The sequence below is a fragment of the Triticum urartu genome, chromosome 6A, assembly GCF_056163025.1.
Source record: "Triticum urartu cultivar PI428250 chromosome 6A, HENAU_Tu73, whole genome shotgun sequence".
NCBI classification, from domain to species: Eukaryota; Viridiplantae; Streptophyta; class Magnoliopsida; order Poales; family Poaceae; genus Triticum; species Triticum urartu.
In genome coordinates, this window is record NC_141878.1 from 417049875 (window position 1) to 417194053 (window position 144179).

Below are 144179 nucleotides of genomic sequence, written 5' to 3' on the forward strand. Positions count from 1 at the left end.
CTTTTTTGGGCTTCCAGGTGCCCTTGGGTTTTCCCTTGAAGTTTCCCTGGGCTACGGCCAGGGCCTCTCCAGGAGCGGCTGGCTTGGCCTTCCGCTTCTGCTTCCGACTGGAATTGCCTCCAGTTTCCTGGGCGATTGCTTTCTGCTTGCCACTCCGGAGTCGATCTTCGTCTTCTCCGTTAGCATACTTGGTGGCAATCTCCATCATCCGATTCAGAGACATCTCTCCAGTTCGACCGAACTTCAGATTCAACTCTCTGTATTTAACACCTTCCTTGAAGGCACAAACTGCTTGATGGTCTGGCACGTTCTCAACCGAGTGATGCAGCGTGATCCACCTCTGGATGTATTCCCTCAGAGTTTCATTCGGCTTCTGCACGCAAGACCGCAGCTCGGTTAGGCCTGCAGGTCGCTTGCATGTTCCTTCAAAGGTTGTGATAAACACTCGGGAGAGGTCCTCCCAAGTGTAAATGCTGCTGGGTGCCAACTGATTTAGCCGTGCTCTGGCCGAGCCCTCTAACATGAGAGGCAAATGCTTCATGGCCACCTCGTCATTGCCACCGCCAATCTGTACAGCCACTCGGTAATCTTCGAGCCAGGTGTCAGGCTTAGATTCACCGGTGAACTTGCCGATTCCAGTCGCCAACCTGAAATTGGGAGGTATCACTGCGGCTCTGATGGCTCGACTGAAACACTCTGGCCCTGAAGCACGTACTCTGCTGCTGCTGGCAGGCGCATCTCTGTTGTGGCCTTCTCGATGAGCTCTGTTCCTGTCAACCAAACCTTGAACGAGGATGGATCTCGCATCAAAGCCTGGGTCTCTGGGGTCGATTGGAATCCTCTGCCCAACACTATGAGGGCATCTGTCATCTTGCCGTCAAGGCGCATATGACCCACTCCTCGGGGGAGGGGGTGGCACTCGACGTCGATCATCACGGTCGAATCGGTGATCATACTGCTCATTCCTCCTGTACTGATCATGCTGGCCACCACGTCCCTCACGCCTCGGGGGCGATCTCGGGCTGTGAGCTGACTCGACTGTATCTGTTGCGACAGACCGACTGTGGATCCTATTCCGCGACTGTGAGACAGCGGAATTCTGGTCTCCCGCCGCCCGGAGCAATGCTCCGATCTGTAACAAGCCCCTGCCAGCCTCCGACTGGGAGGGCTGAATCGATTCTGCTATACGGGCCGCGGCGGCCAGATTCTGAACTGGGGTTCGATATACCTGCGTCGGCGGGAAGAGCTGGCGTCGACTAGACTCGGGAGCCCGCTGACGCGCTTGCTCGTCGAGTGCTCGCTGGAGATTCTCCAGTCGAGTGCGCTCGGCCAAGTTGGCCAAACGCGCGTCCTCCAAGGCCCGGGCCTCGGGGGTCTCTCCAACGATAGGAGTGCGGAGCGCGTCCATGTTCCGGCGGCGAAGCTCCTCTCGCTGCAATGACGTGAGAGGTTCGGGGAGATACTCGTCGTGGGGATGCGACGGATCGCCCCCACCCGCGCCTCCATCAGTGCGAGGGAAACCAGGGGGACTGTGTGTTCCATCGACCGCCAGAACCTCAGCCGCTGGATCGCTGCTGTCGCACTCGGATGCGGTCTCCACGGAGCCAGTCGATAGGTCGAACAGGCCGTAGAGGGATTCGACGGGCTCGATGCCCGCGACTTGCGGGGCTGCCGATTGGCGGGCCACGGCATGCCTCACCCACCGCTGAAGTCTTGACCGACCGGAGCGCTTGCGCTGGTGGGAGACAGGGCGGGGAGACGATACGGGGGCCGACCCATATTGGGTCGACGGTTGCCGTAGGAGGACGCCACGAACACATGCGCGGAAATGTGTCGCACCGCGGGCGGGGAGCGCGTCGATGTCGAGCGGTGCCTCCTGAAGCCAGGCGGAGTCGTCGACGATGAAGGTGAGCGCGCCGAGACGGATCTTGCGGTCCTCCACCAAAACTCCGCAAGAAAACATGATCAAAGGGATCGAGAAAAATCACAACTTCTCCAACTAAGCGCTAAGATTCCTGCCCCACGGTGGGCGCCAACTGTCGTGGTTCTAACTCTGACAGTGATGTAGGGGGGTGAGTATGGAGAGGCTAGATCCTAGCTATTGGGAAGTTGTTACACGCGAGGTTTACGAGTTCAGGCCCTTCTCGGAGGAAGTAATAGCCCTACGTCTTGGAGCCCGGAGGCGGTCGACTGGATTATGCGTGTATACATTACAGGGGTGCGAACCCTTCCTACTGAGGAGGGGGGTGGCTTATATAGAGTTCGCCGACCCCCTCCTGCCCTCAGTAATGCAGGGTTTTAAAGTACATTTAAGATGGGGCGTTACTGGTAACGCCTCTAATAAAGTGCTGTAATGACCATGACGACTACTTAACAGCTGACCGTTTGCCTACGGAGTGACTGTAGATCTCCTGGCAGTCGAGTGAATAGCTTCATGGTCGAGCGATAGCTTCTTGGTCGAGTGTCTTGAACCCGTCGAGTGGAGTACCTTCAAGTCGATTGATGGGTGATTTCTCCTAGGGATGTCCTTGGGTAGGACTCTTTGGGACGGGTCCGTGCTCCTACCCCAGGTACATAGCTTCATCAGCGGCGGAGTTTCGTCCCGAAAGCTTGCTTATGATTTTTCTTCTCGGATGAAAGACTACATATAGCCAAAGATGGGCGTCGGAGGGCCACCAGGGGGCCCACGAGGCAGGGGGCGCGCCCATGGGGGTAGGGCGCGCCCCCCACCCTCGTGGCTGGTGGGTGGCCCCCCTCTGGTGCTTTCTTCACTCAGTATTTTTTATATATTCTGAAAATAACTTCCGTGAAGTTTCAGGACTTTTAGAGCTGTGCAGAATAGGTCTCTATATTTTCTCCTTTCCAGCCCAGAATTCCAGCTGCCGGCATCCCCCCTCTTCATGTAAACCTTGTAAAATAAGAGAGAATACGCATAAGTATTGAGACATAATGTGTAATAACAGCCCATAATGCAATAAATATCAATATAAAAGCATGATGCAAAATGGACGTATCAACCTTCTCACCCGTAGCGATGCTTAAGTTTGTCCTAATCATGTTAGCAATTGCCGCATTTTATGATTATGAAATTTGGCAAATGGATGTGAAAACTACATTCCTTAATGGATATTTCAAAGAAGAGTTGTATATTATGCAACTAGAAGGTTTTGTCGATCCAAAAGGTGCTAGCAAAGTGTGCAAGCTCCAGCGATCCATTTATGGACTGGTGCAAGCCTCTCGGAGATGGAATATACGCTTTGATAGTCTGCTCAAAGCATATGGTTTTATACAAACTTTTGGAGAATCCTGTATTTACAAGAAAGTGAGCGGGAGCTCTGTAGCACTTCTGATATTATATATGGATGACATATTGTTGGTCGGAAATGATACTGAATTTCTGAAAAGCATAAAAGGATACTTGAATAAGAATTTTTCAATGAAAGACCTCGGTGAAGCTGCTTATATATTTGGCATCAGGATCTATAGAGATAGATCAAGACGCTTAATTCAACTTTCACAAAGCACATACCTTAATAAAGTTTTGAAGAAGTTCAAAATGGATCAGTCAAAGAAAGGGTTCTTGCTCGTGTTGCAAGGTGTGAAGTTGAGTCAGACTCAATGCCCGACCAGTGTAGAAGAGAGAGAAAATGAAAGTCATTCCCTATGCCTCAGCCATATGTTCTATCATGTATGCAATGCTATGTACCAGACATGATGTGTGCCTTGCTATTAGTTTAGCAGGGAGGTACCAAAGTAGTCCAGGAGTGGATCACTGGACAACGGTCAAGAACATCCTGAAATACCTGAAAAGGACTAAGGATATGTTTCTCGTTTATGGAGGTGACAAAGAGCTCGTCGTAAATGGTTACGTCGATGCAAGCTTTGACACTGATCCGGATGACTCTAAGTCACAAACCGGATACGTATTTTATTGAATGGTGGAGTTGTCAGTTGGTGCAGTTCTAAGCAGAGCATCGCGGCGGGATTTACATGTGATCTGGAGTACATAGCTGCTTCGGAAGCAGCAAGTGAAGGAGTCTGGATGAAGGAGTTCATATCCGATCTAGGTGTAATACCTAGTGCATCGGGTCCAATGAAAATCTTTTGTCACAATACTGGTGCAATTGCCTTGGCAAAGGAATCCAGATTTCACAATAGAACCATGCACATCAAGAGACGCTTCAATTCCATCAGCGATCAAGTCAAGGAGGGAGACATAGAGATTTCCAAATTACATACGGATTTGAATGTTGTAGACTCGTTGACTAAGCCTCTCTCACGAGCAAAACATGATCAGCACCAAGACTCCGTGGGTGTTAAAATCATTACTATGTAATCTAGATTATTGACTCTAGTGCAAGTGGGAGACTGAAGGAAATATGCCCTAGAGGCAATAATAAAGTTGTTATTTATATTTCCTTATATCATGATAAATGTTTATTATTCATGCTAGAATTGTATTAACTGGAAACTTAATACATGTGTGGATACATAGACAAACAAAGTGTCCCTAGTATGCCTCTACTTGACTAGCTCGTTAACCAAAGATGGTTAAGTTTCCTAGCCATAGACATGTGTTGTCATTTTATGAACGGGATCACACCATTAGAGAATGATGTGATGGACAAGACCCATCCGTTAGCTTAGCATAATGATTGTTTAGTTTTTCTGCTATTGCTTTCTTCATGACTTATACATGTTCCTCGGACTATGGGATTATGTAACTCCTGAATACCGGAGGAACACCTTGTGTGCTATCAAACGTCAAAATGTAACTGGGTGATTATAAAGATGTCTACAGGTGTCTCCGATGGTGTTTGTTGAGTTGGCATAGATCGAGATTAGGATTTGTCACTCCGTGTTTCGGAGAGGTATCTATGGGCCCTCTCGGTAATGCATATCACTATGAGCCTTGCGATCAATGTGTGTAATGAGTTAGACACGGGATGATGCATTACGAAACGATTAAAGAGACTTGCCGGTGACGAGATTGAACTAGGTATGATGATACCCATGATCGAATCTCGGGCAAGTAACATACCGATGACAAAGGGAACAACGTATGTTGTTGAGCGGTTTGACCGATAAATATCTTCATAGAATATGTAGGAGCCAATATGAGCATCTAGGTTCCGCTATTGGTTATTGACCGGAGATGTGTCTCGGTCATGTCTACATAGTTCTCGAACCCATAGGGTCCGCACGCTTAATGTTCGATGATGATTTGTATTATGAGTTTCGTGTTTTGATGACCCGAAGTTTGTTCGGAGGCCCGGATGAGATCACGGACATGACGAGGAGTCTCGAAATGGTCGAGACATAAAGATTCATATATTGGAAGGCTACATTCGAACACCGGAATGGTTTGGGTCGTTTCCGATAAGTTTTGGAGTACCGGGGGTTACCAGAACCTCCCCCTCCGGGAAGTTAATGGGCCATCATGGACCTTAGTGGAGAAGAGAGAGAGCCGGCCAGAGGTGGCGCCCCCCTTGCCCAGTCCAAACTGGACAAGGGGTGGGGGCGACGCCCCCCTCCTTCCTTCTTTTATTTTCCTCCTTCCCTTCTTCTCCTACTTGGAATAGGAAAGGGGGGGGTACCGAATCCTACCTGGACCGGGAGTCCAAGTAGGGCTCCCCCCATGGCGCGCCCCCCTCTAGGGCCGGCCACCTCTCCTCCCCCTTTATATATGTGGGAGGGGGGCACCCCAAAGGCACGCCAAAGTTTCTCTTAGCCGTGTGCGGTGCCCCCCTCCACTGTTACACACCTCGGTCATATCGTCATAGTGCTTAGGCGAAGCCCTGCGAGGATCACTTCACCATCACCGTCACCACGCTATCATGCTTACGGAACTCATCTACTACCTCGACATCTTCCTGGATGAAGAAGGTGAGGGACGTCAACGAGCTGAATGTGTGCAGAACTCGGAGGTGCCGTGCGTTCGGTACTTGATCGGACGGAGCTAGAAGAACTTCGACTACATCAACCACGTTGTCAAACGCTTCCGCTTACGGTCTACGAGGGTACGTAGACACACTCTCCCCCTCGTTGCTATGCATCTCCATGGATAGATCATTGCGTGTGGGTAGATTTTTTTGTTTTCCATGCAACGTTTACCAACACCTCTAACCATGGATCCTTGTGGACTGACACTTCCTCGCCGTGATCGATGACTTCCCAACTGCCACCTAAATATTGTTTCTTGTTCTAGCAATAACAAGGAACTCCAGTGACGACAACATTAACGTGTCATGGGCTTGTGAGATGGAAATGATGGAAAACCCACATGTGTTGGATTATATTTTCCCTTTCCTTTAGGGGTTTCATTTTGATATAATCGAATGTTGGGGTCATGCTAAATTATAATTTTAATTTTTTGGTATTTTCTCCACACAAAATGATTTGGTATTGAAAAATGTTGGTTTTAAGCTGACTGATTGTAACGCCCACGATGCGGCTATATCTCTCACGTGTCGAAGCACGACTTAGAGGCATAACCGCATTGTAAGCAATGTCGCAAGAGAGGTAATCTTCACACAACCCATGTAATACATAAGGGAAAGAGATACATAGTTGGCTTACAATCGCCACTTCACACAATACATGAATAAAGCATTACAACATCCAGATACTATCAAGGTCCGACTACGGAACCAAAATAAAAGAAGACTACCCCTGATGCTACACAGATCCCCGATCGTCCCAACTGGGCTCCACTACTGATCAACTGGAAACGGAACAACATAAACACGATCTTCATCAAGCTCCTCCTTGAGCTCAGTTGCGTCACCTGCACGGTATCATCGGCACCTGCAAACTGGTTTTGGAAGTATCTGTGAGTCACAGGGACTCAGCAATCTCACACCCTCGCGATCAAGACTATTTAAGCTTATAGGTAGGGTAAAAGGTTTGAGGTGGAGCTGCAGCAAGCGACTAGCATATATGGTGGCTAACATACGCAAATGAGAGCGAGAAGAGAAGGCAAAGCACGTTCGAGCAACTATGATCAAGAAGTGGTCCTAGAACAACCTATGTCAAGCATAACTCCAACACCGTGTTCACTTCCCGGACCCTGCCGAGAAGAGACCATCACGGCTACACACGCGGTTGATGTATTTTAATTAAGATAAACTTCAGGTTTTCTACAACCGGACATTAACAAATTCCCATCTGCCCATAACCGCGGGCACGACTTTCGAAAGTTCAATCCCTGCAGGGGTGTCCCAACTTAGCCCATACAAGCTCTCACATCAACGAAGGATATTCCTTCTCCCAAGACAATCCGATCAGACTCGGCATCCCGGTTACAAGACATCCTCGACAATGGTAAAACAAGTCCAGCAAAGCCGTCCGAATGTGCCGACAAATCCCGATAGGAGCTGCACATATCTCGTTCTCAGGGCACACTCAGATGAGACATCCTATGAGTAAAACCAACCCTCAAGTTTCCCCGTGGTGGCCCCGCAGTCTACTCGGTTCGGACCAACACTCAGAGGAGCACTGGCCCGGGGGGTTAAAATAAGATGACCCTCGGGAGCGCGACTCCCAAGGGAAAAGTAGGTGGTGGTGAGGCAAATGGTAAAACCAAGGTTGGGCCTTGCTGGAGGAGTTTTATTCAAAGCGAACTATCAAGGGGTTCCCATTATAACCCAACCGTGTAAGGAACGCAAAAATCTGGGAACATAACACCGATATGGCGAAACTAGGGCGGCAAGAGTGGAACAAAACACCAGGCATAAGGCCGAGCCTTCCACCCTTTACCAAGTATATAGATGCATTAATTAAATAAGAGATATTGTGATATCCCAATAGAATAACCATGTTCCAACAAGGAACAAACTCCAATCTTCACCTGCAACTAGCAACGCTATAAGAGGGGCTGAGCAAAGCAGTAACATAGTCAAACAACGGTTTGCTAGAACAAGGTGGATTAGAGGCTCATGGCAATTAGGGAGGCATGATAAGCAAGTGGTAGGTATCGCAGCATAGGCATAGCAAAAGAGCGAGCATCTAGCAAGCAAAGATAAAAGTGATTTGATGGTATGGTCATCTTGCCTGAAATCCCGCAAGGAAGAAGAACGAGTCCATGAAGAAGACAAATAGACGTAGTCGAACGAATCCTCACAACTCCGGAAAGAAACCGAAGCTAACGCGAGAAGTAACCCGGAAAGAAGCAAAAAACATAGTAAACAACCATCACATAATCATGGCATGATGCACAATCGAGTATGATGCATGTCCGGTTTAATGAGGCATGGCATGGCAAAGTGCACAAGCAATCCTACAAATTAAGTGGAGCTCAATATGCAACGGAGTTGCATATTGAAGATAACACCACATGACTTATTTAGTTCTCTCCCGGTTATGTACTCAACAATATTAAAGGTTGGTTAACATGGAAAGAGGTGAAACATGAGTGAAAATACACAGCTAGGCATTTTAAATGAGGCCGGAAACAACAATAACAATTCCGGTATATCCTGATGTGCAATTATCAATTTGGTGCAACAACAATTTTAAACATTTAAATGTTATTATCATGATGCGAATGACATGTGCATGTTTTATGAAAATGTTGACATGAAAATGTTATTTATGAAATTGTTTACATGAGCATTATATGAAGCATTTGTCATCGTGGCGGAAACGAAAGGGGTGCCACGGCAACTAATCCGAAAATGATGCCACGGCAACATGTCAGTTCCGATAGCTCATGGAGATACCGGTGCAAAAGGAAATATGACGTGAGGGTGTCATGCAAGATGGTGGGGTGATCCTGGTAACCGAGTTCCCATGGGTTAGCAGCAAACGAGGAGGGCCGAGCAAGCAGCGACTTGACCATGGTGCAAACATGGGCATCTCATATAATACATCACATGCATACGGTCCACGGGCATCGTTCCGGCGGTTATACCTTCCAAAGGTGCATTTACGGAGTGGTTCAAGTTCGGCAAAGGAAGTAGGCGTTCTCGCGACGGTAGTGGTACACGGACGTCGTGGAAGTAGTTTTTCACGGGTCGTTGTGGGAAGTTGTCCTTCTCATAGCGACGGTAGCGGAAGTAGTTGTACTATCGATCATCGGTGATGGTAGTGCTACTCGTTTCGTAGACGTTGGGGGTCGTGGGTAGTTGAGCACAGCCATTGTTGGACTTGACGGATCCGAGGACTTCGGGGTTCACCGTTGAACTTGACGAAACCCACGGAGACGGAGAGGTACGCATCGGCGGTAGTCGTTCGGGCGGCGAGCATCGTCGAACTTGGCGGGCGTCGTGTAGTCGTAAACTTCAATGGTAGTCGTTCACGTTCGTATTGGTACTTGGTGCCATTGTGTCTCGACTACTTGATGGTTCAGGCCGGGACAGCAAAACGTAGTCGACCATGAAGATGTTTCGGTGCAGAACTTGGCGAACCAAAACAAAGCAGCACCAGGCAGTCTTGGCGACCAACAAAGGGGTCGCGGTGACAACGACGATGAACAGGGTGCGGCACCATGGTGGGGAGGCGGCGTGCCCGTTTCGTTTGTCACAGGAAAACCACGGCAGCAGCAGGGCCTCCCAGGAGTCAAGGGCACGGTGCAGGTACTTGGCGTGATGCAGGGGCGTCGGCCGCGGGACGCCTGGACCCGAAGCAAAGGAGCGGGTGTTGATTCGGCGATGCAGCGGTGCAAGGAACGGAAGGAGGTGTGGTGGAGCTGAGCAGCAGCAGCAGGGGAGGTCGCACGCTAGGTGGAGGAGGAGCTACAGGGGAGCGGCCGGAGATGCGGGGACCTGGCGCCGCGGTGGCTTGGCGAGGCGGACGAGCTCTAGGACGGGCGCGTGGAGCAGAGCAGCAGGGACCCGGGGTCTACCGCAGGAGGTCGGGGTGTGGTTGTGGCGTGGAGGAGGAGCAGCAACTCGGAGCTGGAGGAAGGCCATGGCAGAGGCGGTCCGGTGAGGTAGGCAAGGCTCCGGTGGAGCTGCTCGCTGGCGGCGGCCAGAGGCAGAGGCGGGGCGATCCAGCGATGGAGAGGGAGGCGCGAGGAAGGAGGGGCCGCCGCAGGATCCGGGTAGCAGAGGGAGGAGGGCCACGGATCGGGAGGAGCGGTGCTGAGACGGCGCTGGAGGGAGATTGAGAGGGAGGAGGGGTCGATGGAGAAAGGGTTCGAGGGAGATGGCTCCTGGCGGCGGTGAGGGAACGAGGGAAGGAGGGAGTAGCGATGCGGGAGCGGTTAGGGTAAGCAGCGGGGCAGATTGGGCCTGGCCTTGGGCCGGCGCGTGAGGGAGGGAGGCCCAGCTGGGCTAGCTTTCCTCCTCTCTCACTCTTTTTTTTAAAAAAAACCTCTCTGCCATTTTCTTTCAGAAAAGAAACAACAAAGAAAGAAAAGGAGGGAAAGAAAAAGATAGAGAAAGAATTTGTGCAGGAGGCCAATTTTTCCAGGGCTCACAAAATGAGATTGATCCAAGAAAAATACATTTGACACCGTTTTGGAAGGATTGCATTTGACCATATTTGAATGTGATTCCAATAAGTTGAATTAGGAAAACATTTTTGGAGAGTCCAAAAATGTTCGGAATTTTTGTGGAGATCAGGAAAGCGATGAAAGAAATTAAGGGCAGAGTTTGGGGACCAAACTTGAAGCGGGAAAAGGCATGAGATTTTACATTGCAAGTGTGTTTGCGGTTAATTCCAAACTTATGGAATATTTATAGTAGCTCCCTAATTACTGGGAGGATATGTTATAAAGAGAAACCACCATGTGGGTTCCCTCGATTAAATAGATCAACGATCTATGCAATTTATTTAGTTGAGTTTTAGAACGGGTTGCACGATGACATGATGCAATGCACATGATGCAAAGACAAGGCAACAACAGCGAATAACTGGAAGACACCTGGCACATCGGTCTTGGGGCGTTACAACACTCCACCACTACGAGAGGATCTCGCCCCGAGATCTAGAATGGCACCGGAGGGAAAAGGAAGAGGAAGAGAAGAGGTAAAACTAAGTTGCTTCTTTGACGAATGAGTGAAACCAAAGAACCTTGCGAGGTTGAAAAAATTCGAGAAAGAAAACAACGAAGGTGAACAAAGTCGAAAACACTCCGTTAGAAAAGAGGAACAAAGAACATTGCGAAAACCGTGAGGTTGAAGGGCAAGATATATATTGAAACCACTTCGGTTAAAACAATATAGAGAAGGATTAAGAATGATATAATTTGGACAGCACTCCGACTGAAAAGAAACGGAATTGAATAAGAACTTGATAAGATGAGAAGATACTTGATGAAATCAACAACACACTGCATCCGGAACTATTGAAAGAATGGCACAAGGGGTAAGAACGATTTTAGACAGCACTCTGGTTAAATGGATAAGCAAAGGAAAGAACATGATCTTGACAAAACAAGATGATGGGTCGAAGAGAGCAACATCACAATGCCTCCGGAAGAAATGAGAGAATGGAAAGGAATGAATGGAGGAGAACACAACATCTTCGCCCTCAAATGAGCTTGGAAAAGCATCTTTAGGAGAAGGGTCGAACGGAGTTGTTGGGAATCCAACAATGAAAAGAGTAAGCTTGAAAGAAACTTGAGGTGAAATTCTGCCACTAACGAAAACAATAGGTTTGAATTTATATTAACAAGAAGACGAGAAACTAATTTCACCGGGAGGATAAATGAAGAACTTGGGTTATTTAAAAGCACCATAAATAGCAACAATCCTTAGGGAAGGTTTTAGGTGAAATATAACCCAAGATAACTCCAACGAAGAGGTTGATGTATTTAAAATACCTCATTCTTAACAACCTGTGAATCATGAAACATGAACTCAAATTATCAAGAATGACATAATACCACCTACAATGATATGGAAGAAAGAATTGCACTCCGGATTGCAAGATGAAGAAACTTGAGCTCCTTAGAAAAGAATCTCGATGAACACTTCGAGAAGGAATTTAAATCCTTGATGAACCATCATGTAGAACCTTCATGAAGAACTCCGGTAAACAAAGGAATGATCAAACGAAAGGAAAGAGAAGTTGAAAACACAAGGTTAAGACTTGTAATGACTAGATGGATCTTCATGGCGAGAAAACTGAGAGAGCTTGGAACTCCGGGAAAAGAAAAGATGCAACAACAAAACCGAGAACTTGACGAGCCTCCGGAATAAGAAATTAAGCACTTGGATGAACAAGAATAAGAATTACATTATGTGTATCCTTCACCAATTTAAATTGATGACAAACAACGGATTTGGCATACTACTTATTCTCGAAGAAAGGATTAAGAAAGACATCGCGCCAACTTGGGAAGGTATTGAACGAACCACCGGAAGGGTTGAAACAACGAATAAATTGATATGATAAAGAAGGAAGAGAAAACTCTTGAACGAACCACCGGTAGAATTCGGAAAGCACGAATGCGTTGATATGATAAATGAAGGAAGAAGAATCTTGGAAGAAAACACCGTAAGAATTAAGAAACGATCAAGGAAAAGATAGCGAAACACCGGGAAGAATTAGCAAATGAACGAAGATGCTTGAGAGAATTTAGATACAAGTGAACGAAGAGATCCCGAATTGATTAGAGGATATTTGCACGATACACCGGTAAGATTTAGAGAAAAAGAGCTGAAAGCTGAGAATGAATAATTCTGAGATGATGGCCTCCAGAGAAACAAACTGAAAAGGCTCTTGAATTGCTCCGTATGGTTGAAAAGAATTCTCACAAACCTAAAACAATTATGAGAGGATGGCAGCAAGCTAGAACCACGACTCTTCAAGAGAACGGACTAAGATTTAGAGGAAACACTTCTTCAGTCTTCAAATGTCGAGCGTGACTACGAGAAAACACCAACATGAATTGTTGTGATACTCCGGAATGAAGAATGGAAAGGTTGAGCCAACGATGAAAAGTATTATGAAAGATATTGGAGAAAGCATTTGACTGATGATAACTCATTCTTACGTCAAACTTGGAAAAGAATTTCAGAGTAACTACGAGAAGATTAGAAGAGTCAGGTAAGATCCTGGGGAAAAGACCTGTGAGTTAGGGCCCACTCGAAAGAAACACCATAGAGCGATTTAAAAGAGAGAATGCACCGGTTGAATTGAATGGCTAGAATGAGATAACAACCTCGAAAGAGTTTGAACAAAAGCAGAGTGGAAACATGAATCTTCGAGATATCTTGAGCACTCCGGAACAATTGAATTGCAAGAAATGGATGAAAATGAGGTGCACCGGCATAATAAAAGCATTGGGCAAAAAGAAAAGACTATGCTAATACCAAAGCTTGAATTGAAAACATCGGAGATGAAAAGAATGAAGAATGACGCACTTGAAGATCCGTTAGTATCTTCATGAGCATCACCGGGTAAGAACATTGACGGAAAAAAGCATGGAGAGGCTTCATATCAATAAGATGGATACTTGATTAAGAAATCTTAGTCCTCGAAGAAAAAGGGTGGGAGGGCGGGAAAAACAAAGGCAAGCTTGGAGACGGATGAAACAAACACCGTTGATGAAAAATTTGATTTGATCTTGCGGATGTTGAAAATGATCGGATCCACATGAATAGAGAGACACCGGTTCAGAAGAAATTGAGATGGCAAACTTGATGATTGGGAAGGATTGGCATTCACATAGATATATGAGAACACTGCTTAGGAAAAGGTATGGAATCAACATTTGACTTCGAAGCAACTCGAATACCACAACTCAAAACAAAATCAAGGATTGGCTTGCAGAATAAGCCGGAACAAACATATGATAGAGATTTCGTCCGAAGTTTTCGTGGTGGGGCCCACACGGGCTCGATCGTACAGCACCATCATGTACAAGGCAGTCCACATGACATACGAAGCGTCCCCGGGTCAGCATAGCCAAGGACTCTTTAAGACACAACGAGACCACTGTAAAACCAACCGTGGATAGGCGGACCACTAGACGTCGAACCCCAATCTCATATCATGCATCTGTCGAAAAGATATCCTAAGAGGTACTTGAATTCCCACTTATAAACTCCTGAAACTTTCCGGTTATGCAATCAGGTGTTGGGGATACAGGGGAAGCATAATATCTCACCCAAAACTACTCAAATCCTACATCCAGTTGTATCCATCCTTCAACACATAACCAAGAAACCTTCGGAAATCGTTTACCTCAACCTTCGAAAAGCATCCGTTATACAAGTTATGGCAATACTCCAGAACTCCTGCCCCAGTATTGGGTGGCGTCGAGGTTATCTCACCAACAACTGCATAAAAGAGATTTTCGATGTCGGCGAAAAACTCAGGTATTCCAGAACTGCAACGATAAAATTGTGACGACAACACCTCGGAGCTCAACTCCCCGGGACACTGCCACAACCTCTAAATGTCAGGAGGCACCAAGAACAATGTTCTCGTCAAAAACCATCGGAACGATCCCAAGATACCCGCGTGATCCTAAATTTTTTTAGTGAAATTTGAGAAGAGAAGAGTCAAAACTCTACGTCAGGATGCCTCACCAGAGCGACGAAGGGACTGAGGAGTAAAAAGAATCCTACTCTCTGATATATATAATCCTATAAGACTCAAAACATTTTTCTAGACTCAACAACGCCAGCGATTCGATCAAGCAGGGGGCTCCTACAGTCGGGGATGGCTCTGATTACCAACTTGTAACGCTCATGATGCGGCTATATCTCCCACGTGTTGAAGCACGACTTAGAGGCATAACCGCATTGTAAGCAATGTCGCAAGAGAGGTAATCTTCACACAACCCATGTAATACATAAGGGAAAGAGATACATAGTTGGCTTACAATCGCCACTTCACACAATACATGAATAAAGCATTACAACATCCAGATACAATTAAGGTCCGACTACGGAACCAAAATAAAAGAAGACTACCCCTGATGCTACACAGATCCCTGATCGTCCCAACTGGGTTCCACTACTGATCAACTGGAAACGAAACAACATAACGAACACGATCTTCATCGAGCTCCTCCTTGAGCTCGGTTGCGTCACCTACACGGTATCATCGGCACCTGCAAACTGGTTTTGGAAGTATCTGTGAGTCATAGGGACTCAGCAATCTCACACCCTCGCGATCAAGACTATTTAAGCATATAGGTAGGGTAAAAGGTTTGAGGTGGAGCTGCAGCAAGCGACTAGCATATATGGTGGCTAACATACGCAAATGAGAGCGAGAAGAGAAGGCAAAGCACGTTCGAGCAACTATGATCAAGAAGTGATCCTAGAACAACCTACGTCAAGCATAACTCCAACACCGTGTTCACTTCCCGGACCCTGCCGAGAAGAGACCATCACGGCTACACACGCGGTTGATGTATTTTAATTAAGATAAACTTTAGGTTTTCTACAATCGGACATTAACAAATTCCCATCTGCCTATAACCGCTGGCATGGCTTTTGAAAGTTCAATCCCTGCAGGGGTGTCCCAACTTAGCCCATCACAAGCTCTCACGTCAACGAAGGATATTCCTTCTCCCAAGACAATCCGATCAGACTTGGCATCCCGGTCACAAGACATCCTCGACAATGGTAAAACAAGTCCAGCAAAGCCTCCCGAATGTGCCGACAAATCCCGATAGGAGCTGCACATATCTCGTTCTCAGGGCACACTCAGATGAGACATCCTATGAGTAAAACCAACCCTCAAGTTGCCCCGAGGTGGCCCCGCAGTCTACTCGGTTCGGACCAACACTTAGAGGAGCACTGGCCCGGGGGGGTTAAAATAAGATGACCCTCAGGAGCGTGACTCCCAAGGGAAAAGTAGGTGGTGGTGAGGCAAATGGTAAAACCAAGGTTGGGCCTTGCTGGAGGAGTTTTATTCAAAGCGAACTGTCAAGGGGTTCCCATTATAACCCAACCGTGTAAGGAACGCAAAAATCTGGGAACATAACACCGATATGGCGGAAACTAGGGCGGCAAGAGTGGAACAAAACACCAGGCATAAGGCCGAGCCTTCCACCCTTTACCAAGTATATAGATGCATTAATTAAATAAGAGATATTGTGATATCCCAATAGAATAACCATGTTCCAACAAGGAACAAACTCCAATCTTCACCTACAACCAGCAACGCTATTAGAGGGGATGAGCAACGCGGTAACATAGCCAAACAACGGTTTGCTAGAACAAGGTGGGTTAGAGGCTCATGGCAATTAGGGAGGCATGATAAGCAAGTGGTAGGTATCGCAGCATAGGCATAGCAAAAGAGCGAGCATCTAGCAAGCAAAGATAGAAGTGATTTCGATGGTATGGTCATCTTGCCTGAAATCTCGCAAGGAAGAAGAACGAGTCCATGAAGAAGACAAATAGACGTAGTCGAACGAATCCTCACAACTCCGAAAAGAAACCGAAGCTAACGCGAGAAGTAACCCGGAAAGAAGCAAACAACATAGTAAACAACCATCACATAATCATGGCATGATGCACAATTGAGTATGATGCATGTCCGGTTTAATGAGGCATGGCATGGCAAAGTGCACAAGCAATCCTACAAATTAAGTGGAGCTCAATATGCAACGGAGTTGCATATTGAAGAAAACACCACATGACTTATTTAGTTCTCTCCCGGTTATGTACTCAACAATATTAAAGGTTGGTTAACATGGCAAGAGGTGAAACATGAGTGAAAATACACAGCTAGGCATTTTAAATGAGGCTGGAAACAACAACAACAACAATTCCGGTATATCCTCATGTGCAATTATCAATTTGGTGCAACAACAATTTTAAATATTTAAATGTTATTATCATGATGCGAATGACATGTGCAAGTTTTATGCAGTATTTATGAAAATGTTGACATGAGCATTATATGAAGCATTTGTCATCATGCCGAAAACGAAAGGGGTGCCACGGCAACTAATCCGAAAATGATGCCACGGCAACATATCGGTTCCGATAGCTCAAGGAGATACCGGTGCAAAAGGAAATGTGACGTGAGCGTGTCATGCAAGATGGTGGGGTGATCTCGGTAACCGGGTTCCCATGGGTTAGCAGCAAATGAGGAGGGCCGAGCAAGCAGCGACTTGACCATGGTGCAAACATGGGCATCTCATATAATACATCACATGCAACGGGCATCGTTCCGGCGGTTATACCTTCCAAAGGTGCATTTACGGAGTGGTTCGAGTTCGGCAAAGGAAGTAGGCGTTCTCGCGACGGTAGTGGTACACGGACGTCGTGGAAGTAGTTGTTCACGGGTCGTTGTGGGAAGTTTTCCTTCTCGTGGCGACGGTAGCGGAAGTAGTTGTACTATCGATCATCGGCGATGGTAGTGGTACTCGTTTCGTAGACGTTCAGGGTCGTGGGTAGTTGAGCACAGTCATTGTTGGACTTGACGGATCCGAGTACTTCCGGGTTCACCGTTGAACTTGACGAAACCCACGGCGACGGAGAGGTACACGTCGGTGGTAGTCATTCGGGCGGCGAGCGTCGTCGAACTTGGCGGGCGTCGTGTAGTCATACACTTCGATGGTAGTCGTTCACATTCGTATTGGTACTTGGTGCCATTGCGTATCGAGTACTTGATGGTTCCGGTCGGGACAGCAAAACGTAGTCGACCGTGAAGATGTTTCGGTGCAGAACTTGGCGAACCAAAACAAAGCAGCACCAGGCGGTCTTGGCGACCAACAAGGGGTCGCGGTGACAACGACAATGAATAGGGTGCGGCACCATGGCGGGGAGGTGGCGTGCCCGTTTCGTTTGTCACAGGAAAACCACGGCAGCAGCAGGGCCTCCCAGGAGTCAAGGGCACGGTGCAGGTACTTGGCGTGATGCAGGGGCGTCGGCCGCGGGACGCCTGGACCCGAAACAAAGGAGCGGGTGCTGATTCGGCGATGCAACAGTGCAGGGAACGGAAGAAGGTGCGGTGGAGCTGAGCAGCAGCAGGGGAGGTCGCACGCGAGGTGGAGGAGGAGCTACAGGGGAGCGGCCGGAGATGCGGGGACCTGGCGCCGTGGCGGCTTGGCGAGGCGGACGAGCTCCAGGACAGGCGCGTGGAGCAGAGCAGCAGGGACCCGGGGTCTACCGCAGGAGGTCGGGGCATGGTCGTGGTGTGGAAGAGGAGTAGCAACTCGGAGCTGGCGGAAGGCCATGGCAGAGGCGGTCCGGTGAGGTAGGCAAGGCTCCGGTGGAGCTGCTCGCTGGCGACGGCCAGAGGCAGAGGCGGGGCGATCCAGCGATGGAGAGGGAGGCGCAAGGAAGGAGGGGCCGACGTAGGATCCGGGAAGCAGAGGGAGGAGGACCACGGGTCGGGAGGACCGGTGCTGGAGGGAGATCGAGAGGGAGGAGGGGTCAATGGAGAAAGGGTTCGAGGGAGATGGCTCCTGGCGGCGGTGAGGGAACGAGGGAAGGAGGGAGTAGTGATGTGGGAGGGGTTAGGGTAAGCAGCGGGGCTGATTGGGCCTGGCCTTGGGCCAGCGCATGACGGAGGGAGGCCCAGCTGGGCTGGCTTTCCTCCTCTCTCACTCTATTTAAAAAAAACCTTTCTGCCATTTTCTTTCAGGAAAAAACAACAAAGAAAGAAAAGGAGCGAAAGAAAAAGATAGAGAAAGAATTTGTGCAGGAGGCCAATTTTTCCAGGGCTCACAAAATGAGATTGATCCAAGAAAAATACATTTGACACCGTTTTGGAAGGATTGCATTTGAACATATTTGAATGTGATTCAAATAAGTTGAATTAGGAAAACATTTTTGGAGAGTCCAAAAATGTTCGGAATTTTTGTGGAGATCGGGAAAGCGATGAAAGAAATTAGGGGCAAAGTTTGGGGACCAAACTTGAAGTGAGAAAAGGCATGAGATTTTACATTGCAAGTGTGTTTGCGGTTAATTCCAAACTTGTGGAATATTTATAGTAGCTCCCTAATTACTGGGAGGATATGTTATAAAGAGAAACCACCATGTGAGTTCCCTCGATTTAAATAGATCAACGATCTATGAAATTTATTTAGTTGAGTTTTAGAACGGGTTGCATGATGACATGATGCAATGCACATGATGCAAAGACAAGGCAACAACAGCGAATAACTGGAAGACACCTGGCACATCGGTCTCAGGGCGTCACACTGATTTTTTGGCTTGTAAGTCACCTCGAATGCTCGACGTGTGGCACCTTGGGCCACCTACCGCTCACCCATGTCCAATCTTATCCCCTGGTGAATTGTTCAGATATTTTCTGCCCGTCTTTGTCTTCCCATCAACACAAAAATATCTCCCCCCCCCCTGCATGTTGTTTTTGTCACCACCTTCCCAAGGGGGACGGCGCTGCGCTACACTCCAAATTGTCGCTCACCTCTCGTTGTTGTAGGCTAGGTTGGGAGGGTGCTGCTGCCATGAACAGTGGCGGAGCTTTAGTGAAGTAGGTGACTCACGACGATGTTGCTACCACACTGACAGGGGAGTTGCGGTTCAGCAGGACAGGCCCTGAGCTGCTACCATGGCCGGCGACGGAGCTTCGGTGTAGCAGGCGATGCATGACGACGATGTTGTTGCACTAATGGGGGTGCTGCATTGTAGCAGGGAGATGCTCCGAGCTGTTGCCATGGTTGGCGGAACGCTGCAAGCGGATGGCAGATCTTCATTGCAGCAGGGCGCACCGGTGTTACGGTGCAGACCGTCAGTTGACTTGTCTCCAATGTATCTATAATTTATGAAGTATTCATGTCATGTTTATAATAATTTTATATGGTCTTAATGCGCTTTTATATTATTTTTATGGACTAACATATCAAACTAGTGCCCAATGCCAATTCATGTATTGTGCATGTTTTTTGTTTTGCAAAAAAACCATACCAAACAAAGTCCAAACGCGATAAATATTTATGAAGATATTTTATGAAATATACATGATTTTTGACATGAAGAATCAACGCAAAATAGTTCCTGAGGGCCCCACAAGGCAGGCCGGCGCCCCCTACCCACTTGGGCGCGTCGTGGTGCCTTGTAGGCAGCACTTAGGTTGGTTGGAGCCCTTGTTTCACCGCATGAATTTCGGAGAAAAATCGTGTAACTTTTTTTAGCCTAATCGGAGTTATGAATCTCTGGAGAAGGGCCAGAAAACAATTTAGTATTTATTTTGAACTAAAATTAATTTTAGAAAATGTTTACAACTTTAGAAAATCATATAAAATAAACCATATCTCGGATGAAAATACTTTGTACATGAAAGTTGCTCAGAACGAGGAGACGAATCCGAATACGCAGTCCGTTCGTCCGCCGCATGTCCCTAGCATAGTGAACATGCAACTTCCCCCCTCCGGTTCATCCGTCCGAAACACGAAACACTGGGGATACTTTCCCGGATGTTTCCCCCTTCGCCGGTATCACCTCCTACTGTGTTAGGGCACACCTAGCACCGCTCATTGTCATGTTATGCATCGTCATGCTTATGTTTGCATTATATTTATTGATTCTTCCCCCTCTTCTCTCGCTAGACACCGAGACCGACGCCGCTGCTACTCAGTACGACTACGGTGTTGACAACCCTGCTTGCCAGAGCAACCAGGCAAGCCCCCCCCCTTCATCAACCCGACATCGCCTATTCTTCTCTCTACTCCTTGCATTAGAGTAGTGTAGCATGTTACTGCTTTCCGATAATCCTATTATGATGCATAGCCTGTCTTTGCTACTACTGTTGTTACCTTTAACTGCAATCACGAATACTTAGTATAGGATGCTAGTATTCCATCAGTGGATCTACATTCTTGTCTGTGTGTCATGCTATACTATCGGGTCGTGATCACTTGGGAGGTGATCACGGGTATATACTTATATACATAATATGTGATACACGTGGTGACTAAAGTCGGGTCGGCTCATAGAGTACCCGCAAGTGATTCCGATGTGGGGGCTGAAGGGGCAGGTGGTTCCATCCAGGTAGTGGTGGTCCTGGGTTCCCGACGGCCCCCGACTGTTACTTTGTGGCGGAGCGACAGGGCAGGTTGAGGCCACCTAGGTGAGAGGTGGGCTTGGCCCTGGTCGGCTTCTGTGGTTACTTCAATTAACATGCTTAACAAGATCTGGGTATTTGATGTGAGTCTGGCCATTGGCCTATACGCACTAACAAACTATGGGGAAACAGTTATGGACGCTCGACGTCGTGGTATCAGTCAAAGCCTTCTTGACGTCGGCGACTGAGCGGCACGCGCCGGATTGGACTGGAACGCCTGCTTTGGTATTAGGGAGGCTAGGTCTGTTTCCGGCCGCCCTCGCAACGTATAGGTGTGCAATGGGTGATGGGCCTAGACCCCTGCGCCTTATGATTTAGATCGACGTACTGACCTTTCTGTTGTGCCTAGGTAGGGTTGCGACGTGTTGATCTTCCGAGGCCGGGCATGACCCAGGAAAGTGTGTCCGGCGAAAGGGGATGGAGCGTGTTGGAAAATGTGGTGCACCCCTGCAGGAAAGTTTATCTATTCGAATAGTCGTGTCCCTCGGTAAAAGGACGACCCGGAGTTGTACCTTGACCTTATGATAACTAGAACCGGATACTTAATAAAATACACCCTTTCAAGTGCCAGATATAACCCGGTGATCACTCTCTCACAGGGCGACGAGGGGAGGATCGTCGGGTAGGATTATGCTATGCGATAATACTTGGTTAACTTACCATCTACTCTCTTCTTCTACTTCAAGATGGAGGCTGCCAGAAGCGTAGTCTTCGATAGGACTAGCTATCCCCCTCTTATTCCGGCATTCTGCAGTTCAGCCCACATATAACAGGATCAGAGGGATCAAAAACTGATAATTCGTATAAAGCCATTGAGCCAGCCCAACCAGAAACTAGAGCTGTGTGCATTATATGCACCGCAAGCAATCGACCCGGATCATTCAATACGACAGTATGTCATATTTTCATTGTAAATATGAATTCCTTTGTTATAAGAGCAGCTAAACCTTATTTAGCCACTACAGGAGCAATGGTTTTGCAGTTCTTTTTTCTGCAGTACCTCAACGTGACATGAGCGGAATACGAGAGCCCAGAGGAAGATTCCATCTTAAAAAAAGAGGGTTTGATTGAGCATCGAGGAACAAAAGACTAACGAAATCGATGTAGTAGTGGCTTGATGGAAGCCCAGAGTCTTTAGTTGATCCAGTATATGGAGCTAATGTGGGATCCGCTCAAGGACCCACAGGTTTAGGTAATTATCTAATGCGTTCCCCAACTGGGGAGGTTATCTTTGGAGGGGAAACTATGCGTTTTTGGGACCTTCGTGCTCCATGGTTAGAACCTCTAAGGGCCCCAACGGTTTGGACTTGAGTAGGTTGAAAAAAGACATACAACCTTGGCAAGAACGACGCTCAGCAGAATATATGACCCATGCTCCTTTAGGCTCTTTAAATTCCGTGGGTGGCGTAGCTACCGAGATCAATGCAGTCGTAGCCTCCCGGACTTCATATTCATCATTTTCTAAAGAAAGGGTTACCCCTTTCATTGATACCAATGCATATGTAGTGTAGTTCCTTGCTTGCGAGTACTTTGTATGAGTACTCATGGTTGCTTTGCTCCCTCTTTTCCCCCTTTCCGTACCTGGTTGTTGCGACCAGACGTTGGAGTACAGGAGCCAAACACCACCGTTGACGATGACTCCTACTACACTTGAGGTGCCTACTACTACGTGCAGGCCGCTGATGACGTCCAGGAGTAGTTTAGGAGGATCCCAGGCAGGAGACCTGCGCCTCTTTCGATATGTATCCCAGTTTGTGCTAGCCATCTTATGGAAACTTGTTTAACTTATGTATGTACTCAGATATTATTGCTTCCACTGACTCTTGTGTTTTCGAGCTTATGTATTCGAGCCCTCGAGGCCCCTGGCTTGTAATATAAAGCTTGTATTATTTTAATTTGTGTCTAGAGTTGTGTTGTGGTATCTTCCCGTGAGTCCTTGATCTTGATCGTACACATTTGCGTGTATGATTAGTGTACAGTCAAATCGAGGGCGTCACATATTTTCTGCTTGTTTTTGGTTTTCTAGAAAATCAGTAACAAACGGAGTCCAAATGCTATGAAACTTTTTGACAATTTTTTCTAGACAAAAGAGACCTTAGAAACTTTGGGAGGAGATCAGAGGACAAACGAGGAGATGGCAAGACAACAGAGCACGTCCTTGGGTGGGGGGGTCGTGCCCTATTACCTTGTGGGCCTCTCGAGGCTCCGTCTGACCTAATTTCACTTTTATACATTCTCAAATAATGGGAAACCAAGAGAGAGCCACCTAAAACCCTTTTTTCGCTGCCGCAAGTTTCTGTTCTTCCACGATCCCATCTGGAGGCCTTTTCCAGTACTCTGCCGGAGGGGGGGATCGATCATAGAGGGCTTTTACATCATCCTTGCTCCCTTCAGATGATGCGTAAGTAGTTCACCATAGACCTACGGGTCCATAGCTAGTAGCTAGATGGCTTATTCTCTCTCTTTGATCTTCAATACCATGTTCTCCTTGATCTTCTTGGAGTTAGATCCGATGTAATCTCATTTGCAGTGTGTTTGTTGGGATCCGGTGAATTGTAGGTTTATGATCAGGTTATTCATTCAAAGTAATTGAGTTTTTTCTGAACTTTATTATGCATGATTGTTATAGCTTTATATTTCTCTCTGATCTTTCTCTTTAGTTTGGCCAACTAGACTGATTTATCTTTAGTGGGAGAGGTGCTTTGTGATGGGTTCAATCTTGCGGTGATGTATATCCCAGTGACAGAAGGGGACAAGAGATGTATTTGTATTGTTGCCATTAAGGGTAAAACGACAAGGTTTATTATTGATTGGGTTTCCTTTGTCTACATCATGTCATCTTGCTTAATATGTTACTCCATTTTTTATGAACTTAATACCATAGATGCATGCTGTATAGCGGTCGATTGGTGGAGTAACAGCAGTAGATGCAGGCAGGAGTCGTTCTACTTGTCTCGGACGTGATGCCTATATACATCATCATTGTCGTGAATACATCATAACTATGTGCTTTTCTATCAGTTACCCAACAATAATTTGTTCACCCACCGTATGCTATGCGTTCGAGAGAGAAGCCTCTAGTAAAAACTGTGGCCCTGGGGTCTACTTCTATTATAGTATAAAATTCAAAATAACTTTGCTGTAATTTATTTACTTTTATTTTACTTTGCAATTTATCCATCTATCTATACAAGATTTAAACCTTGCAAGTAACAAGTGTTGTTCAAGGTATCTTCCGATATTCTGATAAATTGATCGGTTTATCGCTTACTGGTATCTGACCGATAAGATAAATCGACGGATATGGCGATAAATCGAACAATATGCCAATAAACTGGCTGATTTACCCCTTATCATGTGTCAGATGATAAGTTCCCGATAAGCGATATCCCCAACATTCGTAACGAGTTCAGTGGGATTGACAACCCTCTTGCCCGCGTTGGGTGCAAGTATTTGCTTTTGTGTGTGCAGGTGTTGTTCACGAGGCTTTGCGTGATTTCCTATTGGTTCGGCAAACCTTGGTTCTCACTGAGGGAAATACATATCTCTACTGTACTACATCTCCCCTCCTCTTCGGAGAAAATCTCAACGTAGCTCACAAGTAGCAGTTCCCTCTCCCCTCTAGTGGCGCCGGAGTGCAGGGAGGGGCATCTCCACCATCACCACCAGCTTCTCCTCTGTTCCCATGGTGATGTGTGAGTAGTTCATCCTTGGGGTTGAGGGTATGTACGAGTAGCTTTGTGTTTGATCTCTCTCTCTCTCTTTCTCGTGATCCTGATAGGACACGATCTTGATGTACCATGAGTTTTGTTAATATAATTGGATCATATGGTGTTTTTGTCTCTCTATCTTTCTTGTGATGAATTGATTCTTGCTCTTTGAAGTTTCATATGTTGGATTGAATACTTTGGATTTGAGTTCACTTGATGTATGCCTTGCTTGTGGATACCCGTGGTGACTATGGGATAATCTATTGAGATTAGTTGATATATGTTTTGGTAATCAATTTGCGGATCCCATGGTGACATTGGGGTAATCTAGGAATAAAGATTGTTACACATTTTCATCATATTTTCTCCGATAGGAACTTTGGATTGATTATTTATCGCATGTTAATGTTGGGGAACGTAGTAATTTCAAAAAAAATCCTACGCACACGCAAGATCATGGTGATGCACAACAACGAGAGGGGAGAGTGTTGTCTACGTACCCTCGTATACCGGAAGCGGAAGCGTTATAACAACGCGGTTGATGTAGTCGTACGTCTTCACGGCCCGACCGATCAAGCACCGAAATTACGGCACCTCTGAGTTTTTGCACACGTTCAGCTCGATGACGATCCCCGGACTCCGATCCAGCAAAGTGTCAGGGATGAGTTCCGTCAGCACGACGGCGTGGTGACGATCTTGATGTTCTACCGTCGCAGGGCTTCGCCTAAGCACCGCTACAATATTATCGAGGATTATGGTGGAGGGGGGCACCACACACGGCTAAGAGATCAATGATCAATTGTTGTGTCTCTGGGGTGCCCCGTGCCCCCGTATATAAAGGAGTGGAGGAGGGGGCCGACCAAGGAGGGTGGCGCGCCCAAGGGGGGGAGTCCAACTCCCACCGGGAGTAGGACTCCCCTTTTTCCTATTAGGAGTAGGAGAGGGAAGGAAGAGGAAGGAGGGAGGAAGGAAAGGGGGGGCAGGCCCCCCTCCCAATTCGGATTGGGCTTGGGGGGGGGCGCCCCCTCCCTTGCTCCTTTCCCCTCCTTTCCACTAAGGCCCAATAAGGCCCATATACCTCCCGGGGGGTTTCGATAACCTCCCGATGATCCGGTATTGTCCCAATCTTACCCGGAACCTTTCCGGTGTCCAAATATAGTCGTCCAATATATCAATCTTTATGTCTCGACCATTTCGAGACTCCTCGTCAAGTCCGTGATCACATCCGGGACTCCGAACAACCTTCGGTACATAAAAATATATAAACTCATAATGAAACTGTCATCGTAACGTTAAGCGTGCGGACCCTACGGGTTCGAGAACAATGTAGACATGACCGAGACACTTCTACGGTCAATAACCAATAGCGGAACCTGGATGCTCATATTGGCTCTTATGTATTCTACGAAGATCTTTATCGGTCAGACCGCATAACAACATACGTTGTTCCCTTTGCCATCGATATGTTACTTGCCCGAGATTCAATCGTCGGTATCTCAATACCTAGTTCAATCTCGTTACCGGCAAGTCTATTTACTCGTTCCGTAATACATCATCTTGCAACTAACTTATTAGTTGCATTGCTTGCAAGGCTTAAGTGATGTGTATTACCGAGAGGGCCCAGAGATACCTCTCCGACAATCGGAGCGACAAATCCTAATCTCGAAATACGCCAACCCAACATGTACCTTTGGAGACACCTATAGAGCACCTTTATAATCACCCAGTTACGTTGTGATGTTTGGTAGCACAAAAAGTGTTCCTCCGGTAAATGGGAGTTGCATAATCTCATAGTCATAGGAACATGTATAAGTCACGAAGAAAGCAATAGCAACATACTAAACGATCGGGTGCTAAGCTAATGGAATGGGTCATGTCAATCACATCATTCTCCTAATGATGTGATCCCGTTAATCAAATGACAACTCATGTCTTTGGTTAGGAAACATAACCATCTTCGATTAATGAGCTAGTCAAGTAGAGGCATACTAGTGACACTTTGTTTGTCTATGTATTCACACAAGTATTATGTTTCCGGTTAATACAATTCTAGCATGAATAATAAACATTTATCATGATATAAGGAAATAAATAATAACTTTATTATTGCCTCTAGGGTATATTTCCTTCAGTCTCCCACTTGCACTAGAGTCAATAATCTAGATTACACAGTAATGATTCTAACACCCATCGAGCCTTGGTGCTGATCATGTTTTGCTCATGGAAGAGGCTTAGTCAATGGGTCTGCTACATTCAGATCCGTATGTATCTTGCAAATCTCTATGTCTCCCACCTGGACTAGATCCCGGATGGAATTGAAGCGTCTCTTGATGTGCTTGGTTATCTTGTGAAATCTGGATTCCTTTGCCAAGGCAATTGCACCAGTATTGTCACAGAAGATTTTCATTGGACCCGATGCACTAGGTATGACACCTAGATCGGATATGAACTCCTTCATCCAGACTCCTTCGTTTGCTGCTTCCGAAGCAGCTATGTACTCCGCTTCACATGTAGATCCCGCCATGACGTTTTGTTTAGAACTGCACCAACTGACAGCTCCACCGTTTAATGTAAATACGTATCCAATTTGCGATTTAGAATCGTCCGGATCAGTGTCAAAGCTTGCATCAACGTAACCATTTATGATGAGCTCTTTGTCACCTCCATATACGAGAAACATATCCTTAGTCCTTTTCAGGTATTTCAGGATGTTCTTGACCGTTGTCCAGTGATCCACTCCTGGATTACTTTGGTACCTCCCTGCTAGACTTATAGCAAGGCACACATCAGGTCTGGTACACAGCATTGCATACATGATAGAGCCTATGGCTGAAGCATAGGGAACATCTTTGATTTTCTCTCTATCTTCTGCAGTGGTCAGGCATTGAGTCTTACTCAACTTCACACCTTGTAACACAGGCAATAATCCTTTCTTTGCTTGATCCATTTTGAACTTCTTCAAAACTTTGTCAAGGTATGTGCTTTGTGAAAGTCCAATTAAGCGTCTTGATCTATCTCTATAGATCTTAATGCCCAATATGTAAGCAGCTTCACCGAGGTCTTTCATTGAAAAACTCTTATTCAAGTATCCCTTTATGCTATCCAGAAATTCTATATCATTTCCGATTAGCAATATGTCATCCACATATAATATCAGAAATGCTACAGAGCTCCCACTCACTTTCTTGAAAATACAGGCTTCTCCAAAAGTCTGTACAAAACCAAATGCTTTGATCACACTATCAAAGCGATTATTCCAACTCTGAGATGCTTGAACCAGTCCATAAATCGCTGGAGCTTGCACACTTTGTTAGCTCCTTTTGGATCGACAAAACCTTCCGGCTGCATCATATACAACTCTTCTTCCAGAAATCCATTCAGGAATGCAGTTTTGACATCCATCTGCCAAATTTCATAATCATAAAATGCGGCAATTGCTAACATGATTCAGACAGACTTAAGCATCGCTACGGGTGAGAAGGTATCATCGTAGTCAATTCCTTGAACTTGTCGAAAACCTTTTGCGACAAGTCGAGCTTTGTAGACAGTAACATTACCGTCAGCGTCAGTCTTCTTCTTGAAGATCCATTTATTTTCAATTGCTTGCCGATCATTGGGCAAGTCAACCAAAGTCCACACTTTGTTCTCATACATGGATCCCATCTCAGATTTCATGGCTTCAAGCCATTTTGCGGAATCTGGGCTCACCATTTCTTCTTCATAGTTTGTAGGTTCATCATGATCTAGTAGCATGACTTCCAGAATAGGATTACCGTACCACTCTGGTGCGGATCTTACTCTGGTTGATCTACAAGGTTCAGTAATAACTTGTTTTGAAGTTTCATGACCATCATCATTAGCTTCCTCACTAATTGGTGTAGGTGTCATAGAAACCTGTTTCTGTGATGTACTACTTTCCAATAAGGGAGCAGGTACAGTTACCTCATCAAGTTCTACTTTCCACCCACTCACTTCTTTCGAGAGAAACTCCTTCTCTAGAAAGGATCCATTCTTAGCAACAAATGTCTTGCCTTCGGATCTGTGATAGAAGGTGTATCCAACAGTCTCCTTCGGGTATCCTATGAAGACACATTTCTCCGATTTGGGTTCGAGCTTATCAGGTTGAAGCTTTTTCACATAAGCATCGCAGCCCCAAACTTTCAGAAACGACAACTTTGGTTTCTTGCCAAACCATAGTTCATAAGGCGTCGTTTCAACGGATTTTGATGGTGCCCTATTTAACGTGAATGCGGCCGTCTCTAAAGCATAACCCCAAAACGATAGCGGTAAATCTGTAAGAGACATCATAGATCGCACCATATCAAGTAAAGTACGATTACGACGTTCGGACACACCATTACGCTGTGGTGTTCCGAGTGGCGTGAGTTGCGAAACTATTCCGCATTGTTTCAAATGTAAACCAAACTCGTAACTCAAATATTCTCCACCATGATCAGATCTTAGAAACTTTATTTTCTTGTTACGATGATTTTCAACTTCACTCTGAAATTCTTTGAACTTTTCAAATGTTTCAGACTTATGTTTCATTAAGTAGATATACCCATATCTACTTAAATCATCTGTGAAGGTGAGAAAATAACGATATCCGCCACGAGCTTCAACATTCATTGGACCACATACATCTGTATGTATGATTTCCAACAAATCTGTTGCTCTCTCCACAGTACCGGAGAACGGCGTTTTAGTCATCTTGCCCATGAGGCACGATTCGCAAGTACCAAGTGATTCATAATCAAGTGGTTTCAAAAGTCCATCAGTATGGAGTTTTTTCATGCGCTTTACACCAATATGACCTAAACGGCAGTGCCACAAATAAGTTGCACTATCATTATCAACTCTGCATCTTTTGGCTTCAACATTATGAATATGTGTATCACTACTATCGAGATTCATCAAAAATAGACCACTCTTTAAGGGTGCATGACCATAAAAGATATTACTCATATAAATAGAACAACCATTATTCTCTGATTTAAATGAATAACCGTCTCGCATCAAACAAGATCCAGATATAATGTTCATGCTCAACGCTGGCACCAAATAACAATTATTTAGGTCTAATACTAATCCCGATGGTAGATGTAGAGGTAGCGTGCCTACCGCGATCACATCGACTTTGGAACCATTTCCCACGCGCATCGTCACCTCGTCCTTCGCCAATGTTCACTTAATCCGTAGTCCCTGTTTCGAGTTGCAAATAATAGCAACAGAACCAGTATCAAATACCCAGGTGCTACTGCGAGCTCTAGTAAGGTACACATCAATAACATGTATACCACATATACCTTTGTTCACCTTGCCATCCTTCTTATCCCCAAATACTTGGGGCAGTTCCGCTTCCAGTGACCAGTCTGCTTGCAGTAGAAGCACTTAGTTTCAGGCTTAGGTCCAGACTTGGGTTTCTTCTCCTAAGTAGCAACTTGCTTGCTGTTCTTCTTGAAGTTCCCCTTCTTCTTCCCCTTTCCCTTTTTCTTGAAACTAGTGGTCTTGTTAACCATCAACACTTGATGCTCCTTCTTGATTTCTACCTCCACAGCTTTTAGCATTGCGAAGAGCTCGGGAATTGTCTTATCCATCCCTTGCATATTATAGTTCATCACGAAGCTCTTGTAGTTAGGTGGAAGTGATTGGAGAATTCTGTCAATGACGCAATCATCCGGAAGATTAACTTCCAGTTGAATCAAGTGATTATTATACCCAGACATTTTGAGTATATTCTCACTGACAGAACTGTTCTCCTCCATCTTGCAGCTATAGAACTTATTGGAGACTTCATATCTCTCAATCCGGGCATTTGCTTGAAATATTAGCTTCAACTCCTGGAACATCTCATATGCTCCATGATGTTCAAAACGTCGTTGAAGACCCGGTTCTAAGCCGTAAAGCATGGCACATTGAACTATCGAGTAGTCATCAGCTTTGCTCTGCCAGACGTTCTTAACGTCGTTAGTTGCATCAGCAGCAGGCCTGGCACCCGGCGGTGCTTCTAGGACGTAATTCTTCTGTGCAGCAATGAGGATAATCCTCAAGTTAGTGACCCAGTCCGTATAATTGCTACCATAATCTTTCAATTTTGCTTTCTCAAGGAACGCATTAAAATTCAACGGAACAACAACACGGGCCATCTATCTACAATCAAACATAAACAAGCAAGATACTATCAGGTACTAAGTTCATGATAAATTTAAGTTCAATTAATCATATTACTTAAGAACTCCCACTTAGAAAGACATCCCTCTAATCTTCTAAGTGGTCACGTGATCCAAATCAACTAAACCATAACCGATCATCACGTGAAATGGAGTAGTTTTCAATGGTGAACATCACTATGTTGATCATATCTACTATATGATTCACGCTCGACCTTTCGGTCTCAGTGTTCCGAGGCCATATCTGCATATGCTAGGCTCGTCAAGTTTAACCTGAGTATTCTGCGTGTGCAAAACTGGCTTGCACCCATTGTAGATGGACGTAGAGCTTATCACACCCGATCATCACGTGGTGTCTGGGCACGACGAACTTTGGCAACGGTGCATACTCAGGGAGAACACTTTTATCTTGAAATTTAGTGAGAGATCATCTTATAATGCTACCGTCAATCAAAGCAAGATAAGATGCATAAAAGATAAACATCACATGCAATCAATATAAGTGATATGATATGGCCATCATCATCTTGTGCTTGTGATCTCCATCTCCGAAGCATCATCATGATCACCATCGTCACCGGTGCGACACCTTGATCTCCATCGTAGCCTCGTTGTCGTCTCGCCAATCTTATGCTTCTATGACTATCGCTACTGCTTAGTGATAAAGTAAAGCATTACGGGGCGATTGCAAAGCATACAATAAAGCGACAACCATATGGCTCCTGCCAGTTGCCGATAACTTGGTTACAAAACATGATCATCTCATACAATAAAATTTAGCATCATGCCTTGACCATATCACATCATAACATGCCCTGCAAAAACAAGTTAGACGTCCTCTACTTTGTTTGTTGCAAGTTTTACGTGGCTGCTACGGGCTTAGCAAGAACCAATCTTACCTATGCATCAAAAACCACAACGATAGTTTGTCAAGTTGGTGTTGTTTTAACCTTCGCAAGGACCGGGCATAGCCACACTCGGTTCAACTAAAGTTGGAGAAACTGACACCCGCCAGCCACCTGTGTGCAAAGCACGTCGGTAGAACCAGTCTCGCGTAAGCGTACGCATAATGTCGGTCCGGGCCGCTTCATCCAACAATACCGCCGAACCAAAGTATGACATGCTGGTAAGCAGTATGACTTATATCGCCCACAACTCACTTGTGTTCTACTCGTGCATATTGTTGGGTAACGTAGTAATTTCAAAATTTTCCTACGCACACGCAAGATCATGGTGATGCATAGCAACGAGAGGGGAGAGTGTGATCTACGTACCCTTGTAGATCGACAACGGAAGCGTTAGCACAACGTGGTTGATGTAGTCGTACGTCTTCATGGCCCGACCGATCAAGCACCGAAACTACGGCACCTCCGAGTTCTAGCACACGTTCAGCTCGATGACGATCCCCGGACTCCGATCCAGCAAAGTGTCGGGGAAGAGTTCCGTCAGCACGACGGTGTGGTGACGATCTTGATGTACTACCGTCGCAGGGCTTCGCCTAAGCACCGCTACAATATTATCGAGGACTATGGTGGAAGAGGGCACCGCACACGGCTAACAATATGATCACGTGGATCAACTTGTGTCTCTAGGGGTGCCCCCTGCCTCCGTATATAAAGGATCAAAGGGGGGGTGCGGCCGGCCAGGAGAGGGCGCGCCAGGAGGAGTCCTACTCCCTCCAGGAGTAGGATTCCCCCCTTTTCCTAGTTGGAATAGGATTCGGGAGGGGGGAAAGAGGAGAGAGAGAAGGAAGGGGGGGGGCGCCGCCCCCTCTCCTTGTCCTATTCGGACAAGGGGGGAAGGGGCGCGCGGCCCAGCCCTGGCCACCTCTCCTATCTTCCACTAAGGCCCACTAAGGCCCATATATCTCTCGGGGGGTTCCGGTAACCTCCCGGTACTCCGGTAAAATCCCGATTTCACCCAGAACACTTCCGATATCCAAATATAGGCCTCCAATATATCAATCTTTATTTCTCGACCATTTCGAGACTCCTCGTCATGTCCCCGATCCCATCCGGGACTCCGAACTCCTTCGGTACATCAAAACTCATAAACTCATAATATAACTGTCATCGAAACCTTAAGCGTGCGGACCCTACGAGTTCGAGAACAATGTAGACATGACCGAGACACGTCTCCGGTCAATAACCAATAGCGGAACCTGGATGCTCATATTGGCTCCTACATATTCTACAAAGATCTTTATCGGTCAGACCACATAACAACATACGTTGTTCCCTTTGTCATCGGTATGTTACTTGCCCGAGATTCGATCGTCGGTGTCTTAATACCTAGTTCAATCTCGTTACCGGCAAGTCTCTTTACTCGTTCCGTAATACATCATCTCACAACTAACTCATTAGTTGCAATGCTTGCAAGGCTTATGTGATGTGCATTACCGAGAGGGCCCAGAGATACCTCTCCGACAATCGGAGTGACAAATCCTAATCTCGAAATACGCCAACCCAACATGTACCTTTGGAGACACCTGTAGAGCTCCTTTATAATCACCCAGTTACGTTGTGACGTTTGGTAGCACACAAAGTGTTCCTCCGGCAAACGGGAGTTGCATAATCTCATAGTCATAGGAACATGTATAAGTCATGAAGAAAGCAATAGCAACATACTAAACGATCGAGTGCTAAGCTAACGGAATGGGTCAAGTCAATCACATCATTCTCCTAATGATGTGATCCCGTTAATCAAATAACAACTCTTTGTCTATGGTTAGGAAACATAACCATCTTTGATTAATGAGCTAGTCTAGTAGAGGCATACTAGTGACACTCTGTTTGTCTATGTATTCACACATGTATTATGTTTCCGGTTAATACAATTCTAGCATGAATAATAAACATTTATCATGATATAAGGAAATAAATAATAACTTTATTATTGCCTCTAGGGCATATTTCCTTCACATATAACATCAACACATAAAACCTACGCTCGGATGCCACTGTTGGGGAACGTAGTAATTTAAAAAAAATCCTACGCACACGCAAGATCATGGTGATGCACAGCAACGAGAGGGGAGAGTGTTGTCTACGTACCCTCGTAGATCGGAAACGGAAGCGTTATAACAACGCGGTTGATGTAGTCGTACGTCTTCACGGCCCGACCGATCAAGCACCGAAACTACGGCACCTCCGAGTTTTTGCACACGTTCAGCACGATGACGATCCCCGGACTCCAATCCAGCAAAGTGTCGGGGATGAGTTCCATCAGCACGACGGCGTGGTGAAGATCTTGGTGTTCTACCATCGCAGGGCTTCGCCTAAGCACCGCTACAATATTATCGAGGATTATGGTGGAGGGGGGCACCGCACACGGCTAAGAGATCAATGATCAATTGTTGTGTCTCTGGGGTGCCCCCCTGCCCCCGTATATAAAGGAGTGGTGGAGGGGGCCGGCCAAGGAGGGTGGCGCGCCCAAGGGGGGGAGTCCAACTCCCACCGGGAGTAGGACTCCCCTTTTTCCTATTAGGAGTAGGAGAGGGAAGGAAGAGGAAGGAGGGAGGAGGGAAAGGGGGGGCTGGCCCCCCTCCCAATTCGGAATGGGCTTGGGGGGCGCGCCCCCTCCCATGCTCCTTTCCCCTCCTTTCCACTAAGGCCCAATAAGGCCCATATACCTCCCGAGAGGTTCCGATAACCTCCCGATGATCCGGTATTGTCCCAATCTTATCCGGAACCTTTCCGGTGTCCAAATATAGTCGTCCAATATATCGATCTTTATGTCTCGACCATTTCGAGACTCCTCGTCAAGTCCGTGATCACATCCGGGACTCCGAACAACCTTCGGTACATCAAAATATGTAAACTCATAATGAAACTGTCATCGTAACGTTAAGCGTGCGGACCCTACGGGTTCGAGAACAATGTAGACATGACCGAGACACGTCTCCGGTCAATAACCAATAGCGGAACCTGGATGCTCATATTGGCTCCTACATATTCTACGAAGATTTTTATCGGTCAGACCGCATAACAACATACGTTGTTCCCTTTGTCATCGGTATGTTACTTGCCCGAGATTCGATCGTCGGTATCTCAATACCTAGTTCAATCTCGTTACCGGCAAGTCTCTTTACTCGTTCCGTAATACATCATCTTGCAACTAACTTATTAGTTGCATTGCTTGCAAGGCTTAAGTGATGTGTATTACCGAGAGGGCCCAGAGATACCTCAACGACAATCGGAGCGACAAATCCTAATCTCGAAATGCGCTAACCCAACATGTACCTTTGGAGACACCTGTAGAGCACCTTTATAATCACCCAGTTACGTTGTGACGTTTGGTAGCACACAAAGTGTTCCTCCGGTAAATGGGAGTTGCATAATCTCATAGTCATAGCTAGGAATATGTATAAGTCATGAAGAAAGCAATAGCAACGTACTAAACGGTCGGCTGCTAAGGTAATGGAATGGGTCATGTCAATCACATCATTCTCCTAATGATGTGATCCCGTTAATCAAATGACAACTCATGTCTATGGTTAGGAAACATAAACATCTTCGATTAACGAGCTAGTCAAGTAGAGGCATACTAGTGACATTTTGTTTGTCTATGTATTCACACAAGTATTACGTTTCCGGTTAATACAATTCTAGCATGAATAATAAATATTTATCATGATATAAGAAAATAAATAATAACTTTATTATTGCCTCTAGGGCATATTTTCTTCAGTTAAAGGATTATTATATGATTCAATTATGCTAGTAAAGTTAAGAGATTGCACTAGTGAAAATATGAACCTTAAGCCTTATTTTTAAGTATTGATATACTATTTTAGTCGTTGCTTGCTCCTTCTTACCTTGCTATTTTTAATTGTTCAGATTATGAAAACTTACTTCTATCATCCATATTACACTTGTATCACCATCTCTTCGCCGAACTAGTGTATCTATACAATTTATCATTATATTCGGTGTTGGAGACATAAGAGATTTCTTATATTTGATTGCAGAGTCATTTGAAAAGGACCATCTTCATTCTACACCTTCCATGGATTGATAAATTTTAGGTCATCCTTTTGAGAGAAATTTATTGTTGTCCTATAAAACTCTATGCTTGGAGGCCCAACAAAGTCTATAAAAATAAAATTGTGTAGTACACCAGTGTAAAAGCCGGGATGGTTGTTGCCGCGGTGCTGCTATGCCATGCCCGTTGGCGCAACCGGCACTGCGATACAACGCTCCCCAGCGGCCGCGCTGCAAGTCGGACGGAGAGCCACAACAAAGGGCACACCTTTGCTGGTATGCAGCACTCGCCCGACATTGCTCGTGCTTCAAGATGGATGGGGGCGCGACCTGTAGGGGAGCACCAGTGCTACGGTGCTAACCTCGTGATGGGGCTGCAATGCAGAGCTCCCGACGCTTCAAGCCGGCGTTGCTACGTTGGCTTCCGACGACGCTGCTACTGCAGCTCTGCTGGCGACAATACAACATCACCGACCAACCATGTTGCGACGGGACCGTTGAGGTGCTACGATGCTGCTGGCTAGTAGAACAACGGTGGTGCAGGGTGACTGGAGGGAGGCATGCTACGAGTGAGGGCCGGGAGGGGGCATGGGGTGCTTCGTGTTTGCAAGCGCAAGCAGAACTGCAAGGCCGAAGCAGAGGAGGACGATCGAAGGGTCATGCGCAGACGGATCGGACAGCTGTGCACGCCGATGATTTCTTAGCAGCGCTCTTTGGTATTTTTATTACAACTAAAGGAGCAACGAAGAAAGGGTTCAGTAAGGTTACTAAAAACAGACTTTTCGCAATATGAACCTCCGGCTAAAAGGTATTATCAGGCTTTCAGTCTTTGATCATGTCAACCTTTCGGCCCCATCATTTGTCCCTTCAGTTTCACGTCCGGAGAAAATTCTGAGGCTATGGCCAGCCAATGCGCACGTGAAACTGAGCCAGCAACAAGGGTCAACTCAGTCGACGAACTACAGAAACATCCGGCCAAAATATGAACATAGCCCAATCTTCTCATTAAAATTTAAATCTGTGACAAACTCTCTATGTCACTAGCCTGCATGAACAGTGTGACCCAGAAGTCCATCTCATCGTTGCTCGACGACGACGTCGAAGCACTATCTACGCCGAAGGTGTCGCCGGTTTCCATCCCGGAACCGGAGCTGTCCACCGACATCGCCAGTGTCTCGGACCAGAAGCTGTCGTCAATCTGGAACTCCTCGGACTCCGAGGAAGAGCTTCCCGTGTTCTCCAACGACGAGGCCATCGAGTAGCCGGTGGCCGACGACGTCGAGAGCGACTGCTCCGGCGACATCGAGAGGGACTGCCCCGGTGACGACGACGCAGGCTCGGAGGTCGGTCCCTCGAGCGCGCTCGCAGTTGCAGCCACAGCAGGCTTCTTGGCTTTGCGCTTAGGCGCTGCCTGGCCGGACGTCTTGGACGAGGATTCGAGTCGCTTCTTGAGGTGTGTGTGCCAGACGTTCTTGATCTCGTTGTCCGTCCTGCCAGGCAGCCTGGCCGCAATGGTGGACCATCTGTTGCCGAGCATGGCGTGGAGTTGGATGATGGCTTCTTCCTCCTCGCAGGTGAAGTTGCCGCGCTTGATGTCGGGGCGCAGGTAGTTGATCCACCGGAGGCGGCAGCTCTTGCCGCAGCGCAGCAGGCCGGCCTGCTTGGGCAGCGCCCGCCAGTTGCTGTGGCCGTGCTGCTCGATATGAGCGACCAGGGTCATGTCCTCCTCCGCCGTCCACGGGCCCCTCTTGAGCCCCATCTTCTCGCAGCAAGGAGCCCTCACCATTGCTGTTGCTTACTCTGTCTCTGTGCTCCTCTGCACTCTTCTCTTCTCTTCGCGCAGGCCCTGATAAGACGCTCGCGCTGTGTGTGTGTGTGTGTGATGGGTCGGGGGCAAGGGAGGGAGTCGGATGCTAGGAGAAAGCTGATGATGGTGTGTGGATTGCGAGGGCGTTGAGCTATTTATGCTCGCTCGAGTCGACAGACAGCAAAACGTGGTCAATTGAGGTTCATGGGCAGCTTCTGGGAAGGACCGAAGGAGCCGAATGGCCACACCGCTGGGTGACAAAACGAGGCGGAATAGCAACGGCTTGCTCCCACTTGTTCTTTTTTCTTTTTTGATCAGCACTTGGTTCTTTTTTCTACTGTGTGGAATTGGATGGAGTCCATGTACGGTGTTTGTTTCCTTGTTTATTGCTCGCTTTGCTTCTACTTTAGCTACTACTAATAGACAAAAAAAAGCTACTACTAATATACTCCTGTGCCCATTTTAAAACCCACATGTTGGATGTGCATGTGTTTCGGGTGGCATTGTTCTCTCTGAAATCATTACTGAACTGCTGCCTCCTTGTCCCAGGAGTGGGCGTGCTTAGCTTTGCAGCAACAAAAAAAACATCAATGGGATTCTCAATCAGATTCAGGGGCCCTCTGCAACACCAGCACGACAGCCATCCTTGACTAAACTGCAGTTTGCAGTGAGTCTATCAAAACAGTATTGTACTAGCACTTATATCTCAATAAAAACGCTTATCTCAAAAAAATAAAAAATCATACATGTATATCATGTGATGTGATATATACTGACACATCTCGCTTAAAGAATATGAAAATTCCTGAAAAATCATACCTTTATACCCCTTGGAAGTGTTTGTGTTTGAGAGATCACTTGATCGATCGTCCTAAACGTTTTCTTCCTTCCTTCCTCCCTCCCACGGAGGTAGTGTCAGTGCCGATCTACCTTCTCTCTGGCGAGATGATGCGCCTCCCCTCCTTCCATCCACCGCTTCGACGATGGGAGGGGGTGGGGGCCCTTCTATTTTGGATTAGCGATGGTAGGGTGAGGTTTTTAGTTTAGGTTTCGATCCCTAATCCAGGAGGGTGAGGCGTTGGCGTCACCCATAAGTCTTTCGTGCCTCGTACTCGTTATGATGGTGCTTCTTTTCATCACTGGGAGACATGCGAAGGGCCGGGTCGTGTGTCCCTATATCTAGTTCTTTGAGTTGGGGTTTTTCTTTTGCAGGTTTCTCTCGGTGGCGTTGTTCTGAGAGGCCTATGGCATTGTGTGTCTCTTGGTCCTCCAACTACAGTCTTACAAAGAGTGTGCGAGACTGGTGTTTCTCGTCTCGGTCCCATTGTCGGTGGATGCAGTAGGAAGAAGACTTCAGCATCCCCAAAGATTGGGATTTGAATGTATTTTTTAATCTCAGTAACAATATTTTTAATAGTTTGTGCTACTTAATACATGGTGTTTGGCCTTTTCCCAAAAAAATGAACATTTGTAACCCAAACAAACAAAATGTGTATCCAGGTTTTTCTAGCCTGTAAACTCTCAAAACTGTATACATCTTGTGGACACACACTTTACAGCTTTTTGATTATATTAGAGCAACTCTAGTAGACCCGTATCCGGCTGGCCCGCGAAACGCGTTTGCAATTCGTGAAAAACCGCTTTTATGCGCTGGCTCGGACGGCCGCAGATGCAGACCCTCTAAACGGACCCGTATAAAAGTATATTCGCGGAATATACTTTTTTATGGGTCAGCTTTTGCGGGGTCTGCTCGGACACCGCTCCGACGACCCGCAAACAGAAAACGCCCAATTCTCGCATTTGACATAGGTTTTCACAAATAAGTTCAAATTCAAACAACATAACACAGTTTTACGTGCAAATAAAAGCCAAGTTCAGTACGAATGATCGTCCACGCCACCCTCTGTTTCATTGTAGTCGAATGCGGCGAACGGGGCTTGATCAATGTGAACGACGTTGGTGTTCAACAAGTTCACGAACTCGACAGTTGCATTGTTGGAACCACCGCTATAGTGAACGACAACAAGTCACGAGCTATCGCAAAATGGCGTAAAGCAAACAAAAAATGCAATTGAGCGGCATCGCATACCTTCCGGCCATTTTGTCAAACACCTCGCTTGCGGTGGGAGCAGCACCATTGCGCGGCATCGCTGGGAAACCTCATTCTAGGACGGAGGGAGTGGATGAAGGAGCCGGCTTCTTTGTAGCCGGAATCTTCTTCCGCTTTACGCCGAAGACCTTGCCGACCTTCTCCGCCGCCAGTCGGGATCACACAGCGGCATTGGCGCCCGGAGCGCGAACCTTCGCGGCAGGGGCTGCCGGATTCCCGCCCTGCACGACCACGTAGCCCTGCCGCTTGCGGGCAGGCGCGGCGTTAACTTGGGCGACGGCGGGGCCAACATGGCCGACGAGATCCGCCCGAGGGGAGGGAGCGTGCGCGACCTTGACGGTGATGGGGGACAGCCGAGAGTCATCCATGGCGACGAAGGACGGCCGGGGAAGATGCACCGGAGCATGCGGTGGCGGGGCAATGATGGAGGATGCCGGAACGGCCATGCGGAAATGTCCCTCCTGCCAAATCTCGCTGCGGATAGGGGCTGAGCCCGGGTCGTCCTCCTAACCAATGAATTTAGAGGTTGGGGGAGATATTTTGTCACGCCCCGCAAAAATATTTACGGGCCGGGGCGGGATGCGGAGTCTGATCAGGATAGTTTTTCTGCCCCGACCCGCACTTTGACGGTTATTTTGCGGGTCAGGGCGGGATGCGGGGTCTGCTAAAGTTGCTCTTAGCACATAGCAATGTAGTACACGGCGGAGAAACTCTCAATAAGTATGCCCAGATTCATAAGCTTTAAGAAAATTTGAAGACCATTTCCTCACGTTTACAATTTCCGGATAGAGCAACTAATTTAGGAAATCAGTGACATAGTCGGCCATTTCATTTCAATGAAGCCGCAACTTTTACATTACCCAGAGTGCCTGACCAAGCGAATTTTTGGATAAGAAAAACGATGCCGCCCGTAAAAGAAAGCGGAAAGGTGATGGCAACATTTTACTTTCTTCCTTTCGCTCTCCTTGAGACGAACCGGCCGTGTGGTCCGTGAGTACCTGATTAGTAGTAGTATGACGAAGCAAAGTGCGCTGGAGATGTCTGATTAGTTATCAACCACCTCCCAATCTCTCTGAATGGGTTTCAGTTCAGTCAAGTCCAAACCACCTTTAGGCCTTTGGGACTTATGTGATCATTTTAAGTGGGCGATTTTAGACGAGCGAGGATGCATGATTTAATCAAGTGGATCTTACGAGCTGATTCGGTCTTTGCTAAGTCGTAGCGAATCGGCGCGCGTTGCTTGCCGTCGACACGACGTCAAGGTGTCATCAGCAATCATTCTTTCAAAATCTTTTACAGTACATTTTTTACTGAATACTAATCGATTCAACAAGGAGAGACCCGGCTTCACCTGAAGAATAAAAGGAGAGACCTAGCTTTTGCGGCGTTCTTTGATTGATTAAAAGAACATTGTATGTAACGCAATTAAACTTTTGCATCATCTATCTTGTACTCTTGTGACGCTTTCAATGTTTGTTACTTGTAGTAATTACCACGCAAACGTGTGAACTGGTACGCAACGTACAAGATGAATCAGTAATCACATTGGTAGCCCGGCTGTGGATGAACTGGTATCACACCAGCTTTGTCATGGTCACTCTTACGGTAAATGTGGGTGACGTTAGCTAAGTAGAAGCTCCAGCAGATACGTTAACGCTTCATGGTTAGAAAATTAGAGAAAGTTGAATACAATACCAGGTTGATTCAATGGCCATACCGGATGTTACACATATATATATATATATATATATATATACTTTTTCCTTCTCCGAGAAATGGTGCTCAAAACCTTCATTGCCTTCTTCAAATATAAAACGAGCTTCACTTGACGTGGTCAACTTAGTAGAGACAGTGTCAGTTTGCACCACCTTAAATGACGATTTTTCTAATGAGATAAATGGATGAGGATAATAAACCAGAGAATCTAGCTATCAAGATCTCCATAGTTGAAAATGACACCGCCCTGCCGCAACGAAGACCTGCTCAAAGCAGCATCGATCAAGTCATCGACTCAAGGAGGAAGGCTAGACGTGTTCTCCGCACTCGCCCCGATAGCGGATCAGTTGTTAATTCATGCTAGATTAAGTACCTACGCGTCCCAATCATGCGTACGCATCAGGCAGCAATATCAGGCAGCTATATCGTCAACGAACGTTAAGCGTGCGGACCCTACGGGTTCGAGAACTATGTAGACATGACCGAAACACTTCTCTGGTTAATAAACAATAGCGGAACCTGGACGCCCATATTGGCTCCTACATATTCTACGAAGATTTTTATCGGTCGAACCGCATAACAATATATGTTGTTCCCTTTGTCATCGGTATGTTACTTACCCGAGATTCGATCGTCGGTATCTCAATACCTAGTTCAATCTCGTTACCGACAAGTCTCTTTACTCGTTCTGTAATACATCATCCGGCAACTAACTCATTAGTTACAATGCTTGCAAGGCTTATAGTGATGTGCATTACCGAGTGGGCCCAGAGATACCTCTCCGATAATCGGAGTGACAAATCCTAATATCGAAATACACCAACTCAACAAGTACCTTCGGAGACACCTGAAGAGCACCTTTATAATTACCCAGTTACGTTGTGACGTTTGGTAGCACACAAAGTGTTTCTCTGATAAACGGGAGTTGCATAATCTCATAGTCATAGGAACAATGTATAAGTCATGAAGAAAGCAATAGCAGCAAACTAAACGATCATATGCTAAGCTAACGGAATGGGTCAAGTCAATCACATCATTCTTCTAATGATGTAATCCCGTTAATCAAATGACAACTCATGTCTATGGCTAGGAAACATAACCATCTTTGATCAACGAGCCAGTCAAGTAGAGGCATACTAGTGACACTCTGTTTGTCTATGTATTCACACATGTACTAAGTTTCCGGTTAATACAATCCTAGCATGAATAATAAACACATATCATGATATAAGGAAATATAAATATCAACTTTATTATTGTCTCTAGGGCATATTTCCTTCAGTCTCCCAATTGCACTAGAGTCAATAATCTAGTTCACATCGTCATGTAATTTAACATCAATAGTTCACATCTTTATGTGATTAGTTCACATCTCCATGTGACTAACACCCAAATGGTTTACTAGAGGCAATAATCTAGTTCACATCACTACGTGATTTACACCCAAAGAGTGATCATGTATTTCTTGTGAGAAATTTAGTCAACGGGTCTCCCACATTCAGAGCCGTATGTATTTTGCTAATTTTCTATGTCTACAATGCTTTGCACAGAGCTACTCTAGCTAATTGCTCCCACTTCCAATATGTATCTAGATCGAGACTTAGAGCCATCTAGATCGGTGTCAAAAGCTTGTATCGACGTAACTCTTTACAACGAACTCTTTTATCACCTCCATAACCGAGAAATATTTCCTTAGTCCTCTAAGGATAATTTTGACCGTTGTCTAGTGATCTACTCCTAGATCACTACCGTACTCCTTTGCCAAACTCAAGGCAGGGTATACAATAGGTCTGCTACATAGCATGACATACTTTATAGAACCTATGACTGAGGCATAGGGAATGTCTTTTCATTCTCTTTCTATTTTCTCCCGTAGTCGGGTTTTGAGTCTTTACTCAACTTCACACCTTGCAACACAGGCAAGAACTCCTTCTTTGACTATCCCATTTTGAACTACTTCAAAATCCTGTCAAGGTATGTACTCATTGAAAATATATCAAGTGTCTTGATCTATCTCTATAGATCTTGATGCTCAATAGTAAGCAGCTTCATCGAGGTCTTTCTTTGAAAAACTCTTTTCAAACACTTCTTTGTGCTTTCCAGAAAATTCTACATTATTTCCGATCATCAATATGTCATTCACATATACTTATCAGAAATGTTGTAGTGCTCCCACTCACTTTCTTGTAAATACAGGCTTTACCGCAAGTCTGAATAAAACCATATGCTTTGATCACTTTATCAAAGCATATATTCCAACTCCGAGATGCTTGCACCAGTCCATAGATGGATCGCTGGAGCTTGCTCACTTTGTTAGCACCTTTAGGATTGACAAAACCTTCTGGTTGCATCATATACAACTCTTCTTTAAGAAATCCATTAAGGAATATAGTTTTGACATCCATTTGCCAGATTTCATAAAATGCCGCAACTGTTAACATGATTCGGACAGACTTTTAAGCATCGAAATGAGTGAGAAAATCTCATCGTAGTCAACTCCTTGAACTTGTCAAAAACATTTCGCGACAATTCGAGCTTTGTAGATAGTAACACTACTATCAGCGTCCGTCTTCCTCTTGAAGATCCATTTATTCTTAATGACTCACCGATCATCGGGCAAGTCAATCAAAGTCCATACTTTGTTCTCATACATGTATCCCATCTCAGATTTCATGGCCTTAAGCCATTTTGCGGAATATGGGCTCATCATTGATACGTCTCCAACGTATCTATAATTTTAAATTGCTCCATGCTATATTATCTACTATTTTGGACTATATTGGGCTTTATTTTCCACTTTTATATTATTTTTGGGACTAACCTATTAACCGGAGGCCCAGCCCAGAATTGCTATTTTTTGCCTATTTCAATGTTTCGGAGAAACGGAATATCAGACGGAGTCCAAACGGAACAAAATCTTACGGAACGTGATTTTCTCACCGAACGTGATCCAGGAGACTTGGACCCTGCTCCAAGGAACAAAAGAGGCGGTCACGATGGTGGGGGGCGCCCCCCACCTAGGGCGCGCCCCTGCCTCATGGGCCCCTCGGTGCTCCTCCGGCGTACTCCTTCCTCCTATATATACACACGTACCTCCAAATGATCAGAACAGGAGCCAAAAACCTAATTCCACCGCCGCAACTTTCTGTATCCACGAGATCCCATCTTGGGGCCTGTTCCGGAGCTCCGCTGGAAGAAGGCCGTCATCACGGAGGGCTTCTACATCATCATAGCCTCTCCGATGAAGTGTGAGTAGTTTACCTCAGACCTTTGGCTCCATAGTTAGTAGCTAGATGGCTTCTTCTCTCTCTTTGAATCTCAATACAAAGTTCTCCCCCTCTCTTGTGGAGATCTATTCGATGTAATCTTCTTTTTGCGGTGTGTTTGTTGAGACTGATGAATTGTGGGTTTATGATCAAGTCTATCTATGAATAATATTTGAATCTTCTCTGAATTCTTTTATGTATGATTGGTTATCTTTGCAAGTCTCTTCGAATTATCCGTTTGGTTTGGCCAACTAGATTGGTAGTTCTTACCATGGGAGAAGTGCTTAGCTTTGGGTTCGATCTTGCGGTGTACTTTCCCAGTGACAGAAGGGGAAGCAAGGCACGTATTGCATCGTTGCCATCGAGGATAATAAAATGGGGTTTATTTCATATTGCATGAATTTATCTCTCTACATCATGTCATCTTGCTTAAGGCGTTACTCTATTTTTAACTTAATACTCTAGATGCATACTAGATAGCGGTCGATGAGTGGAGTAATAGTAGTAGATGCAGAATCATTTTGATCTACTTGTCACGGACGTGATGCCTATATACATGATCATGCCTAGATATTCTCATAACTATCCTCAATTCTGTCAATTGCTCAACAGTAATTTGTTCACCCACCGTAGAATACTTATGCTCTTGAGAGAAGCCACTAGTGAAACCTATGGCCCCCGGGTCTATTCTCATCATATCAATCTCCATCACTTTAATCTTGCTTTGGTTTTTTACTTTGCCTTTACTTTTTACTTTGCATCTTTATACCAAAAATACCAAAAATATTATATCTATCAGATCTCACTCTCGTAAGTGACCGTGAAGGGATTGACAACCCCTAATCGCGTTGGTTGCGACTAGCTATCGCTTTGTGCAGGTACGAGGGACTTGAGCGTGGCCTCCTACTAGATTGATACCTTGGTTCTCAAAAACTGAGGGAAATACTTACGCTACTCTGTTGCATCATCCCTTCCTCTTCAGGGAAAACCAACGCAAGCTCAAGACGTAGCAAGAAGGATTTCTGGCGCCGTTGCCGGGGAGTCTACACAAAAAGTCAACATACCAAGTACCCATCACAATCCCTATCTCTCGCATTACAATATTTGCCATTTGCCTCTCGTTTTCCTCTCCCCCACTTCACCCTTGCCGTTTTATTCGCCCTCTCTCTCTATCCTCCCTCTCTATTTGCCTCTTTTTGCCCGCTTGCCTTTTTGTTTGCTCGTGTGTTAGTTTGCTTGTTTGTCGCGATGGCTCAACCGAGATTTGGTGATCTCCACCTCAAGTTAGAGGAGATCGAAACCAACGTTAGGAAGTTTATAGTTTTGCAATTTGAGCATAATAATTTCTTTAGAAATGAGCTTAAGGAACAAAAACGTTTTATGAGTTATATGAATAAAGAGCTTGATGATATGTCTAAAGAATTTGATGGTATAAGATCCCAAATTGCTCGTCTAGAAAAGATGAGTGCTGAAATTTCGGATATGCAAGCCACCTTAGTCAATAAGATGGCCGCTAAACCGAATGCCTATGAAAATCAAGATGAAGATCTAAAAGTTATTGATGTGTCTCCTATTAAATCTTTGTTTTGCAATATGAATCTTGATGAAACTGAATATGATCTTCCTTTACCTAGAAGGCGTTCTAAAAATTCGGAGTATTTAGATCTTAATGATGAAATTGATGAAAGTGGGATTGAAAGAAATAAAAATCTAGATGTTGCTAAACCCGCTATATTGGATTTCAAAGAATTTAATTATGAAATTTGCTCTTTAATTGATTGTATTTCCTTGTTGCAATCCGTGCTAAATTCTCCACATGCTTATAGTCAAAATAAAGCCTTTACTGAACATATTGTTGATGCCTTGATGCAATCTTATGAAGAAAAACTTGAGTTGAAAGTTTATATCCCTAGAAAACTATATGATGAGTGGGAACCAACTATTAAAATTAAAATTAAAGATAATGAGTTTTATGCTTTGTGTGATTTGGGTGCTAGTGTCTCCACTATTCCCAAAACTTTGTGTGATTTACTAGATTTCCGTAATTTTGATGATTGCTCTCTAAACTTGCATCTTGCGGATTCCACTATTAAGAAATCTATGGGACGGATTAATGATGTTCTTATTGTTGCAAATAGGAATTATGTGCCCATAGATTTCATTGTTTTTGATATAGATTGCAATCCTTCTTGCCCTATTATTCTTGGTAGACCTTTCCTTAGAACGGTTGGTGCGATTATTGATATGAAGGAAGGGAATATTAGATTTCAATTTCCATTAAAAAAGGGCATGGAACACTTTCCAAGAAAAAAAATAAAATTTCCATATGAAACTATCATGAGAGCCACTTATGGATTGCCTACCAAAGATGGCAATACCTAGATCTATCCTCGCTTTTATGCCTAGCTAGGGGCGTTAAACGATAGCGCTTGTTGGGAGGCAACCCAATTTTATTTTTATTCCTTGCTTTTTGCTCCTGCTTAGTAATAAATAAATTATTTAGCCTCTGTTTTGGTTGTGTTTTTTGTGTTTAATTAGTGTTTGTGCCAAGTAAAACCGTTGGGAAGACTTGGGGAAAGCCTTGTTGAACTTGCTGTAAAAAATAGAAACTTTAGCGCTCACGAGAACTGCTGTCATTTTTATTTGAAGGGTGCTATTTAGTTAATTCTTTTTGCGGATGATTAATAGATAAATTACTCACGTCCAGCAATTTATTTTAGAATTTTTGGGGTTCCAGATCTTCCGCTAGCTACAGATTACTACAGACTGTTCTGTCTTTAACAGATTCTGTTTTTCGTGTGTTGTTTGCTTATTTTGATGAATCTATGGTTAGTAAAATAGTTTATAATCCATAGAGAAGTTGGAATACAGTAGGTTTAACACCAATATAAATAAAGAATGAGTTCATTACAGTACCTTGAAATGGTCTTTTATTTTCTTTCGCTAACGGAGCTCACGAGTTTTCTATTTTGAGTTTTGTGTTGTGAAGTTTTCAAGTTTTGGGTGAATTCTTTTGATGGATCATGGAACAAGGAGTGGCAAGAGCCTAAGCTTGGGGATGCCCATGGCACCCCCAAGATAATCCAAGGACACCAAAAAAGTCAAAGCTTGGGGATGCCCCGGAAGGCATCCCCTCTTTCGTCCACTTCCATCGGTAATTTACTTGGAGCTATATTTTTATTCACCAACATGATATGTGTTTTGCTTGGAGCGTCTTGTATTATTTGTGTCTTTGTGTCTTAGTATGACACAATCATCCTTGATGTACACACCTTTTGAGAGAGCCATACATGAATTAAAATTTGATAAAATACTCTATGTGCTTCACTTATATCTTTTGAGCTAAGTAGTTTTGCTCTATGTGCTTCACTTATATCTTTTGAACTAAGTAGTTTTGCTCTATGTGCTTCACTTATATCTTTTGAGTGTAATAATTTTGCTCTATGTGCTTCACTTAGATCTTTTAGAGCATGGTGGTAGATTTGTTTTAAAGAAACTATTGATCTCTCATGCTTCACTTAAATTATTTTGAGAGTCTCTTAATAGCATGGTAATTTGCTTAATAATAATATGCTTGGTATTCAAGATTTGTGAAACTTTCTTTTGAGTGTTGAATACTAAGAAAAGATTGAAACATTATAATTGTTTTGAGATATGGAGGTGATAATATTAAAGTCATGCTAGTTGATTAGTTGTGAATTTAAAGAATACTTGTGTTAAATTTTGTGATTCCCATAGCATGCACGTATGGTGAACCGTTATGTGATGAAGTCGGAGCATGATTTATTTATTGATTGTCTTCCTTATGAGTGGCGGTCGGAGACGAGCGATGGTCTTTTCCTACCAATCTATCCCCCTACGAGCGTGCGCGTAATACTTTGCTTTGATATCTTCTAGATTTTTGCAATAAGTATATGAGTTCTTTATGACTAATGTTGAGTCCATGGATTATATGCACTTTTTCTCATCCTTCCACCATTGCTAGCCTCTCTAATACCGCACACCTTTCACCGGTATCATACACCCACCATATACCTTCCTCAAAACAGCCACCATACCAACCTATCATGGCATTTCCATAGCCATTCCGAGATATATTGCCAAGCAACTTTCCACCATCTAGTTCATCATGACACACTCCATCATTGTCATATTGCATATCCCGGTACACCGACGGATGCGTTCACGTAGAGTCATATTTTGTTCTAAGTATCAAGTTGTAATTGTTGAGTTATAAGAAAAATAAAAGTGTGATGATCATCATTATTAGAGCATTGTCCCAAGTGAGGAAAGAATGATGGAGACTATGATTCCCCCATAAGTCGGGATGAGACTCCGGACGAAAAATAAAAAAAAGAGGCCAAAGAAGCCCAAATAAAAAGAGGCCATAAAATTAAAAAAATAAAAGGCCCACATAAAAAAATAAAAATGAGAGAAAAAGAGAGAAGGGACAATGTTACTATCCTTTTACCACACTTGTGCTTCAAAGTAGCACCCTGATCTTCATAGTAGAGAGTCTCACATGTTATCACTTTCATATACTAGTGGGAATTTTACATTATAGAACTTGGCTTGTATATTCCATTGATGGGCTCCCTCAAATTGCCCTAGGTCTTCATGAGCAAGCAGGTTGGATGCACACCCACTTAGTTTCTTTTTGAGCTTTCATATACTTATAGCTCTAGTGCATCCGTTGCATGGCAATCCCTACTCACTCACATTGATTTCTATTGATGGGCATCTCCATAGCCGTTGATACGCCTAGTTGATGTGAGACCATCTTCTCCTTTTTGTCTTCTCCACAACCATCATTCTATTCTACCTATAGTGCTATATCCATGGCTCATGCTCATGTATTGCGTGAAGATTGAAAAAGTTTTGAAAAAGTTAGAGTATGAAACAATTGCTTGGCTTGTCATCGGGGTTGTGCATGATTTAAATACTTTGTGTGGTGAAGATGGAGCATAGCCAGACTATATGATTTTGCAGGGATAACTTTCTTTGGCCATGTTATTTTGAGAAGACATAATTGCTTTGTTAGTATGCTTGAAGTATTATTATTTTATGTCAATATGAACTTTTGTCTTGAATCTTTCGAATCTGAATATTCATACCACAATTAAGAAGATTTGCATTGAAATTATGCCAAGTAGCACTCCACATCAAAAATTCTCTTTTTATCATTTACCTACTCGAGGACGAGCAGGAATTAAGCTTGGGGATGCCTGATACGTCTCCAACGTATCTATAATTTTTGATTGCTCCATGCTATATTATCTACTGTTTTGGACTATATTGGGCTTTATTTTCCACTTCTATATTATTTTTGGGACTAACCTATTAACCGGAGGCCCGGCCCAGAATTGCTGTTTTTTGCCTATTTCAGTGTTTCGAAGAAAGGGAATATCAAATGGAGTCCAAACGGAATAAAATCTTCGGGAACGTGATTTTCTCACCGAACGTGATCCAGGAGACTTGGACCCTGCTCCAAGGAACAAACGAGGCGGTCACGATGGTGGGGGGTGCCCCCCTAGGGCGCGCCCCCTACCTCGTGGGCCCCTCGGTGCTCCTCCGGCGTACTCCTTCCTCCTATATATACACATGTACCCCCAAACGATCAGAACAGGAGCCAAAAACCTAATTCCACCTCCGCAACTTTCTGTATCCACGAGATCCCATCTTGGGGCCTGTTCCGGAGCTCCGCCGAAAGAGGGTCGTCATCACGGAGGGCTTCTACATCATCATAGCCTCTTCGATGAAGTGTGAGTAGTTTACCTCAGACCTTCGGGTCCATAGTTAGTAGCTAGATGGCTTATTCTCTCTCTTTGAATCTCAATACAAAGTTCTCCCCTCTCTTGTGGAGATCTATTCGATGTAATCTTCTTTTTGCGGTGTGGTTGTTGAGACCGATGAATTGTGGGTTTATGATCAAGTCTATCTATGAATAATATTTGAATCTTCTCTGAATTCTTTTATGTATGATTGGTTATCTTTGCAAGTCTCTTCGAATTATCCGTTTGGTTTGGCCAACTAGATTGGTAGTTCTTACCATGGGAGAAGTGCTTAGCTTTGGGTTCGATCTTGCGGTGTACTTTCCCAGTGACAGAAGGGGAAGCAAGGCACGTATTGCATCGTTGCCATCGAGGATAATAAAATGGGGTTTATTTCATATTGCATGAATTTATCTCTCTACATCATGTCATCTTGCTTAAGGCGTTACTCTATTTTTAACTTAATACTCTAGATGCATACTAGATAGCGGTCGATGAGTGGAGTAATAGTAGTAGATGCAGAATCATTTTGATCTACTTGTCACGGACGTGATGCCTATATACATGATCATGCCTAGATATTCTCATAACTATCCTCAATTCTGTCAATTGCTCAACAGTAATTTGTTCACCCACCGTAGAATACTTATGCTCTTGAGAGAAGCCACTAGTGAAACCTATGGCCCCCGGGTCTATTCTCATCATATCAATCTCCATCACTTTAATCTTGCTTTGGTTTTTTACTTTGCCTTTACTTTTTACTTTGCATCTTTATACCAAAAATACCAAAAATATTATATCTATCAGATCTCACTCTCGTAAGTGACCGTGAAGGGATTGACAACCCCTAATCGCGTTGGTTGCGAATAGCTATCTCTTTGTGCAGGTACGAGGGACTTGAGCGTGGTCTCCTACTGGATTGATACCTTGGTTCTCAAAAAATGAGGGAAATACTTACGCTACTCTGCTGCATCATCCCTTCCTCCTCGGGGAAAACCAACGCAAGCTCAAGACGTATCAATCATCGCTTCCACATTGTTCGTTGGTTCGTCATGGTCTAGTAACATGACTTCCAGAAAGGATTGTCGTACCACTCTGGTGCGTACCACACTCTGGTTGTCCTACGAGGTTTGGTAGTAACTTGATCTGAAGTTTCATGATCATCATCATTAGCTTCCACATTAATTGGTGTAGAGATCAGTAGAACTGATTTCTGTGATGAACTACTTGAAGGAAATATGCCCTAGAGGAAATAATAAAGTTATTATTTGTTTCCTTATATCATGATAAATGTTTATTATTCATGCTAGAATTGTATTAACCGGAAACATAATACATGTGTTAATACATAGACAAACAGTATGTCACTAGTATGCCTCTACTTGACTAGCTCGTTGAATCAAAGATGGTTAAGTTTCCTAGCCATAGACATGAGTTGTCATTTGATTAATGGGATCACATCATTAGGAGAATGATGTGATTGACTTGACCCATTCCGTTAGCATAGCACTTGATCGTTTAGTTTGTTGCTATTGCTTTCTTCATGACTTATACATGTTCCTATGACTATGAGATTATGAAACTCCCGTTTACCGGAGGAACACTTTGTGTGCTACCAAACGTCACAATGTAACTGGGTGATTATAAAGGTGCTCTACAGGTGTCTCCGAAGGTACTTGTTGGGTTGGCGTATTTCAAGATTAGGATTTGTCACTCCGATTGTCGGAGAGGTATCTCTGGGCCCACTCGGTAATGCACATCACTATAAGCCTTGCAAGCATTGCAACTAATGAGTTAGTTGCGGGATGATGTGTTACGGAACGAGTTAAGAGACTTGCCGGTAACGAGATTGAACTAGGTATTGAGATACCGACGATCGAATCTCGGGCAAGTAACATACCGATGACAAAGGGAACAACGTATATTGTTATGCGGTTTGACCGATAAAGATCTTCGTAGAATATGTAGGAGCCAATATGAGCATCCAGGTTCCGCTATTGGTTATTGACCAGAGACGTGTCTCGGTCATGTCGACATAGTTCTCGAACCCATAGGGTCCGCACGCTTAAAGTTCGATGACGGTTATATTATGAGTTTATGTGTTTTGATGTAACGAAGTAGTTCGGAGTCCCGGATGAGATCGGGGACATGACGAGGAGTCTTGAAATGGTCGAGGCGTAAAGATCGATATATTGGACGACTATATTCGGACATCGGAAAGGTTCCGAGTGATTCGGGTATTTTTGGGTGTACCGGGGAGTTACGGGAATTCGTGTTGGGCCTTAATGGGCCATACAGGAAAGGAGAGAAAGGCCTCAAAGGGTGGCCGCACCCCTCCCCATGGGCTGGTCCGAATTGGACTAGGGAGGGGGCGCACCCTTCCTTCCTTCTCCTTTTCCCTTCCCTTTCCTTCCCTCCTACTCCTACTACTTGGAAGGGCTCCTAGTTCTACTAGGAAAGGGGGAGTCCTACTCCCGGTGGGAGTAGGACTCCCCTAGGGCGCGCCATAGAGAGGGCCGGCCCTCCCCCTCCTCCACTCCTTTATATATGAGGGCAGGGGGCACCCCAAAGACACAACAATTGATCTCTTGATCTCTTAGCCGTGTGCGGTGCCCCCCTCCACCATAATCCACCTCGGCCATATCGTAGTGGTGCTTAGGCGAAGCCCTGCGTCGGTAGAACATCATCATCGTCACCACGCCGTCGTGCTGATGAAACTCTCCCTCAACACTCGGCTGGATCGGAGTTCGAGGGACGTCATCGAGTTGAACGTGTGCAGAACTCGGAGGTGTCGTGCGTTCGGTACTTGATCGGTCGGATCGTGAAGACATACGACTGCATCAACCGCGTTGTGCTAACGCTTTCGCTTTCGGTCTACGAGGGTACGTGGACAACACTCTCCCCTCTCGTTGCTATGCATCACCATGATCTTGCGTGTGCGTAGGAATTTTTTTGAAATTACTACGTTCCCCAACAGTGGCATCCGAGCCAGGTTTTATGCATTGATGTTATATGCACGAGTAGAACACAAGTGAGTTGTGGGCGATATAATTCATACTGCTTACCAGCATGTCATACTTTGGTTCGGCGGTATTGTTGGAAGAAGCGGCCCGGACCGACATTACGCGTACGCTTACGCGAGACTGGTTCTACCGACGTGCTTTGCACACAGGTGGCTAGCGGGTGTTAGTTTCTCCAACTTTAGTTGAACCGAGTGTGGCTACGCCCGGTCCTTGCGAAGGTTAAAACAGCACCAACTTGACAAACTATCTTTGTGGTTTTGATGCGTAGGTAAGAACGGTTCTTGCTAAAGCCCGTAGCAGCCACGTAAAACTTGCAACAACAAAGTAGAGGACGTCTAACTTGTTTTTGCAGGGCATGTTGTGATGTGATATGGTCAAGACGTGATGATATATAAGTTTTTGTATAAGATGATCATGTTTTTTTGAAGTTATCGGCAACTGGCAGAAGCCTTATGGTTGTCTCTTTATTGCATAAGATGCAAGAGCCAAATAATTGCTTTACTTTATCACTATGCGATAGCAATAGTTGCAAGAGCAATAGTTGGCGAGACGACCATGTGAAGACACATTGATATAGATCAAGATGATGGAGATCATGGTGTCATGCCGGTGACGATGGAGATCATGACGATGCTTTGGAGATAGAGATCAAAGGCACAAGATGATGATGTCACATATTTTGATTGCATGTGATGTTTATCTTTTATACATCTTACTTTGCTTAGTTATGACGGTAGCATTATAAGATGATCTCTCACTAAATTTCAAGATAAAAGTGTTCTCCTGGAGTATGCACCGTTGCCAAAGTTCGTCGTGCCCAGACACCACGTGATGATCGGGTGTGATAAGCTCTACGTCCATCTACAACGGGTGCAAGCCAGTTTTGCACACACAGAAATACTCGGGTTAAACTTGACGAGCCTAGCATATGCAGATATGGCCTTGGAACACTGGAGACCGAAAGGTCGAGCGTGAATCATATAGTAGATATGATCAACATAATGATGTTCACCATTGAAAACTACTCCATTTCACGTGATGATCGGTTATGGTTTAGTTGATATGGATCACGTGATCACTTAGATGATTAGAGGGATGTCTATCTAAGTGGGAGTTCTTAAGTAATATGATTAATTGAACTTTAATTTATCATGAACTTAGTCCTGGTAGTATTAGCATATCTATGTTGTAGATCAATGTAACATCCCAAATTTTCAATTTGGAATGTTATACATTAGATCATCACTGCATATCATATTTTATTTTGCAATTTGGTTGGTCCTAGAAATTCTACGCAACTCAATGACCCACGGAGAGAGTTCGGGATTTCGTTATTTTCATATTTGAGTTTTTCTCAAATTTTGAGAATAGGATCATTTGATTTTATTTATTTTATCATCAATTATTTCTATTACAAAAATATGAGAGAGGGAATAAAATGACTTTCCCAAAATAAAGAAATATTGAGGATTTAATAATAAAATCAAATAATATTTTATTTTGGAGTTTTCCGGTGTTTTATTTGAATTTAGGAAAAAAGTGCGTTTTTCAAAATTGCATTTAGGTCCCAAATAAATGTTCACCATGTGCGGCTTGATTTTAGAAGCCCGTAAAATTTATTTCAGAATTTTTGGAGTCCGTTTAGTATTTATTTTTATTTTTATTCCAAGCGGAATAATTAAAAAAAATGAACCAACTTAACGGGCCGTGTCCGACCTAGACACCGACCGCGAGGCCTTTATAAGTCGAGGCCCGGCCCTGGGGGAAACCCTAAAGCGCCCTAAGCCACCGCCGCCCTAAGTAGCCGCCGCCGACGTCCGCCGCCGCCGTCGTCGGATCTCGCCGCCGAGGTTCGTCGCGCCTCGATTTCCGTGCCAAAAAAAAGAAAAAAGGTCGGCGTTCGTCGTTTTTCTTTTTCTCGGATTAAATCCGCGATTTTTCTGATCGCGATTCCTAATCCGATTTTCGTTTTAGTTTAACTTTTCACTCGTTTATCGGAATCAGGCGATTCAAGCGCCTAGGGATTCGTCTCGAAACCCTCTATCTGTTTAATAAACTTAAACAAGATTTTGCTACTATAAAATTTGCCCTAGATCCAGATTACTAGAACAAAGTTGTTTTCTTTCGCCGTTTGTTTTTCGTTGCTTCGTTCGATTTGATTCTTTTTGCCAACCGGAGTTCTTAAGTTGAACCTTCTGGTTAGATCTCTTATTTGAGTTTTACCTGTGCATTAGATGAGTACTTATTGTATGCTTGTTTGTTTGTCTGCGATAGAGGACCCGGAGTGCGCCGCCTGTTACTTCGAATCGTTAGGTTTCGCGGATCATCATCAAGGCAAGTAACACTTTGATCATACCTTTTCTACTACCCAGTTTTATTGCATTAGATCAATCCTCACACATTGCATGATTAGGATCTAATTAAATTGTGGGATGGGAAGTAGATGAGGTAGTACCTATTACCTGTTATTATCAAACCTTTGGGAGTTACTTCTACGTTTGCTTATTATGCCATGCTATGCTAGTAGACGTGGATTGGGTGAGTGATATCCATGACAGATGTGAGATTGTTAATTAATGGTTTATCTAAGGTGGCAACTTAAACACACATCTGGGTGGATTGAGGCACCTGGGTATTCCAGGACTTGCCTGTTTTCTTTTGGACCGCCACCCAGGCTCAAAGGGATCATGAGACTATTCATACTAGAAACTTCTGTGTGCAGCCACAAGCTATTATGGGCTCTAGCCTAGTTGACTAAGTCGTGCGAACTCTTACAGTGGTAGACTAGCAGATGTAGGGGATGTAGGTGGTACGGTCTACCCGATCGTAAGGTGCTAGCGCTTCTGAAAGACTATGTCTCGGTCATCCGTCTTCTCAAACACCATGTAGTGCGAGAAACCAAACGGAGGCGATCGAGTCTTGTGGGGAAAAGTGCGCAAACCTCTGCAGAGTGTAATAAACTAATCACGGTTAGCCGTGTCCCCGGTTATGGACATCTTGAGTATCTAGTACCTAGATTATCATGTGAATCTCAACATGTTACTCTAAAATTAATTTTGTTGGGTTATGTTTAATGATGATGCTTAATTGGGATTGAGAATGTTGTCAACCATTCTCAATGTTTAACAACCACCATGATAGTAATTAAATCTATTCCTTTGAAGTAGGGAAAAATTGGCTTTACGCAAAACTGTAACCATAGAGCTTTCCACCAGCCAAATATGCATATAGTATAGCTGTTTCATTCCATTACTCTCTATGTGTTACATTGCCAGCATATTCCATGTGCTGACCCGTTTTCGGGCTGCAACGTTAATGTTGCAGACTTTTCAGACGACGATTAAGGAGTTTTTAGGTTGTGGTTCTATACTCAGTGATGCCATTGGAGTTGATGGACTCACTTATCTTCCAAGCCTTCCGCTGTTATCGTTATTAGATGGCCTTAAGCCATATTTATTGTAATAAGTTCTCTTTTGAGACACTCAATGTAATAAGTGTGTGATTGCTACTCTGCTATAAATCCTCCGAGTACTGTGTGGTGTCAGCATTACTGATCCAGGGATGACACCGGAGCACAGAGATCAGACTGTTTGAGGTCTGGTCGCTACAGAGATGGTATCAGAGAACATGCTGACTGAAGGACACGACCACTAAGCACAAGACCTAGATCACTATTCACTCTCTTCTCTCCTGACTTCTCATATTTTCTACTCTTTAGGATGGCAGATGCAAGGAACAAGTTCACACAACCGGATGAAGATACACCCTTTGGACGACACTTGAAGAAAGTCACTAGATACCTGAACATAGGAGTACCAAGTATCACAGGAACCTACAACGCCACTTTACCTAAAGAAGAGCGCTGGATGATTCAAGTTCAAGTTCCAGGAAGGACGTTCATGCCAGTCACTGAGCCCATAGAGTTTTCTTTTGATGCACCAACTTGGAGTCTAGGAAAGAGCATGGCAGCTCACATCGCCATGGGACGCATTGGATAAGTCTACCGCAAGGATCTCAAGGATAATATCTACCAGATTTGCGGGCGCCGAGATGAACACTGGGAGATGATCAGCACCAGGAAGGATAGATCAATTGCAGCTTTTATCCAGGAATTAAACTAGCACATTCGACGACAGGAGAACCAGATGTGTGCCGACATGATAGATCTGAAGAAGGCTAAGACTAGAATCAAGGAATTGGAGGAAGAACTCAAGGCTACACGTGAAGATTATGAAGAAGAAATTGAAGTATTGGTGGAGAAGAATGATGACCTGATCAAGAAGATTAGAATATTTATGGGAGGCCCTACGCCAGTAGATGAAGACGAAGAACCCAAGGAAATTAGCCCGGAAGACTACATCATCATCGACGGCACCGAGTCGGAAGCAGATAGTAGCGATGATGACTATGTTGATGAAGCCGGAGCAGATATCATGGAGTCAACGACCGTAGAATATTTCTAGTATACCACCTCATTAGTAGTAGTAGTCCACCATGTAAATATAGTAGTCCGAGCACTTTTGCGATAGTTAGATCGATTGTATGCCCTTGTTTGATTGATTGAAGTGAATTGTTTGTTTTGCCTCATGTGCATATGGGTAGTGTTTTCTCTTTAGACCCCCTCTATTCTTATATCTCATCTTTTCTAAACCCTCAGATGCCTCCGAGACATGACCCCGGATTTGCCTTTCCACCGGAGCTCACCCAGTTGATCCAGCAGCAAAACACATTGATGCAGTTGCTAGTCCAGAATCAGAATTAGGGGAACAACAACAACAACCCACCACCACCACCACCACCACCTGTTGACCACTTAGCCCGTTTTCTTAGGCTGAATCCGTCGGTGTTTTCCAGTAGCACCGAGCCGATAGTAGCGGATGATTGGCTCCGCAAGACAGCTAGGGAGTTGACCACAGTAGGATGCACAGATGCGGAGAAGGTGAAGTTTGCCGCACATCAGTTAGAAGGACCCGCAGCATCATGGTGGGAGAATTTCACAGCCACTTTCCCTGTAGACACTGTCACATGGGACCAGTTTCAGCAGGCTTTTCGTACTACACACGTTTCAGCAGGAGCTATGGCCATGAATAAGCGTGAGTTTTGCAACTTGCGCCAAGGAGGAAGGACAGTTGGCCAGTATGTGGAGGAATTTAGTAAGCTAGCACGTTATGCCCCAGATGACGTCACTACGGATGCAGCTAAGCAGGAGAAGTTTCTGGAAGGACTGAATGATGAGTTGAGCATGCAGTTGATGGTAGCAACCTTCAACAACTACCAGGAGTTGGTAGATCGTGCTCTTATGATTGAAGGGAAGCAACAACAGATTGAGAACCGCAAGAGGAAGTATGGACAAGGAAAGTACAATTCAGGAGCTCAGCAGAAGCCACGTTTTACCCCTAGACCGGGAGGACATTTTCAGCATACCCATGGAGGAGGTAGCTCGCACAATCAAAATGGCACCAAGAATGGTAATGGCAATGGAGGAAGCAACGGCCAGAACCGCACCAACCCATCAACCCCAGCCAAGAAGGACTTAAGCCAAGTCACTTGCTTTAAGTGTTCGAAGACAGGACATTATGAAAATGAATGTCCTGAATTGCAAAATGGAAATAGCAATGGAAGTTCTGGGAAGAAGCCGAACCCTTTTAACAGGGGACATGTGAACCACGTTAGCGTGGAGGAGGCTGAAGCTCAGCCCGATGCAGTAATAGGTAAGTTTTTGGTTAAGTCATTTACTGCACTCGTTCTTTTTGGTACTGGTGCATCGCATTCATACATCTCAAGGGGATTTGTGGATAAGTATAACCTACCAACCCAAGCCCTTAGGTCACCCATGTTAGTAACCTCGCCCAGAGCAGAGTATGTGGCTAGTCTATGGTGTGATTGGTTACCATTAAGGATTGGTAACTATGTTTTTCCCTCAGACCTGATAGTATTGGAATCTCAAGGATTGGATGTGATATTAGGCATGGATTGGTTATCAAAGTATGAAGGGAATATAGAATGTGCTAGTAAGTCAATTTTGCTTACCACCCCAGAAGGGAGAAGGATCAAGTATGTATCCCGGCATGTGCCAAAGAGGACTCAAGTAAATTGCCTAACAGGAGTTGTGCAGGAGGAAGCACCAGTGGTAAGGGATTTCCCTGATTTATTTCCAGAGGAGTTGCCAGGCATGCCACCGGATAGAGATATTGAGTTTTTGATTGAGCTATTGCAACGCACAGGGCCAATATCAAAGAGACCATATAGGATGCCAGCAAAGGATTTGGTGGAAATTAAGAAGTAGATTAAGGAGTTACTGGATAAAGGATATATTCGCCCAAGTTCTTCGCCTTGGGGATCGCCAGTACTTCTAGTGGAGAAGAAGGATGGATTGTTAAGGATGGTTGTTGATTATCGAGGATTGAATGAAGTAACGATCAAGAACAAGTACCCACTACCAATGATCAACGATCTGTTTGATCGATTGCAAGGAGCTAAGGTATTTTCCAAGATCGATCTGTGATCAGGATACCACCAGTTGAAGATTCGAGAACAGGATATTCCGAAGACAGCTTTTACCACCAGGTATGGGCTGTATGAGTATACCGTTATGTCATTTGGTCTGACTAACGCACCTGCCTATTTTATGAACATGATGAACAAAGTGTTTATGGAGTTTTTGGATAAGTTTGTCGTAGTGTTCATTGATGATATCCTGGTTTATTCGAAGAATGAAGAGGAACATAAGGAGCATTTGCGTTTGGTACTTGGAAAGCTTAGAGAACACCAATTATATGCCAAGTTCAGCAAATGTTAGTTTTGGTTGAAGGAAGTAGGATTCCTTGAACACGTTATATCTGGAGAAGGTATAGCAGTAGATCCCGCTAAAGTTGAAACTGTGACCAAGTGGGAAGCCCCAACAACAGTTGGAGAGATCCGGAGTTTTCTTGGACTCGCAGGATACTACCGAAGATTTATTGAGAATTTCTCAAAGATTGTGAAGCCTATGACTGAGTTGTTGAAGAAGGATACCAAGTTCATATTGACAGAGGAATGTGAGGGTAGTTTCCAGGAGTTGAAGAAACGCTTAGTTACCTCACTAGTATTGATCTTGCCAGACCAGACCAAGGATTATGAGGTGTATTGCGACGCTTCACGTCGAGGACTTGGAGCAGTGCTTATGCAGGAAGGGAGAGTTGTTTCATATGCCTCAAGACAACTGAAGCCTCATGAGTTGAATTATGCCACGCATGATTTGGAGTTAGTAGCCGTAGTGCATGCATTGAAAACATGGAGACATTTTCTGATTGGAAATCATTGTGAGGTGTACACGGATCATAAGAGTTTGAAGTACATTTTCACACAGAAGGAGTTGAATCTCAGACAAAGGAGATGGTTGGAGCTTATCAAGAATTATGATATGAAATTGCATTATCATCCCGGAAAGGCTAATGTAGTAGCTGACGCATTAAGCCGTAAGAGCCATGTCAATACATTAATGACGAGAGAAATACCCATGGAGTTAGCAGAAAATCTTCGTGAACTATGTTTGGAAATAGTTCCGAGAGGCTATGTAGCAGTATTGGAGATTCAGTCAGCTTTGATGGATAGAATCAGAGAAGCTCAGAAAGCTGACAAAGAGATTGCCGCTATAAAGGAGAAACTGAGAAAAGGGAAAGCTAAAGGATTTCGTGAGGATGAGCACGACACCCTATGGTTTGAAGACCGCGTTTACGTGCCCAATGACCCGGAGATCAGGAAGTTGATACTGCAAGAGGCACATGACTCACCGTATTCAATTCACCCAGGAAATACCAAGATGTATTTGGATTTGAAGGATATTTTCTGGTGGACCGGAATGAAGAAGGATATTGCGGAGTATGTAGCAGTTTGTGATGTATGTCAGAGAGTAAAGGCAGAGCATCAGAAGCCAGCAGGATTGTTACAACCATTGCCGATACCCGAATGGAAGTGGGATAAGCTAGGCATGGATTTTATCACGGGATTGCCCAGGACTCGTTTAGGCTATGACTCGATTTGGGTTGTAGTCGATCGATTGACGAAAGTAGCTCATTTCATCCCAGTAAAGACCACTTACACCAGTGCTAAGTTGGCAAAGATATACATGACCAGGATCGTATGTCTGCATGGAGTTCCAAGGAGTATCGTATCAGATAGAGGAACCCAGTTTACCTCAAAGTTCTGGAAGCAGTTGCACGAAACTTTGGGTACCAGGCTAGAATTCAGTACAGCTTTTCATCCATAGACAGATGGACAGACCGAGAGAGTCAATCAGATTTTGGAGGATATGCTGAGAGCTTGTGCGCTAGATTATGGATCTAGTTGGGACGATAATTTGCCATATGCAGTTACCAAACCAGTTTGAAGATGGCCCCTTTCGAAGCTTTGTACGGAAGGAGGTGCAGGACACCGCGGTCATGGGACGAAGTTGGAGACCGCCAGTTGTTTGGACCTGACTTGATTAAAGAATCTGAATAGAAGGTGAAGTTGATTCGCGATAGGCTCAAGGTAGCCCAGTCCAGACAGAAGAGTTATGTGGATTCTAAACTCAAGGAGACAGTTTACGAAGTTGGAGATGGAGCTTATCTTCGAGTATCTCCACTTCGGGGAACAAAGCGTTTTGGAGTTAAAGGGAAGTTAGCGCCACGATTTGTAGGACCATATCGAGTTTTGGAGCATATGGGAGAAGTGGCCTACAAGTTGGAATTGCCCAAAGGATTGTTAGGAGTACATGATGTGTTCCATGTTTCTCAGTTAAAGAAATGTCACGCGGAGATGGCTGATATACCGTTGAGAGACACAGTGCCTTTGGAAACTATTCACTTGGATAACGATTTGACCTACGAGAAGAAACCAATTAAGATTCTCGAGTTTGCCAACCGAGTTACCCGCAGCAAGGTTATCAAGTTTTGCAAAGTTCAATGGAGTCACCACACAGAGGATGAAGCCACCTGGGAACAAGAGGAAGATTTGCTCAAAGACCACCCTCACCTATTTTCTAGCCAACCCGAATCTCGAGGGCGAGATTCATCTTAAGGGGGGTAGGTTTGTAACATCCCAAATTTTTCAATTTGGAATGTTATACATTAGATCATCATTGCATATCATATTTTATTTTGCAATTTGGTTGATCCTACAAATTCTACGCAACTCAATGACCCACGGAGAGAGTTGGGGATTTCGTTATTTTCATATTTGAGTTTTCACAAATTTTGAGAATAGGATCATTTGATTTTATTTATTTTATCATCAATTATTTCTATTACAAAAATATGAGAGAGGGAATAAAATGGCTTTCCCAAAATAAAGAAATATTGAGGATTTAATAATAAAATCAAATAAGATTTTATTTCTGAGTTTTTCGGTGATTTATTTGAATTTAGGAAAAAGTGCGTTTTTCAAAATTGCATTTAGGTCCCAAATAAATGTTCACCTTGTGCGGCTTGATTTTAGAAGCCCGTGAAAATTTATTTTGGAATTTTTGGAGTCCGTTTAGTATTTCTTTTTATTTTTCTTCCGAGCGGAATAATTAAAAAAAACGAACCGACTTAACGGGCCGTGTCCGACCTGGACACCGACCGGGAGGCCTTTATAAGCCGAGGCCCGGCCCCGGGGGAAACCCTAAAGCACCCTAAGCCGCCGGCGACGTCCACCGCCGCCGACGTCCACCGCCGCCGTCGCCAGATCTCGCCGCCGAGGTTCATCGCGCCTCGTTTTCCGTGCCGAAAAAAAGAAAAAAAAAGGAAAAAAAAAAGTTCGGCGTTCGTCGTTTTTCTTTTTCTCGTATTAAATCCATGATTTTTCTGATCGCGATTCCTGATCCGATTTTCGTTTTAGTTTAACTTTTCGCTCGTTTATCAGAATCAGCCGATTCAAGCGCCTAGGGATTCGTCTCGAAACCCTCTATCCGTTTAATCAACTTAAACAAGATTCTGCTACTGTAAAATTTGCCCTAGATCCAGATTACTAGAACAAAGTTGTTTTCTTTCACCGTTTGTTTTTCGTTGCTTCGTTCGATTTGATTCTTTTTGCCAACTGGAGTTCTTAAGTTGAACCTTCTAGTTAGATCTCTTATTTGAGTTTTACCTGTGCATTAGATGAGTACTTATTGTATGCTTGTTTGTTTGTCTGCGATAGAGTACCCGGAGTGCGCCGCCTGTTACTTCGAATCGTTAGGTTTCGCGGATCATCAGCAAGGCAAGTAACACTTTGATCATACCTTTTCTACTACCCAGTTTTATTGCATTAGATCAATCCCCACACATTGCATGATTAGGATCTAATTAAATTATGGCATGGGAAGTAGATGAGGTAGTACCTATTACCTGTTATTATCAAACCTTTGGGAGTTACTTCTACGTTTGTTTATTATGCCATGCTATGCTAGTAGACATGGATTGGGTGAGTGATATCCATGACAGATGTGAGATTGTTAATTAATGGTTTATCTAAGGTGGCAACTTAAACACACATCTGGGTGGATTGAGGCACCTGGGTATTCCAGGACTTGCCTGTTTTCTTTTGGACCGCCACCCAGGCTCAAAGGGATCATGAGACTATTCATACTAGAAACTTCTGTGTGCAGCCACAAGCTATTATGGGCTCTAGCCTAGTTGACTAAGTAATGCGAACTCTTACCGTGGTAGACTAGAAGATGTAGGGGATGTAGGTGGTACAGCCTACCCGATCGTAAGGTGCTAGCGCTTCTGAAAGACTATGTCTCGGTCATCCGTCTTCTCAAACACCATGTAGTGCGAGAAACCAAACGGAGGCGGTCGAGTCTTGTGGGGAAAAGTGCGCAAACCTCTGCAGAGTGTAATAAACTAATCATGGTTAGCCGTGTCCCCGATTATGGACATCTTGAGTATCTAGTACCTGGATTATCATGTGAATCTCAACATGTTACTCTAAAATTAATTTTGTTGGGTTATGTTTAATGATGATGCTTAATTGGGATTGAGAATGCTGTCAACCATTCTCAATGTTTAACAACCACCATGATAGTAATTAAATCTATTCCTTTGAAGTAGGGAAAAATTGGCTTTACGCAAAACTGTAACCATAGAGCTTTCCACCAGCCAAATATGCATATAGTATAGCTGTTTCATTCCATTACTCTCTATGTGTTACATTGCCAGCATATTCCATCTGCTGACCCATTTTCGGGCTGCAACGTTAATGTTGCAGACTTTTCAGACGACGATTAAGGAGTTTTTAGGTCGTGGTTCTATACTCAGTGATGCCATTGGAGTTGATGGACTCACTTATCTTCCAAGCCTTCCGCTGTTATCGTTATTAGATGGCCTTAAGCCATATTTATTGTAATAAGTTCTCTTTTGAGACACTCGATGTAATAAGTGTATGATTGCTACTCTGCTATAAATCCTCCGAGTACTGTGTGGTGTCAGCATTACTGATCAAGGGATGACACCGGAGCACAGAGATCAGACTGTTTGAGGTCTGGTCGCTACAATCAATAGCTCGCGTTTAGCTCCTCTGTTTTTTATATGTTCCTAGAGAAAACTAAGTTGAAAATTTTTTGTAGCAATGATGCGGATTGGATCCGTGATCTAAGGATTATCCTCATTGCTGCACAGAAGAATTATGTCCTTGATGCACCGCTAGGTGACAGACTAATTGCAGGAGCAGATGCAAACGTTATGAACAGTTAGCAAGCTCGGTATGATAACTACTTGATAGTTTAGTGCACCATGCTTAGAATCGGTATTTCAAAGACGTTTTGAACGTCATGGACCATATGAGATGTTCCAGGAGTTGAAGTTAATATTTGAAGCAAATACCCGAGTTGAGAGATATGAAGTCTCCAACAAGTTCTATAGCTAAAAGATGGAGGAGAATAGCTCAAGCAGTGACCATGTGCTCAGATTGTCTTGGTACTACAATCGCTTGAATCAAGTGGGAGTTAATCTTCCAGATAAAATAGTGATTGACAGAATTCTCTAGTCACCATCACCAAGTTAGTAAAACTTCGTGATGAACTATAGTATGCAAGGGATGACGTAAATGATTCCTGAGCTTTTCATGATGATGAAATCGGTGAAGGTAGAAATCAAGAAAGAGCATCAAGTGTTGATGATTAATAAGACCACTAGTTTCAAGAAAAGGGAAAGGGAAAGAAAGGGAACTTCAAGAAGAACGGCAAGCAAGTTGCTGCTCAAGTGAAGAAGCCCAAGTCTGGACCTAAGCCTGAGACTAAGTGCTTCTACTGCAAAGGGAGTGGTCACTGGAAGCGGAACTACCCCAAGTAATTGGCAGATAAGAAGGATGGCAAAGTGAACATAAGTATATTTGATATACATGTTATTGATGTGTACTTTACTAGTGTTTATAGAAACCCCTTAGTATTTGATACTAGTTTAGTTGCTAAGAATAGTAACTTGAAACGGGAGTTCCAGAATGAACAGAGACTAGTTAATGGTGAAGTGACGATGTGTATTGGAAATGGTTCCAAGATTGATATGATCATCATCGCACACTCCCTATACTTTTGGGATTAGTGTTAAACCTAAAATAAATGTTATTTAGTGTTTGCGTTGAGCATGAATATGATTGGATCATATTTATTGCAATACGGTTATTCATGTAAGTTAGAGAATAATTGTTGTTCTGTTTACATGAATAAAACCTTCTATGGTCATACACCCAATGAAAATGGTTTGTTGGATCTCGATCGTTGTGATACACATTTTTCATAATATTGAAGCCAAAAGATGCAAAGTTAATAACGATAGTGCAACTTATTTGTGGCACTGCCGTTTAGGTCATATTGGTGTAAAGCGCATGAAGAAAATCCATGTTGATGGGCTTTTGGAATCACTTGATTATGAATCAGTTGATGCTTGCGAACATTGCCTCATGGGCAAGATGACTAAGACTCCGCTCTCCGGAACAATGGAGCAAGCAACAGATTTGTTGGAAATCATACATACTGATGTATGTGGTCCGATGAATATTGAGGCTCGCGGCATGTATCATTATTTTCTGATCTTCACAGATGATTTGAGCAGATATGAGTATATCTACTTGATGAAACACGAGTCTGAAACATTTGAAAAGTTCAAAGAATTTCAGAGTGAGGTGGAGAATCATCGTAACAAAAATAAAAGTTTCTACGATATGATCGCAGAAGTAAAATATTTGAGTTATGAGTTTGGCATTCAGTTAAAACAATGTGAAATAGTTTCACTACTCACGCCACGTGGAACACCACAGTGTAATGGTGTGTCCGAACGTCATAACCGTACTTTATTAGATATGGTGTGATCTATGATGTCTCTTACCGATTTACCACTATCATTTTGGGGTTATGCATTAGGGACAACTGCATTCACGTTAAATAGGGCACCATCTAAATCCATTGAGATGACACCATATGAACTGTGGTTTGGCTAGAAACCTAATCTGTCGTTTCTTAAAGTTTGGGGTTGCGATGCTTATGTGAAAAAGTTTCAACCTGATAAGCTCAAACCCAAATCGGAGAAATGTGTCTTCATAGAATACCCAAATGAAACTGTTGGGTACACCTTCTATCACAGATCCAAATGCAATTTCTATATTGCTAAAAGTGGATCCTTTCTAGAGAAGGAATTTCTCTCGAAAGAAGTGAGTGGGAGAAAAGTAGAAGTTGATGAGGTAATTGTACCTGCTCCCTTATTGGAAAGTAGTTCATCGCAGAAATCTGTTCCTGTGACTACTACACCAATTAGTGAGGAAGCTAATGATGATGATCATGTAACGTCAGATCAAGTTACTCCTGAACCTCGTAGGTAAACCAGAGTGAGATCCGCACCATAGTGGTACGGTAATCCTGTTCTGGAGGTCATGTTACTTGACCATGACGAGCCTATGAACTATGAGGAAGCGATGATGAGCCCAGATTCCGCGAAATGGCTTGAGGCCATGAAATCTGAGATGAGATCCATGTATGAGAACAAAGTATGGACTTTGATTGACTTGCCCAATGATCGGCGAGCCATTGAGATTAAATGGATCTTCAAGAGGAAGACGGACACTGATAGTAGTGTTACTATCTACAAAGCTAGAATTTTCGCAACAGGTTTTTGACAAGTTCAAGGTGTTGACTACGATGAGAGTTTCTCACTCGTATCTATGCTTAAGTCTGTTCGAATCATGTTAGCAATTGCCACATTTTATGAAATCTGGAAAATGGATAAACAAAACTACATTCCTTAATGGATTTATTAAAGAAGAGTTGTATATGATGCAACAAGAAAGTTTTGTCAATCCTAAAGGTGCTAACAAAATATGCAAGCTCCAGTGATCCATCTATGGACTGGTGCAAGCATCTCAGAGTTGGAATATACGCTTTGATAAGTTGATCAAAGCATATAGTTTTATACAGACTTGCGGTGAAGCCTGTATTTACAAGAAAGTGAGTGGGAGCACTACAACATTTCTGATAAGTATATGTGAATGCCATATTGTTGATCGGAGATAATGTAGAATTATTCTGCAAAGCATAAAGAAATGTTTGAAAGGGTTTTTTCAAAGAAAGACCTCGGTGAAGCTGCTTACATATTGAGCATCAAGATCTATAGAGATAGATCAAGATGCTTGATAAGTTTTTCAATGAGTACATACCTTGACAAGATTTTGAAGTAGTTCAAAATGGAATAGTCAAAGAAGGAGTTCTTTCCTGTGTTACAAGGTGTGAAGTTGAGTAAGACTCAAAACCCGACCACGGCAGAAGATAGAGAGAGAATGAAAGTCATTCCCTATGCCTTAGCCATAGGTTCTATAAAGTATGCCATGCTGTGTACCAGACCTATTGTATACCCTGCCCTGATTTTGGCAAGGGAGTACAATAGTGATCTAGGAGTAGATCACTGGACATTGGTCAAAATTATCCTTAGTGGAATAAGGATATTTTTCTCGATTATGGAGGTGACAAAAGGTTCGTCGTAAAGGGTTACGTCGATGCAAGTTTTGACACTGATCCAGATGACTCAAAGTCTCAATGTGGATACATATTTAAAGTGGGAGCAATTAGCTAGAGTAGCTCCGCGCAGAGCATTGTTGACATAGAAATTTGCAAAATACATACGGATCTGAATGTAGCAGACCCGTTGAGTAAACTTCCCTCACAAGCAAAACATGATCACACCTTAGTACTCTTTGGGTATTAATCACATAGCGATGTGAACTAGATTATTGACTCTAGTAAACCCTTTGGGTGTTGGTCACATGACGATGTGAACTATGGGTGTTAATCACATGGTGATGTGAACTATTGATGTTAAATCACATGGCGATGTGAACTAGATTATTGACTCTAGTGCAAGTGGGAGACTGAAGGAAATATGCCCTAGAGGCAATAATAAAGTTATTATTTATTTCCTTATATCATGATAAATGTTTATTATTCATGCTGGAACTGTATTAACCGAAAACATAATACATGTGTGAATACATAGACAAACAGTATGTCACTAGTATGCCTCTACTTGACTAGCTCGTTGAATCAAAGATGGTTAAGTTTCCTAGCCATAGACATGAGTTGTCATTTGATTAACAGGATCACATCATTAGGAGAATGATGTGATTGACTTGACCCATTCTATTAGCATAGCACTTGATCGTTTAGTTTGTTGTTATTGCTTTCTTCATGACGTATACATGTTCGTATAACTATGAGATTATGCAACTCCCGTTTACCGGAGGAACACTTTGTGTGCTACCAAACATCACAACGTAACTGGGTGATTATAAAGGTGCTCTACAGGTGTCTGCGAAGGTACTTATTGGGTTGACGTATTTCGAGATTAGGATTTGTCACTCCGATTGTGGGAGAGGTATCTCTGGGCCCACTCGGTAATGCACATCACTATAAGCCTTGCAAGCATTGCAACTAATGAGTTAGTTGCGGGATGATGTGTTACGGAACGAGTAAAGAGACTTGCCGGTAACGAGATTGAATAGGTATTGAGATACCGACGATCGAATCTCGGGCAAGTAACATACCGATGACAAAGGGAACAACGTATGTTGTTATGCGATTTGACCGATAAACATCTTCGTAGAATATGTAGGAGCCAATATGAGCATCCAGGTTCCGCTATTGGTTATTGACCAGAGACGTGTCTCGGTCATGTCTACATAGTTCTCGAACCCGTAGGGTCCGCACGCTTAAAGTTCGATGACGGTTATATTATGAGTTTATGTGTTTTGATGTACCAAAGGAGTTTGGAGTCCTGGATGAGATCGGGGACATGACGAGGAGTCTCGAAATGGTTGAGACGTAAAGATCGATATATTGGACGACTATATTCGGACATCGGAAAGGTTCCGAGTGATTCGGGTATTTTTGGGAGTACCGGAGAGTTACGGGAATTCGTATTGGGCCTTAATGGGCCATACGGGAAAGGAGAGAAAGGCCTCAAAGGGTGGCCGCACCCCTCCCCATGGGCTGGTCCGAATTGGACTAGGGAGGGGGGCGCACCCTTCCTTCCTTCTCCTTTTCCCTTCCCTTTCCTTCCATCCTACTCCTACTACTTGGAAGGGCTCCTAGTTCTACTAGGAAAGGGGGAATCCTACTCCCGGTGGGAGTAGGACTCCCCTAGGGCGCGCCATAGAGAGGGTCGGCCCTCCCCCTCATCCACTCCTTTATATACGGGGCCAGGTGGCACCCCAAAGACACAACAATTGATCTCTTGATCTCTTAGCCGTGTGCGGTGCCCCCCTCCACCATAATCCACCTCGGTCATATCGTAGCGGTGCTTATGCGAAGCCCTGCGTCAGTAGAACATCATCATCGTCACCACGCCGTCATGCTGACTAAACTCTCTCTCAACACTCAGCTGGATCGGAGTTCGAGGGACGTCATCGAGTTGAACGTGTGCAGAACTCGAAGGTGCCGTGCGTTCGGTACTTGATCGGTCAGATCGTGAAGACGTACGACTACATCAACCGCGTTGTGCTAACGCTTCCTCTTTCGGTCTACGAGGGTACGTGGACAACACTCTCCCCTCTCGTTGCTATGCATCACCATGATCTTGCGTGTGCGTAGGAATTTTTTTGAAATTACTACGTTCCCCAACACTACTTCCCAATTCGGGAGAAGGTATAATTACCTTATCAAGTTTTACATTCCTCCCACTCACTTCTTTCGAGAGAAACTTCTTCTCTAGAAAGGATCCACTCTTAGCAACAAAGATATTGTCTTTCGAATCTGTGATAGAACGTGTACCCAACAGTTTCTTTTGGGTATCCTATGAAGATGCACTTTTCCGATTTAGGTTTGTGCTTATCTGGCTGAAACTTTTTCACATAAGCATCACAACCCCAAACTATAAGAAACGACGGCTTAGGTTTCTAGCCAAACCATAGTTCATACGGTGTCATCTCAACGGATTTAGATGGTGCCCTATTTAATGTGAATGCAGCTGTCTCTAGTGCATAACCCCAAAACGATAGTGGCAAACCGGAAAGAGACATCATAGATTGCACCATATCTAATAAAGTACGGTTACGATGTTCGGACACACCATTATGCTGTTCTGTTCCAGGTGGCATGAATTTGTGAAACTATTCCACATTGTTTTAATTGAAGACCAAACTCGTAACTCAAATATTCGTCTGCGCGATCAGATCGTAGAAACTTTATTTTCTTGTCACGATGATTTTCCACTTCACTCTGAAATTCTTTGAACTTTTCAAATGTTTCAAACTTATGTTTCATCAAGTAGATATACCCATATCTGCCAAAATCATCTGTGAAGGTCAGAAAATAACGATACCCGTCGCGAGCCTCAACACTCATCGGACTACATACATCAGTATGTATTATTTCCAACAAGTTTATTGCTCGCTCCATTGTTCCGGAGAACGGAGTCTTAGTCATCTTGCCCATCAGGCATGGTTCGCAAGCATCAACTGATTCATAATCAAGTGATTCCAAAAGCCCATCAGCATGGAGTTTCTTCATGCGCTTTACACCAATATGTTCCAAACGGCAGTGTCACAATTGCACTATCATTATTAACTTTGCATCTTTTGGCTTCAATATTATGAATATGTGTATCACTACGATTGAGATCCAACAAACCAATTTCATTGGGTGTATAACCATAGAAGGTTTTATTCATGTAAACAGAACAACAATTATTCTCTAACTTAAATGAATAATAGTATTGCAATAAACATGATCAAATCATATTCATGCTCAACGCAAACACCAAATAGCATTTATTTAGGTTCAACACTAATCCCAAAAGTATAGGGAGTGTGTGATGATGATCATATCATTCTTGGAACCACTTCCAACACACATCGTCACTTCACCCTTTAACTAGTCTCTGTTCATTCTGCAACTCCCGTTTCAAGTTACTACTCTTAGCAACTGAACTAGTATCAAGTACCGAGGGGTTGCTATAAACACTAGTAAAGTACACATCAATAACATGTATATCAAATATACCTTGTTCATTTTGCCATCCTTCTTATCCGCCAAGTATTTAGGGGCATTTCTGCTTCCAGTGACCAGTCCCTTTGCAGTAGAAGCACTTAGTCTCAGGCTTAGGTCTAGACTTGGGCTTCTTTACTTGAGCAGCAACTTGCTTGCCATTCTTTTTGAAGTTCCCCTTCTTCCGTTTGCCCTTTTCTTGAAACTAGTGGTCTTGTCAACCATCAACACTTGATGCTTTTCTTGATTTCTACCTTCGTCGATTTCAGCATCACGAAGAGCTTGGGAATCGTTTCCGTTATCCCTTGCATATTATAGTTCATCACGAAGTTCCAGTAACTTGGTGATAGTAACTAGAGAATTCTGTCAATCACTATCTTATCTGTAAGATTAACTCCCACTTGATTCAAGTGATTGTAGTACTCAGACATTCTGAGCACATGCTCACTAGCTGAGTTATTCTCCTCCATTTTGTAGGCAAATTACTTGTCAAAGGTCTCATACCTTTTGACATGGGCATGAGTCTAAAATACCAATTTCAACTCTTGGAACATCTCATATGTTCGTGGCGTTCAAAACATTTTTGAAGTCCCGGTTCTAAGCCGTAAAGCATGGTGCACTAAACTATCAAGTAGTTATCATACCGAGCTTGCTAAATGTTCATAACGTTTGCATCTGCTCCTGCAATTGGTCTGTCACCTAGCGGTGCATCAAGGACATAATTCTTCTCAGCAATGAGGATAATCCCCAGATCACGGATCCAATCCAGATCATTGCTACTAACATCTTTCAACTTAGTTTTCTCTAGGAACATATCAAAATAAAACAGGGGAGCTAAACGCAAGCTATTGATCTACAACATAGATATGCTAATATTACCAGCACTACTAGGAAAAGGGCTATAGATGAAATAGACACTAATGGTGCACCAGAGAAGTAGTGCGCCACTATATACTAATGGCGCACCATCTGGTGATGCGCCATTAGTGTGGAAGACACTAATGGCGCACTAGGCAGAAGGTGCGCCACTAGTAACAATTTTTTTCTTCATTTTTCCAAACATACTAATGGCGCATCCGGGCGAAGTGCGCCATTAGTAGTTATAACTAGTAATGGCGCACCAGCCGCAGAGTGCGCCACTAATGTATTTTTTTATTCTTTTCTTTGCAAAACTACTAATGGCGCACCATGGCATAGTGCGCCATTACTACTAATGGCGCACCATGGCATAGTGCGCCATTACTAGTTTAAACTAGTAATGACGCACTATGCCAAAGTGCGCCATTAGTATATATATATATATATATATATATATTTAACTTTTTTTGCAAAACTACTAATGGCGCACGGCTAGGTGGTGCGCCATTAGTATGTTGGGTTACTAATGGCGCACGACCAGGTGGTGCGCCATTAGTAACCTGGGACCAGCTAGATATTTTGCACAGCCACACCTACACACTCACTTTCCCCACTTCATTCCCTCCACCTCCTTCTCCAAGCTTGTCGGATGCCTCCTCCTCCTCACCTTATTTGCACCATAGATTCATCAAAATTAAGTGGTGAAATTACCTTTTTTTTGATAGGTAAGTAAGGGGAAAGCTATCTTCATGTTGTAGATCTACTTTTTTCTCCCTAGCTTGCTCCAACAACGTGCACATGCACTTTTTATGGCCTAACTAGATCTATGTATGTTTGTGGTGTTGCATATGTTTGTGGTGTTGCATATATGTTTGTGTTTGCAAGTACCGGTATTTGAAATGCGATAGTTGCCTATTTTGCCGGAATGTTGATTCATTTCCGTTTCGGCGAGAATTTTCGCACTATGCATTATTTTTGGTCCTATTTTAGGGAAAGTCATGCCAAATTTTTTCTTGGTTCTAAAATATCGTTTTTCTCTACCCCGCAGGCGACCATGGTCCGCACGATGACCGAAGGCATCGTGAATAGGTTTTTGAGCTCCGCGAAGGCCGAGATGCTTCAAAAGAACGAGATGGAGATAAGATGTCCGTGTCGAAGATGCAAGCTGAAGAGCCTTATTGCGGACCCGGATTCCGGGCAGGTGCGGGACCACCTGCTCTTTCGTGGTTTCATGGATGGCTATCGGTGGCAAGGTGATGAAGATGACTATGAAGTCGTCCATGGGGGCCGGGCAAGAAATGAGGAAGGGCAGCAAGACAACCAGCGCGGCTCAGGCGGGCGAGAAGACGAAGAATCTCCAGGACATGATCACGACGATGATGCTGTACACAGTCATCATGTAGAAGATGTCGGAGTAGATGAAGGGCATGATCATGAAGATGAAGATTCCGGCGGAGCAGACGACGATGGACCATCGATGGGCTGGGTGCAGGACCCTCATATTCAAGAGCTGCTTCTCAAGCAGACGGATAACGCAAGAGCTGCCGCCCGAGAGAAAGTCAAGCTAGATCAACTGGAGATAGACGCGGTTACTCCATTGTATGAAGGATCCAGGCCCGAGGATACCCGCCTGAAAGTAACGCTCATGGCTCTGGAGATGAAGGTAAAACACAAAATGACCGACGCATGCTTCGATGAGAACATGTCATTCTAGCACGAATGTCTTCCCAAGGGAAACAAGTGCCCGACCAGTTTCGAGGAGGCGAAGAAAATCGTGTGTCCTCTGGATTTACCGCACGTGAAATACCATGTGTGCATGAACAATTGCATCATTTATCGGGACGAGCACGCGGAGTCTACCATATGTCCGGTGTGCGGCGTCACTCGATACAAGAAGAGGAAGAAAGCTCCTCGAAAAGTGGTGTGGTACTTTCCGATCACTGCTCGTCTGCAGCGGTATTTCGCGGACCCTAAGGTAGCAAAGCTCCTGCGTTAGCACGCGGATAGGGAGGAGAAGAAGCAAGAAGATGACACAAATGATCCGGAGATAGATAAAAAAGACAAGATGCTGAGTCACCCTAAGGATGCGAGCCAGTGGCAAGCGTTGAACTTCGAAGACCCAGAATTTGGGAACGATCCAAGGAACATCATGCTGGGCGCGAGCACCGATGGAGTCAATCCGTTTGGCAGCCAGAGAAGCACACATAGCACCTGGCCTGTGTTTGTGTGGATGTACAACCTTCCCCCCTGGTTGTGCATGAAGAGGAAGTACATTCACATGAGTATGCTAATTGAAGGACCGAAACAACCAGGGAACGACATCAATCTGTATCTGAGGCTGCTGAAAGAGGAGCTTGACACGCTGTGGAAAACGCCAGCCAATACGTGGGACGCCACGGAAAAAGAATATTTCCCTATAAGAGTCGCGCTGCTCACGACGGTGCACGACTATCTTGGTTACGGATATGTCGCGGGGCAGATGGTCCACGGATTTTCTGGATGCGTCAGGTGCATGGATGACACAACGTATCGCCAGCTACATAGAGATCCCGGGTCTTCAAAAACCGTGGTCATGGGACATCGAAGGTGGCTTCGTGACGATGACCCGTGGAGGAAACGCAAGGATCTGTTCGATGGTGAAACCGAACCCTGAAAATGCCCGCGTACGAGGAGCGGCGAGGAAATAGACTAGCTGTTGAAAAATTGGAAAGATTGCCCACAGCCGGGAAAGAAGCAAAAGGCGCCAGAGCCGGGAAAGAAGCGAAAGGCGCTAGAGCCGCTGCTGAAGGTATGGAAAACGAGGTCTGTTTTCTGGGACTTGCCATATTGGAAGATCCACCATGTGCCTCACAGCCTTGATGTCATGCATATCACGAAGAACGTGTGCGAGAGTCTGCTTGGTACCCTACTCAACATGCCAGAGAGGACCAAAGATGGGCCGAAAGCAAGGGCAGGCTTGAAATCAATGGGCATCAGGGAGGAGCTTCACGCTGATGATGATGATGATGATGATGAGGCGAAGCAGGACACAGAAAGTCATCGCAAAGGCAAAAAGGCCAAGAAGACCGGAAATGACTACCCTCCCGCGTGCTTCACTCTAAGTCAGGAGGAGATCGAGCAGTTTTTCACCTGCCTCGTAGGAGTAAAACTTCCTTATGGTTACGCGGGGAAGATAAGCAGATACCTAGACCCAGCGAAGCAGAAGATCAGCGGGATGAAGTCTCACGACTGTCACGTGCTGATGACACAGATACTTCCAGTTGCAATCCATGGGATCATGGACGTGCACGTCCTTGAAACGCTATTTGGCCTATGCAACTTTTTCGACGTCATCTCTCAGAAGTTGGTTGGCATGAGGCAACTCAGAAGGCTACAGGAAGAGATCATGGTGATACTATGCGAGCTTGAGATGTACTTCCCGCCCGCATTCTTCAACGTTATGGTGCATCTACTGGTCCATATCGTGGAGGATATCATCCAACTCGGGCCGATGTTCCTGCACAGCATGATGCCGTTCGAAAGGATGAATGGTGTCATCAAAGGATACGTTCGCAACATGTCACGTCCAGAGGGAAGCCAGGGGCTTTCTGACCGAAGAGTGCATCTCCAACTGCACGAATTATCTAGGCATCGAGGACCCCGTTGGTCTGCCCGTCAACAGGCACCTCGGCAGGCTCGCTGGATGGGGTCACCATGAGGGTCGCCGCGAAATGCATGTCGACTTCGAGGGTCGACTCGCCGACTTTGAAAGAGCAAACCTAGTCGCGCTACAACACATAGACGTGGTCGATCCTTGGGTGGTAGAGCACAAAACCTTTATTGAGAAGACCTACAATGACCGAGGCCAACAGAGGACGGACGGAGATATAATCAAAGAGCACAACTCATGTTTCACGCGTTGGTTCAAGCAGAAGCTTCTGTCGTATCCTTTACATGAGGATTCTTCCACGGAAGAACAACTCAACCTTGTCACAGGGCGCCGAGCACAACCTGATGACCTATGAGGCGTATGATATCAACGGCTACACATTCTACACCGAGGACAAGGACATGAAGAGCGATGGTTATCAGAACTCCGGTGTAACGATGGAATCCTACACCGGTAAGGACAAGGACAGATACTACGGAAGGATTGAGGAGATCTGGGAGCTGAGCTACGCTAGAGAGAAGGTCCCGATGTTCCGTGTCACATGGCCAAGAGCGTCCTAAAAGAAGACCGGTATTTCACCACCATGGTTATACCCGAAGCCAAATCCAAGACCGCGGGCGCAAACGTCACCGCAAAAAATGAGCCATGGGTACTGGCTTCCCAAGTGGACCAATGCTTCTTCATTACCGGCCCATCAAAGCCCAGTCGTGTTGTCGTGAGGAGAGGCAAAAGGAAGATCATCGGAATGGATAGAGTAGCCAATGAGCAAGACTTCGACAAGTACGGCGACCCGAAGATCGAACATGACGACGACGATGAAGTAGCAGCATACACCACAAGAAGAAGCAGGACCACCCTACCTAAAGGACGTCCGTTCCACAGAAGAACTCCATTTGCGAAAAAGAAGGGCAAGAAGATTCTGAACAGATAGCTAGCTAGCTAAGATCGATTGTATTTAAATCGTAGTCTTCATTTCTCAATTGTATTACATGGGCACTTTTTGAATTCATGAATATTTTTTCAAATTTGATGAATATTTTTAAATCTCGATCGCTATCCCCCTCCATCTGCACCGCACCCTCCCCCGCTCCACCGCCGCCGCTGACCCACCGCATATATGTTACTCCCAAAAGCATATAAAGTTTGTCAAATTTGGAGCTATGGATATTTAGTTGCGATTTAAACAAGTTTGAACATATTTAAACACAAATAAATATCAAACAACATTTTAAATGTTGTTAACATGGCAACAAACTGCATATTATTTTTCTACATGAAATTCTGAGCATCTAGCATATGTGACATGTTATTTTTGGATGCATGCATAAAAAAATATGTGCAAAGAAAAAATGCATAAAAACAAAAATTGGGGAGCCTGGGAATCGAACCCAAGACCTCCCAATGTGTGTGCTGCGTGCTGACCAGTCGGGCTAGTGTGTGTGTTCTGTTTCGGATACGGTTAGGTGGAATATAACCTGAGTGCTCGAACTGTAATAAATTTTTTTACTAATGGCGCACCGCGCGGAGGTGCGCCATTGCTGTTGGCGTACTTATGGCGCACTAGGGGGAGGTGCGCCATTGCTAACCCTCCCCCACTCCACCTATTTCCCTCTGGCCTCTCTCCCTCCCTCGCCAGATCCCCCACACTCGACCTAACCTCGCCGCAACCGCCCACGCGCCCCCGCCGCCTCCCTCTCCCCTTCGCCGCCTCCCCCCGAGCCCCGCCTCCCCCCCGAGCGCCGCCTCCCTCGCCTCGGAGCCGCCCCACGTCCACCAGGAGAGGAGGCCCGCGACCTCCCTGCCGTCTATCCCCGCCTCCCCCAAGCTCGCCGTCTTCGCCCTCCGTCGTCTTCGCTCCGGCCACCACCTCATCGTGGTCAGGTAACCCTCCTCCCTCTGCCTCTCTTCTCCTCTCTTCCTCCTCTCCTCCCTCCCGACCATGCCCTCTTCTTCTCTCTTTTGCTAGGTTTAGGTCAAATCCCTCTCGAATTTAGGTCAAATTAGGTTCAAAAAATGAGTTAGCGATTTGTGATTTCACTGATGATATAGGGCATCCTGCGGTATTGGGGGAACACATGGTCTTTTGTTAATCTCCTGTGGTTGTGTGGTTAGGGTCTTTAAAAATTCAGTAATTCACCCATTGCCCATTGAACATGGTGATGTTACAGAGCACCAGACTGGGTACGAGCCAAACATAAAGGAAGTAGAATCAATTTGGGTAGAACCACAAAAATCTTGCAGATTTTGGTGAAGAGGAGAAAAAAAATGCAGTCAACTCTCACTCTCACCAAAGCAGACATACACCATTGCTCTGATGCAACTTGTGTTGTCAAGTATCTGACTTGTGCGGGTTAAACTTATCTTTCAGCAGCAGGGAAGGTTTAGAATTTGCTAAACTGACTCATCTTGCAGAGAGCAGTCAAATGTTTCAGAACCATGGGGGTTATTTTCTTACACTAACCACCTGGTTTAGTTACTTTTGTGGTGAAGGAGGACGGTTGTATGGCCCTGCACAAGTTCAGTTCAGCTTTGCTGTCTGAATATGTTGTAGATCCCCGTGTCGTTGTCTTGAGATTGATTATTTCATGAATATGTTGAGGGGATTTATTTTAACTGAAAGTTCAGGGTTTGTTACTGTCTGAATCTACTCGTTGAATTGGCTGATGAGCGCAAGTAACAGTTATCAGTAGTAACAGTTGTCAGTTGATGATTAGCTTATGTTGTGCTTGCCTATTCTTGTTCTTATTCCAGGAGGAGTTTGAGGAGTACGCGGAGAAGGCCAAGACGCTGCCGGACACCACCAACAACGAGAGCAAGCTCTGCCTCTACAACCTCTACAAGCAGGCCACCGCCGGCCCCGTCAACACTGGTACATGCATTCACATTTTACGCGGCTTTTTCTTTTCATCTTCCTACTAGTTTTAGTAGTAACAAGTGTAATATCAGGTCTGATTTGCTATTGAAGTCAGATTCGTGTGTCCTCTGTATAAATAAAAACTATCTAATTGGTTTGACATGCTGCTTGCTTGCCATGTCCTGCTTAGCACTGAAGGGTGACTCTGTCTGATTGATTGTATGCGCGCATATATATATCGTTAGAAAAGACAACCTGATGAAAAAGGAAAAATAAACAGCCCCCATCTAATTGCTTCAACTAGTCCAACCAATCCCAGGTGGTCACTTTACATAATGTTGTAGATCATTGTAGTGTCCTAATGTCTAAGACTGTTGCATTGGAGGTTCGTCTTGCAAACATATCAGAATTTGCAAACATTTTATTACTTGTTGCATTGGAGGTTCATCTTGTCTTGAGGCAAACAAATCAGCATTGGAGGCTCATCTTTGAGGCTCATCTTTATTACATATCAGAACTTGCAAACAAATCTGTGAAAGACTTGTAAAGTTGCTGGGTTTTGTCTCCGACCATTGTGTCGTGATGAATTTGCAGGTACCCCGAGAGGCCCTTGAGTTTGCCGGAATGTCGATTAACTTCCATTCCGGCAAATTCGGGTACTCCATATGTCCTATTTTCAGCAAAGGTCATGCTGAAATTTTCCGTGAATTTTAGCATGACTTTGCTAAAAATAGGATATATGGGGTACTTGTGACTAATGTTGATTATCTTCTGCTCAAAATTTATGTTGCCATAATGTTGTATGATAATGTTGTAAGGGTACTAATTGGTCTCTTCTGCTGCTTATCAGAGACGGGGGGAAGCAGCCACCGCCGCTCTGCCTCACCGGAGTACGAGTTGGATGCTTTCGAGTTCTTCACTATCATACTTTCTTCTTCAGTATCAGCCACGAGGCAGGTATATAAAACGAGAGATCTCCCCTTCACCCATCTCATTATGATAACTCTGTTGTTTGCTACATCACTCATTGTCCCAAATTGCAAAGGCTGCTTGACGCTTTTATGAAGATGCTGGGTGAAGATCCGCCAGATAATGTGAAGCTTCGACAGGCCGGCAACGGGGTTCGTAGGCTGTGGGACGTGGAGTTGGTGATCGAGGAGTGACACATGTACCTGTGCCGTGGCTGGGAGAAGTTCTACAGTGCCTACGACCTGTGGACCTGGTACTTTCTTCTCTTGAGGTACGACGATGACGCCACAATGCTCATCGTGAAGGTTTTCAACGCGACTATGTGTCGCATGCGCTACGCTGAAGACGAAGATGCTAGTGTGTTCTGCCTCTTCTTATTCCTCTACATTTGGCTTTGTCTCACATCGATTGTTAACGGTCATTGTTGCATTTGGACAGGCAATGGGAGCAGCAGCAGCGGCATTGGCTACAGCCAAAGCAGCAGCGATTATGGCTGTAGCAAAAGCAACAACGATTCTGGCCTTAGCGAAAGTAGCAGCGATTCTGGCAGCAGCGAAGACAATAAGAAGGATGATCCGGACTGGAGTGGGGGAGAAGAGGAGAAGAGTGGGGATGAGGAGCTGCAGGATGACGATGGGCATCAGGCTGAGGATGACCTAGTGCTGGTGGTGGCTGACCATGGGCAAGAGATGGTGGTGGCTGACCATGGGCAAGAGATGGTGGTGGCTGAGGGTGGCCTCGCGATGGTGGTGGTGCCTGACAATTACCACGCACCGGTGGTGGCGCCGACAATCCCATAGCTGGGCGACATGACCACGCCAATTGTGGTAGAAGACTACATCCCACAGCTGCCTCCACCGCCTCGCCGCTCTTGGCGCATCAGGCTGAGGAAGGAGAAGGAGAAGAACAATGAGAACTGAACTATGTCAGGTATGTCAGATCTCCAAAATGATATATATATATATATATATACTTAGTTACCTATGTTATCTCTAATATGCTTAGTTTCCTATAGGTTAGCTCCAAAATTACTTATGTTAGCACAAAATGATCAAGTTTACATAATAAGCTTATAGTCTTCTTCTTATTCTTCTTCTTTTCCAAACTGACATATGTTAGCTTCATTTTACCTAAGTTGGCTCTAATATGCTAACTTAGAGCTTATATGCTTAGTTTCCTATAGGTTAGCTCCAAAATAACTTATGTTAGCACAAAATGATCAAGTTTACATAATAAGCTTATAGTCTTCTTCTTATTCTTCTTCTTATCCAAAATGACATAGGTTAGCTTCATTTTACCTAAGTTGGCTCTAATATGCTAACTTAGAGCTTATATGCTTAGTTTCCTATAGGCTAGCTCCAAAATTACTTATGTTAGCACAAAATGATCAAGTTTACATAATAAGCTTATAGTCTTCTTCTTATTCTTCTTCTTATTCTTCTTCTAGTCTTCTTCTTCTTCTCTTCTTCTTCTTCTTCTTCTAACTTCTTGTTTATCATTTTGCAGATTTGATTTAATTCACGGAAGCTTGCATGGATGGAGTGCTTCTTTTCCATTTGTGTTTTTATTTTGTATCAATGTGAAACTTTTGTGAATTGATGGATAACGGTGTTGAATGAACATTGTGAAACTTTTGTAATATGTAACGATGGAACTATGTGTTAGCTATGTATGTATATATGATGAAACTTGTGTGTTGGATATGATCTGGTGGACACGGGTAACATCGTTACATATGGCCCCCTGTATGTAAGCTAAGCAGATCTGTGTTGTATGTTATCTCTAATATTTTGTAACCTGTGAAAATATCAGAAATGAAAAAAAATCCCTAATATTCATACTAGTGGCACACCACACAAGACAGTAATGGCGCACTGTGATAATCACACTGATGGCGCATCACCCACTGGTGCGCCATTAGAATGCCAAAGCACATGGGTACATATGGCCCCTGGGAGGCATTCTAATGGCGCACTGAAGGCTATACTAATGGCGCACTACGTGGTGCGCCATTAGAACACCAGATACTAATGGCGCACCGGACGTGCGCCATTAGAATTTAATTCTAATGGCGTGATGCCAGTGGTGCACTAGTAGTGCGCCATTAGAAGGAAAAACTCGTGCGCCACTAGCATGCCTTTTCCTAGTAGTGCAGGACTAAGTTCATGATAAACTAAAGTTCAATTAATCATATTACTTAAGAACTCCCACTTAGATAGACATCCCTCTAATCATCTAAGTGATCACGTGATCCAAATCAACTAAACCATGTCCGATAATCATGTGAGATGAAGTAGTTTTCAATGGTGAACATCACAATGTTGATCATATCTACTATATGATTCACGCTCGACCTTTCGATCTCAGTGTTTCGAGGCCATATCTGCATATGCTAGGCTCGTCAAGTTTAACCTGAGTATTCTGCGTGTGCAACTGTTTTGCACCCGTTGTATTTGAACGTAGAGCCTATCACACCCGATCATCACGTGGTGTCTCATCATGAAGAACTTTCGCAACGGTGCATATTCAGGTAGAACACTTTTATCTTGAAATTTCGTGAGAGATCATCTTATAATGCTACCATTAAACAAAGCAAGATAAGATGCATAAAAGATAAACATCACATGCAATCAATATAAGTGATATTATATGGCCATCATCATCTTGTGCTTGTGATCTCCATCTTCGAAGCACCGTCATGATCACCATCGTCACCGATGCGACACATTGATCTCCATCGTAGCATCGTTGTCGTCTTGCCAACTTATGCTTCTACGACTATTGCTACCACATAGTGATAAAGTAAAGCATTACATGGCGATTGCATTGCATACAATAAAGCGACAACCATATGGCTCCTGCCAGTTGCTGATAACTCGGTTACAAAACATGATCATCTCATACAATAAAATATAGCATCATGTCTTGACCATACCACATCACAATATGCCCTGCAAAAACAAGTTAGACGTCCTCTACTTTGTTGTTGCAAGTTTTACGTGGCTGCTACAGGCTGAGCAAGAAATGTTCTTACCTACGCATCAAAACCACAACGATGGTTCGTCAAGTTAGTGTTTTTTAACCATCTCAAGGACCGGGCGTAGCCACACTCGGTTCAACTAAAGTTGGAGAAAGTGACACCCGCCAGCCACCTATGTGCAAAGCACGTTGGTAGAACTAGTCTCGCGTAAGCGTACGCGTAATGTCGGTCTGGGCGCTATCCAACAATACCTCCGAACCAAAGTATGACATGTTGGTAAGCAGTATGACTTGTATCGTCCACAACTCACTTGTGTTCTACACGTGCATATAACATCTATGCATAAAACCTGGCTCGGATGCCACTGTTGGGGAACGTAGTAATTTCAAAAAAAATCCTACACACACACAAGATCATGGTGATGCATAGCAACGAGAGGGGAGAGTATGTCTACGTACCCTCGTAGACCGAAAGAAGAAGCGTTTATCAACGCGGTTGATGTAGTCGTACACCTTCACGGTCCGTCCCGATCAAGTACCGAACGTACGACACCTCCGCGTTCAGCACACGTTCAGCTCGATGACATCCTCGCCTTCTCGATCCAGCAAGAGGGGTGAAGTAGTAGATGAGTTCCGACAGCACGACGGCGTGGTGACGGTGTTGGTGAAGAACAATCTCTGCAGGGCTTCGCCTAAGCACTACGAAAACTATGACGGAGGATAAACTAGAGGGGACGGGGTAGCCGGCACACGGCTTGGTGTTTCTTGCTGTGTCTTGGGTGCTAGCCCTACCCCTCTATTTATATGCTGAGCCTTGGGGTCGAAACTTGGAGTAAAAGCCTCCACAAAGTCGGTTTCACCCGAAAGGCAAGAGTCCTTCTCGGACTCCAGGGCCAGACGCCAGGGTTCCCGGCATCTGGAGCCAGACACTAGGGACCCTAGCGTCTGGCCCCTGGACTCCACAAAACTTCCTTTTGCGTTTTACAAAAACCTTGTGGGCTTTCCCCTTTGGCCCAAATAAAGTGTTCTCGTACCCAAACATTTCGGGAAACATCCGGAACCCCTTCCGGTGAATTCTGGAACCCTTCCGGAGACCAAACACTATTATCCCAATATCAATCTTTATCTCCGGACCATTCCGGAGTTCTTGGTCATGTCTGTGATCTTATCCGGAACTCCGAACAACGTTCGGTCACCAACATACATAACTCATATAATACTATATTGTCAACGAATGTTAAGCGTGCGGACCCTACGGGTTCGAGAACTATGTAGACATGACCGAGACACTTCTCTGGTCAATAACCAATAGCGGAACCTACATGCCCATATTGGCTCCTACATATTCTACGAAGATCTTTATCGGTCGAACCGCATAACAATATGGTAACATCCCAGATTTTCAATTTGGAATGTTATACATTAGGTCATCATGCATATCATATTTTATTTTGCTTTTCGTTTTGATCCTAGAAAATCCTAAGCAACTCAAGGACCCACGGAGAGAGTTGGGGATTTCGTTATTTACATATTTGAGTTTTCTCAAATTATGTAAACAGGATCATTTGATTTTGTTTATTTTATCATCAATTATTTCTATTACAAAAATATGAGAGAGGGAATAAAATGACTTTCCCAAAATATAGAAATATTGAGGATTTAATAAAAAAATCAAATAAGATTTATTTCGGAGTTTTTCGGTATTTTTATTTGAATTTAGGAAAAATGCGCGTTTTTTCAAAGTTGTAGTTTGGGCCCAGATAAATGTTCACTTTATCGGGCTTGATTTTAGGAACCCGGCAAAATTTCTTTCGTGATTTTTGGAGTCCGTTTAGTATTTCTTTTTATTTTTCTTCCGAGCGGATTAAAAAAAACGCGAACCGACTTTGGGCCGTACTCGGCCAGGACTCCCTGGCCCGGGGCCTTTATATAGCGCCCGAGGCCCGGCTGAGAGCCCCAGCCCAGCCAAAACCCTAGCCGCCGCCGCCTTCCAGCCCCGCCGCCGCCGCCGCCCGCCGCCGCCGACTCGCCGGAGCGCGCGCCTTTCGAGGTTCGCCGCCGCCTCGTTTTCCGTGCAGTTTTTTTAAAAAAATTCTGTTCGTCGTTTTTCTTTTTCGTCGGATTTTCCGCGGTTATTTTCTGATCGCGATTTCTGATCCGATTTTTGTTTTAGTATAACTTTTCGCTCGTTTATCGGAATCAGGCGATTCAAGCGCCTGGAGTTTCGTCTCGAAACCCTCTTTCCGAATAATCGACTTAAACAAGTTTTTGCTACTGTAAAATTTGCACTAGATCCAGATTACTAGAACGAAGTTGTTTTCTTTCGCCGTTTGATTTCTTTTGCTTCGTTCGATTTGATTCTTTTTGCCAACCAGGGTTCTTAAGTTGAACTTTCTGGTTAGATCTTCTATTTGAGTTTTACCTGTGCATTAGATGAGTACTTATTGTATGCTTGTTTGATTGTCTGCGATAGAATACCCGGAGTGCGCCGCCTGTTACTTCGAATCTCTAGGTTTCGCGGATCATCAGCAAGGCAAGTAACACTTTGATCATACCTTTTCTACAACCCAGTTTTCTTGCATTAGATCAATCCTCACACATTGCATGATTAGGATCTAATTAAATTGTGGGATGGGAAGTAGATGAGGTAGTACCTATTACCTGTTTATTATCAAACCTTTGGGAGTTACTTCTACCTTTGCTTATTATGCCATGCTATGCTAGTAGACGTGGATTGGGTGAGTGATATCCATGACAGATGTGAGATTGTTAATTAAGGGTTTATCTAAGGTGGCAACCTAACACACATCTGGGTGGATTGAGGCACCTGGGGTTACCAGGACTTGCCTGTTTTTCTTTGGACCGCCACCCAGGCCCAAAGGGATCATTAGATTATTCATACTAGAAACTTCCGTGTGCAGCCACAAGCCATTATGGGCTCTGGCATAGTTGACTAAGTTGCGCGAACTCTTACAGTGGTAGACTAGCAGATGTAGGGGAAAGTAGGTGTACCGGTCTACCCGTCGTAAGGTGCTAGCACTTCTGAAAGACTGTGTCTCGGTCATCCGTCTTCTCAAACACCCGGCAGTGCGAGAAACCAAACGGAGGCGATCGAGTCTTGTGGGGAAAAGTGCGCAAACCACTGCAGAGTGTAATAAACTAATCATGATTAGCCGTGTCCCCGGTTATGGACATCTTGAGTATCTAGTACCTGGATTATCATGTGAATCTCAACATGTTACTCTAAAATTAATTTTGTGGGATTTTTAATGATGTTACTTAATTGGGATTGAGAATGTTGTCAACCATTCTCAATGTTTAACAACCACAATGATAGTAATTAATCTTATTCCTTTGAAGTAGGGAAAAATTGGCTTTACGCAAAAACAGTAACCATAGAGCTTTCCACCAGCCAAATATGCATATAGTATAGTTGTTGCATTCCATTACTCTCTATATGTTACCTTGCCAGCATATTCCATGTGCTGACCCGTTTTCGGGCTGCAACGTTAATGTTGCAGACTTTTTAGACGATGATTAAGGAGTTTTAGGTCGTGGATCTATACTCAGTGATGCCGTTGGATGTTGATGGACCCACTTATCTTCCAAGCCTTCCGCTGTTATCGTTACTAGATGGCCTTAAGCCATATTTATTGTAATAAGTTCTCTTTTGAGACACTCGATGTAATAAGTGTGTGATTGCTACTCTGCTATAAATCCTCCGAGTACTGTGTGGTGTCAGCATTACTGATCTAGGGATGACACCGGAGCACAGGGATCAGACTGTTTGAGGTCTGGTCGCTACAGAGATGGTATCAGAGCACACGTTGACTGTAGGACACGACCACTAAGCTAAAGACCTAGCTCACTACTCACTCTCTTCTCTTCTGACCTCTCATCTTTTCTACTCTTTAGGATGGCGGATGCAAGGAACAAGTTCACCCAACCAGATGAAGATACACCCTTTGGACGCCACTTGAAGGAAGTCACTAGATACCTGAACATAGGAATACCAAGCTTCACGGGAACCTACAACGCCACTTTACCTGAAGAAGAGCGCTGGTTGATTCAAGTTCAAGTTTCAGGAAGGACGTTCATGCCAGTCACTGAGCCCATAGAGTTTTCTTTTGATGCACCAACTTGGAGTCTAGGAAAGAGTATGGCAGCTCACATCGCCATGGGACGCATTGGAGAAGTCAACCGCAAGGATCTTAAGGATACTATCTACCAGATTTGCAGACGCCGAGATGAACACTGGGAGATGATCAGCACCAGGAAAGATAGATCAATTGCAGCTTTTATTCAGGAGTTAAATCAGCACATTCGACGCCAGGAGAATCAGATGTGCGCCGACATGATAGATCTGAAGAAGGCTAAGACTAGAATTAAGGAACTGGAGGAAGAACTCAAGGCTACACGCGAAGGTTATGAAGAAGAAATTGAAGTACTGGTGGAGAAGAATGACGATCTGATCAAGAAGATTGGAATGGGAGGCCCGACACCAGTAGATGAAGACGAGGAACCCAAGGAGATTAGCCCGGAGGACTACATCATCATTGACGCCACCGACTCGGAACAAGATAGTAGTGATGATGACTATGTGGATGAAGCAGGAGCAGATATCATGGAGTCTACAACCGTAGAATATTTGTAGTAGACCACCTCATCAGTAGTAGTAGTCCACCGTGTAAATATAGTAGTCCGAGCACTTTTGCGATAGTTAGATCGATTGTATGTTTTGTTTGATTGATTGAAGTGAATTGTGTGCTTTTGCCTCATGTGCATATGGGTAGTGTTTTCTCTTTAGACCCCCTCTATTCTTATATCTCATCTTTTCTAAACCCTCAGATGCCTCCGAAACGTGACCCCGGATTTGCCTTTCCGCCGGAGCTCACCCAGTTGATCCAGCAGCAGAACACCTTGATGCAGTTGCTAGTCCAGAATCAGAATCAGGGGAACAACAACAACAACCCACCACCACCACCACCTGTTGACCACTTAGCCCGTTTTCTTAGGCTGAATCCGCCGGTGTTTTCCAGTAGCACCGAGCCGATTGTAGCAGATGATTGGCTCCGCAAGATAGCTAGGGAGTTGACCACAGCAGGATGCATAGATGTGGAGAAGGTTAAGTTTGCCGCACATCAGTTAGAAGGACCCGCAGCCTCTTGGTGGGAGAATTTCACAGCCACCTTCCCAATCGACACTGTCACATGGGACCAGTTTCAGCAAGCTTTTCGTACTGCCCATGTTTCCGCAGGAGCAATGGCCATGAAGAAGCGTGAGTTTCGCAACTTGCGCCAAGGAGGACGGACAGTTGGCTAGTATGTGGAGGAGTTTAGTAAGCTAGCACGTTATGCCCCAGATGACGTTGCTACGGATGCAGCTAAGCAGGAGAAATTCCTGGAAGGACTGAATGATGAGTTGAGTATGCAGTTGATGGTAGCCACCTTCAACAACTACCAGGAGTTGGTAGATCATGCTCTTATGATTGAAGGGAAGTAGCAGCAAATTGAGAAGCGCAAGAGGAAGTATGGACAAGGAAAGTATAATTCAGGAGCTCAGCAGAAGCCTCGTTTTACCCCTAGGCCAGGAGGACATTTTCAGCATACCCATGGAGTAGGTAGCTCGCACAATCACAATGGCACCAAGAATGGTAATGGGAATGGAGGAAGCAATGGACAGAACCGCAGCACCCCATCAACCCCAGCTAAGAAGGACTTGAGCCACGTCACTTGCTATAAGTGTTCGAAGCCAGGACATTATGCAAATGATTGTCCTGAAGGACAAAATGGCAATGGAAGTTCTGGAAAGAAGCCGAACCCTTTCAACAGGGGACAGGTGAACCACGTTAATGTGGAGGAGGTTGAAGCTCAGCCCGATGCAGTAATAGGTAAGTTTTTGGTTAAGCCATTTACTGCACTCGTTCTTTTTGATACTGGTGCATCGCATTCATACATATCAAGGGGATTTGTGGAAAAGTATAGTCTGCCCACTAGGATTCTTAAAACACCTATGCTAGTAAGCTCACGTGGAGCGGAGTACATGGCCAGTGAAGGATGTTTTCAAGTGCCATTAAGTATAGGAAGGCATGTTTTCCCAACGGATTTAATTATTTTGGAATCCCAAGGTCTGGATGTGATACTTGGTATGGATTGGCTGTCGATGTATGGGGGAAACATCGATTGCGCCAGTAAGACAATTTTGCTCACAACGCCAGAAGGAAGAAGGATCAAGTATGTATCCCGGCATGCGCCAAACAGGACACAAGTAAATTCCTTATCAGGAGTTGTGCAGGAGGAAGTACCAGTGGTAAAGGATTTTCCTGATGTATTTCCCGAAGAGTTGCCAGGCATGCCACCGGATAGAGACATTGAGTTTTCGATTGAGCTTTTGCCAGGCACTGGGCCAATATCAAAGGGACCATATAGGATGCCGGCAAAAGATTTGGTGGAAATTAAGAAGCAGATGAAGGAGTTACTGGATAAGGGATATATTCGCCCAAGTTCTTCGCCTTGGGGATCGCCAGTACTTTTAGTGGAGAAGAAGGATGGATCGTTAAGGATGGTTGTTGATTATCGAGGATTGAACGAAGTAACGATCAAGAACAAGTACCCACTACCAATGATCAACGATCTGTTTGATCGATTGCAAGGAGCTAAAGTGTTTTCCAAGATCGATTTGCGATCAGGATACCACCAGTTGAAGATTCGAGAACAGGATATTCCTAAGACAGCTTTTACCACCAGGTATGGGCTGTATGAGTATACCGTTATGTCATTTGGACTGACTAACGCGCCTGCCTATTTTATGAACATGATGAACAAAGTTTTTATGGAGTTTTTGGATAAGTTCGTCGTAGTGTTCATTGATGATATCCTGGTATATTCGAAGAATGAAGAGGAGCATAAGGAACATTTGCGTTTGGTACTTGGAAAGCTCAGAGAACACCAATTATATGCCAAGTTCAGAAAATGTGAGTTTTGATTGAAGGAAGTAGGATTCCTCGGACACGTTATATCTGGAGAAGGTATAGCAGTAGATCCCGCTAAAGTTGAAACCGTGACTAAGTGGGAAGCACCAACAACAGTTGGAGAGATCCGGAGTTTTCTTGGACTCGCAGGATACTACCGGAGATTTATTGAGAATTTCTCAAAGATTGCAAAACCTATGACGGAGTTGTTGAAGAAGGATACTAAGTTCAAATGGACCGAGGAGTGTGAGGCAAGTTTCCAGGAGTTGAAGAAACGTTTGGTTACCTCACCAGTGTTGATTTTGCCAGATCAAACCAAGGATTATGAGGTGTATTGCGACGCTTCACGTCAAGGACTTGGAGCAGTGCTTATGCAGGAAGGGAGAGTTGTTTCGTATGCTTCACGACAACAGAAGCCCCATGAATTAAATTATGCCACGCATGATTTGGAGTTAGTAGCCGTAGTGCATGCATTGAAGACATGGAGACATTTCCTCATCGGAAATCATTGTGAGGTGTACACGGATCATAAGAGTTTGAAGTACATTTTCACGCAGAAGGAGTTGAATCTCAGACAAAGGAGATGGTTGGAGCTCATCAAGGATTATGATATGAGATTGCATTATCATCCCGGGAAAGCTAATGTAGTAGCTGATGCATTAAGTCGTAAGAGTCATGTCAATAGAGTAATGACAGGAGAAAAACCCAAGGAGTTAGCAGAAAATCTTCGTGGACTATGTTTGGAAATAGTTCCAAAGGCTATGTAGCAGCATTGGAGATTCAGTCAATTTTGATGGATAAAATCAGAGAAGCTCAGAAAACTGACAAAGAGATTGCCGCTATAAAGAAGAAACTGAGCAAAGGAAAAGCTAAAGGATTTCGTGAGGATGAGCACGACACCCTATGGTTTGAAGACCGTGTTTACGTGCCCAATGACCCGGAGATCAGGAAGTTGATTCTGCAAGAGGCACATGATTCACCGTATTCGATTCACCCAGGAAATACCAAGATGTATTTGGATTTGAGGGATATTTTCTGGTGGACCGGAATGAAGAAGGATATTGCGGAGTATGTAGCAGTTTGTGACGTATGTCAGAGAGTAAAGGCAAAACATCAGAAGCCAGTAGGATTGTTACAACCATTGCCGATACCCGAATGGAAGTGGGATAAGTTAGGCATGGATTTTATCACGGGATTACCAAGGACTCGTTCAGGCTATGACTCGATTTGGGTTGTAGTTGATCGATTGACGAAGGTAGCACATTTCATCCCACTAAAGACCACTTACACAAGTGCTAAGTTGGCAAAGATATACATGACCAGAATCGTATGTTTGCATGGAGTTCCGAGGAGCATCGTATCAGATAGAGGAACCCAGTTTACCTCAAAGTTCTGGAAGCAGTTGCATGAGACTTTAGGTACTAGGCTAGAATTTAGTACAGCTTTTCATCCTCAGACAGATGGACAGACTGAGAGAGTCAATCAGATTTTGGAAGATATGCTGAGAGCTTGTGTGCTAGATTATGGATCTAGTTGGGACGATAATTTGCCATATGCAGAGTTTTCTTACAATAACAGCTATCAGACCAGTTTGAAGATGGCCCCTTTCGAAGCTTTGTACGGAAGGAGGTGCAGGACACCGTTGTCATGGGACGAAGTTGGAGACCGCCTATTGTTTGGACCAGATCTGATTAAAGAGTCTGAACAGAAGGTGAAGTTGATTCGCGATAGGCTCAAGGTAGCCCAGTCCAGGCAGAAGAGCTACGCAGATTCTAAACGCAAGGAGACGGTTTACGAAGTCGGAGATAGAGCTTATCTTCGAGTATCCCCACTTCGAGGGATTAAGCGTTTTGGAGTTAAGGGGAAGTTAGTGCCACGATTTGTAGGACCATATCGAGTTTTGGAGCGTATGGGAGAAGTGGCCTACAAGTTGGAATTACCAGAAGGATTGGCCGGAGTGCATGATGTGTTTCACGTTTCTCAGTTGAAGAAGTGTCACGCGGAGATGGCTGACATACCCTTGAGAGACACAGTACCATTAGAAGCAATTCAGTTGGATAACAATTTGACCTATGAGGAGAAACCAGTCAAGATTCTCGAGTTTTCCAGCCGAGTTACTCGTAGCAAGGTTATCAAGTTTTGCAAAGTTTAGTGGAGCCACCACACGGAGGATGAAGCCACCTGGGAGCGAGAGGAAGAATTGCTCAAAGACCATCCTCACCTATTGTCTAGCCAACCCGAATCTCGAGGGCGAGATTCATCTTAAGGGGGGTAGGTTTGTAACATCCCAAATTTTCAATTTGGAATGTTATACATTAGGTCATCATGCATATCATATTTTATTTTGCTTTTGGTTTTGATCCTAGAAAATCCTAAGCAACTCAAGGACCCATGGAGAGAGTTGGGGATTTCGTTATTTACATATTTGAGTTTTCTCAAATTATGTAAACAGGATCATTTGATTTTGTTTATTTTATCATCAATTATTTCTATTACAAAAATATGAGAGAGGGAATAAAATGACTTTCCCAAAATATAGAAATATTGAGGATTTAATAAAAAAAATCAAATAAGATTTATTTCGGAGTTTTTCGGTATTTTTATTTGAATTTAGGAAAAATGCGCATTTTTCAAAGTTGTAGTTTGGGCCCAGATAAATGTTCACTTTATCGGGCTTGATTTTAGGAACCCGGCAAAATTTATTTCGTGATTTTTGGAGTCCGTTTAGTATTTCTTTTTATTTTTCTTCCGAGCGGGTTTAAAAAAACGCGAACCGACTTCGGGCCGTACTCGGCCAGGACTCCCTGGCCTGGGGCCTTTATATAGCGCCCGAGGCCCGGTCGAGAGCCCCAGCCCAGTGGAAACCCTAGCCGCCGCCGCCTTCCAGCCCCGCCGCCGCCGACTCGCCGGAGCGCGCGCCTTTCGAGATTCGCCGCCGCCTCGTTTTCCGCGCATTTTTTTTAAAAAAAAATCTGTTCGTCGTTTTTCTTTTTCGTCGGATTTTCCGCGGTTATTTTCTGATCGCGATTTCTGATCCGATTTTCGTTTTAGTACAACTTTTCGCTCGTTTATCGGAATCAGGCGATTCAAGCGCCTGGAGTTTCGTCTCGAAACCCTCTTTCCGAATAATCAACTTAAACAAGTTTTTGCTACTGTAAAATTTGCCCTAGATCCAGATTACTAGAACGAAGTTGTTTTGTTTCGCCGTTTGATTTCTTTTGCTTCGTTCGATTTGATTCTTTCTGCCAACCAGGGTTCTTAAGTTGAACTTTCTGGTTTGATCTTCTATTTGAGTTTTACCTGTGCATTAGATGAGTACTTATTGTATGCTTGTTTGATTGTCTGCGATAGAATACCCGGAGTGCGCTGCCTGTTACTTCGAATCTCTAGGTTTCGCGTATCATCAGCAAGGCAAGTAACACTTTGATCATACCTTTTCTACAACCCAGTTTTCTTGCATTAGATCAATCCTCACACATTGCATGATTAGGATCTAATTAAATTGTGGGATGGGAAGTAGATGAGGTAGTACCTATTACCTGTTTATTATCAAACCTTTGGGAGTTACTTCTACGTTTGCTTATTATGCCATGCTATGCTAGTAGACGTGGATTGGGTGAGTGATATCCATGACAGATGTGAGATTGTTAATTAAGGGTTTATCTAAGGTGGCAACCTAACACACATCTGGGTGGATTGAGGCACCTGGGGTTATCAGGACTTGCCTGTTTTTCTTTGGACCGCCACCCAGGCCCAAAGGGATCATGAGATTATTCATACTAGAAACTTCCGTGTGCAGCCACAAGCCATTATGGGCTCTGGCATAGTTGACTAAGTTGCGCGAACTCTTACAGTGGTAGACTAGCAGATGTAGGGGAAAGTAGGTGTACCGGTCTACCCGTCGTAAGGTGCTAGCACTTCTGAAAGACTGTGTCTCGATCATCCGTCTTCTCAAACACCCGGCAGTGCGAGAAACCAAACGGAGGCGATCGAGTCTTGTGGGGAAAAGTGCGCAAACCACTGCAGAGTGTAATAAACTAATCATGATTAGCCGTGTCCCCGGTTATGGACATCTTGAGTATCTAGTACCTGGATTATCATGTGAATCTCAACATGTTACTCTAAAATTAATTTTGGGATTGAGAATGCAACCATTCTCAATGTTTAACAACCACCATGATAGTAATTAATCTTATTCCTTTGAAGTAGGGAAAAATTGGCTTTACGCAAAAACAGTAACCATAAAGCTTTCCACCAGCCAAATATGCATATAGTATAGTTGTTGCATTCCATTACTCTCTATGTGTTACCTTGCCAGCATATTCCATGTGCTGACCCGTTTTCGGGCTGCAACGTTAATGTTGCAGACTTTTCAGACGACGATTAAGGATTTTTAGGTCGTGGTTCTATACTCAGTGATGCCGTTGGATGTTGATGGACTCACTTATCTTCCAAGTCTTCCGCTGTTATCGTTACTAGATGGCCTTAAGCCATATTTATTGTAATAAGTTCTCTTTTGAGACACTGAATGTAATAAGTGTGTGATTGCTACTCTGCTATAAATCCTCTGAGTACTGTGCGGTGTCAGCATTACTGATCCAGGGATGACACCGGAGCATAGAGATCAGACTGTTTGAGGTCTGGTCGCTACAAATATACGTTATTCCCTTTGTCATCGGTATGTTACTTGCCCGAGATTTGATCGTTGGTATCTCAATACCTAGTTCAATCTCATTACCGGCAAGTCTCTTTACTCGTTCTGTAATACATCATCCCGCAACTAATTCATTAGTTACAATGCTTGCAAGGCTTATAGTGATGTGCATTACCTAGTGGGCCCAGAGATACCTCTCCGACAATCGGAGTGACAAATCCTAATCTCGAAATACGCCAACTCAACAAGTACCTTCGAAGACACCTGAAGAGCACCTTTATAATTACGCAGTTATGTTGTGACATTTGGTAGCACACAAAGTGTTCCTCCGGTAAACAGGAGTTGCATAATCTCAAAGTCATAGGAACATGTATAAGTCATGAAGAAAGCAACAGCAACAAACTAAACGATCAAGTGCTAAGCTAGCGGAATGGGTCAAGTCAATCACATAATTCTCCTAATGATGTGATCCCGTTAATCAAATGACAACTCATGTCTATGGCTAGGAAACATAACCATCTTTGATCAATGAGCCAGTCAAGTAGAGGCATACTAGTGACATTCTGTTTGTCTATGTATTCACACATGTACTAAGTTTCCGGTTAATACAATTCTAGCATGAATAATAAACATTTATCATGATATAAGGAAATATAAATAACAACTTTATTATTGCCTCTAGGGCATATTTCCTTCAGTCTCCCACTTGCACTAGAGTCAATAATCTAGTTCACATCGTCATGTGATTTAACATCAATAGTTCACATCTCCATGTGACTAACACCCAAAGGGTTTACTAGAGGCAATAATCTAGTTCACATCGCTATCTGATTTACACCCAAAGAGTGATCATGTTTTGCTTGTGAGAAATTTAGTCAACAGGTCTGCCACATTCAGAGCCGTATGTATTTTGCCAAATTTCTATGTCTACAATGCTTTGCACATAGCTACTCTAGCTAATTGCTCCCACTTTCAATATGTATCTAGATCGAGACTTAGAGTCATCTAGATCGGTGTCAAAATCTTATATCGACGTAACTCTTTACGACAAACTCGTTTATCACCTCCATAACCGAGAAATATTTCCTTAGTCCTCTAAGGATAATTTTGACCGCTGTCCAGTGATCTACTCCTAGATCACTCTCATACTCCTTTGCCAAACTCAGGGCAGGGTATACAATAGGTCTAGTACATAGCATGACATACTTTATAGAACCTATGACTGAGGCATAGGGAATGACTTTTCATTCTCTTTCTATTTTCTCCCGTGGTCGGGTTTTGAGTCTTTACTCAACTTCACACATTGCAACACAGGCAAGAACTCCTTCTTTGGCTGTCCCATTTTGAACTACTTCAAAATCCTGTCAAGGTATGTACTCTTTGAAAATATATCAAGTGTCTTGATCTATCTCTATAGATCTTGATGCTCAATATGTAAGCAGCTTCATCGAGGTCTTTCTTTGGAAAACTCTTTTCAAACACTCCTTTATGCTTTCCAGAAAATTCTACATTATTTCCGATCAACAATATGTCATTCACATATACTTATCAGAAATGTTGTAGTGCTCCCACTCACTTTCTTGTAAATACAGGCTTCACCGCAAGCCTGTATAAAACCATATGCTTTGATCACTTTATCAAAGCATATATTCCAACTCCCAGATGCTTGCACCAGTCCATAGATGGATCGCTAGAGCTTGCTCACTTTATTAGCACCTTTAGGATCGACAAAACCTTCTGGTTGCATCATATACAACTCTTCTTTAAGAAATCCATTAAGGAATATAGTTTTGACATCCATTTGTCAGATTTCATAAAATGCAGCAACTGCTAACATGATTCGGACAGACTTTTAAGCATCGAAACGGGTGAGAAAATGTCATTGTAGTCAACTCCTTGTACTTGTCGAAAACATTTCACGACAATTCGAGCTTTGTAGATAGTAACACTACTATCTGCGTACGTCTTCCTCTTGAAGATCCATTTATTCTTAATGACTCACCGATCATCGGGCAAGTCAATCAAAGTCCATACTTTGTTCTCATACATGGATCCCATCTCACATTTCATGGCCTTAAGCCATTTTGCGAAATATGGGCTCATCATCGCTTCCTCATAGTTCGTAGGTTCGTCATGGTCTAGTAACATGACTTCCAGAAAGGATTGCCGTACCACTCTGATGCGGACCATACTCTGGTTGTCCTATGAAGTTCGGTAGTAACTTGATCTGAAGTTTCATGATCATCATCATTAGCTTCCTCACTAATTGGTGTAGAGATCACTAGAACTGATTTCTATGATGAACTACTTTCCAATTCGGGAGAAGGTACAATTACCTTATCAAGTTCTACATTCCTCCCACTCACTTCTTTCGAGAGAAACTTCTTCTCTAGAAAGGATCCACTCTAAGGATAATTTTGACTGATGTCCAATGATCTACTCCTGGATCACTATTGTACCTCTTGCCAAACTCATGGCAAGGTACACAATAGGTCTGGTACACAACACGGCATACTTTATAGAACCTATGGCTAAGGCATAGGGAATGACTTTCATTCTCTCTCCATCTTCTGCCGTGGTTGGGTTTTTAGTCTTACTCAACTTCACACCTTGCAACACAGAAAAGAACCCTTTCTTTGACTGATCTATTTTGAATTTGTTCAAAAATTTTCCAAGTTATGTACTTTGTGAAAGTCCTATTAAGCGTATCGATCTATCCATATAGATCTTGATGCCCCATATATAAGCAGCTTCACCGAGGTCTTTCATTCAAAAAATTCCTATCCAAGTATCCTTTTATGCTATCCTGAAATTCTATATCATTTGCGATCAACCATATATCATCCACATATAGTATCAGAAATGCTACAGAGCTCCCACTCATTTTCTTGTAAATACAAGCTTCACCATAAGTCTATATAAAGCCATATGCTTTGATCACCTCATCAAAGCGTATATTCCAACTCTAAGATGCTTGCACCAGTCCAAAGATGGATCGTTGGAGCTTGCACACTTTGTTAGCACCTTTAGGATCGACAAAACCTTCTGGTTGCATGATACGTCCATTTTGCATCATGCTTTTATATCGATATTTATTGCATTATGGGCTGTTATTACAAATTATGTCACAATACTTATGCCTATTCTCTCTTATTTTACAAGGTTTACATAAAGAGGGAGAATGCCGGCAGCTGGGATTCTGGGCTGGAAAAGGAGCAAATATTAGAGACCTATTCTGCACAGCTCCAAAAGTCCTGAAACTTCACGGAAGTCATTTTCAGAATATATAATAAATACTGAGTGCAAGAAGTTCACCAGGGGGCCACACCCAGCCCACGAGGGTGGGGGCCGCGCCCTACCCCTCTGGGTGCGCCCCCTACCTCGTGGGCCCCCTGGTGGCCCTCCGATGACCATCTTCTGCTATATGGAGTCTTTCGATGAGGAAAAAATCATAATCCATCTTTCCGGACGAGATTCCACCGCCACGAGGCGGAACCTTGGCGGAACCAATCTAGGGCTCTGGCGGAGCTGTTTTGCCGGGGAAACTTCCCTCCAGGAGGGGGAAATCATCGCCATCGTCATCACCAATGCTCCTCTCATCGGCAGAGGGCAATCTCCATCAACATCTTCACCAGCACCATCTCCTCTCAAAACCCTAGTTCATCTTTTGTATCCAATTCTTGTCTCCAAGTCCGGGATTGGTACCTGTGGGTTGCTAGTAGTGTTAATTACTCCTTGTAGTTGATGCTAGTTGGTTTATTTGGTCGAAGATCATATGTTCAAATCCTTTATGCATATTAATACCACTCTGATTATGAACATGAATATGCTTTGTGAGTAGTTACGTTTGTTCCTGAGGACATGGGAGAAGTCTTGCTATTAGTAGTCATGTGAATTTGGTATTCGTTCGATATTTTGATGAGATGTATGTTGTCTCTCCTCTAGTGGTGTTATGTGAACGTCGACTACATGACACTTCACCATTATTTGGGCCTAGAGGAAGGCATTGGGAAGTAATAAGTAGATGATGGGTTGCTAGAGTGACAGAAGCTTAAACCCTAGTTTATGCGTTGCTTCATAAGGGGCTGATTTGGATCCATATGTTTCATGCTATGGTTAGGTTTACCTTAATACTTTTGTTGTAGTTGCGGATGCTTGCAATAGAGGTTAATCATAAGTGGGATGCTTGTCCAAGTAAGGACAGTACCCAAGCAGCGGTCCACCCACATACCAAATTATCAAAGTACCGGATGCGAATCATATGAACGTGATGAAAACTAGCTTAACGATATTCCCATGTGTCCTCGGGAGCGCTTTTCTTCATATAAGAGTTTGTCCAGGCTTGTCCTTTGCTACAAAAAGGATTGGGCCACCTTGCTGCACTTTATTTACTTTTGTTACTTGTTACTCGTTACAAATTATCCTATCACAAAACTATCTATTACCTATTATTTCAGTGTTTGCAGAGAATACCTTGCTGGAAACCGCTTATCATTTCCTTCTGCTCCTCGTTGGGTTCGACACTCTTACTTATCGAAAGGACTACGATAGATCCCCTATACTTGTGGGTCATCATTGCATCATATACAACTCTTCTTTAAGAAATCCATTAAGGAATGCAGTTTTGATGTCCATTTGCCAGATTTCATAATTAAATGTGACAATTGCTAACATGATTCAGACAGACTTAAGCATCGCTACGGGTGAGAAAGTCTCATCGTAGTTGACCCATTGAACTTGTCGAAAACCTTTCGCAACAAGTTGATCTTTGTAGATGGTGACATTACCATCAGTGTATGTCTTCTTCTTGAAGATCCATTTATTCTCAATGGCTTGCCGATCATCGGGCAAGTCCACCAAAGTCCACACTTTGTTCTCATACATGGATCCTATCTCAGATTTCATGGCCTCAAGCCATCTGTCGGAATCTGGGATCGTCATAGCTTCTTCATAGTTCGTAGGTTCGCCTTGGTCTAATAACATGACTTCCAGAACATGATTACCGTACCACTCTGGTGCGGAACATGCTATGTTCGACCTATGAGGTCCAGTAGTAACTTGATCTGAAGTTTCATGATCATCATCATTAGATTCCTCTCTAGTTGGTGTAGGCATCACGGGAACGGATTTCTCTGTTGCGCTACTTTCCAAATTGAGAGAAGGTACAACTACCTCATCAAGTTCTACTTTCCTCCCACTCACTTATTTCGAGAGAAACTCCTTCTCTAGAAAGGACCCATTCTTAGCAACAAAGATCTTTCCTTCAGATCTATGGTAGAAGGTGTACCCAATTGTTTCCTTAGGGTATCCTATGAAGACGCACTTCTCTGATTTAAGTTTGAGCTTATCAGGCTGAAGCCTTTTGACATAAGCATCACATCCCCAAACTTTAAGAAACAACAGCTTAGGTTTCTTGCCAAACCACAATTTATATGGTGTCATCTCAATGGATTTAGACGGTGCCCTATTTAACGTGAATGCAGCTGTCTCTAATGCATAACCCCAAAATGATAGTGGTAAATTGATAAGAGACATCATAGAACACACCATATCTAATAAAGTACGGTTACAATGTTCGGACACACCATTACGCTATGGTGTTCCAGGTGGCGTGAGTTGTGAAACTATTCCACATTGTTTTAAATGAAGGCCAAACTCGTAACTCAAATATTCGCCTCCGCGATCAGATCATAGAACTTTATTTTCTTATTACGATGATTCTCCACTTCACTCTGAAATTCTTTGAACGTGTCAAATGTTTCAGACTTGTGTTTCATTAAGTAGATATACCCATATTTGCTCAAATCATCTGTGAAGATCAGAAAATGATGATATCCGCCGCGTGCTTCAACACTCATTGGACCGCATACATCGGTATGTATTGATACATCCATTTTGCATCATGCTTTTATATTGATATTTATTGCATTATGGTCTGTTATTACACATTATTTCATAATACTTACGCCTATTCTCTCTTATTTTACAAGGTTTAAATGAAGAGGGAGAATGCCGGCAACTGGAATTCTGGGCTGGAAATGGAGCAAATATTAGAGACCTATTCTGCACAACTCCAAAAGTCCTGATATTTCACGGGAGCACATTTCAGAATATATAAAAAATATTGGGCGAAAGAAGTACCAGAGGCGGGCCACCCACCATCCACGATGGTGGGGGCGCGCCCTACCCCCCTGGGCGCGCCCCCTGCCTCGTGGGCCCCCTGGCAGCCCTCTGATGCCCATCTTCTGCTATATGAGGTCTTTCGTCCAGGAAAAAATCATAAGCTAGCTCACGGGACGAAACTCCGCCGCCATGAGGCGGAACCAATCTAGGGCTCCGGCGGAGCTGTTCTGTCGGGGAAACTTCCCTCCGGGAGGGGGAAATCATCACCAACGTCATCACCATCGATCCTCTCATCGAGAGGGGGTCAATCTCCATCAACATCTTCACCAGCACCACCTCATCCCAAACCCTAGTTCATCTCTTGTATCCAATCTTTGTCCTAAAACCTCAGATTGGTACCTGTGGGTTGCTAGTAGTGTTGATTACTCCTTGTAGTTGATGCTAGTTGGTTTATTCGATGAAATATCATATGTTCAGATCCTTTATGCATATTAATACCACTCTGATTATGAACATGAATATGATTTGTGAGTAGTTATGTTTGTTCATGAGGACATGGGAGAAGTCTTTCTATAAGTAGTCATGTGAATTTGGTATTCGTTCGATATTTTGATGAGATGTATGTTGTCTTTTCTCTAGTGGTGTCATGTGAACAACGACTACATGACACTTCACCATTGTTTGGGCCCAGAGGAAGGCATTGGGAAGTAATAAGTAGATGATGGGTTGCTAGAGTGACAGAAGCTTAAATCCTAGTTTGTGCGTTGCTTCGTAAGGGGCTGATTTGGATCCATATGCTTCATGCTATGGTTAGGTTTACCTTAATACTTCTTTTGTAGTTGCGGATGCTTGCAAGAGGGGTTAATCATAAGTGCGATGCTTGTCCAAGGAAGGCCAGTACCCAAGCACCGGTCCACCCACATATCAAATTATCAAAGTACCGAATGCGAAACATATGAACGTGAGGAAAACTAGCTTGACGATAATTCCCATGTGTCCTGGGAGCGCTTTTCTTTATATAAGAGTTTGTCCAGGCTTGTCCTTTGCTACAAAAAGGATTGGGCCACCTTGTTTCACCTTATTTACTTTTATTACTTGTTACTAGTTATAAATTACCTTATCACAAAACTATCTGTTAACGATAATTTCAGTGCTTGCAGAGAATACCTTACTGAAAACTGCATATCATTTCCTCCTGCTCCTCGTTGGCTTCGACACTCTTACTTATCGAAAGGACTATGATAGATCCCCTATACTTGTGGGTAATCAAGAATCTTTTCTGGCGCTGTTGCTGGGGAGTGAAGCGCCTTTGGTAGGTGGAATTTGGTCAAGAAAAATTTATATAGTGTGCTGAAATTTACAGTCACTTGTTACTATGGAACATAATCCTTTGAGGGGCTTGTTAGGGGTATCTTCGCCCCGACCAGTAGACCAAAGAGTTTCTCCTCAACCTACTGAACCTATTGAAAATGTTTACTTTGAAATTCATTCGGTTATGATAGAGAACTGCTAGCTAATCCTTTTACAGGAGATGGAACATTACATCCCGACTTGCACCTAATCTATGTGGATGAAGTTTGTGGATTATTTAATCTTGCAGGTATGCCCGAGGATGTTATCAAGAAGAAGGTCTTCCCTTTATCTTTGAAGGGAAAGGCATTGACATGGTTTACGCTATGTGATGATATGGGATCATGGAACTACAACCGATTGAAATTGGAATTTCATCAGAAGTTTTATCCTATGCATCTTGTTCATCGTGTTCGTAATTATATATATAATTTTTGGCCTCGCGATGGAGAAAGCATCGCTCAAGCTTGGGGAAGCCTTAAGTAAATGTTATTTTCATGCCCCAATCATGAGCTTTCAAGAAAAAATATTATTCAAAATTTTTATGCTTGGCTTTCTCTCGATAATCGCTCCATGCTCGATACTTCTTGTACTGGCTATATTATGATGAAGACTATTGAATTCAAATGGGATTTATTGGAAAGAATTAAATGCAACTCTGAATATTGGGATCTGGACGAAGGTAAGGAGTAAGGTATAACACCTAATTTTGATTGTGTTAAATCTTTTATGGATACCGATGCTTTCCATGAATTTAGCACTAAATATGGACTTGACTCTGAGATAGTAGTTTCTTTCTGTGAATCCTTTGCTACTCATGTTGATCTCCCTAAGGAGAAGTGGTTTAAATGTAATCCTCCCATTGAAGTAAAAGTAGTTACACCTATTAAAGTTGAAGAAAATACTATCACTTATAATGATTATGTTGTTCCTACTGCTTATATTGAGAAACCACCTTTCCTAGTTAGAATAAAGGATCATGCTAAAGCTTCAACTGTGGTTCGTAAGAGTAATACTAGAACACCTACTCCCTGTGAGAAAATTAAAGTTTAACCTAGTGTTGCTATGGTTAAAGATCTCTTGGCCCATAATATTGATGGACATGTCATTTACTTCTGTGATGAAGCCGCTAGAATTGCTAGACCCGATACTAAAAATAAACATAGACCTGTTGTAGGCATGCCTGTTATTTCTGTTAAAATAGGAGATCATTGCTATCATGGCTTATGTGATATGGGTGCTAGTGCAAGTGCAATACCTCATTCCTTATATAAAGAAATTATGCATGATATTGCACCTGCTGAGATAGAGGAAATTAATGTTACAATTAAGCTTGCCAATAGAGACACTATTTCACCAGTTGGGATTGTTAGAGATGTTGAAGTCTTGTGTGGGAAAGTTAAATATCCTGCTGATTTTCCTGTTCTTCGTTCCCCACAAGATAACTTTTGTCCCATTATATTTGGTAGACTCTTCTTGAATACTGTTAATGCTAGGATCGATTGCAAAAAGGATGTTGTTACTATTGGTTTGGGGGATATGTCTCATGAGTTTAATTTTGCTAAATTTCGTAGACAACTCCATGATAAAGAATTGCCTACTCCATGATAAAGAATTGCCTAGTAAAGATGAAATTATTGGTCTTGCTTCTATTGCCATGCCTCCTAATGATCCTTTAGAACAATATTTGCTCGACCATGAAAATGATATGTTTATGAATGAAATAAGGGAAATAGATGAAGTATGCTACCTCTTGAGCACTGCGTTGGTTTTCCCTTGAAGAGGAAAGGGTGATGCAGTAGAGCAGCGTAAGTATTTCCCTCAGTTTTTGAGAACCAAGGTATCAATCCAGTAGGAGGCCATGCACGAGTCCCTCGCACCTACACAAACAAATAAACTCCTCGCAACCAACGCGATAAAGGGGTTGTCAATCCCTTCACGGTCACCTACGAGAGTGAGATCTGATAGATATGATAAGATAATATTTTTGGTATTTTTTATGATAAAGAGAAATAAAGATGCAAGTAAAATGAATGGCAAAGGAAATAACTAAGTATTGGAAGATTAATATGATGGAGAATAGACCCGGGGGCCATAGGTTTCACTAGAGGCTTCTCTCGAGAGCATAAGTATTACGGTGGGTGAACAAATTACTGTTGAGCAATTGACAGAATTGAGCATAGTTATGAGAATATCTAGGTATGATCATGTATATAGGCATCACGTCCAAGACAAGTAGACCGACTCCTGCCTGCATCTACGACTATTACTCCACACATCGACCGCTATCCAGCATGCATCTAGAGTATTAAGTTCAAGAGAACAGAGTAACGCTTTAAGCAAGATGACATGATGTAGAGGGATAAACTCATGCAATATGATATAAACCCCATATTGTTATCCTCGATGGCAACAATACAATACGTGCCTTGCTGCCCCTACTGTCAGTGGGAAAGGACACCGCAAGATTGAACCCAAAGCTAAGCACTTCTCCCATTGCAAGAAAGATCAATCTAGTAGGCCAAACCAAACTGATAATTCGAAGAGACTTGCAAAGATAACCAATCATACATAAAAGAATTCAGAGAAGATTCAAATATTGTTCATAGATAAACTTGATCATAAACCCACAATTCACCGATCTCAACAAACACACCGCAAAAGAAGATTACATCGAATATATCTCCACAAGAGAGGGGGAGAACTTTGTATTGAGATCCAAAAAGAGAGAAGAAGCCATCTAGCTAATAACTATGGACCCATAGGTCTGAAGTAAACTACTCACACTTCATCGGAGAGGCTATGGTGTTGATGTAGAAGCCCTCCGTGATCGATACCCCCTCCGGCGGAGCTCCAAAAAAGGCCCCAAGATGGGATCTCGTGGCTACAGAAAGTTACGACGGTGGAATTAGGGTTTTGGCTCCGTATCTGGTAGTTTGGGGGTACGTAGGTATATATAGGAGGAAGGAGTACGTCGGTGGAGCAACGTGGGCCCCATGAGGGTGGAGGGCACGCTTGGGGGGGGGGGGGTAGGCGCGCCCCCCTACCTCGTGCCTTCCTCGTTGATTGCTTGACGTAGGGTCCAAGTCCTCTGGATCATCTTCGTTTCGAAAATCATGTTCCCGAAGGTTTCATTCCGTTTGGACTCCGTTTGATATTCTTTTTCTGCGAAACCCTAAAATAGGCAAAACACAACAATTCTGGGCTGGGCCTCCAGTTAATAGGTTAGTCCCAAAAATAATATAAGAGTGTATAATAAAGCCCAATAATGTCCAAAACAGGATATAATATAGCATGGAACAATCAAAAATTATAGATATGTTGGAGACGTATCAAAGTATTCTTTAAACAAGGACCTATTTTGAAACACAACTTGCATGTTGAAATTCTAGGGGATCCTCCTCCACCCAAGGGTGACCCGATGTTTGAGCTTAATCCTTTACCTGATACTCTTAAGTATGCTTATCTTGATGAGAAATAGATATATCCTATTATTATTAGTGCTAACCTTTCAGAGCATGAAGAAAAGAAATTGTTGAAAACTTTGAAGAAGCACCGTGTTGCTATTGGATATACTCTTGATGATCTTAAGGGCATTAGTCCCACTCTATGCCAGCACAAAATAAAATTGGAGAAAGACGTGAAACCGGTTGTTGATCACCAACGACGGTTAAATCCTAAGATGAAGAAGTGGTAAGAAAAGGAATGCTAAAGCTTCTGGAGGCAGGTATAATTTGTCCCATTGATGATAGACAGTGGGTAAGTCTTGTCCATTGTGTCCCTAAGAAGGGAGGTATTACTGTTGTTCCTAATGATAAAGATGAACTGATCCCACAAATTGTTATAGGTTATAGAATGGTAATTGATTTCCGCAAATTAAATAAAGCTACTAAAAAGGATCATTACCATTTACCTTTTATTGATCAAATGCTAGAAAGATTATCCAAACATACACATTTTTGCTTTCTAGATGGTTATTCTGGTTTCTCTCAAATACCTGTGTCAAAAGAGGATCAAGAAAATACAACTTTTACTTGCCCTTTCGGTACCTTTGCTTATAGACGTATGCCTTTTGGTTTATGCAATGCACCTACTACCTTTCAAAGATGTATGACTGCTATATTCTCTGACTTTTGTGAAAAGATTATTGAGGTATTCATGGATGATTTTTCTATATATGGAACTTCTTTTGATGATTGCTTAAGCAACCTTGATCGAGTTTTGCAAAGATGTGAAGAGACTAATGTCGTCTTGAATTGGGAGAAGTGTCACTTTATGGTTAATGAAGGTATTGTCTTGGGCATAAAATTTCTGAAAGAGGTATTGAAGTTGATAAAGCTAAAGTTGATGCTATAGAAAATATGTCGTGTCCTAAGGATATTAAAGGTATAAGAAGTTTCCTTGGTCATGCTGGTTTTTATAGGAGGTTCATTAAGGACTTCTCTAAAATTTCTAGGCCTGTGACTATTCTCTTACAAAAAGATGTTCCTTTTGTCTTTGATGATGATTGTGTAGAAGCATTTGAAATACTTAAGAAAGCTTTGATTTCTGCACCTATTATTCAGCCTCCTGATTGGAATTTACCATTTGAAATTATGTGTGATGCTAGTGATTATGCTGTAGGGTCTATTCTAGGACAAAGAGTTGATAAGAAATTAAATGTTATCCAATATGCTAGTAAAACTCTAGACAGTTCTCAAAGAAATTATGCTACTACTGAAAAGGAGTTTTAAGCAGTTGTATTTGCTTGTGATAAGTTCAGACCTTATACTTGATTCTAAAGTTACTGTTCACACTGATCATGCTACTATTAAATATATTATGGAAAAGAAAGATCCTAAACCTAGACTTATTAGATGGGTTCTCTTGCTACAATAATTTGATTTGCATATTATTGATAGAAAGGGAGCTGAGAACCCCGTTGCAGACAACTTGTCTAGGTTAGAGAATGTTCTTGATGACCCGCTACCTATTGATGATAGCTTTCCTGACGAACAATTAGCTGTCATAAATGCTTCTCGTACTGCTCCATGGTATGCTGATTATGCTAATTATATTGTTGCTAAATTTATACCACCTAGTTTCACATACCAGCAAAAGAAAAAGTTCTTCTATGACTTAAGACATTACTTTTGGGATGACCCACACCTTTATAAAGAAGGAGTAGATGGTGTTACTAGACGTTGTGTACCTGAGCATGAATAGGAACATATCCTACGCAAGTGTCACTCTGAGGCTTATGGAGGACACCATGCTGGAGATAGAAATGCACATAAGGTATTGCAATCCGGCTTTTATTGGCCTACTCTCTTCAAAGATGCCCGTAAGTTTGTCTTGTCTTGTGATGAATGTCAAAGAATTGGTAATATTAGTAGATGTCAAGAAATGCCTATGAATTATTCACTTGTTATTGAACCATTTGATATTCGGGGCTTTGATTATATGGGATCGTTTCCTTCCTCTAATGGGTACACACATATTTTAGTTGTTGTTGATTACGTTACTAAGTGGGTAGAAGCTATTCCAACTAGTAGTGCTGATCATAACACCTCTATTAAGATGCTTAAAGAAGTTATTTTTCCGAGGTTTGGAGTCCCTAGATATTTAATGACTGATGGTGGTTCACATTTTATGCATGGTGCTTTTCGTAAGATGCTTGCTAAGTATGATGTTAATCATAGAATTTCATCTCCATATCATCCACAGTCTAGTGGTCAAGTAGAACTGAGCAATAGAGAGCTTAAATTAATTTTGCAAAAGACTGTTAATAGATATAGAAAGAATTGGTCCAAGAAACTTGATGATGCATAATGGCCTTATAGAACTGCATATAAAAATCATATGGGTATGTCTCCGTATAAGATGGTTTATGGAAAAGCATGTCACTTACCTCTCGAACTAGAACATAAGGCATATTGGGCCATTAAAGAGCTCAATTATGATTTCAAACTTGCAGGTGAGAAGAGGCCTTTTGACATTAGCTCACTTGATGAATGGAGAACCCAGGCTTATGAGAATGCCAAACTGTTTAAAGAAAAAGTTAAAAGATGGCACGACAAAAGGATACAAAAACGTGAGTTTAATGTAGGTGATTATGTATTGTTATACAACTCTCGTTTAAGATTTTTTGTAGGAAAAATCCTCTCTAAATGGGAAGGTCCTTATGTCATCGAGGAGGTCTATCGTTTCGGTGCCATAAAAATCAACAACTTCGAAGGCACAAATCCAAGGGTGGTGAACGGTCAAAGAATCAAATATTGTATCTCAGGTAATCCCATAAATATTGAAACTAATGTTATTGAAACCTTAACCCTGAGGAATATATAAGGGAAACTTTCCAGAATGTTTCAGACTCCGAAAACGAATAGGTATGAGGTACGGTAAGTAAACCGACTCCAAAATAGTTCTAATAGCAATTTTTCTCTGTTTTGGAATATTTAAGAAAATAGTAAAATAAGAAGCAGTCCGGGATGGACACGAGGCTTCCACGAGGGTGGAGGTGAAAGTGCGTTATATCGACTAGAGGGGGTGAATAGGCGATTTTTATGAAATTCTTCACTGAGAAATTTGCCGGTGAGGAAATTCCTTAGCGAAGAACTACTAGCAGCGGAATAAGTACTCAAAAGTAAATATAACAGAACACAAGCATAGTCATCATGATGAAATGAAGACAGGCACAGAGTACAGGAAGCGTAAGCACAGGATAACACAGGATGAAGACAAACAGACTGAAGAAATTGAACTGAGGAAATTAAGAAAGTCTTCAGTCAAAGTCTTCAAACACAGATATGAACAAACACACAACACAGTTATGAGGAAATGAAAGAGTTGAGGAAACAGAACCAGTAAGCTTGGTGAAGACAATGATTTGCTAGACCAGTTCCAGCTGTTGTCTCAGTTGCACGTCTGCTTGGAGCGGCTGAGTATTTAAACTCGAGGACACACAGTCCCAGACAGCCAGTCCTGAACACGCAGCTCAGGACACCAAGTCCTCACCGTATTCTCCTTGAACTAAGGTCACACAGACCTCGTCTAGTCACTCGTGGTAAGTCTTCAGGTGACTTCTGAACCTTCACAAACTTGGTCACTCGGTGATCCACAATTCCTCTTGGATGCTCTAGACCATGACGCCTAACTGTCTGGAAGAAGCACGGTCTTCAAAGGTAACAAGCGTCGGATCCACGCAGGATCAATCTCTTCAGTGATGCTCAATCACTTGGGGTTTGTAGGTGTTTGGGTTTTGGGTTTTTCCTCACTTGATGATTTTCGCTCAAAGTCCTCGGAGGATGGGTTGCTCTCAAATGACAAGTGTCAGTTTCTCTCGGAGCAGCCAACCAGCTAGTGGTTGTAGGGGGAGGCTATTTATAGCCTAGGGAGCAGCCCGACATGATAAGACATAAATGCCCTTCAATGATATGACCGTTAGGTGGATAGATATTTTGGGACAGCTGGCGCAAAGCACAGCAACGGTCGGAATTTTGAGTAGCAAAATCCTCAGGGTTATCATGTTCCTCAATGTGTAAGCAATCCGCACTAGCGAATTCCTAACTCCTCAGTCAGAACAAATTCCTCAGAGACTAGAAGAACTTCTCTGACACTGAAGAATATGACTGGACTGTATGAGATTTCCAAAGGCTTCACTCGAAGGGATTGGTAGGTGTAGGATTTTGAGTTGAGCATCACATGGAAATATTTCCTTAGTATTCCTCGACCCCCTTTAACAGTACAGTGTTTCCTATGACTCAAGAAAGAGAAAATGAAACTACGAAAACAAAAGTATTCACGCTTCATGTTCCTCGAATGAATACCAAGTCTTCAAGGTCACAGCAATTTCTTCACTTTCAATGTCTTCAGAAATTCAAAGTCTTCAGTCGAAGAACTTCATTTTTAGGGGTCGACTTTCTCTGTAAATATCAAACTCCTCATAGACTTATAGACCTGTGTACACTCACAAATGCATTAGTCCCTTAACCTATAAGTCTTCAATACACCAAAATCACTAAGGGGCACTAGATGCACTTACAATCTCCCCCTTTTTGGTGATTGATGACAATATAGGTTAAGTTTTCAACGGGGATAAACATATGATGAGTAAATACTAATATTGAGGAATTTGATTGCAAGATATAGAAGAACTCCCCCTGAATATGTGCATGGTGAGGTATTTGCTTTTAAAGCATTGCACACTTGAAGAGTAGAATCATGGAGATCTCCCCCTATATCTTGTAATTCATACACACATTTGACATATCATAATGAAGAATTTGAAATGCATGATGAAATATGGTGACTGATGTAATTCAGCAAGCGTGCGTTAGCATATATGAGGAATAAGCATGCAGAAAAACATATCAAAAATATCAGAGCACCATTGGGTTTAAGTTTACAACTTGATCCAATAAAGTCTCAGAAGAACGAGAGTTGTAACTTGAAAAAAAATGCCCATATAGAAAGACCCGCTTGAAGACTAACTCAAAATTCTCCCCCTTTGTCATCAAATGACCAAAAGGATCGAACATGAGGACTAACGCCCCTGAAGAATATCAAGTTGATGAAGGAGCGCCAGCATTGTTAGGGTCGTTTGTCGTAGTAGGGCCTGCCGCAGTGTCGTCCAAGTCTTCATTCTCATCAGTGTCTCGCGATGAAGAATATGAGCTGGCCACCAAGGAAGGAACCTTGACCTTCTTGAATTTCTTCTGTGGAGGTGCAGACGAGTCAAAATCTTCCTTGAGACCCATTTTCTTCAGATCTTCTTCACCATACATATGTGACAGTATTGCCCAGGTGCGACCGAAGACTTCATGGAGGTAGTAATGGTTTTTCTTCACTTCATTGTGTGTAGCAGTCATGTTGTGAAGAAATGAACCACACTGACGCTTAACCCATTTATGATTTCGATCCACCTTCTGGTGAAGACTAAGCAGAAGCTCACGATCAATCATCATACAAGGAGCAGTGGCTTGAGGAGTAGACTTGGTGCATTGGCAGAGTCATGTGTGGCAGAGTCATCATTGGTGGAATAAGAGGTAGCTTTGCGAAACTGTCCATCCAATGGATGAATGCCTTCATCTATAACAGCTGGTGCCTTGCCCTTTCCATCAACTGAGTAATAGGTCTTCTTGAGGACTTCAATCGGGGGCAAGTAGCTGACGCGATTCTGAAAATCAGCTTTGTAGTTGAGTGAAGACCTTGTCCTGAGGAATCTCATAATGCAAGGTGCATAAGGCTTCAGCTCAAACAGAGACAGTGCAACATTTGCCAGAGTCCTCATGAAGAAATCATGATAATTAACAGGAATGCCATGAACGATGTTGAATACCAGATTCTTCATGATGCCAACAATTTCCTCATCAGATGAGTCATGGCCTTTGATAGGACTCATTATCCTCGTAAGAATACGATAGATAGTTCTGGGCACATAGAGTAATTCCTTCACGAGGAATTTGGTTTGTGGGGCCTGACCTGGCTTCAAAGGTTTCATCAGAACCTGCATGTAGTGATTTATAAGCTCAGGTTCACTGTAGATGCAACGAGCTTCTTCAAGGGGAGGACTGAGTGGTAAGGCACGAAGCAATTCAGAAGCTGGTGTTGTGTAGTGAGTGTTCTCAGTCATCCAGTCCAGCACCTATGAATTCACATCTTCAGAATCTCTTGTGATGTGTAGCATTGCATAAATTGAAGAATCAGTTCTTCATTCCAATCATAGATGTCAGAGCAAAAGTTTAACAGTCCAGCGTCATGAAGAACACTGAGGACTGGCCCGAAACACGGCAGAGATTCCATATCCACGTGAGGAATGTGCTCATGGTAGAAGTTTTTCTCTTTGTTGAACAGCACTGAGTAATAGAAATTGGCTTGACTAGCAGTCCAGAAACGCCTCTTCCTAATGCGAGCAGAGTTATAAGGGTTGTAGTCTTCGAAGAATACATGCTCGCCGAAGAAATCATCAGCCTTGAACTTTTGCTTGCGTGAGAATGGATCCTTTGGCTTGGGCAGAGGAGTGTCAGTGAGTTGCATCACGACCTCAGGAATCACAATCTCAGGTTCTTCAGGCTGAGGAATTTCTGGTTCCTCTTCAGTGGCAGTCTGTGTCTTCAAATGTTCAGCAGCAGCAGTTTCTTTAGCGCTACTGGCTGGAATTTCTTCACGCACAGATGAAGTGGGGTGAGTTTCTTTAGAGCCCATTTGAACAGTTTGTGCAGGTGACTGAGGTATTTGCTGCAACGGTGTGAACATTGGAGAGTTTGGATGCTGACTTTCCCAGAATTCATCACTTATTACTTGTGTGGAGCAGCTAACGTCAACATCCTCATCTTCCATTTCTTCAACGCCAGGCTCTTCAGCTGTGAACTGAGGCATGGGCGAGGAGATGATAGGTGTTGAAGGGATCGTATCCACTTCAATTTCTTCATCAATCTGCTTTGACGAAGCAGCAGAATGATTTTCTTCATCAGATCCGCTAGGGATCTCATATTCTTCACCAAAAGGAACAAGGTCCTTTGATGGCATGGTTGAGATTGGAACAACATCAATGGGATTAGCAAATGAACTAGTCAAAGGCTTCATCATCTTCGGAGCTGAAGAATCTGAAGTAGCTGATACTTTCCTTTTCTTCACTACTGCACGCTCTGCAGCCTTGGTTTTCTTCACATCTGATGCAGATGGAAGTATCGGAGTTGGTGTTGGCGTAGGAGGAGCAGAGGAATCCGGTTGATTTTCTTCAGGCACAACTGATGCAGTTGCCCTGATTTCTTTAGTTTCTTCAGGCGCACCACTAGTGGATGCCCTGGCAATTTCTTCAGCGGCTGGAATGCAGTCATTAGCCCTGGAACTCACATTTTCTTCAGCAGCCTGATTGTCACCAGCGGTGCTGGCATTTTCTTTATTAGGCTGAGCAGATGCTTCAGCCTGAGGAATTTCCTGTTGCGTTGGGGCTGCAACATTGGAGGTGAACTGTTATGTTATCTTTACAAATCTGACTTTGGCTCCCAGCCAGTCAGCATAGTAGCGATCAAATTCATCACTCAGTTTCCTGATTTCAGATTGGAGAGCAACAAGTTCTTTAGGTGAAAGCTTCGGAACGTTTTGCTTCAAAAAAGCACTCTTTCTTGTACTACGCTTTCTTCACCCTCCTCCCCCGTTCAAATTTCCATTTCTTTTCATCAATGAAGTGAGTCAGTACATGACTTTGACCAGGAGTGAGGTTCAGCTCAGGCAGAGGTGTGTTGGGGTCCTTGTGCCACAAGTCAATGAAGTCTAGGATCAACTTGGGATCCAGCATTAATGGCACATTTGTTCCCTTGGCTCTAGCGGCCCTGACTTGCCTATCTCTGATGATTTCAGCAAGTTCATCATCATCAGCGTCGTCTTCTTCAGACGACACTTGGAAGGTAACGTGCTTCTTCTAAGGACTAGGGCGAGGACCTCGTCGAGCAGTGGCCTTTGTATTCAGTAGTGAGGGTCCCGTTGAGGAATTTGGTGCAGCTGAGGAACTAGCTGAAGCTCCTGAGGCAATTGAGATGCCTGCAGTCCTTTGGCACGAGGCAAGATGCACAGGTGCTGAGGACTTTGTCAGAACAGCTGAGGAATTTGGAGGAGCTGAGGATTTAGAAGGAGCAGGAGCAGCATGAGGAATTTGCCATGAGGGCTTTGAGGATTCTGGCCGTGAGGGCATTGCTGAGGAATTTGGCCTTGAGGGCACTGTTGGTGAAGCACTTGGCTTGCGCGCAGGCTTCTTTGACATAGCCTTCTTCGGCTTGACAGCAGAGGCCTCAGCAGAGGCAGCAGCAGCAGAGTCTTTATTGAATTTCCTCACTGCTTCTCTGGCTTGCCTGGCCAGCTTGGCTTGGCGCTTTGTCCATTCGTCAGGATAATCCTCACCGCGCTTGAGGCTGGTGGGATCAGCTATTTGGCCAGGTGCCAATGGAGGTCTTGGGCATGGAGGATTGAGTGTGAATTTCTTCATGTACTTGGGAGTAACATACCTGTACTCCCTCCACTCTCTTTCCCATCTCCTCTCTATCTTCTGAATGCGCACCTTGTGCTCATTCTTGGTTTCCTCAGGAGGTGTGCAGTACCCAGCATATATTTCATCAGGGATCTCAAAAGCAGTATTGACCTCAGCCCTCTTTCCTCCTTTCTGTGGCTTTTTACCGTTAGCCATTTTCTTCAGTTGAGGAATTTGAAAAATTGAATTCTCTGAAGAAGTATGCAACTTTTCTTCGAGGAACGCTACAAATGAGTTAAGTTGATGAGAACCTAGTGATTCAGCAGCTGAAATGAGTACCTGTGAACAGAGTATAGTTGCGAGGAATTTGGAGAGGTCATATGCGTTCTCAGAAGGTTTTGTAAAAAGAACAAGTTTGAGGAATTTGACCAGATGAGTCTTGAAGAATTTCACTAAGCGTTCTTTGTCTTAGGTTCCAGAGATGTGTAGATAAAAAATCCACATATTTGAGGAATCTTGAAGAAAAACATAGCTTATAGAAACGAATCAAGAACAGATGATATGAGAGGTGTTTTAGTGTGTGAAGATTTGAAGAAAAACACCTTTGAAGATTTTATAGATAATCATTTGAATCAACGAGGGCAGTAAAAGTAACTTTTAATTACCCTAGATGAAGAACATGACGAACAGTGAGGTGGAGAGGTGAAGTTCGTCTGTGTAGATCTTCCACGCCCAAACTTGGCAGAGGAAGACGGCTACGGCAGCGGCGGAGTGAAGATTTCCGCGGCCGGCGCGAGTACGACGGCGACGAGGTCGAGGCAGTGAAGCTCTTCCTCACCGGCGATGATGAAGTAGTAGCGGCGCTAGGGTTTGAGAATCTCGAGCTAGAGAGAGGTCGAGCGGAGTAAAAGAAGTGAGGAAGGGGAAGAGGGGTATTTATAGCCACGGTGAAAAACTGTTCGCCCGAAGAAATTGGACGAACATTCCCCTGACCCTTCTCATTCGCTTGACATGTGTCACCCACGTACTGAGAGGTGGAGATCGTGTGCGATCATGGGTGAAAGGATAAGTGTATCGTGGGATGCGGAACGGTTTGAGCGGCAAAGCCAAAAATTTAGATAAGATAGTTTTTAAAGTTCCGTTCGCAATTTCTTCAGCTGACAAGGACACAGTGAAGATTTTGAACGAGTTTCAAATAGAACACAGATGAAGAATTTGTGAACAGATTGGGTTGAGTTTAGCATAGAGTGGGAAAGGGTCCGATCACATTTACTTAGCAGAAAAACCAACTTGAAGAATTAGCAATAAGTGAATGCTGTAGAGGACATAAACTTATATATATATATAGCCAATGAAGAAAAACGACGGAAACAGTGAAGACAATGCAAAGTTGAAGAATATGAACAATTGAGGAATTTCAACTTTTGGTGGTGGCATGACCCACCGTATAAGAATGATGATTTCAGACACTGCGTACAATTATCGTAGGGTTCTGAGGTTCAAATTATTCGTTAATTTCTTCACACTAAGAGTGTTATTCTTCATTGATTGAGGAAAAATGTTTCTTCATGTGTTGCACATCTAAGTCATCAATTTTGCATAAGTGTTAGGATGAGTGTCCTTTTCAAACAACATTCGAAGATTCTAGGATATTTAGCTCACACCGCAACTTGCTAAATCTCTTCTCATTCAAGGGCTTTGTGAAGATATCGGCTAGCTGTTCTTCAGTCTTCACATGCTCAATAGAAATGTCGCCCTTCAACACATGGTCACGAAGAAAATGATGACGAATCTGAATGTGCTTAGTCTTCAAGTGCTGAACTGGGTTGTGAGCAATCTTGATGGCACTCTCATTGTCACAGAAGAGAGGCACATTCTTCATGTTGACGCCGTAGTCCTTGAGAGTTTGCTTTATCCATAGCCATTGAGCACAGCAAGAACCAGCGGCAATGTACTCAGCTTCAGCAGTAGATAGTGATACGCAGTTCTATTTCTTCGAGGACCAACAGACCAAAGATCGTCCGAGCAAATGACATGTACCAGATGTTGACTTGCGGTCCACACGATCACCAGCATAGTCAGAGTCAAAATATCGAATGAGATCAAAAGCCGAGCCCTTGGGGTACCATAATCCAAGTGTTGGTGTGTGAGCTAGATATCAAAGAATATGCTTCACAGCCTTATGGTGTGATTCCTTCCGTGTAGCTTGAAATCAGGCACACATGCAAACACTAAGCATTATATCTGGCCTAGATGCACATAAGTACAATAAAGAACCAATCATGAAGTGGTATACCTTATGATCGAAGTCAATACCATTTTCATCAGTGCACATATGGCCATTTGTGGGCATCGGAATTTTGACACCGTTGCAATCTTGCATGCCGAATTTCCTCAGTACATCCTTGAGGTATTTCTCCTGAGATATGAATATGCCATTGCGTTGTTGACGAATTTGAAGACCTAGGAAGAATTTCAACTCTCCCATCATAGACATTTGATATTCTTAACTCATCATATAGGCAAATTCATCACTATAACGTTGGTCAGTACAGCCAAAGATAATATCATCAATATATACTTGGCACACAAACAATTCACCATCATAAGATTTAGTGAAAAGAGTAGGGTCGAGTGAACCGGGTTTGAAGACTCTCTTCATGAAGAATTCCTTCAAGGTATCATACCACGCCCGAGGGGCCTGCTTGAGGCCATAGAGGGCCTTGTTGAGTCTGAAGACTTTGTCAGGATTCTTTGGATCTTCAAAACCTGGGGTTGAGCAACATATACTTCTTCCTCAAGCTTACCATTGAGGAATGCACTTTTCACATCCATTTGATATAAAGTGATATCATGATGGTTAGCATAAGCAAGTAATATGCGAATAGCCTCAAGTCTAGCAACAGGTGCAAAAGTTTCATCGAAATCAATTCCTTCAACCTGTGTGTAGCCTTGAGCTACAAGCCATGCCTTATTCCTCACCACAAGACCATTTTCATCTTGCTTGTTGCGGTAGATCCACTTTGTGCCAATTATATTGTGCTTGCGAGGATCTGGACGTTTGACCAGTTCCCAGACATTGTTGAGCTTGAACTGATGTAATTCTTCTTCCATGGCCTGAATCCACTCAGGCTCCAGAAATGCTTCATCTACCTTAGTGGGCTCTGTGATAGAGACAAAGGCATAGTGCCCACAAAAGTTAGATAAATGTGAAGCTTTTGAGCGTGTGAGAGGACCTGGCGCTTTGATGTCATTGATGATCTTTTCAACTTGCACTTCTTTTGCAATGCGAGGATGAGCTGGTTGTCGTTGAGGAATTTGATCGGCATTCTCTTCAGCACCATTTTCTTCAGTATTTTCTTCAGGTGCATTAGCTCGACGTTCTTCATGTTCTGGAATGAATTCTTCAGCAGATTCTTCAGTAGGAATGACATCCTCAGTAGCCTTGAACTTGATAGTTTCCTCAGGTGCTGGTTCATCTATCACAGTAGGTAGGTGCTCTCTTTGCGAGCCATTTGTTTCATCGAACCGCACATCTACAATTTCAACAACCTTGTGAAGAACGTTGTTGAAGACTCTGTAGGTGTGCGAGTCCTTTCCGTAACCAAGCATAAAACCTTCATGTGCTTTCAGTGCAAATTTTGAGTTGTGATGAGGATCTCTAATCCAACATTTAGCACCGAAGACTTTGAAATAACTTACATTGGGTTTCTTATCAGTGAGGAGTTCATAGGCAGTCTTCTTGAAGAATTTGTGAAGATATACTCTGTTGATGATGTGGCACGCAGTATCAATTGCCTCAGTCCAGAAACGACGAGGCGGTTTGTATTCATCAAGCATAGTGCGTGCCATCTCAACAAGAGTCATGTTCTTGCGCTCCACGACGCCATTCTGCTGAGGAGTGTAAGGAGCAAATAACTCATGAGTAATACCAAGTTCATCAAGATAGTCATCGAGACCAGAATTCTTGAACTCAGTGACATTGTCACTTCTGATGTGCTTGATCTTCACACCAAAGTTGGTTGAAGCCCTTGAGGAAAATCGTTTGAAGACTTCCTGCCCTTCATGTTTGTAAGTAACAAGGTGTACCCATGTGTAACGAGAGTAATCATCAACAATAACAAAGCCATATTGATATGCTTCATTTGAAACAGCAGAATAATGATTAGGACCGAAGAGATCCATGTGAAGCAATTCAAATGGGCGAGTAGTGGCTATGATAGTCTTCGTTGGATGCTTGGCCTCACAGGCTTCACAGGCTCCGCATAGGTGATCCTTGAGGAATTTGACATTCTCGATGCCAATGACATGCTTATTCTTCACAAGCGTGTGCAAATTCCTCATGCCTGCATGACCAAGTCGTCGATGCCAGAGCCAGCCTTCTGAAGCTTTTGCAAGTAGGCACACGGCTGGTTGTGGTCCTGTAGAGAAATCAACAATATACAGGTCTCCTCTCCTAAAGCCTTTGAAGACTTTGGAATTGTCAGCTTCCATAACCACAACACAACGATACTTGCCAAAGACAACAACCGTATCAAGATCACAAAGCATTGAGACAGACATAAGGTTGTATCCTAAGGACTCGACAAGCATGACTTTGTCCATGTGTCGATCCTTTGTGATCGCAACCTTACCTAGACCCAATACCTGACTTTTTCCTTTGTCGGCAAACATGATATGCTTCAGATGTGACAGAGATAATGGAGCATCCATCAATAGATTCTTGTCACCAGTCATGTGATTTGTACATCCACTATCGAGGACCCACTCAGTGGCTTTGGGTTGATCATCCTGCAGATGAATTAGTGCAGCTTACAAACTCATATACTTCATCAGTGAAGAATATGACATCCATTCATCAGATCAATTTCATCAAGCAATAGAACAGATAAAGCAGTATGAGGACATGAGAAATGAAAGTTCATTTCTTCATGATTAGCCTGCGTCCTATCAGGCATACTCAGGTCTCCAGCAAATTCTTCAGACGATTACGTATGTCTGGAGACCTGACCCTGCAGAAGAGATTAGTTCTTTTTCTTCACCACCCACATCTGAAGGGGTGGCAAAGAGTTCATCACTCTGCGAGCTCCATAAGAGAAGGATGGCATAGAAGCCAGTCCATTTCGTTTCACATAAGAGGGGTTAGAGTAAGCATAAGAGTAAGCAGAGAAATTCTTCGAGGACTTATGGACATAATGATTTGAAGAATAATGCACATATCCATAATCCTTAGATCTTCCCTGCGAAACAGACGGGTTAGCACGATGATGTTCATATGAGGACTTTGATCCTTTTGAGGAATATGATTCATGTGAGGAGTTTGGTCCGTATGAGGACTTGGATCCATATGAAGAATTTGATCTGGGGTTCCTATTCTTCACAGGTGGCGTCATGATGACATTCACCTAAAGATTTTCAAGGCATCTTTTGGGAACCCAGATTTTCTTCATAGGAGGACCGTTCCTGCAGTTAGTGCCAACATATCTAGCAAATACTTCACCATTCTGATTTTTGAACAGTTTATAGTTGGAGTCAAATGACTCATCATCAGAACGACGAGATTCACATGCAAATCTAGATAAGTTAGATGGATCAACTGGAGGTCCCTTTGCAGCAACCCATGTAGTTTTAGGGTACTGCTCAGGCTTCCAATATGTACCATCAGCATTGAGTTTCCTCTCAAAAGCAATACCCTCTTTCCTAGGGTTCCTGTTGAGGATCTTCTTTTTAAGCACATCACAAAGAGTCTGATGCCCTTTGAGGCTTTTGTACATGCCTGTCATGTACAATTCCTTCAGCCCTGCATCGTCAGTGATACTAGCAATATCCTCAGATGAGGAATTAGTGATAGCAGAGGCATGTGAAGAATTTGAAACATTAGCAGCATTTGAACATTCAGGTGAAGAATTAGCAGATTCACGTTCAATGCACTTCAAGCATGGAGGAACAAATTCTTCCTGAGAAGCGTTGATTTGTTGAGCAAGTAATGAATCACGCTCCTTCTGAAGATCTTCATAACTCACTCTTAACTTCTCAAGGTCTTGCTTTCTTTGAAGAAATTCATAAGAAAGCTTCTCATGATCAGATAAGATAGTGTTATGATGACCTTGAAGATTGTCAAACCTAGTCTGAAGTCTTTGAAGATTTTCAATCAAGGCTTTAGTGCGATCCATTTCTTCACCCAGCATATCATCACTTTTGTCTAGCATGTTTTGAACCTTTTCAAGAGCCCTTTGTTGTTTTACAGCAATCTTAGCAAGTTTAGAATAGCTGGGCTTAAGGTTTTCATCAGATTCATGCTCACTTGATTCAGAGGAGGTATATTTGAGTACCTTGGCACCCTTTGCCATGAAGCAATAGGTGGGAGCATAGTCATCATTGCCTTCATCAGCCTTGTTGGTGAGGTCATTTTCTTCAATGTTGAAGATAGACTTGCTGACGAATGCAGTAGCGAGAGCTAGGCTCGCCACTCCAGATTCGGACTCCTCAGATGTCTCCTCTTCCTCATTTTCTTCAAATTCAGCCTCAGAGTCCATTTCCTTGCCAATGAATGCCCTAGCCTTCTTGGAGCTGCTCTTCTTGTGATATGAAGACTTTTAGGATTTTGATGATGAAGATTTTGTGGATTTCTTCTTTTTCTTCGCATCATCAGAACTGTAATCCTTGTATTTCTTCTTCTTTGATTCCTTTTCCCACTGAGGATAATCTTGAATGTAATGTCCAGGTTTCTTGCACTTGTGATAGAGCCTCCTCTTGTAGTCACTGGATGAGGAATCATTGCTCCTTGAGGGTCTTCCAAAGCGACCACGTCTTGAGAACTTTTGGAACTTCTTCACAAGCAGAGCCAGATCATGGCTTAGTTCTTCAGGATCAGCAAGGCTGCTACCAGAGTCTTCATCTTCGGACTCAGATACTTCCTTGGCCTTCAGTGCGCGTGATCTGCCATAGCTCGAACCATAGAGATCTCTGTTTTCAGCAAGTTGGAACTCATGAGTATTTAGCCTCTCAAGAATATCAGCGGGATCAAGTGACTTGTAATCAGCACGTTCTTGTATCATCAATGCCAGAGTGTCAAATGAGGAATCAAGCGATCTCAGCAATTTCTTCACCACCTCATGGTCGGTGATGTCAGTGGCACCAAGTGCTTGAAGCTCATTTGAGATGTCAGTGAGGCGATCGAAGGTTTGTTGAACATTTTCATTGTCGAGTCTTTTGAAGCGGTTGAAGAGATTGCGAAGAACATGAACTCAAGAGTCACGCTGTGTTGAGACTCCTTCATTCACTTTGGACAACCTATCCCAGATAAGCTTCGCTGTCTCCAACGCACTCACTCTGCCATACTGTCCTTTGCTCAGATGGCCACATATGATATTCTTTGCTTGAGAGTCGAGTTGCTTGAATCTCTTCACATCAGCAGCATTCGGAGAAGGTGTGACTGAGGGAACACCATTTTCCACAACATACCAGAGATCGTTATCAATTGCCTCAAGATGCATTCGCATCTTATTCTTCCAGTAGGGGTAGTCCGTCCCATCGAAGGTAGGACAACCAGCAGAGACCTTGATCATACCTGCGGTCGACAGAACTAAAACTCCAGGCGGTTAAACCAAAATCACACAGAACAAGGGAGTACCTTGCTCAGATACCAATTGAAAGTGCGTTATATCAACTGGAGGGGGTGAATAGGCGATTTTTATGAAATTCTTCACTGAGAAATTTGCCGGTGAGGAAATTCCTTAGCGAAGAACTACTAGCAGCAGAATAAGTACTCAAAAGTAAACATATCCGAACACAAGCATAGTCATCATGATGAAATGAAGACAGGCACAGAGTACATGAAGCGTAAGCACAGGATAACACAGGATGAAGACAAACAGACTGAAGAAATTGAACTGAAGAAATTGAGAAAGTCTTCAGTCAAAGCCTTCAAACACAGATATGAACAAACACAAAACACAGTTATGAGGAAATGAAAGAGTTGAGGAAATAGAACCAGTAAGCTTGGTGAAGACAATGATTTGGTAGACCAGTTCCAACTGCTGTCTCAGTTGTATGTCTGGTTGGAGCGGCTGAGTATTTAAACTCGAGGACACACAGTCCCGGACACCCAGTCCTGAACACGCAGCTCAGGACACCAAGTCCTCACCGTATTCTACTTGAACTAAGGTCACACAAACCTCGTCCAATCACTCGTGGTAAGTCTTCAGGTGACTTCTGAACCTTCACAAACTTGGTCACTCGATGATCCACAGTTCCTCTTGGATGCTCTAGACCATGACGCCTAACCGTCTAGAAGAAGCACAGTCTTCAAAGGTAACAAGCGTCGGATCCATGCAGGATCAATCTCTCCAGTGATGCTCAATCACTTGGGGTTTATAGGTGTTTGGGTTTTTCCTCACTTGATGATTTTTGCTCAAAGTCCTTGGAGGATGGGCTGCTCTCAAATGACAAGTGTCAGTTTCTCTCGGAGCAGCCAACCAGCTAGTGGTTGTAGGGGGCGGCTATTTATAGCCTAGGGAGCAGCCCGACATGATAAGACATAAATGCCCTTCAATGATATGACCGTTAGGTGGATAGATATTTTGGGACAGCTGGCGCATAGCACAGCAACGGTCGGAATTTTGAATAGCAAAATCCTCAGGGTTATCATGTTTCTCACTGTGTAGGCAATCCGCACTAGCGAATTCCTAACTCCTCAGTCAGAACAAATTCCTCAGAGACCAGAAGAACTTTTTCTCTGTCACTAAAGAATATGACTGGACTGTATGAGATTTCCAAAGGCTTCACTCGAAGGGATTGGTAGGTGTAGGATTTTGAGTTGAGCATCACATGGAAATATTTCCTTAGTATTTCCTCGACCCCCTTTAACAGTACGGTGTTTCCTATGACTCAAGAAAGAGAAAATGAAACTATGAAAACAAAAGTCTTCACGCTTCATGTTCCTCGAATGAATACCAAGTCTTCAAGGTCACACCAATTTCTTCACTTTCAAAGTCTTCAGAAATTCAAAGTCTTCAGTCGAAGAACTTCATTTTTAGGGGTCGACTTTCTCTGTAAATATCAAACTCCTCATAGACTTATAGACCTGTGTACACTCACAAACGCATTAGTCCCTTGACCTATAAGTCTTCAATACACCAAAATCACTAAGGGGCACTAGATGCACTTACAGGAGGGCGCGCCCTACCCCCTGGCACGCCCCCTGCCTCGTGGGCAACTCGTGCGCTCTCCAGACCCCATTTTCTTGCACGATACTGATACGTCTCCAACGTATCTATAATTTTTGATTGTTCCATGCTATTATATTATCTATTTTGGATGATAACTGGCTTTATTTTACACTTTTATATTATTTTTGGGACTAACCTATTAACCAGAGGCCCAACCCAAATTGCTGTTTTTTTGCCTATTTCAGTGTTTCATAGAAAAGGAATATCAAACGGAGTCCAAACGGAATGAAACCTTCGGGAACGTGATTTTTGGAACAAACGTGATCCAGAGGACTTGGAGTGGACGTCAAGCAATCAACGAGGGGGCCACGAGGCAGGGGGCGCGCCCTCCATCCTTGTGGGCCCCTCGTTGCTCCACCGAGCTACTTCTTCCTCCAATATATATCCATGTACCCCGCAAACATCCAGGAGCACCATGAAAACCTAATTCCACCGCCGCAACCTTCTGTACCCAAGAGATCCCATCTTGGGGCCTTTTCCGGAGCTCCGCCGGAGGGGGAATTGATCACGGAGGGCCTCTACATCAACTCCATGGCCCCTCCGATGATGTGTGAGTAGTTTACTTCAGACCTTCGGGTCCATAGCTAGTAGCTAGATGGCTTCTTCTCTCTCTTTGGATCTCAATACAAAGTTCTCCTCGATTCTCTTGGAGATCTATTCGATGTAACTCTTCTTTTTGCGGTGTTTTTGTCGAGATCTGATGAATTGTGGGTTTATGATCAAGTTTATCTATGAACAATATTTGAATCTTCTCTGAATTCTTTTATGTATGATTGGTTTATCTTTGCAAGTCTCTTTGAATTATCAGTTTGGTTTGGCCTACTAGATTGATCTTTCTTGCAATGGGAGAAGTGCTTAGCTTTGGGTTCAATCTTGCGGTACTCGATCCAAGTGACACAAAGGGAAACGACACGTATTGTATTGTTGCCATCGAGGATAAAAAGATGGGGTTTATATCATATTGCATGAGTTTATCCCTCTACATCATGTCATCTTGCTTAAGGCGTTACTCTGTTCTTATGAACTTAATACTCTAGATGCATGCTGGATAGCGGTCGATGTGTGGAGTAATAGTAGTAGATGCAGAATCATTTTGGTCTACTTGTCTCGGACGTGATGCCTATATACATGATCATACCTAGATATTCTCATAATTATTCGCTTTTTTATCAATTGCTCGACAGGAATTTGTTCACCCACCGTAATACTTATGCTATCTTGAGAGAAGCCACTAGTGAAACCTATGGCCCCCGGGTCTATTTTCCATCATACAAGTTTGCGGTCTATTTTATTTTGCTATCTTTTACTTTCAATCTATATCATAAAAATACCAAAAATAATTATCTTATTATTGTCATCTCTATCAGATCTCACTCTTGCAAGTGGGCGTGAAGGGATTGACAACCCCTTTATCGCGTTGGTTGCGAGCTTCTTATTTGTGTGTGTAGGTACGAGGTGACTCGCGCATGGTCTCCTACTAGATTGATACCTTGGTTCTCAGAAAGTGAGGGAAATACTTACGCTGCTTTACTGCACCACCTTTTCCTCTTCAAGGGAAAACCAACGCAGTGCACAAGAGGTAGCAAGAAGGATTTCTGGCGCCGTTGCCGGGGAGATCTACGCCAAGGCAAGACATACCAAGTACCCATCACAACTCTTATCCTTCGCATTACATTATTTGCCATATGCCTCTCATTTTCCTCTCCCCCACTTCACCCTTAACGTTTTATTCTTCTCTTTCCCATTTGTTTTCTTGTACCATGGCCGGTTCAAAAAGTGCTAAGGGTTCTCTCCTGGGTTTTACCTTGGATAGTCCCTCTGTCCTCTCTAAGCTCATAAATAATGATGCTATGGAGAGACCTACCGGGGTTATCAATCAGACTTTGAATAATTTTGATGAAGATGATCCCAAAATTTTTCGTTATTTACTTGATGAATCTTTGAAAGACGCTTGGGATAGGCTATTAAGAATTCGAGCTAGCTATGTGCCCCAGTATCAAATTGAGGTTTACCTGAAAAGCTTTTATATCGGTTTACCCTCTTCATTCAAGCAAGTTCTAGATTCTATCTTTGAAGAAGGTTTTCTTGAGGGGGATCCCATTGATACTTATGAAAGGATGAAAACTATATTTGGGCACCCCATGAGTGAGAAGGTTGAATCTACCTCTCTTTTGTGCTTTTACCAAAATGAAACTATCAAAGAAATGAGGGCTAGCTTAGATGCCAATTTCTGTAACGTTCTTAATCTCTCTTCCACTATCAATGTACATGCTCTATCTCAAAATATAAAGATAAATGCTATAGAAAAGAAATTTTCTCTTTTCTTTCCTAATACCAAAGATGGAAATACCTAGATCTATCCTTGCTTTTATGCCTATCTAGGGGCGTTAAACGATAGCGCTTGTTGGGAGGCAACCCAATTTGATTTTTATTCCTTGCTTTTTGCTCCTGTTTAGTAATAAATAATTTATCTAGACTCTGTTTTGGTTGTGTTTTTTGTGTTTAATTAGTGTTTGTGCCAAGTAGAACCGTTGGGAAGACTTGAGGAAAGTCTTTTTGATGTTGCTGTAAAAAACAGAAACTTTAGGGCTCACGATAATTGCTACCATTTTTTATTGGAGAGTGATATTTAGTTAATTATTTTTTCAGATGATTAATAGATAAATTACTCACGTCCAGCAATTTATTTTAGAATTTTTTAAGTTCCAGAAGTATTCGAAACCTACATATTACTACAGACTGTTCTGTTTTTGACAGATTCTGTTTTTCGTATGTTGTTTGCTTATTTTGATGAATCTATGGCTAGTAATAGAGTTTATAAACCATAGAGAAGTTGGAATACAGTAGGTTTAACACCAATATAAATAAATAGTGAGTTCATTACAGTACCTTGAAGTGGTGGTTTGTTTTCTTTTACTACGGAGCTCACGAAGATTTTCTTTTAAGTTTTGTGTTGTGAAGTTTTCAAGTTTTGGGTAAAGATTTGATGGATTATGGGACTAGGAGTGGCAAGAGCCTAAGCTTGGGGATGTCCAAGGCACCCCAAGGTAAAATCCAAGGACACCAAAAAGCCTAAGCTTGGGGATGCCCCGGAAGGCATCCCCTCTTTTGTCTTCGTTCATCGGTAACTTTACTTGGAGCTATATTTTTATTCACCACATGATATGTGTTTTGCTTGAAGCGTCTTGTATTTTGAGTCTTTTATTTTTAGTTTACCACAATCATCCTTGCTGTACACACCTTTTGAGAGAGACACACATGAATTGGAATTTATTAGAATACTCTATGTGCTTCACTTATATCTTTTGAGCTATATAGTTTTTGCTCTAGTACTTCACTTATATTTTTTTAGCACAGTGGTGGTTTTATTTTATAGAAATAATTGATCTCTCATGCTTCACTTATATTATTTTGAGAGTCCTTTAGAACAACATGGCAATTTTCTTTTAGGCATAATAAAAACTTTCATATAAGTGCATTGAATACTAAGAGAAGTTTGATACTTGATGATTGTTTTGAGATATGGAGATAGTGATATCAAAGTTGTGCTAGTCGAGTAGTTGTGAATTTGAGGAATACTTGTGTTGAAGTTTGCAAGTCCCGTAGCATGCATGTATGGTAAACGTTGTGTAACAAATTTGAAACATGAGGTGTTATTTGATTGTCTTCCTGATGAGTGGCGGTCAGGGACGAGCGATGGTCTTTTCCTACCAATCTATCCCCCTAGGAGCATGTGCATAATACTTGGTTTTTTGATGACTTGTAAATTTTTGCAATAAGTATGTGAGTTCTTTATGACTAATGTTGAGTCCACGGATTATACGCACTCTCACCCTTCCATCATTGCTAGCCTCTTCAGTACCGTGCATTGCCCTTTCTCACCTTGAGAGTTGGTGCAAACTTCACCGGTGCATCCAAACACTGTGATACGATACGCTCTATCACACATAAACCTCTTTATATCTTCCTCAAAAAAGCCACCGTACCTACCTATTATGGCATTTCCATAGCCATTCCGAGATATATTGCCATGCAACTTTCCACATTTCCATTTATTATGACACGCATCATCATTGTCATATTTCTTTGCATGATCATGTAGTTGACATCGTATTTGTGGCAAAGCCGCCGTTCATAATTTTTTTCATACATGTCACTCTTGATTCATCGTAATCCTGGTACACTACCGGAGGCATTCATATAGAGTCATATCTTGTTCTAGTATCGAGTTGTAATCATTGAGTTGTAAATAAATAGAAGTGTGATAATCATCAGTAATAGAGCATTGTCCCATAAAAGAAAAAAAAGAAAGGCCAAAAAAATAAGGCCCAAAAAAAGGGGGAGCAATGCTACTAACTTTTTTTCCACACTTGTGCTTCAAAGTAGCACCATGATCTTTATGATAGAGAGTCTCTTGTTTTGTCATTTTCATATACTAGTGGGAATTTTTCATTGTAGAACTTGGCTTGTATATTCCAACAATGGGCCTCCTCAAGTGCCCTAGGTATTCATGAGCAAGCAAGTTGGATGCACACCCACTTAGTTTCTTTTGTTGAGCTTTCATACATTTATAGCTCTAGTGCATCTGTTGCATGGCAATCCCTACTCCTTGCACTGACATCAATTGATGGGCATCTCCCTAGCCCATTGATTAGCCGCGTCGATGTGAGACTTTCTCCTTTTTTGTCTTCTCCAAATAACCCCCTTCATTATATTCTATTCCACCCATAGTGCTATATCCATGGCTCACGCTCATGTATTGCCTGAAAGTTGAAAAAAAATTGAGATTACTAAAATATGAAACAATTTCTTGGCTTGTCATCGGGGTTGTGCATGATGAGAGCATTCTTGTGTGACGAAAATGGAGCATGACCAAACTATATGATTTTGTAGGGATGAACTTTCTTTGGCCATGTTATTTTGAAAGACATGCTTGCTTGGTTAGTATGCTTGAAGTATTATTATTTTTATGTCAATATTAAACTTTTATATTGAATCTTTTGGATCTGAATATTCATGCCACAATTAAGAAGAATTACATTGAAATTATGCCAAGTAGCATTCCACATCAAAATTATGTTTTTATCATTTACCTACTCGAGGATGAGCATGAATTAAGCTTGGGGATGCTTGATACGTCTCCAACGTATCTATAATTTTTGATTGTTCCATGCTATTATATTATCTATTTTGGATGATGACGGGCTTTATTTTACACTTTTATATTATTTTTGGGACTAACCTATTAACCGGAGGCCCAGCCCAAATTGCTGTATTTTTGCCTATTTCAGTGTTTCGTAGAAAAGGAATATCAAACGGAGTCCAAATGGAATGAAACCTTCGTGAACGTGATTTTTGTAACAAACATGATCCAGAGGACTTGGCGTGGACGTCAAGCAATCAACGAGGCGGCCATGAGGCAGGGGCGCCCTCCACCCTCGTGTGCCCCTCGTTGCTCCACTGACCTACTTCTTCCTCCTATATATATATATATCCATGTATCCCGCAAACATCCAGGAGCACAACGAAAACCTAATTCCACCGCCGCAACCTTCTGTACCCAAGAGATCCCATCTTGGGGCCTTTTCCGGAGCTCCGCCGGAGGGGGCATTGATCACGGAGGGCCTCTACATCAACTCCATGGCCCCTTCGATGATGTGTGAGTAGTTTACTTCAGACCTTCGGGTCCATAGCTAGTAGCTAGATGGCTTCTTCTCTCTCTTTGGATCTCAATACAAAGTTCTCCTCGATTCTCTTGGAGATCTATTCGATGTAACTCTTCTTTTTGCGGTGTGTTTGTCAAGATCCGATGAATTGTGAGTTTATGATCAAGTTTATCTATGAACAATATTCGAATATTCTCTGAATTATTTTATGTATGATTGGTTTATCTTTGCAAGTCTCTTCGAAATATCAGTTTGGTTTGGCCTACTAGATTGATTTGTCTTGCAATGGGAGAAGTGCTTAGCTTTGGGTTCAATCTTGCGGTGCTCGATCCCAGTGACAGAAAGGGAAATGACACGTATTGTATTGTTGCCATCGAGGATAAAAAGATAGGGTTTATATCATATTGCATGAGTTTATCCCTCTACATCATGTCATCTTTCTTAAGGCGTTACTCTGTTCTTATGAACTTAATACTCTAGATGCATGCTGGATAGCGGTCGATGTGTGGAGTAATAGTAGTAGATGCAGAATCGTTTCAGTCTAGTTGTCTCGGACGTGATGCCTATATACATGATCATACCTAGATATTCTCATAATTATTTGCTTTTCTATCAATTGCTCGACAGTAATTTGTTCACCCACTGTAATACTTATGCTATCTTGAGAGAAGCCACTAGTAAAACCTATGGCCCCGGGTCTATTTTCCATCATACAAGTTTCCAATCAATTTTATTTTTCTATCTTTTACTTTCAATCTATATGATAAAAATACCAAGAATACTTATCTTATTGTTAGCATCTCTATCAGATCTCACTCTTGCAAGTGGCCGTGAAGGGATTGACAACCCCTTTATCGCGTTCGTTGTGAGGTTCTTATTTGTGTGTGTAGGTATGAGGTGACTCGCGCGTGGTCTCCTACTGGATTGATACCTTGGTTCTCAAAAACTGAGGGAAATACTTATGCTGCTTTACTACATCACCCTTTCCTCTTCAAGGGAAAACCAACACAGTGCTCAAGAGGTAGCAGATACTTCTTTTGGTCGGTAAAAATTCACTATATAATCTCCCGAAGGTTTTGACCACCGTATGATGCAAATATATTTTGTCTTTGGTTCGAGGTGTTTTTCTGACAGATCTAGATCGCCATGACGTCTCCAAGTGCCCCCAAGGACAATTTCTTCGAGAAGGTCATCAACCCCTACCTCGCGGAGGTGCTGCAACACCCTCAAACCATTGAGATGTGTGAGGGGTTGCTGCGCATCCGCGATGCTGAGGGACCAAGGAGGACCGGAAGCGTGGAGACAAGGCTCGAGGCAATGGAGCAACAGGTTTTCAAGTGCCGGGAGATGGTGGAACGTGGAGTCGACGCTAATCATATAATGATCACGGAGTTCACCAACAACCACAAGCTGGATGACAAGAACATTGGGGAGGCCATCTTCAAGCTTCACGAGAAAATTGAGCGCCTCCAAGCCCAGATCTATGACCTGCAAAACCAAAACTGTGAGTATGAATATAGATTCAAGAGGATGATTTTGGCTGCAGATTTGAGGATTTCGGAGACTCGATCATCCTTCTATGATGGTGAGCCTATGCCTTGGAAGATGGATGACAAGCCTACATCATCAACAACTCCATGATCACCACCTCCGAGGAAGGAGACATAAACACATGGGTATGGGCACTCCCCTTGGCAGCTGCCAAGCTTAGGGGAGTGCCCCGGTATCATATCGCCATCACACTTTTACCTTTACCATTTTTCTTAGTTCAATCCTTTTGGTAATATCTTGATCTAGTAGAATAAAGTTTTAGTATGATCTAGTTTTGAGTTTTGCTTTATGATCCTCCTATGTAATCGAGTCTGTGATCTATATATAATAAAGATTAGTGTTGAGTCAAGGGCTTGATTATCTTGCTATGATCTTGAGGGAATAAAAATAAAAGAAAAGAGAAAGAATAAAAAGCAATAAAGAGATCATATGGATCTTATGGAGAGTAATGACTTCACATATAAAGAGTATGATGAATAAAAGTTGTTGAAAGTTGACAAACATAGTTTTGGTCATCGTTGCAATTAATAAGAAGTAATAAAGAAAGAGAGGTTTTCACATATAAATATACTATCTTGGACATATTTTATGATTGTGAGCACTCATTAAAATATGACATGCTAAAGAGTTGATGTCGGACAAGGAAGACAACGTAATGGGTTATGTTTTCTTACATCTGAAATAAATTACATTGTCATGGATCATCCAACATGTTGAGCTTGCCTTTCCCTCTCATGCTAGCCAAATTCTTTGCACCAAGTAGAGATACTACTTGTGCTTCCAAATATCCTTAAACCCAGTTTTGCCATGAGATTCCACCATATATACCTATGGATTGAGTAAGATCCTTCAAGTAAGTTTTCATTGTTGCAAGCAATAAAAATTACTCTCTAAATATGTATGATTTATTAGTGTGGAGAAAATAAGCTTTATACGATCTTGTGATGTGGAAGAAATAAAAGCGACAGACTGCATAATAAAGGTCCATATCACAAGTGGCAATATAAAGTGACGTTCTTTCGCATTAAGATTTTGTGCATCCAACCATAAAAGCACATGACAACCTCTACTTCCCTCTGCGAAGGGCCTATCTTTTATTCTTGTCTTATACTTCATACAAGAGTCATGGTGATCTTCACCTTTCTTTTTTATATTTTATCCTTTGGCAAGCACAATGTGTTGGAAAGATCCTGATATATATAGCTAATTGGATGTAAGTTTTCATGAACTATTATTGTTGACATTACCCTTGAGGTAAAAGGTTGGGAGGCAAAACTATAAGCCCCTATCTTTCTCTGTGTATGACTAAAACTTCATAACCATAAATATTGTGTGACTGTTAGCAATTGTGAAAGACTAAATGATAGTTGAGTATGTGGACTTGCTGAAAAGCTCTTACATTGACTCTTTCCCATGTTATGATAAATTGCAATTGCTTCAATGACTGAGATTATAGTTTTTAGTTTTCAATGAAGTTTCTGATTCATACTTGAAATTGTGATTGAATTGTTACTTTAGCATAAGAAATCATATGACAATATGTATATATATGTTGCTGTTATAAGAATGATCATGATGCCCTCACATACGTATTTTACTTTATCTACACCTCTATCTCTAAACATGTGGACATATTTTTCGATATCGGCTTTCGCTTGAGGACAAGCGAGGTCTAAGCTTGGGGGAGTTGATACGTCCATTTTGCACCATGCTTTTATATTGATATTTATTGCATTATGGGCTGTTATTACACATTATGTCACGATACTTATGCCTATTCTCTCTTATTTTACAAGGTTTACATGAAGAGGGACAATGCCGGCAGCTGGAATTCTCGGCTGGAAAAGGAGCAAATATTAGACACCTATTCTGCACAACTCCAAAAGTCCTGAAATTTCACGGGAGCGTGTTTCAGAATATATAAAAAATATTGGACGAAAGAAGTACTAGAGGGGGGCCACCCACCATCCACGTGGGTGGGGGGCACGCCCCCTGCCTCGTGGGCCCCCTGGCAGCCCTCTGATGCCCATCTTCTGCTATATGAGGTCTTTCGTCCAGGAAAAAATCATAAGCTAGCTCACGGGACGAAACTCCGCCGCCATGAGGCGGAACCAATCTAGGGCTCCGGCAAAGCTGTTCTGCCGGGGAAACTTCCCTCCGGGAGGGGGAAATAATCACCAACGTCATCACCATCGATCCTGTCATCGGGAGTGGGTCTATCTCCATCAACATCTTCACCAGCACCACCTCATCCCAAACCCTAGTTCATCTCTTGTATCCAATCTTTGTCCTAAAACCTCAGATTGGTACCTGTGGGTTGCTAGTAGTGTTGATTACTCCTTGTAGTTGATGCTAGTTGGTTTATTCGGTGAAAGATCGTATGTTGAGATCCTTTATGCATATTAATACCACTCTGATTATGAACATGAATATGATTTTTGAGTAGCTACGTTTGTTCCTGAGGACATGGGAGAAGTCTTGCTATAAGTAGTCATGGGAATTTGGTATTCGTTCAATATTTTGATGAGATGTATGTTGTCTTTCCTCTAGTGGTGTCATGTGAACACCGACTACATGACACTTCACCATTGTTTGGGCCCAGAGGAAAGCATTGGGAAGTAATAAGTAGATGATGGGTTGCTAGAGTGACAGAAGCTTAAATCCTAGTTTATGCGTTGCTTCGTAAGGGGCTGATTTGGATCCATATGCTTCATGCTATGGTTAGGTTTACCTTAATACTTCTTTTGTAGTTGCGGATGCTTGCAAGAGGGGTTAATCATAAGTGGGATGCTTGTCCAAGGAAGGACAGTACCCAAGCACCGGTCCACCCACATATCAAATTATCAAAGTACCGAACACGAATCATATGAACGTGATGAAAACTAGCTTGACGATAATTCCCATGTGTCCTCGGGAGCGCTTTTCTTTATATAAGAGTTTGTCCAGGCTTGTCCTTTGCTACAAAAAGGATTGGGCCATCTTGTTTCACCTTATTTACTTTTATTACTTGTTACCCGTTACAAATTACCTTATCACAAAATTATTTGTTACCCATAATTTCAGTGCTTGCAGAGAATACCTTACTGAAAACTGCTTATCATTTCCTTCTGCTCCTCGTTGGGTTCGACACTCTTACTTATCGAAAGGACTACGGTAGATCCCCTATACTTGTGGGTCATCATGTATTATTTCCAATAAGTCATTGGCTCGCTCCATTGTTCCAGAGAACGGAGTTTTGGTCATCTTTCCCATGAGGCATGGTTCGCAAGTATCAAATGATTCATAATCAAGTGATTCCAAAAGCCCATCTTTATGGAGTTTCTTCATGCGATTTACACCAATATGACCTAAACGGCAGTGCCACAAATATGTTGCACTATCATTATCAACTTTGCATCTTTTGGCATAAATATTATGAATATGTGTATCACTATGATTGAGATTCAATAAACCATTTACGTTGGGTGTATGACCATAGAAGGTTTTATTCATGTAAACAAAACAACAATTATTCTCTGACTTAAATGAATAACTGTATTGCAATAAACATGATCCAATCATATTTATGCTCAACGCAAACACCAATTACCATTTTTTTAGGTTCAACACTAATCCCGAAGGTAGAGGGAGTATGCGATGGTGATCTTATCAACCTTGGAATCACTTCCAACACACATCGTCACCTCGCCCTCAACTAGTCTCTGTTCATTTTGTAACTCATATTTTGAGTTACTAATCTTAACAACTGAATCGGTATCAAATACGCAGGGGCTACTATGAACACTAGTAAAGTACACATCAATAACATGTATATCAAATATACCATTGTTCACTTTGCCATCCTTCTTATCCTCCAAGTATTTGGGGCAGTTCCGCTTCCAGTGACCATTTCCTTTGAAGTAAAAGCACTCAGTTTCAGGCTTGGGTCTAGCTTTGGGCTTCTTCATGGGAGCGGAAACTTGTTTGTTGTTCCTCTTGAAGTTCCCTTTCTGTCCCTTGCCCTTTTTCTTGAAACTAGTGGTTTTGTTAACCATCAACACTTGATGCTCTTTCTTGATTTCTACCTTTGTCCATTCAGCATAGCGAAGAGCTTGGGAATTGTTTTCGTCATCCCTTGCATATTATAGTTCATTACGAAGTTCTAGTAGCTTGGTGATAGTGACTAGAGAACTCTGTCAATCACTATCTTATCTGGAAGATTAACTCCCACTTGATTCAATCGATTCTAGTACCCAGACATTCTGAGTACATGCTCACTGGCTGAGCTATTCTCCTCCATTTTGTAGGCAAAGTACTTGTCTGAGGACTCATACCTCTCGACATGGGCATGAGTCTGAAATACCAATTTCAACTCTTGGAACATCTCATATGCTCCGTGGCATTCAAAACGTTTTTGAAGTCCCGGTTATAAGCTGTGAAGCATGGCACACTAAACTATCAAGTAGTCATAATACCTAGCTTGTCAAACGTTCATAACGTCTGCATATATACCTGCAATAGGTCTGTCACCTAGCGGTGCATCAAGGACATAATTCTTCTGTGCAACAATGAGGATAATCCTCAGATCACGGACCCGGTCCACATCATTGCTACTATCATCTTTCAACTTAGTTTTATCTAGGAACATATAAAAAATATAGGAGTTATATTGCGAGCTATTGATCTACAACACAGATATGCAAGTACTATCAGGACTAAGTTCTTGATAAATTAAGTTTACTTAATCAATTTACTTAAGAACTCCCACTTAAATAGACATCCCTCAAGTCATCTAAGTGATACGTGATCCAAATCAACTAACCCATGTCTGATCATCATGTGAGATGGGGTAGTCATCAATGGTGAACATCTCTATGTTGATCATATCTAATATATAATTCACGTTCGACCTTTCGATCTCCAGTGTTCCAAGTCCATGTCTGCACATTCTAGACTCTTCAAGTCTAACCCAAGTATTCCGCATGTGCAAAATTGTCTTGCACCTGTTGTATGTGAACGTAGAGTCTATCACACTCAATCATCACATGGTGTCTCAACACGACGAACTGTAGCAATGGTGCATACTCAGAGAGAACACTTTTACCTTGAAATTTTGTGAAGGGATCATCTTATAATGCTACCGCCGTACTAAGCAAAATAGGATGCATAAAAAGATAAACATCACATGCAATCAAAATATGTGACATGATATGGCCATCATCATCTCGTGCTTTTGATCTCCATCTCCAACGCATCGTCACGATCTCTATCGTCACCGTCTCAACACCTTGATCTCCATCGTTGCCTCATGGTCGTCTCGCAAACTATTGCTTCTACAACTATCGCTAACGCATAGTGATAAAGTGAAGCAATTACATGGTGTTTGCATTTTATACAATAAAGAGACAACCATAAGGCTCGTGCCAGTTGCCGATAACTTACAAAACATGATCATCTCATATAATAACGTATATCACATCATGTCTTGACCATATCACGTCACAACATACCCTGTAAAAACAAGTTAGACGTTCTCTACTTTGTTGTTGCAAGTTTTACGTGGCTGCTACGGGCTTCTAGCAAGAACCATTCTTACCTACGCAAAAAAACCACAATGGTGATTCATCAAGTTTTTTTGTTTTAACCTCCTTCAAGGACTAGTTGTTGTCAAATTCGATTCAACTAAAGCAGGAGAAACAAACACCCGCCAGCCACCTTTATGCAAAACTAGTTACATGTCTGTCCATGGAACCGGTCTCATGTGCGTGGACATGTAAGGTTGGTCCGGGCCGCTTCATCCCACAATACCTCCGAATCAAAATAAGGTGTTGGTGGCAAGTAGTATGACTATCACCGCCCACAACTCTTTGTGTTCTACTCGTGCATATCATCTACGCATAGACCTGGCTCATGATTCCATTGTTGGGAAACGTTGCATGGAAAACAAAAAAATCTACGCACACGCAATGATCTATCCATGGAGATGCATAGCAATGAGGGGAAGAGTGTGTCTACGTACCCTCGTAGACCGTAAGTGGAAGTGTCGGCGTCAAAACCGGCGGATCTCGGTTAGGGGTCCCGAACTGTGCGTCAAGGCCGGATGGTAACAGGAGACAAGGGACACGATGTTTTTACCCAGGTTCGGGCCCTCTTGATGGAGGTAATACCCTACTCCTGCTTGATTAATATTGATGATATGGGTAGTACAAGAGTAGATCTACCACGAGATCAAGGAGGCTAAACCCTAGAAGCTAGCCTATGGTATGATTGTTGTGTATGGAGTTGATGTCCTACGGACTACTACCCTCCGATTTATATAGACACCGGATAGGGTTAGGGTTACACAGAGTCGGTTACAATGGTAGGAGATCTTGAATATCCGCATCGCCAAGCTTGCCTTCCACGCCAAGGAAAGTCCCATCCGGACATGGGACGAAGTCTTCAATCTTGTATCTTCATAGTCCTGGAGTCCGGCTGAAGGTATAGTCCGGCTACCCGAACACCCCCCAATCCAGGACTCCCTCAGTAGCCCCCGAACCAGGCTTCAATGACGACGAGTCCGGCGCGCATATTGTTCGGCATTGCAAGGCGGGTTCTTCTCCAAATCTTGTGTACCTGTAGGAATAATGTCCGATTTTTGTAATGTAGTGCTCCTCGGCTTCCACGCCCAATAATGGCCGTCTTCCATGTGTCAAATGAATGCGAAAAGCCGGGGTGTTTTTACATCCACACCCCTAGCCGTATAAACGAGCCGCCTATTTAACGGGATGGGGATTTAGGTCCAAACCACATCTTCTCCTCTCCGCGAGTTATCATCAGAGCGCTTCCAGCAAAGGTCCATTCCAACATGACCAGCCGTCGCAGCTCCTCCCCTCGCCCCTCCGGTCCCAAACCCGGGGACTGGGAGAGTTGCACCATCCCGCATAGCGAGTTAGTGTCGCTTCAGGCCAAGGGATTTCTCCCTCCGGCATACATGGTCTCGGTCCGAGCCGGTCTCCCCACCTACAATGGCGGAAAACAAGCGGAGAGCACCCCCAATCCTTCTAAAGGACTGCGGGTGTGCCTCATCCCCTATCTAATAAGGGGACTGGGGTTTCCAATTCATCCATTTCTCCGCGGGCTTCTGGAGTTCTACAGCCTCCAGCTGCACAATCTCACGACCGCCTCCGTATTACATATTGCGGGTTTCGTCGCCCTTTGCGAGCTATTTTTAGGCGTTGAGGCTCATTTCGCGCTGTGGAAGAGGTTATTCTGCCTGGTGCCCCGTTCTTGAGAGGGGTCTATATACCAAGTGGGCGGAGCCGAAGTATGGCGCATCACCGGGACCGGATACCTATCCGGAATCCCAAAGAAGGCGTCCGAGGACTGGCCTTCGGAATGGTTCTATATAGATGACGTCCCGCTACCGGACCCTATCCGGGTCGGTCTCCCTGAGTTCAACAGTGCTCCATTGAAGAAACGCTTGAGCTGGCGTCCGCGGAGCTCCCAGAGAGAAAGCGACGGAGACGTCCTTTACCTGATGGGCCGGATAAGACTGTTGGCTCATTCCGGACTAACCATGATTGGAGTCATGGCCGCATGCATTATGCGGGGGGTGCCGCCACTTCAATACAGAGGCCACCCCATGTGGGATTTCAACGGGGAGGATGACGCCACCCGTTACGGTCGTAAGGGGCCGGCCTCAGCTGCCGCTCTAGTAAAGATCTTATCCTCTTTGTACAAGGGAGAAAAGGAGGAATTCCTCCGCGTCAACCCGCAGGCCGGATTTACTATGTACGATCCTCCAAGTTGGGTAAGTGAACAACTGCGCTTGCCCGTTTGTTTTATACTCCCACGGTTAGATATGTAGTCTAACGACTTCAATGCAGGAACTGCGACAGGTGGTAAAGGATATAAACAGCCGCCCTCCACAGCCTGAGGACCCAGAACGGTCCCTCGATCCGGAATCCGAAGAGGATCCGGACATATCGGTGGATCTTATCGACGGGGTGTTCCATCAGCTAAGCAAGGACAATACCTTGGTAGCCATCACAGCTGATTACCCAGGGTTAATCCCGGCCTCCCAGGTGACAGAAACGGGAGTCTCATTCCCTTGAGAGAGATTCCACTCTCACGTATTCCAGTGTTTCTGACGACAACCGTGTTTTGCAGGGGAGATTTTCGAGGCAGGAGGCCGAACCTGCGGCGGCTAGCCAACGAGGGGCCGCAGGGCCCCGTGGGGCAAAAAGGAATGTAGTCCGGACTGAGATGCCGGCGCAAAGGTATAGCGCACCCTCTGTTTCCCTGGTGTTATTCTGTCAGGGCATATTAACGTTCATGCTATCTTTAGAACGAAGAGACCTCGCCGGACTACATCCGGAGAGGTTGCCAATCGTGCCTCCACTAGCTAGGCTCCAACGTCTGGCCAGGAAGCGGAGGCGAGCACAAGGCGCGCACCGGACGCTCCTCCGACAGAGGATGCGGACAGGCTGTCTGCCACAAATTTTGAAGTGGAGAGTGCCATGAACCACAGGCGTCGCTGGACAGTTCTACGCGACGCTTGTTTCTCCCAAGAGGCTTTAGATGCCTTTAATTCGGGAGATGCGTAAGTCAGCGAAGCGTGTGATATCACGACGACTTACGGTGTGCCGAACACCACATCTTCGGACCTGTAATTATCCGGCGTGCCGAACACCACATCTAGTGTGATTTTTCCTGTGCAGCGCGCATCCCGACTGGGGATTATTCCTCTAAAGGTTCTGCTGCTTCGCTCGACGCGGTTCCAGTCTATTTCCATTTTTTGAAGGGTTTCCTCATAAATGAGGTTCAGTCCGCTGCCTCCATCCATGAGCACCTTGGTGAGGCGAAAGCCGTCCACTATGGGGCTGAGGACCAATGCGGCTGGTGCTCGGGCTGTTCGGAATCTAGGTTCATCACTTGCGTTGAAGGTAATGGCAGTGTCGCTCCATGGATTTATTGTTGCAACTTGATAGACTTCGACGAGGCTACGGAGTGTTCTTTTTTGCACATTGTTTGATGTGAAAGTCTCGAAGACTGTGAGAACGGTACTGGTGTCCTTGGGTTGGCTTTCTGCGGCCTCCGGAATTAAGAGGTCCTCGCCGATTTTGGCCACCTGCCGGAGTATCCAACATGCTCTAAGGCTGTGAGTTGGTGTGGCGTCCTCTGTGCTGTGAATTCTACAGGGTCCATCAAGCCATCTTTTCAGTACGGTTTCGTGCCCTGTAGAGGGTTTTGGCTTTTTGGTGTTTATCCCGAGTGTCCTGTGATGATGCACCCTCTTAGTTCGGAAGGGATTACTATTCAAGGCCGGATTATCCACAAATTTATTTCGGTTTTCCAGGCGCTTTCCATCGCACGGTATTTTTGTACTATGGACGCCAAGTCAGCGAAGCGTGTGATATCACGACGACTTACGGCGTTATGGATTCCCTTGTCCGTGCAATTACCGCAAAAAATTGAGATTGCATCTTCCTCGCGGCAATCCTTTATCCTGTTCATAACCAGGAGGAATCTGGCCCAGTAATGATGTACTGTTTCCTCGGGCCTCTGCCTGATTTGGGAGAGATCGCTTATGATTGGGTGGGCGGGTGTCGTTGAATCTGAAACCTCACCCAAATCAAGATTCGGAGGCCGAAGAGTTTCCGAACTCTGAAGTTCGGATTCTCGGATGTTGTCCGGTGAATCTGGCCCGTTGCCTGATCCTAAGCTCAGGTCTTGAGTTATATCTCCCCCTCCGCGGGTATCCGGCTTGGAGGGGTCGGGAATTCGGACATAGCTAGTCCTTAAAATAGATGAAGGGTCGCCGCACAGCGTCTCTACCACGGCAACGTGGTGGGTGACTTGGGGAGAGTTAATTTCCCTTAGATCGGGTTTAAGCCCAACCTGGTCGTAATCCGTAGCGACCCCCAGGGCGGCGATGCGATCCAAGAGCTCGTTTACGGAAGAGAGCTCCATTGGATCTAGCTGCTCGACGAGCTCCGAGCTGACGTGTAGGTTGCTTTTGATGACCCAAGAGGTCACCGTCGGCGCAACAGCCGAACAGGCGGTCATGAGGAAACCACCTAGCCGGAGGGTTTGGCCGACAGCCAAGGCTCCCTTAGCAATGGCGCCGTCTTTAAAGACGGGAGGAGGCATCCTTCCTGATTGTGACGGCACAGAGGAACTCTCAATGAAAGCACCAATGTCGGTGTCAAAACCGACGGATCTCGGGTAGGGGGTCCCGAACTGTGCGTCAAGGACGGATGGTAGCAGGAGACAAGGGACACGATGTTTTTACCCAGGTTCGGGCCCTCTTGATGGAGGTAATACCCTACTCCTGCTTGATTAATATTGATGATATGGGTAGTACAAGAGTAGATCTACCACGAGATCAAGGAGGCTAAACCCTAGAAGCTAGCCTATGGTATGATTGTTGTGTATGGAGTTGATGTCCTACGGACTACTACCCTCCGGTTTATATGGACACCAGATAGGGTTAGGGTTACACAGAGTCGGTTACAATGGTAGGAGATCTTGAATATCCGCATCGCCAAGCTTGCCTTCCACGCCAAGGAAAGTCCCATCCGGACACGGGACAAAGTCTTCAATCTTGTATCTTCATAGTCCTGGAGTCCGGCTGAAGGTATAGTCCGGCTACCCGAACACCCCCTAATCCAGGACTCCCTCACAAATGAATAAGGAGTTGATTACGAGGTGATGTATTACGGAATGAATAAAGAGACTTGCTGGTAATGAGATTGAACTAGGTATGAAGATACCGATGATCGAATCTCGGGCAAGTAACATACCGATAGACAAAGGGAATTACGTATGTTGTCATAACGGTTCGACTGATAAAGATCTTCGTAGAATATGTAGGAGACAATATGGGAATCCAGGTTCCGCTATTGGTTATTGACCGAACAGGTGTCTCGGTCATGTCTACATAGTTCTTGAACCTGTAGGATCCGCACGCTTAACGTTCGTTGACGATATAGTATTATATGAGTTATGTGATTTGTTGACCGAATGTTGTTTGGAGTCTGGGTGAGATCACGGACATGACGAGGAGTCTCAAAATGGTCGAGAGGTAAAGATTGATATATAGGACAATGGTATTCAAACACCGGAAGTGTTTCGGAGGGTACTGGGTACTTATCGGGTCACCGGAAAGGAGTTTCGGGCACCCCCGGCAAAGATATGGGCCTTATGGGACAAGAGAGGGAACACACCATCCCACAAGGGGTTGGTGCGCCCCTATTCAGGCTGGCCCTATGAGGAGGAGAAGGAAAGGGGGGAGGGAAAGGAAAGTGTGGAGTAGTACTCTCCCTTCCTTCCCTCTCCCCCCTCTTTCCTTCCCCCTTCTTCTTACAAGGAAGGGGGCGCAGGGCAAGGCAGCAGCCCTAGGGCTGTCGCCGGGTCTCTTGGGGTGCCCTAGGGGCTGCCTCCTCCCATCCCACCTATATATACATTGGTAGGGGGTGCCACACAAGGACACACAACATTGTCTTGGCCGTGTGCGGCACCCCTGTCCACTGTTTACTCCCTCGGTCATGTTTTCGTAGTGCTTAGGCGAAGCCCTACGGAGATCACTTCACCATCACTGTCATCATGCCGTCGTGCTGCCGGAAGTCATCTACTACCTCGATGTCTTGATGGATCAAGAAGGCGGAGGATGTCACCGAGCTGAACGTGTGCAGAACACGGAGGTGCCGTGCGTTCGGTACTAGATCGGTTGGAGCGCGAAGAAAGTTCAACTACATCCACCACGTTGTGAAACACTTCCTAAGGGAGTCCTGGATTAGGGGGTGTTCGGGTAGCCGGACTATACCTTCAGCCGGACTCCAGGACTATGAAGATACAAGATTGAAGACTTCGTCCCGTGTCCAGATGGGACTTTCCTTGGCGTGGAAGGCAAGCTTGGCGATGCGGATATTCAAGATCTCCTACCATTGTAACCAACTCTATGTAACCCTAACCCTATGCGGTGTCTATATAAACCGGAGGGTTGTAGTCCGTAGGCAATCAACTCCATACACAACAATCATACCATAGGCTAGCTTCTAGGGTTTAGCCTCCTTGATCTCGTGGTAGATCTACTCTTGTACTACCCATATCATCAATATTAATCAAGCAGGAGTAGGGTATTACCTCCATCAAGAGGGCTCGAACCTGGGTAAAAACATCGTGTCCCTTGTCTCCTGCTACCATCCGTCCTTGACGCACAGTTCGGGGCCACCTGAAACGTGACTTCTTCGGACCTGTAATTATCCGGCGTGCTGAACACCACATCTAGTGTGATTTTTCCTGTGCAGCGCGCTTCCCGACCGGGGATTATTCCTCTAAAGGTTCTGCTGCTTCGCTCGACGCGGTTCCAGTCTATTTCCATTTTTTGAAGGGTTTCCTCATAAATGAGGTTCAGTCCGCTGCCTCCATCCATGAGCACCTTGGTGAGGCGAAAGCCGTCCACCATGGGGCTGAGGACCAATGCGGCTGGTGCTCGGGCTGTTCGGAATCTAGGTTCATCACTTGCATTGAAGGTAATGGCAGTGTCGCTCCATGGATTTATTGTTGCAACTTGATAGACTTCGGCGAGGCTACGGAGTGTTCTTTTTTGCACATTGTTTGATGTGAAAGTCTCGAAGACTGTGAGAACGGTACTGGTGTCCTTGGGTTGGCTTTCTGCGGCCTCCGGAATTAAGAGGTCCTCGCCGATTTTGGCCACCTGCCGGAGTATCCAACATGCTCTAAGGCTGTGAGTTGGTGTGGCGTCCTCTGTGCTGTGAATTCTACAGGGTCCATCAAGCCATCTTTTCAGTACGGTTTCGTGCCCTGTAGAGGGTTTTGGCTTTTTGGTGTTTATCCCGAGTGTCCTGTGATGATGCACCCTCTTAGTTCGGAAGGGATTACTATTCAAGGCCGGATTATCCACAAATTTATTTCGGTTTTCCAGGCGCTTTCCATCGCACGGTATTTTTGTACTATGGACGCCAAGTCAGCGAAGCGTGTGATATCACGACGACTTACGGCGTTATGGATTCCCTTGTCCGTGCAATTACCGCAAAAAATTGAGATTGCATCTTCCTCGCGGCAATCCTTTATCCTGTTCATAACCAGGAGGAATCTGGCCCAGTAATGATGTACTGTTTCCTCGGGCCTCTGCCTGATTTGGGAGAGATCGCTTATGATTGGGTGGGCGGGTGTCGTTGAATCTGAAACCTCACCCAAATCAAGATTCGGAGGCCGAAGAGTTTCCGAACTCTGAAGTTCGGATTCTCGGATGTTGTCCGGTGAATCTGGCCCGTTGCCTGATCCTAAGCTCAGGTCTTGAGTTATATCTCCCCCTCCGCGGGTATCCGGCTTGGAGGGGTCGGGAATTCGGACATAGCTAGTCCTTAAAATAGATGAAGGGTCGCCGCACAGCGTCTCTACCACGGCAACGTGGTGGGTGACTTGGGGAGAGTTAATTTCTCTTAGAT

At 43.8% G+C, this 144179-nt stretch overlaps 1 protein-coding gene across 1 annotated transcript; it reads right to left on the reverse strand.

Annotated features, from left to right (window-relative positions):
• Nucleotides 1-36783: 36783 nt before the first annotated feature.
• LOC125513815 (transcription factor MYB30) lies at nucleotides 36784-37755 on the reverse strand. The gene has a single exon (XM_048679024.2). The coding sequence runs from the start codon at nucleotides 37589-37591 to the stop codon at nucleotides 36818-36820; it is 774 nt and encodes a 257-aa protein (XP_048534981.1). The 5' UTR covers nucleotides 37592-37755; the 3' UTR covers nucleotides 36784-36817.
• Nucleotides 37756-144179: the final 106424 nt, after the last annotated feature.

Excerpts from the sequence above, each read along its gene's own strand:
- LOC125513815 (XM_048679024.2), bottom strand. The coding sequence starts at position 37,591 with ATGGTGAGGGCTCCTTGCTGCGAGAAGATGGGGCTCAAGAGGGGCCCG.